The sequence below is a fragment of the Dasypus novemcinctus genome, chromosome 25 (assembly GCF_030445035.2).
Source record: "Dasypus novemcinctus isolate mDasNov1 chromosome 25, mDasNov1.1.hap2, whole genome shotgun sequence".
Lineage (NCBI taxonomy): Eukaryota > Metazoa > Chordata > Mammalia > Cingulata > Dasypodidae > Dasypus > Dasypus novemcinctus.
Window position 1 is genome coordinate 17510115 of NC_080697.1, and position 104561 is coordinate 17614675.

The 104561-nt window shown below is 50.5% G+C and overlaps 3 protein-coding genes, 1 long non-coding RNA gene and 3 other non-coding genes across 15 annotated transcripts; 5 read left to right on the forward strand and 2 right to left on the reverse strand.

Annotated features, from left to right (window-relative positions):
• The first annotated feature begins 630 nt into the window (after nt 1–630).
• On the forward strand, nt 631–56234 carry MAPRE3 (microtubule associated protein RP/EB family member 3). 3 transcript variants are annotated; one of them, XM_058287746.2, is made up of 7 exons: nt 631–774; nt 51767–51894; nt 52500–52645; nt 53234–53435; nt 54765–54919; nt 55006–55158; nt 55360–56234. In XM_058287746.2, the coding sequence occupies exons 2-7, from the start codon at nt 51774–51776 to the stop codon at nt 55426–55428; spliced, it is 846 nt and encodes a 281-aa protein (XP_058143729.1). In that variant the 5' UTR covers nt 631–774; nt 51767–51773; the 3' UTR covers nt 55429–56234. The 3 variants fall into 3 exon arrangements, with proteins under 3 accessions (XP_058143729.1, XP_058143731.1, XP_058143730.1); XM_058287748.2 differs by having other exon boundaries at nt 53234–53390; XM_058287747.2 differs by lacking the exon at nt 631–774 and adding an exon at nt 42278–42406.
• On the reverse strand, nt 26792–42057 carry LOC131275953 (uncharacterized). The gene is made up of 3 exons (XR_009183418.1): nt 41940–42057; nt 28957–40306; nt 26792–27261 (listed from the first exon to the last, which is right to left on the reverse strand). It is a non-coding gene; the product is annotated as an uncharacterized lncRNA (long non-coding RNA).
• A 3800-nt stretch (nt 56235–60034) lies between the features above and the next one.
• On the forward strand, nt 60035–68172 carry TMEM214 (transmembrane protein 214). 2 transcript variants are annotated; one of them, XM_004451478.5, is made up of 17 exons: nt 60035–60238; nt 61143–61348; nt 61883–62033; nt 62332–62466; nt 62705–62787; nt 63189–63294; nt 63401–63482; nt 63766–63867; nt 64236–64377; nt 64772–64863; nt 65141–65189; nt 65345–65458; nt 65643–65760; nt 66356–66452; nt 66643–66811; nt 66945–67096; nt 67247–68172. In XM_004451478.5, the coding sequence occupies exons 1-17, from the start codon at nt 60094–60096 to the stop codon at nt 67371–67373; spliced, it is 2070 nt and encodes a 689-aa protein (XP_004451535.1). In that variant the 5' UTR covers nt 60035–60093; the 3' UTR covers nt 67374–68172. The 2 variants fall into 2 exon arrangements, with proteins under 2 accessions (XP_004451535.1, XP_023442610.1); XM_023586842.3 differs by having other exon boundaries at nt 60202–60490.
• Nucleotides 68173–79926: 11754 nt separating this feature from the next.
• On the forward strand, nt 79927–80015 carry TRNAY-GUA (transfer RNA tyrosine (anticodon GUA)). The gene is given in 2 exon segments: nt 79927–79963; nt 79980–80015. It is a non-coding gene; the product is annotated as a tRNA-Tyr (tRNA).
• Nucleotides 80016–80402: 387 nt separating this feature from the next.
• On the forward strand, nt 80403–80475 carry TRNAA-AGC (transfer RNA alanine (anticodon AGC)). Its single transcript has one exon. It is a non-coding gene; the product is annotated as a tRNA-Ala (tRNA).
• A 9-nt stretch (nt 80476–80484) lies between these two features.
• On the forward strand, nt 80485–98162 carry AGBL5 (AGBL carboxypeptidase 5). 6 transcript variants are annotated; one of them, XM_004451471.5, is made up of 16 exons: nt 80485–80966; nt 82075–82335; nt 82588–82759; nt 83068–83231; nt 83774–83951; nt 84221–84399; nt 84834–84978; nt 85150–85290; nt 85782–85951; nt 86291–86426; nt 87085–87290; nt 88027–88241; nt 94919–95074; nt 96160–96272; nt 97119–97252; nt 97633–98162. In XM_004451471.5, exons 2-16 carry the CDS (start codon nt 82121–82123, stop codon nt 97802–97804), a joined length of 2496 nt encoding a protein of 831 aa, XP_004451528.1. In that variant the 5' UTR covers nt 80485–80966; nt 82075–82120; the 3' UTR covers nt 97805–98162. The 6 variants fall into 6 exon arrangements, 5 of the variants coding, with proteins under 5 accessions (XP_004451528.1, XP_004451527.1, XP_071068014.1 ...); XR_009183419.2 differs by adding an exon at nt 96572–96618 and having other exon boundaries at nt 80489–80966; nt 84834–85290; XM_004451470.5 differs by having other exon boundaries at nt 80487–80966; nt 84834–85290.
• On the reverse strand, nt 98032–99309 carry LOC101444796 (uncharacterized). The gene is made up of 3 exons (XR_009183420.2): nt 99153–99309; nt 98891–99028; nt 98032–98260 (listed from the first exon to the last, which is right to left on the reverse strand). It is a non-coding gene; the product is annotated as an uncharacterized protein (transcript).
• Nucleotides 99310–104561: the final 5252 nt, after the last annotated feature.

Sequence of the window (104561 nt, forward strand, 5' to 3'; positions counted from 1 at the left end):
GGTGGCTAAAACACAAAGGATATGAGTTTAGGCGATTCTGTTGGCTGGATTTAGAGGTGACGGCGTAGACTTTTCTGGGGGGAGACGAAAGGGAATGTTTAACAAGGTAGAGGAAATTGCATTTGGGAATTAGAGTATTAGGCTCTGATGGGAAGCCATAAACCAAGAGAGGGGATAAAACACAGCCTGAGCTCTCTCATCGTCGCTGAAAGAAAACCAATCTTCTCCACTTTTTCCCTTGCTGTAGTCGGGAGAGAGAAGAATCCGTCAGTCTCGCTGCTCTAGAATCAGGTGCAAATGAGTGTTCCTTCTGTGATTAGTCAGGGTGGCAGAATTGTTACCCAGTTGCTAAGGAAAAAGCCAGGGGCTGTTCCTGGTTGCCATGGTGACAAGGTAGGGACGTTCCCTCGGTACCGCCGCCGCTGGCGCGGCGGGTCGCTGCCTTGTTGCCCTGGCAACGCAGAGGGCCTGTTCCCGCCGCCCCGCGCCTCCCGCCGCGGTTGCCAAGGCGAGGTGGAGGTAGGGGTTGTCCCCCGCCCGCCGCCCGGTTGCCTGGGAGACGGCGGGTGCCCGGGCCCCGCCCCGCCCGGACTGACAGCGGCGGCCGCATCGCGCCTGCGCAGTGCTCTCTTCCCCCGCAGTCTCTGTGCGTTGAAGCCGGAGACCGCGGCGGCCTCGACCAGGACCCTCCGCCCCGCCGCCCCCCCCGGCCGGAGCCGCAGCCGCCGCCGCCCGCGCCCCCTGCCGCCCCCCGCCGGAGCCGCCTCGCGCACCGTGAGTCGGGGCCGAGGCGACGGGCGCCCGGGGCTGAGTCAGCGGGAGGCCCGGGCCGCGCTGGGGGAGGGGAGGCGGGCTCCCCGCGCCCCCGGCCCCCGCCGCGCGGCCCCGCCGGCGCCCGCCCCCTCCCTCCATCCCTCTCCGCGGGTCCCCCGCGGCCCCCGGCCGCTCCCGAGCCACTCCCCCTGCCCTGGCCTCCCAGCCCACCTCGGGGGTCCTTCCCCGCCAGATGCGGGGCCGCACCTCCGCCCTGCGCGGGGTTTTTTTCTGCAAACTAGCCCGCGTCCGCCCTCGCCCCTTCGGACCCCCCCTGGGCCTGACACCTCCCGGCCTCGCGGGTTTTCCTCAGTGATATGCAAGACGACGAGTGAACGGGGAGAGACCCCGGGAGCCCGGGCTGGGCGGGGGGTACGGGGCAGGGAGGAGGAGATGCGGGGCAACTCCGCCTGCCCGAACCCCGGGGCCTCAGGCTCCTCACCCACACGCTCCTGCCCCGGCTGGTTGGGGGAAGCAGGTCTGGACGGTTCCGACTGGCAGCTGAGAGCCTGCGGGGCTTGCAGACTTGATTTGACGTGATCACCTGCTGTTGGGTGAAGACCCGCAGCCAGTTGCGTGGTGGCTTCTTAGTGGGGTGGGGGGCAGAGGTAGTGGAGAGAATGGGGAGCTAAGGTTGCCCTGGGTCAAGTTCTTGTGCTTCCGGTGTGTTGTTGTGAATAAGCATCTTCCAGCATTTAAAATTTTCTTTTTTTCCCCAGAGTACAACCCTGGTATAATGTGAGGTTTGGAAACAGGCCTGATAGCAAGTGCTTACTGTTTGCCTGTGTGGGGAGAGGGGGGATTGTGGCAAGAGTGGTCTCTCGAAACCTGTAAATCCTGGTGGTAACCAAATGGGTAATAGAAGATTTGAACGTTTGCAGAGCAGAGCGAAAGGAGAATTGAGGTTTCTACACGGGGTCGGTTTGAGACCGGGACCCCCTGCCTCCTGCAGCTGAGTCCTCTGGGACTGTCACCCGATAGGGCTTATAGCATATTTGGACGATTCCCTGGATTATGTTCGCGACCCATGCACCTGCCCGTCTTGCGTTCCCTGAACTCAGGATAGAGGAGGGACCCAAACTCTTTGCTTTCTCCAGACAGAGCAGAAACGCAGCTGAAGTCAGAGCTGGTGCCCACAGCCAGAAGCCGTCTCTTAATAAACATGCCTCAACTCGAGGGCTCCCAACTGCTGTGTGTGTACCTCATTGCCAACTTCCTTTCTTTTTGGCTTCCAGATTTCATAGTGTACTGTTAGGAAATAAGCGTAAATAGAAACCAGTCCTATTGTAGAAGAGGCTTTGGGATTTTTTAGTCCAGGCTGCGAAAGGCATGGATGGTGCTCTCCAAAAAATCGTAGGGAAAGAGCTGGTCGTTTGGAGTTTCTGGGGTTGCATACGGTGAGAAATAACTATTTAGGTGCTTGACTTTGCTCAATCATGGCCTATTGGCAGCCTCCTGCAAGCCACGCCCCACCCCCATGCCCATCAGATTAGTTTACAGTAGCAAAGACGGCTGTCGTCCTAGTTTTAAACATAGAGATGAGGTTCAGGAAAACTACAGCCCCCATCCAGCAGTGCAGTTTCTTCTGTTTCGAATGCCAGACTGGGGTTTGGCGGGATGCACCTGCCTCTAGCGCGATGGGAACTGTGGGGTCTGAGAGGAACATTCCTTTGGTGTGGCCCTCTGTGTGTCACATAGCTCGGCGAAATACCCGAGCAGGGCAGGAGCAGACAGCTGGAGTGGAGAGCTGCTCCTGCTGGGGTGAATGTATTTTGGGACGCGGCGATATTACTTAGGGTGGAGGGTTGTGAAGGAAGAAGCAAGAAAATGTGTCAAGGCTATGCTAGATCAGGAGGGTGTGAGTAAAATATTTCCTCTCCAGTTTGCTGCGGGTTAGTACATTTTCAGAGCATCAGAGTGGCTTTTAAATGGGGTGATTGGCCTTTTGAAATCCACACCACTGTTTTATGAGATCCTGATGGAATGCCTTTTAAACTGCTCCTCTTGGGAAACAGGACTAATACCTATCTTATACATTGCCTACCCAGCAGGGACCAGCACCCAGTTGTTAAGACCAGAGAAAGGAGCATGGCTTATAGCTGAATCAGTGCCATCGATGCCGTGGTTTTCTAGGACTGTAGCTGCTAGATTCTAAGACACACCAGCAAGTCACCAACAGCTCACTACCAGATCAAAATATATATGTATGATTGTCAGGTGCATCCTGATTTCAGAAACGTTAAAAAGGCCAGGAAATGGAAAATCTGGGACTTGAAAGAGGGATTCATGGGTCTTAGAGCTGAGAAGGAATGGTGTTTGTAGTGTTCCTGTGTGACGATGACATTACTGACCTACCGTCCTCAGGAGGAATCCACTGTGAGGATACGTCTCGACAGGCCCTTCTTCCAGGCCCGTCTCCTTCGTGGGGTTATGATTGTAACAAGATCGGCTGGAGCTGAGAACCACAGGTGGCTGCTGAACAGAGGGAAAGTTCCCATTGGAGATTCCAACCCAAGCCCTTAACGTGGTACTTTCCAGAAGCTGAGTCAGCTCACTGGCAGCCAACATCTTATGAGTTGTACCTGAATTTATCCAAGTAACATCTTTCAGAAGCAGAACAGAAAATAGAATTTTCCTAAACCAGAATGCGTCTGCCCAATTTGTTTACAAATAACACATTTGTAAGGATCCTGAGACACCTGTCCTCTCCTGATCTTAGAATTGGAGGGTCCTCAGATTGTAGAGTCCAATATCCTCATTTCCAGATTTTGACATGAGACGCCAAGAGTTAAGTTACCTGCCTTCAGTCATCCAGCTAATGCAGAAAGTATGTGAACCTACTTTGTAAACTGTGAACACTGAGCAAATGGTAGTTGGTGCTTATTAGTGGCTGAGTCAGGATTAGAACCCAGATTTCCAGGCTAGAGCAATTTCTACTACAACACATTACTTCATCCCTCATGTGTAATATTCCAGAGGGTTTTATTAGAAATAATTCAGGAGTCTTTAATTAGCCCTGAAGACAAGGGCTTGTTTTATCATCTGAGATGTTGCAGAGCCAGGCACAATTTAGTGTCGCACTGACTAATCAAATATTTATTCTTGCCACCTGAAAAATAATAAGTTTTTCTCACACATTCTGACTTCAAGAAGGTCTTGTCTTTTTTCTTTTCTTTCTATCAGCTAACAGAAAGCAAATTTGAACTCTGGTGTTTGCGAGTCTTCTCAACTTCTTATCTGTGAGGCTGTTGCATTCCAAAAAGCAAGGTGGAGAGGGCTGGAAGGGGGCTGAGAGGAGCGAGCACAGAGGACGGCCACTGGATTCTTTGCAGCACTCAGAATGTCACCTTTTAGAGGTCTGGGTGGCTGGAGGGGGCTCCTAAGTCCCATCCTAGGGTAAATGAGGAGGGCTGGTCTGGAAGCACAACAGACCTGAGCTTAAGTCCTATTCTTGCCATTTCCTGACGGTGTGGCCTTGGCACATTGTCACCCCTGAATGCTTATTTCCTCATCCATAAGTCTGGAATAATAGCCTTTGCGTTATATTTACTAAACTATAAAATAAAAATATAATGCTTTCAACATTTTATCATGACGTTGGTCCATCTTGGACCCACACTACAGCAGCCCCCATCTCTCGACAGCCTTCTTGGCGCGTTTGAGATGCACAGAGGGATTTGTCCTGTGAAGACCTGGCCCTTGCAGTATTATTCCAACTGCCCAAATTGGAGTATATGAAATGCCCCTTTGTCTCCCTGTATTCAGCTGACCTGGTTATCTGAAAGACTGGCGGACCAGCAGCAGTTGCCTCTAGGAGAGCACAGACTTGGTGTGTGTGTGTGTGTGTGTGTTGGAGGAGGCCAGTCTGGGGAGTCGGGGAGTGAAATGATTTTGAAATGGAAAAGTGGCTGAGCTCTTGCTTGTGGGTGAAGCGCTCGTGGCCTTCATTCACTGCCTCCACCATTGGAGGCATAACTTTAAGAGGTGACTTTGCTCAGATCAGCTTCTGCTTACAAGAAATCCAGAGGGCTGGGAAATGAGCTCTCCGTCTTAGGAGGGAAACCTCGCTAAGGAGAAGGTAAAGGGAGGTCATTTTGGATGGCAATGAACAAAGCGGAGACCATCCATAATTAAGGAGCCAGGCAAGCCGTTCAGGTGGGCGAAGGACAGAGTCATCCTCACTCCATCAACCAGATACATTTCAGTAGGCGAGAAAATACCCATGTGGAGGTGCCTCAAGTTTGAAAAGATAAGAGTGTTTACCTCTGGAAAGTGGGATTTGGGTGGATGGGAGAGGAGACTCAAAGGGGAACTCATTTTTACTTTACCTGCTTTATGTTTGTGCTGTTTTAAGAAGCATGTGTGCTTTTATAATTTAATGAAGGACACTAGAGTTGGTGCAGGTGGTTTTTCGGTCGATACATTGGTCTAGAAGAAGCAGACGCCTTTACCTCCAGCCTTCAATGCATGGGGCAGAAGGGGTTAGATTGCCTCCTTCAAGTGGGTCAAGCCAATTTTCACCAAACCAGGATCTTCCAAAATGGCCTTCTTCCTTCACTGACCCTCTACCTCTTCCTAATCTTTCCCTTCCCTTCTTGGGAATGGTCTCTTCCTTCTTTTGGCCAGATGAAGCCATTATTACTATTCTAATAAGCTAATTTAATTTTCAACTGTTGGCTAAAATGGCATCTGACCATACAACCCTTATAAAAAAAACCCATACCTCTTCCTTAACATCAAGAGAACTTGAAGTTTAAAGGTAGTGCAGCTGAAATGCTGGCGCAGTCTTTTATTTAGATCAGGCCTAGCTGATAGAGCATACCTTTCATATTGTGATTTACTTACTGCTTCTGTTAGGAGTTACTGATAAAATCATTAAGTATTGCTGAGCTTTTAATTTTGTCATAAATTGGCCAATTGTGTTTCCTAGCCAAATGTTCTGTTTATTATAGAATGATGACACATCTATCATTTGGGCTTGTACTTTGGGTTGCTTACCCATTAGCTAAGATGTGTTATGCTGAGTAATTCACATTCCATCACCCAGGCATCCATTTGGCCAAGAGTACAAATTTATGAGACAGTTGGCCAAGGTTGGTGGCACATCTTGTGGCCAAAGATGGGTTTTCCTTGCTGTGGAGTTCACTGGACAGTGCTGCCTGTCTTAGTTTCCCAGCTGCTAAAACAAATCCCTTACCATGCATTGGCTTAAACAATGGAATTAATTGGCTCACAGTTTTGAGATTAGGAGAAGTCCAAAATCAAAGTGTCCGCAAGGCAATGCTGTCTCCCTGCAGGCTGTGGTGTTCTGGGCCTGGCTGCCAGGGATCCTTGGTTCTTGGCTTTTCCATCACATGGCAATACACATGGCGATGTCTTCCACCTCCCGGTTCTATTGACTTCCAGCTTCTTCCCATGGCTTTCTCTATGTCTGAATTTCATTCTGCTTATGAAGGGCTCCAGTACTCCAGATTAAAGGCAAACCTGATTCCACGGGGCCACAGATGAACTGTAGTAACATCTTCAAGAGGTCCTATTTACAATGGATCCATCCCCACCAGAATGCTGACCGAGACTAAGAGTGTGTCCAAACTGAGATACACATTTCAACCCACCACATTGGCCTGAGCCAGAGATTTATTTGCATCAGCACCATACCCCATCAACTTTGCTAATTGCTAAATATTGTAACCCAACTTTTTAGCATAACATTAGTGTTTTGAGCTCTAGGTGCTTCATTTGCCTGGGATCAGTAAGCTCTTGACCTGTCTAAAACATTTTGGCTCCATGTAAAAGTCATTTCAGTTCCTGAAGCTATTTTCTGTATATAAGAGATATAGACCACTTGAATGATACATTTAAAATAACTGAAGGAGGAAACCGGACTTGGCCCAGTGGCTAGGGTGTCCGTCTACCACATGGGAAGTCCACGGTTCAAACCCCGGGCCTCCTTGACCCGTGTGGAGCTGGCCCATGCGCAGTGCTGATGCACGCAAGGAGTGCCATGCCACGCAGGGGTGTCCCCCGCATAGGGGAGCCCCATGCGCAAGGAGTGCGCCCCATAAGGAGAGCCGCCCAGTGCAAAAGAAAGTGCAGCCTGCCCAAGAATGGCACCGCACACGGAGAACTGATACAGCAAGATTACGCAAACACAGATTCCTGTGCCGCTGACAACAACAGAAGCGGACAAAAAGAACACGCAGCAAATGGACACAGAACAGACAACTGGGGTGGGGGCAGGGGGGGAAGGGGAGAGAAATAAATAAAATAAGTCTTTAAAAAAATAAAATAAAATAAAATAAAATAACTGAAGGAGTATGACTTAAAATATGCCCAGTAGTTTTGAACATGTTTATCAAAAGCCTTACAAATACACATACCCTTAGACAAGAAATTTCAGTTCTAGGAATATTTACAAAACCAAAGGTATATGTAAAAATATTTGTTCAGTTATTTTAATCAATGCAGTATTAATAATATCAAATATTTAAAACAACCAGAAAAGCCATCACTTGGGAATTGGTCAGGTTCTACCAGATAAAATACTGCATAGGCATTAAAAATCTTGTAGAAGAATATATATTGATATCAGAAACTTTTGATATATTCATGAAAAAAGTAGAATTCCAAATAGTATGTAGAGGATAGTTCTATTTTTATAAAGAGAAATATCTGTAAGGATATACTAGAAGAGCAAATGCTAAATCATAAATGATTATCTTTGAGAAGTGGGCTTTCAAATGAAAGACATTTTTTTTTAGTGCTTTTCAGTTTTTTCCAAGTTTTTCTGCATTACGCAATTATAACTTCTATTTTAATTTTATAAACCAGTGACTTAAACCAGTTAGAGCCCATGTAGTAGTATCTAAGAAAACCACTAGATTCTGAATGCTTTATGATTATTTTGTTTCACTATTGTCATGCTGATGATGAACACTTCTCAAAGAAATGGCTACTTCATTTCTTCTCTGAGAGATGGAGTGCCTGAAGTGTTCTTTTGTGGGTGCATGACTTTAAAACATAGCCTAGAAACTCTGAAGTCCATTCATCCAAACGAAGTGATGGCTCTTGACCCAAATAAGATGTAAAAAAAAAGTTTGAAAAGAAAGTGGGTCTTAAGTTAGTTTTTCTTTGCCTCTTAACTTGCTGTTTCAGTTTTCCACTGACTTTCCAGAAGGTTTTAGTAGAACCCTGTAGACCGCCGGGTTCTGAGGGGGTTTTCTTTCCCCAGGTCTTTTCAGAGTCTCTGGCTTCCCAGGCCTCTGCTGTCTCGGGGCCTTGTGGGAGGCGCTTGTGTTTGGGTGCTTGGGTCTCTCCCGTGTGCCTCGAAGGGCCGTGCCCAGGCCTGCAGCGGCCTCCTTCCTCCCCTCCCCCTTGGCCGTAGTCTGTTCAGCACCCACTCAGAGCCCTCCTCTTCTTCCCGGGCTGCAGAAGGCTGGGTGCCCACCAGAGGCCGCCTGATGGGCAGAAGCCCTCTGCAGGCCTTTTGCCGCCCCAGGTCCCTGGAGCCACTGGCTGTGTCGGGAGCGGCTGGCCGGCAGCTGTCCTCATGCCTCATCCTTTCCATCCACACACATTGCGCATTGCCTGGACGGTCCAGTCCAGCAGACCGACACCTGCCTTCTCCCGGTGGAGTCTGCCGGCATCCAGGCGCCGGGAAGCAGGGCTTCTGGCCTCGAGCTGGGCTCCGGGACTCGGAGTGGAGGGACATATGTCCTGCCGCCCAGCACGGCCTGTGCTGCGGTCAGTGTTTGCTGAGCAGGATCTGCCTCCACTTGCAATGGATTCTAGACCACACTTGTCCCGGCTGGGGTGGAGGCCTTCCCTGCCGCCTGCCGTCATCAGCGAATGAGTCCTTGAGCACGGCTGGCTAGAGAAGGCACCGCCACTTGGAGAGAGTGTCGGGGAAGCGGTCCTCTTATCTGGAGGGCATTGTTAGCCTGGCCACCTTGTCACGTAAACGGTGTTTCCTGACCAGTAAGAAATGAAATCTCAGCTGCTTCTGAGTCAGCAAGACCATAGTTGGACTGAAGGACATGTGTTGTCCTGTAAAGGGGCAGGCCCTGGACCCCTGGATGGTATTAAATACCCCTTCCCACATGAGGAGTGTTTCACTGAAGGCTTATCTCTGCTGCTGTAATATAGACCGTGCAGCCAGACTTTTCCGCAGCACCAGACTTTTGGCAGCCAGCCTCAAACCGCCTCCCATCCCATTCCCTGCAGATTATTGCCACTTCTCCGGGACTCTGATTTATTCTCTGATTTGTTCTGATTTTAGGTGAGCCGAGCTCACAGCTGAAAGTTCCCAGTTTTGGTATCCTCTCAACACCTTTCAGTGACAGGGCCTCTGCTGAGTGCAGAGATGTGTAGTGCTGGCCCCAAAATAGCAAGGTGTGATGCTTTGATATAACTTCCAGGTTTATAGGTTATTCTTATAAATAAGTATATTTGTCTTCACCAGGCCTTGTTCTGCGTTTACTCTGACAAGTATTCTCCAAGCCCTTCCTCTGTGTTTTATATTCTTAGACCCTGTGGGACAGGAAAGAAATGAGCTTCAGCCCCTGCCCAAGAGGAGGCTGTGGTGTGGTTTGGAAGGACAGATGTATGTGTGCAGTGATTAGCGTCCAGGACAGTTCTGGACGTCAGCAATCCATTTCCAGTGCTTTACAGTTTAAGACCTAGTCTCTGCCCTTTGGGAATTCAGGTAACATTCTGATGAGGGAGTTGGACACAGAGTTACATGTCCTTACAACCTAAGGGGACGGGGATGGTCGTGGCGATGAGAGAGGGTGCTTTGGTAACCCAGAAGGAAGAGTCATGCCCAGCCTGTGAGCGCCGGGGAAGGCTCCAGAGAGGGGGACACGCAGGGGCCAGGGGTGGAGGAGGATGCAGAGCTCACAGGGAATCCAGGCAAAGAAAATGAGAACTGTGCATTGTGGGTCTTTTGTACCATAGAGTCTGTGTTCAAAAGGATTCCAAGAGGAAAAGAATGGTTATGAGCTAGAATTATCAGAAAACACTCCACAAAAGAAGCAGAAGCTGACCTTGCCCAGAGATGAGCAGCCTCGGAGTGGACAGGACCCTGGGGGCCTCCCGTGGGGCAGGGCACAACATCAGCCAAGGAAGGGCCTTGGGAGCGAGGGTGACAAGGACTGTGAGCAGGTCAACCAGACCCAAGGAGGGTGGAGGCTGGTTTCAAGTTTGGGACCGTATTGGCGACATTAGCCAGAAATTAGGAAGTTGAAGAGACCATTTGGAGGTGAGTTTAGTTTTAGACATGGAGAAGTAGAGGTGACAACGGGGACATCCAAGGGAAGTGACCACATGGAACCAGGGCTCAGGGTGAGGCTGGGGGTGGCACTGTGGATGTGGGAGTCACCGACACAGAGTGGGAAAAGGGAGAGAGAGAGAGAGATGTGGGGAAGGATGGATGTTTCAGCGGCCAGGGAAGAAACAGTCTCAGAGGAGAGCTGCAGGCCTGCTCATTCAGCTCGACTTACAGATTGAACTAGAAGAAAGCCGTGAGGATTGCTGAGTAAAACACGGACAGGGAAGCCAGACTACCTAGAGTTAAGGGGGTAGCAGTAGACTCTATTTTTTCTCAGCAAACATATATAAAGCTATAGTAAGTATGCATTTGTGTATACATATTTTTTTGGCATATTAAATGTGTTCCATCTGCAGATCTCTATATCAGCATGTTCTATGTATTTACGACTTTAAGTGCCTCGTTGCTTCTACGGTGCCTCATGATACTGACTTGAAAATACGCTTAACCATCAGTCTCTCATTGGGCAGTTGGGTTGCTTCCACCATTTTTGCAAGTATAAATATCTCTCCTTGAACATCACCCTACAGGTTACTTTTTGGGGATGGGGGATGGTTATTTCTTGGGGATATATCCCATAAAGTGGAATTACAGAGACAAAGGGCGCAAACAGTTTTGTTTGTTTTGTTTAAATGGGCTCCTTGCGCATTGTCCCCATGGTGATCCAGCCACCTAACAATTAGAACAAGAGGTCTGTGTTGACTTAAAATGTTTTCTGATAATAAGGAGGTCTGAGCATGTTTGATGGCAGAAGGGTAAAAAGGAGTTCTTGAAGGAAAATATTCCACGTGCAAGAGAGAAAGGAAACAGGAAAGAGTGATTTTGAGGTCACCAGGGAAAGGTCAGTTTTGCTGGGGAGGGAAGGAGCCCCTCCTCTGAGACTGGTAGCAGGAGAGGGGGTGGCTCTTTCTTCCCCTGACGTTCAGGGTGAAGTCCAAGGAGATGACCGGGCTTCCCGCTAAGACCTTCATCTCCCCAGTAAAACAGAGCCCAGGCCAGGGGCTGCGGTGGGGGGTGGGCATGGGGGATGAGGGGGGATGGCGGTGAGAGATTGAAGTCTTGAAGATCTGAATTAACTGCTGTGAGAAATGAGCCTGGGCATATAGGAGGGATGAATGAAAGTCTTGTTGAGCAAGGGTGAGGGCCGAGGTGGCCCACGAATTCATAACAAATCCACGTCAGAGTCGCTCAGGCTCTCTGGTCCGGAGGAGCAGCATTGGGGGCGGCGGGGGGTGGGGGGGGTGCCAGGCTCTGGGGCCTGCTTGGCACGTTCGGGGGGGGTTTCTGAGGAGGCAGAATCTCAGGGGCAGGGAGGCAGCTGGCCACAGGCCGGGGGTGGAAGCGCCCAGATCAAAGATGGGCGCCGGTTGTCAGCTGGCGTGAGGGGGCAGAAGAAGCGGGTCTGGAATCTGAGGGGTGAGCCGTGAGGGGGTTACTGACAGGGAGATTTTTATTTGAAGTTAAACCTTTGGAAGGGGCTGTTTCCTTTTCGTTTTCACCCTTGCATAATGTTTGGATTTATTTTCAACGTGGGCATATATTACCAGACACATTTTTTAAATCAAAAAATTAAAATCTCAGAAGCAGAGCTGTGCCTTCCGGGTATGGCTGGATGGCTTAGAGGGAGGAGAAATGAAGGTGGAGCAGGACCATGGAATCCGGCTTAAGAAAGCGTTAGACTGGGAAACGGACTTTGGCCCAGTGGTTAGGGCGTCCGTCTACCACATGGGAGGTCCGCGGTTCAAACCCCGGGCCTCCTTGACCCGTGTGGAGCTGGCCATGCGCAGCGCTGATGCGCGCAAGGAGTGCCAAGGGTGTCCCCCGTGTGGGGGAGCCCCACGCGCAAGGAGTGCGCCCGTGAGGAGAGCCGCCCAGCGTGAAAAAGAAAGAGCAGCCTGCCCAGGAATGGCGCCGCCCACACTTCCCGTGCCGCTGACGACAACAGAAGCGGACAAAGAAACAAGACGCAGCAAATAGACACCAAGAACAGACAACCAGGGGAGGGGGGGAAATTAAATAAATAAATAAATCTTTAAAAAAAAAAAAAAAAAAAGAAAGCGTTAGATTGTGAGGAGTCTCCCCTTGTCAACCTCCTAGAGTCCCAGCTTGTCACTAGACAGTGGCGCCAACCACTAGCCCTTATCCTCCCGCAAACCAGGAGCGTTTAAAACCTAAGAACAGAACCAGCCGAGGCGGCAGGCAGGCCTGGCTTAGCTGTGCTGGGGCACCTTCTGGCTCTTCCCAGCTCCTTGACCCCACACCCTACTGAGCCGTTCCTCTCCAGCCCTCACCAGGAGCACATTTATGCGTGGAGCATGGGTTCCATCTCGGTCCTCACTCATCCCCTCCCCCAGGTGCCTTTGTGCAGTGACAAACTGACCAGCACCAGGTGTCAGCCCTGCTTCAAGTGGCCTAAGTTGCTTGCGACCTCTGGCCCCTCCTAAGTGGCTTTGACTGTCCCTGGCAACCTTGGCTGTGGCCTTTATTTCACTTTCTGGATTCACGTTACCTTCATGCTGCACAGCCGAAGCCAGCTGGGAGACCTTGCTTGTGCATTTACACAGCTCACCCCGTAAAGCAGTCCAGGCTGATAGCAGGAAGCTGAGCGAGGTGGAAACGTGTGGAAAGTGAGATGCAGGAATCAACAGGGAGAGAGGAGGGAAACGGATGTGGCTCAAGAAGTTGGGCTCCTGTCTACCATATGAGAGGTCCAGAGTTCAATGCCCAGGGCCTCCTGGTGAAGGCGAGCTGCCCCACGCAGGAGTGCCACCCTGCACAGGAGTGCCACCCCGTGCAGGAGTGCTGGCCGTCACAGAGAGCTGGCGCAGCAAGATGATGCAATAAGAGACACAGAGGAGAGACAATAAGAGACGTAGCAGAACAGAGAGCTGAGGTGGCTCAAGAGAATGATCACCTTTCTCCCACTCCGAAAGGTCCCAGGATCGGTTCCCAGAGCTGCCTAACGAGAATGAAAGCAGTCACAGAAGAACACACAGCAAGTGGACACAGAGAGCAGACAATGGAGGGAGGGGGGAGAAATAAATAAGTAAATCTTAAAAAAACAAATGGGGAGAGGAAAAGCCAGGGCCACTGGTCTGCGTTCTTTCCAGGGCCTTAAACTGAATGTAAGCCTTGCCTGGACATTTTGTAAATACTCTCTCAGTAAGGCCGGGGCCTAAGCAGGAGTGTGGCTCCTGGCCAGTCTCAACCAGGAAGGAACAAACAGCTTGCAGCACAGGCTGCGGGCCAGGCGGGGTCAGAGCTCAGGTGCAGAGTTTTGCATATAGAATTAACTGGACTCTGTAAACACAGCCTCCTGCCATTGTTCTTTCCTCTTTTTCCTAGTCAGCCTAGGTGAGCATAATTAGCCCTTGGCACATAATTAGGTAAAACGAAGAGAAAAACGACAATGATAGACTGCTGTGTGGTAAAGAACTCTGAGTTAGGAGGCAGGAGGCCTGGGGCTTGGTGTTACGTGACCTTCAACAAATCACATCTCTTTGATCCCCAATTTCCTTTTCCGTAAGATGAGAGCTTTCTTTGTGCTGTTCCCTCTGCCTGGAACATCCTTTCATGGCTTCTTCCCACTCTTAACCTCCCAGGCTTGGCCTAAGTCTCCCTCGCTCAGGGAAGGCTCCCCTGACCTCCACCCCAGCTCCCTGCCCCGTGTCAAGGGTTCTCAAATTGTGGCGCCTGACATGCTGGTGGGTGGTGAAATCAATTTGTTGGGTTGTAACCAGCATTTTTTTTTTTTAATGAATTTACCAGAAGACATCAAAATGCATTGTTCATAGGAAGATAAGAATTATTTTTAATGAAACACTTGCTTTGCTTGTATACATATTGGGTTATAATATAAAATGTATTTTTTATTATTCAAAAAGTTTGAAAGCCATTGCTTTCAAAATACTCCAGTCCTGTCTGTTGCCCTTAATGTGACTGTAATTGTGCAGTTATTTGTATGCTCATTTTATCACCACGCATCCCTCTCACTAGAGGATAAGCTCTGTGGGGCAGAAACCAGTACTGACTCCTTCACCCATGTAAGACCCGCCACGTAGTTGAGGCTCTAAAAGCAGTTGCTGAACGGATGGATTTCTGAGGTGTCTTCTGGCGATGTCAGTCCAGAGTTCCATGAAACTCCCAGGAGTGAGTAGATAGTGACTGCAAATGAGAAACTAAAGGCCTCACATTTGTCCCTAATGGGACTAGCAGGTCTTTGACTTCTCAGTCTCCAGGCCAGGAGTAGCCCTGTCCCCTGAGAAGGCACAAAGCAGCTCCTGTCAGGAGGAGAAGGGGAGAAAGAAGGGGTTCCCCCCCCCCATTCAGAAAGGCTTCCCTTGGGCAGAGGCGAGGCAATCGGAGGCCGAACCCCACACGGGCCTGTGCCTACAGGAGGAAGGAGTCAGCTTTTCAGCGCTGCCCCCCAAGGGTCGACTCCCTGCCCCCCTGGGTTTGGGTGACTAGACCCAAGCGTAGGCCCCAGGGCTCCTCTTCTTCCCATGGCACCGTCCGCCCTGCCTCAGTGCTCCAGAGAACTATCTGCCGGCGGGGTGTGCCGGCCTGGCCAGCCTAAGAACAGGTAGGACGTGTGCCCTGTGCCTTCCCAGATGAACAAGGCCCCTCCTCGCGGCCCAGGGAACTTGCCCTGGCCCAGAGCCCCGGAGGCCCCCTCGAAGGTCCAGTCAGGAGTGCTTAAGAAGGTCCCATTTGCTCCTTGGTCTTAATCGCTCATCATCTGAACCCAGGTGGTTTGGTCAGAGTCTAGTTATTCTGTGGAGATGGTGTTGCTTGCCTCTAAGAGCTCCCAGAACTGTTAGCTGAAGCTTCTTAATTTATCGCCTGCTCTCAGCTTGGTTTCCTGGAATAGACAACTCCTCTAACAGTCTCTCCAAAGACGGCCTGTCGGCTTCCCTGAGCTTTCCACGGCACCTAAGCCACAGCTGGGTTGTTGAGGGCCGGGGTGGGGGAGCCGAGAGGAGCACCCGGGAAGCCCTGGTGGCTGCCTCTCCCCGGCTCCCTTCCCCTCACGGGGGCTCTGGGCTCTGGAGAGGCCTCCTTCACCAGCTGCCGGGCCTTAGCCCTTCCTCTGAAGAACACGCCTGAGTTTTTACGTCACTTGTCTCACCCTCACCCCAAGAAGTTAGAATTTTGAAAAAAAAAGTTTATTCTCAAAATCAGTTACCTTCCCCATGTACTTCTAAAAGCGTGTGTGTCCTTAACTAATGCCTTTAATGTAGAGTAGTCACACAAAGAAAGCTTTTTGTGATAAATGTAATTTAAAATTGCCTTTGAAATTAAATATTTAAAACTAAAGCATATAGAAATGTGTAAGGCGGAACGTGGAAGGTTTGCATAATCCTGTCCCCCAAAGAAAATCACTGCCACTAGTCTGTCAAATACTCCTTTTTTTTTTCTCTCTACACATGCTAACATTATTTTTTAAAAGCAAAACAAAACCAGGGGAATCTTAGCATTTTTCATTTATGGGAAAAATGAAAAAGAAAAGAGGAAGTGAGAAAATTAAAACCACCCGTGATTCTACTAGTCGGCCATAGAGGCCCATAGGGGTGGTTTGGGATGTGTTAGCGCTGCTTCCCCCCAAACCCACCCCAAGGAAATACATAATCCCAATAAAAAGATGTGCTTGTTCTGCAGATGCGGCTTCAAGACCTTTAATCACTCCCTCTTCCCACCAGATTCCCAACCCCAGCCCCTCCATGTCGAAAACTGTCACCACCATCACTTCAACCACTGTTAACATACTGCCTATTTCACACCTATATCTTGTAACTAAATTAGAATTGTATCCATTTATAGTTTTTCCAGGAGTTGTGTTCAAGTCTCAATGCAAGATAAGTGTGGAAAGTACTTCCTGTTGCCCCAGAAAACATTTCACTTAGTTTTGTTTTTGTCCCAGTAGCACTATTTCTAAGATACTGAAATAACATGTCAGGGAACTTTTTTTTTTAAAGATTTATTTATTTACTTATTTCTCTCCCCTTCCCCCCCACCCGGGTTGTCTGTTCTCTGTGTCTTTTTGCTGCATCTTCTTTGTCAGCTTCTGTTGTCAGCAGCACGGGAATCTGTGTTTCTTTTTGCTGTGTCATCTTGTTGTGTCATTTCTCCATGGGGGCGCCATGTGGGTGCCGGGAATCTGTGTTTCTTTTTGCTGCATCATCTTGTTGTGTCATTTCTCCGTGTGGGCGCTGTAAGCAGGCTGCACTTCCTTTCGCGCTGGGCGGCTCTCCTTACTGGGCGCACCCCTTGCGCGTGGGGCACCCCTATGCGGGGGACACCCCTGTGTGGCATGGCACTCCTTGCGCTCATCAGCACTGCGCGTGGGCCAGCTCCACACGGGTCAGGAGGCCCAGGGTTTGAACCACGGACCTCCCATGTGGTAGATGGACGCCCTAACCACTGGGCCAAGTCCACCGCCCAATGTCAGGGAATTTTGTTTTACACTCACCCTTGGAGATGCTTTCAGTGCGCTAGTGAAGACACTGAAATGTAAGAGCAACGACTCGTTTCAGATCAGAATAAAACTCTGCCTCGGTTAGACTTACCTACAGGTGTCTAAAGTTTACAGAAGCACTGGAAGGAGTAGAAGGGACATTCCGGGTCTTGCCTTTGTCCTTCTCCTTTAGCCTAGTTATCAGCCTTGGAGGTTGTTAAGACACGTGCCCTTGAAACCCTTTTCTTCACTTTTGGGGTAGAGGACAAGGCAGGATAGTGGTCCTTCCCTAAAGTCAGACCGAATCCCACCTGGGCATCCCTCACAGCCCTGAGGCTTTTCACACACTGACCTCGTTCCGGAGTCTCTCCTGCACGTTTCATTTCTCCATGTGCAGATACGCAGCCCGAGGGAGTTCCCCCGGCTGCTCTGCATGGGTGAAGGTATTCCAAAAGAAGAAACGTGGCAGGAGCGGGCTCTGGGCCCAGGCCACCTCCTCAGGTCTGGCCCAGACAAGCATCACCCCCCACAGCCCAGGCCCCAGGACAACCAGTGTAACCCAGAGCAACCTCCAACAAAGAGGGACTCTTCAGCTTAGAGAGTCCAAGTGAGAGGGGAGATGACCGGGCTGTTCTGAGTTCCCTGTTGCTGCTCTAACAAATCACCACAGACTTAGTGGCTTAAAACAGCCCAGATGAATATCTTACAGTCCTGGAGGGGAAACGTCCAGAATGAGTCTCAGTGGGTTCCGTGGGCTAAACGGTGGCTACCAGATGACCACTCCCATTCCCGGAACCTGTATTACCTTCTATGGCAAAGGAGCAAATACTAACTTATATAACTGAAGATGTGATTGAGTTTAGGATCTTACAAGGAAGAGCTTCTCCTGGATTATCCAGATGGGCCCTACATGCAATCGCATGTGTCTTTGCAAGTGCAAGGCCGAGTTCTGAAACTCTGGAGTGCGGAGACACTGTGACCCCTGAGGCAGAGACTGGGTGATGCGGCCGCAAGCTGATGAGCCACCACAGCCTCCAGAAGCTGGAAGAGACAAGAAACAGATTATTCCCTGGAGCCTCTGGAGGGAGCTCAGCTCTGCTGACACCTTGAGTTTGGACTTCTGGTCTCCAGAAGTGTGAGGGAGTATAATTCTCTTGTTTTCAGCCACCTAGTTTTTGGTCATTTGTTACAGCAGCTCCAGGAAACTGATACTGTGGGCTGAAATCAAGGAGTTTGCAGGGGTGTCCTCCCTCTGGAGGCTTCTAGCAGCACTGCACTCCTTGGCTCATATCCCTTTTATTTTCCTTAAAGATTTAATATATTTATCCCCTCAACCCCAATCCCCCCACTGTCTGCTCTCTGTGTCCATTTGCTGTGTGTTCTTCTTTGTTGGCTTGTTTTCTCATTAGGCAGCTCTGGGAACTGATCCGGGGACCTTCTGGAGTGGGAGAGAGGTGATTACTCTTTTGCGCTACCTCAACCCCCTGTTCTGCTACATCTTCTTATTTTCTCTCTTTGTGTCTTGTTGCAGCATCTTGCTGCACCAGCTCTCCACGTTGGCCAGCACTCCTGCACGGGGTGGCACTCCTGTGCAGAGCGGCAATCCCGCGTGGGCCAGCACTCCGTGTGGGCCGGCTCGCTGCATGGGCCAGCTTGCCCTCACCAGGAGGCCCTGGGCATTGAACTCTGGGCCTTCTATATGGTAGACAGGAGCCCAGTTGGTTGAGCCACATCCATTTCCCCTCACATCCCTTTGCCACTTCAACCTTGGCTCCCGTCGTCACAGCTGCCCTCACTCAGCCCTGCTGCCCCTCTCACCTAAGAACCCTTGTGATTGTATTGGGCCCACCTGGATAATCCAGGATACTCTTCCCATTCAAGGGCTCTAACTTACCGACATCTGCAAAGTCCCCTTTGCCATATAAGGGAAGACATTCGAGGTTCTGAGGGTTTGGATATGGACAGCTCTGGGGGCGTTGTTTGGCCTACCATGGCTGTATAAACCCAAAGGGTGCGGGTGGGAATGGGAGATCCCCGTGTCCAAGTGTTCAAGCTACACACTCTAACTAGAACTTGGGGGAAAACATTTCAACACCCAAGAAAACACTTCTTTAAGCAGAGGTAGGAAACATGGAACGTGTGGCCCTCACAGGGCCTTCCAGGCACAAAGTGGAGATGGCCAAGGCCAGCCATGGTAAAGAGATGGGGTATGAAGGCGAGCCAGGCAAGGCAAGTTCAACCTCTCATCTTCCGAAGGGGTTCTGCCACAGCACTCACCTTTGTGCTTCTCAGACAAAGGTGCCAATGCTGAAGAGGACTTCAATCTGGCCTGGTGAGGGTATTTTATGCAGCTATCACTAACAAAGCCAGGGCTTGTGGACACATGGCCTATTGGAGATGAGCCAAGGCTGAGGCATAAGAAGCAGTATACAGGGAAGTGGATGTGGCTCAAGCAATTTGGCTCCCATGTACCGTATGGGAGGTCCAGGGTTTGATTCCTGGGACTTCCTGGTGAAGGCAAGCTGACCTGAGTGGAGAGCTGGCCCATGCAGAGTGCTGGCCCGAGTGGAGAGCTGGCCCACATGGAGTACTGGCCTGTGTGGCAAGCTGCCCTGAGCAGAGAGCTGGCCTGAGTGGAGTGCTGACACAGCAAGATGACTCAACAAATAAGGATAGACAATAAGAGATGCAGTAGACCAGGGAGCTGAGGTGGTGCAAGAGATTGAGCACCTCTCTCCCACTCCAGAAGGTCCCAAGATCAGTTCCCAGTGCCACCTAAAGAGAAGACAAGCAGACACAGAAAACACAGGAAATGGACACAGAGCAGACAACAGGTGGGGGGGGTGGCGGCGGCGGGGGGGGGGGCATATGTGGGCCTGGGATTAGAGGTAATGGGCAAGTTGATTATAAGGGGAGAGTTACAAGGCATGTGGGAGGTGTTTTGGCTTCCATTTTAGAAGCTGGAAGTATTTCCTGGGAGGTGCTGGTCAGAAGAGAGAGTGAGGATCTGAAGAGCCACTGTTTGTAACACATTTGCATCTAGAGGTACAAACTCAGGAGGAAGCTACCCATTGAAGACATGCTTTTGAAGCCAGGAGGTAACTGAGGCAGTTTAAATCTGTATCAAGCCCATCAAAAGCAGAGCTACCGTTCTGCTCCTGCCTGTCTCTGTAGCGCTGGAAAATAATTTCTTCCTCCAATGTAAATAAAACTTCCTATTTGGAAAGGATGAGAGGGCATTAATTATTAATGTTTATTTTCATATTTACAGATGAAAGGCTTGCTCACTTCAAAGAGGTAGAATTGGGACAGGGAAGAGACTTAATTTTAAGCATTCACATTATCTTCTAGAAAGCACACACGCCTATTTGGAAAAAGTTTTTCATGATTGAATATAAAGTTGGGGAATTTTTAAAAGAGATTTGGCAATGAATAAATGGATCAGAGAAGACTCTTAGGACGGAAACCTGTCTTTGTGTTCCCTAACCATCCAATTCATTTCTAGAACAAGGCATTAGACAAAGGTGTCAGCCTGCAGCTACCTCCTCCGTGCTTGTGAGACAGTATGAGAAGTTATGGCGAATGCCTTGGCACCTCGTCAGATAATTAATGGCTTGCTTCTGCTTCATCTCCTCTTTTCATAGCACAAGGGTCTGAGACTCCAGTTAATGAAGTTCACTTGAGACAGAAGTAGCTTGTTAGATACTTGCTGTAGTTTAGTGCATAGAACTCAAGGTAGGGGGCACATAAAAAGCCCATCGTCCTCTCTGTGCACAATGCTGCCGCCGCCTCCTCGGCAGGCAGCCCTGCAGGAGCCAGGCCAGTCTTCCTTGGTGGTCTGGGCAGCCTCACCGACGTGGCACCAGTGACTGTAAGGGGACCAAGTAGAAAGGGAGACAAATCCTTGAGAGTTTTTAAATACAAGGACCTTTCAATGTCTTGGCATTCTGTGATGGTATGAGGCAATATCTATCCAAGTCTCTAGCATTCTTTCCAGCTTTCTCTTTAAGAAAAAAAAAATTCTTTGTATGTGATCATCAAGAAAGAACACTGCCTACTTTAGCTGCTTTTTAAATGTTGGCAGAAGAAACCAATTAGCTAAGTGATCATTAATAGCTGTGACCCTTCCTTGAATTTTTTTTTTCAACATCCGTATAGGAAGTCAGCATATTTATTTTTGTTCCCTGAGTTGTTTTGTCCCATCACAACCAGAAAGAAGACTGAAGTTTCTGGAGATGAGGGAAAACAGCTCCACAACTCAGCACAATGCTGATCAACGGTGGTGGGAGGTGCTTCCATGGAGCTGATGAATGGGAAAGTTTCCCACACGTTCTCTAGAGCAGGCCTTCCCAAGGATGGCCCTTTGACCGAGTCCCTGGGAAGGCCCGTGACAGCTGCACACTCCTGACCTCATCCCACATCCATCCCTCTCTGCGGTGCACCCGGGAATCTGCATTGCTAACAGCCCAGCCAGCTGATTCTTGTGCACCCCAAATGTTGAGAGCCTCAATCCTAAAGGGCTTCCTTCCTTGAGGTATAGGGGTTCAATCCCTGGCCTGCAGGGCTTCATCCAGAGGCAGAAATGATCCCAGCCACTCCCCAGCAGTAGGATTATCCTGCTCCTCTTTGTGTGCCAGTGGACCAGGAGCTCAGCATCTGTATGCTGAGAAGTCCCAGGTTTGTTATTCATCCTAGCTATCTTCTAGGCTGACCGCTTCACTACCTCAACCTTTTCACAGATAGCCTTTTAATTCCAGTGCCCTTGTCTCCCAGAATGATGCAGAAGCTCAACCTTGAGATGCACCTGCTTTTGCCTCTTGTTGTGCAATGGCCCAAAAAAGAGTAGGCTGGGGGGATTTTCCAACGGCCACTTTGCAGAGCGTTAATACCCCCCAAGCTCAGTGGGCCCCTGGGTATCCTCTGCAGGGTTGTGGCCAAGGAAGGAAATGGCTCGTCTCTGTGGCGAGCCGGACAGTGGGCAGGATGCTCTCCACGCACTGCCTCCACTGAGGGAAATAGCGAGCCAGGGTCTGTGCAGTGCAGGGGAAAGAGCGATCATATCATGGAGGGACTGAAAGTCAGGCTTGGATTCATTTCTCAGCTTCAGCTGGGAAAGTCAGCTCCCGGGGGCCTCTGTTTATCCTTCCGTAAAAAGAGGTCGTTGCCTGTTCCACTGCCCAATCACGAGGTCGGAGCTGGCAATACTTTTGAAATTCTGGGATGAAAGATGATATAAAACTACAAAGGGAAAGGATGGTGTTGGAGAGGGTGCTAGAAGACTAAGGCCAGGATGGTTAAGTGAGAGCAGTGTTCAAGGAATGTCAGGATTCTCTGCTCTGCCTCCAAGGGGACCTGCCCGGGACTCCGCTTGCCTCACCTGCCTCCTGCAGCATGTGGTGGGCACACACTGTCCTGTCAGGAGAGACGGCATGGTGGAGTGGTTGGGGGCGAGGACCTGGGAGTCACAGACCTACTGAATCAGAATCTGGGGTTGGGTGGGGTTGCAGGGCACCTGCAGTTTTAAGGCATCTGATGCACCTCAGTTGGCGGAGCGCAGCCTCCACGCCACCGACCGTTCCTGGGAGCAGCTGGCTATGCCCCACCTCCCACACACACATGGGCAGCCCCTCCCCACCTTCCTTCCCCCCAGGTCCCCCGGTGAAGCCTCACAGATACACACCCCCACTCGCCTTTCTTGTCCCTGGGGTCTGCCTACTACGGTGAACCCCAATTCTGCCTCCAGGGCCCGGATGACTGTCACCTTTGCCCAAAACTTTCCCTAATCTTTCCTGTGCAATCATCAAAGAGAGTGGGGTGCATCTCTATACACGTCGTGGAAAAGTAACCGTGGTAATTTTAGAGAAAAAGAACAGTTTCAGAATTAACATTTATATTGTGATTGTATTTTTTCTTTAAACAACTGTACAAATGTGTATTTAGTTTGAATATGCATATTAAAAGGCCTGGAAAAATACACTTACCTGCTAACAGGAAACCTCACTTTTTATTTTTATACATGTCTGGGTTATTTGGATTTGAATATTTCTTTTGTAACTTTTCAGGTGTAATGATAATCACCAAAAGAGTAATTGCTCAAATAATTACCAGGGAAGATTCGATTGCTGTTACGTTAATGTGCTATCCTTAATGGCAGGGCCTTGTCCTGTTTGTCTGCCTGTCACCAGTACCCAGCATTGTCCCTGACAGTCGGTGAATGGCAGTACATATTTCCTGAATTCAGGAGGTCTAGAGCAGATTCTGGGTCAGTCAACCTCAGGGAGGGTCAGGTCTGCCACTGAGACACAGCCTATCAGTTGTCACCTCCAGTCCTGGTAGAAGGACAATAGCAGGAAGAAAGTGATGGTGGTGGCTGGACGAATACCACCTACAACCTAAATCACAAAAGGAAGAATTTGATGGTGGTGGTGGGGAGAAGACGACTTTGGAGGTGGCAGTTGGCTACAACTGGTCTGTGCATCACTGTCATTCACTTGATTAAAAGTCACTACACAAGTTTTATGACTGATGTCTGCCTGCTCCAAAATAAACCCTACTTTTTTCAAAGCAGAGGAAAACTCCCTATGCACTTGGTTGAGCCCTGCAGAAATAAAAGAAATAGGTTCAATTTCACACTTTCTTTACCATCTGCTTTCTGGCTCCCTTCCCTCCAGAATCCTGTGGTCATGAGATTGACAAATGGTCTCTCCAGAAGGCCCTGGCACCACCCACATTCTTACATTTCTACAGCAGGTTCTCCAACTCTAAATTAGGCCAGGTGTAAACAGGTAACAACCACCCACGCTCTTTCCATTCCTTTCAAATCATATGCATTCCTCTTCCCCTTTCCTTGGCATAACTCACTGTCATAAAGCATGCAAAACTTGTCACCGTGACCTCGCAGGCCACATATGTGACCTTCGCCACCATCTCACACCTTTCCTTTGTGCCAGCTTCCAGTACTCTTCAGGAAATCAGAAACTTATTTCTTCTTTAACTAAAGGAGAAGAATAAATCAGCAATGTTCATATTTGTGGTATTTACATCTAAAAGCCATAGCAATACCTTTTGACAAAAAGTGATTTTAAAGTCATATTTTATGGCAAGCAGAAAACTCATTCTCACATAACGTTCTCAGATAATCTCCAAAAAAAAAAACCTTTGAACAGACCTAGGAGTTGGGGATGGATTGTTTGAGGGGAGGAGAGGCAGGTCACTCAGCCAACATTAAACACCTACTTAGACTCATGCTTTGGGAATAAAAAGACAAATATGAGACACTGCACTTGTCCCTGAATTCATGGTTATAGTTTTAATACACCATGCTGTCATCATGGAAAAGTGTATAAATCCCTTCAAACCAGAAAGAAATGAGGATTGATTTTGCCTTACTTACTTGCATTCTTGTGAAGATGCTGTGTAGACCAAAAGTGGGAAAATTGCCTCAAACCCTCCTTTTCCCATGTAAGATGTGGCTTCTGAGAAACACAGGATTCTATTTTCTTTCCTGTGACACAAGTTGCACTTTCATACCCTTTTACTATTCTGCCACTTTCCCCAGAGGGACTAGCTTCAGTGTCATAGAAGGGATTCCACGAGTTCCACTTTTCCTTTCTCTGGAAATATCATGCATGTTGCAACTGGAAGTACTGACAAGGTAAAAGGCAGGGCATTATTAAAATAAATCCAGAAGCTGATTTGTTCCAGCTCCCTCTCAGCACCTCTCTCCACCATCTGTTTTTGACAGTCACTCCAAGCTGTTCGGTGTCAAGATTACAGAGACCGCCCCACTGTGTGACACCATTTTTCCTAGTCAGAGCCTAAGGCCTTCTCTAGCACACAGCAAAGTTGTTCCCAGGGAGGTAGAGCTTCCTCCTGAGTAGAAGGTCCTGGGGAGTTCAGAAGGATGAGCTCCTGCCTGAGGTCTCTCTGGAGACGCCAAGTGGGGACTGAGCTCCTGGGGGTGGAGGGGGAATGGGTGTGCCTCCCTGCCCTGTGAGAGGGCCTGGTCAAGGAGCAGCTTTACCCACTTTGCAGCCTTACCCACTCTGATGTTTGTGGGATTTAGGAGACAGGACAGTTCTGGTCCTTTATGCTACCACCACAGTAGGCCCAGCTTGGTCCTGGCCACTGGCCAGATGTGAAAGTTCATGTCTGCAAGAAATCCAGGATCCAGGACAGACTCCTGGCCATGCTCTGTGAGTAAGAGGTGGGCTTCTCCCACCAGACAAGCGAGCTGAGAACCAGGACATGAAGGCACGCTTCCGGGATACCCCAGGCCTTGGCTCAGGCCCTGCTCTTTGTGGACGGGAGCTGTCCAGCATTTCAGCATACTTTCTCCTCTCCCCTTTTGGAAGGCACTGTGGTGATGACCTGGCTGTTTTGACTGCTTGATTGTGTGTGGTGTTCCCAGGCATCTGAGACAGGTCAGGAGCTAGCCTCCCAGGCCTGTAGTTCTGCCGCCTTCATAATCACCTCTTCATGGGAAAACTGACTTACATGTATTTGTTCTGGCACCTTTCTACCAGAAAGTCAATTTAATGTACCAAGGGATATACTTCTTCCCTATACCATGGTGCCTCGAAAATCAGGAAGTTAATCAGAGATTGCTTCGTGAGCATGGAATCAGAGCAAATGGAGTTGGGAGATGTTAAGAAACGCTGTATTAGCGATACCTTGGACAATCTTGATTAATTCTCTCCTCTACACTAGAAAAGACACCATTCTAGTGACCAGAATATCGATGTCAGCTAAACAGGTTGTTGCTCCAGCAGGCAGTGTTAAAATTGCACTGACGTCGTTTTACTTTCCAGACGTCCTTTTCCCTAGATTCCATAATAACCATCCCCTTCTGTTTATAACTGCCTTTACAGCCAGATTCTACACCATGACATGGTACAGTCTGTTTGTTGTTGTTGTTTTTTTGTAGTTTATTTTACATTGGTAAGTTTTAAGTCTGGTGCTGTCTCATGACATCTTGGGAGACATATCAGTCTTATTTACAATAACTCTAAATCACACGATTTCCTTTAGTTAATCCTGCCTAGAACACGTAGAGACTTGTTAATGATGAGCCAGATAATATTTTAGGATTTGCAGGCCATACAGTCTCTGTCACAACAACTCACCTCTGCTGTTGGAATGCACTAGGTACTATGGCAAAAATTAGCCATAGGGAATAAGTAAGTGGATGGGCATGGCTGTGTTCCAGGAAAACTTTGTTTACAAGAAAAGGGTGGAGGGGGTCTGGATCATGCTTTGCTGCTTCCTGCTTATTAGTCTTAATTAAAGAGGGGCTCATTCTTGTCCTTTCCTGGCTTTTGTTCAATCCTTTCTTATCCTAAACATTACTTTGATGCCTCTAACTTTCAGTCTTCAAAAGTGGTTTTCCTTCTTCTTGGACAGGACCAGGAACCCCTAGAGAAATAGCCTGTTCTGAGACTGAAGCAGGGAAAGTACAGGTTGGGCTTGGAACATCTTGTGCCAGAAAGTAAGAACTTCCTCAAAGCATGATGGGATGTGTCCAGAAGACATAGAGGCCAGCTGGAAGGGGCTCCTAGTGGCAATGCTAGGAGAATTTGAGCATCAAATAAATTTTAGTAATGTATTATAACCCATGGAATAAAGTGAGAATCCATGGTAACTAGAAAAACTAAATGGGGAGAGGAAGGGAAAGCTTGTCCTTAATGTCAAGGTGAGGAGAAGAAAGTGCTTTTCGAACAGGATGGAGAATCACCCAAGCCTCTTTCTGGAGAAGAGTGTGTGTGTGCTCTGGAAAAGCTCCCCAAGTGATTAGAGCGGCTAACGGGGTCCACAGATGTTCGGGCCACCAATGACAGTGGGCACACAGCAGTGGGGAGGGCTGGGCTTGAGCCCGCTCGCCCCTTCTGGCCTGCCCTCCCCTCTGTTCCTGGTTATCCTCATCAGGGTGTTCAGTCTTCTTGGAAACTGAAGAGGCCGAAAGAGGAGCTCTTGCCTCTGGGGGCCTGGGCAGTCATGAGAAAGAGATGAGACCCTGGGACTGTCCTTGAACTGGCAGAGAGCACCTCTAAAATGTTTCCTTTCTAAGCCCTTCACCCGAGGAACAGAAAAATCCCTGGGGGAAAAGTATCAAGTGAAAGATTGGTTCTCACTGTCCAGGGAACCCCCAGGAGAGAAAAGACAGGCCCATTAGCAGACAAAGGCGAGCCAGGTGGTAAGCCTTTCTAATATTTTTATTCTGTTTTGAACCAGTATATTTGCGGGGACCCACAATGTATAATACATGGTGTGAGGTCCCCACCTTCAAGGCATTTATCATCTGTTCGGGAAGATGCTGAAAAAAATTAAATTACAATGTAAAAGTTACATTGGAAACTTAAATGTTGTATGGCAGGATACTTATATATTTAATCACCAAATAAGTCATGGAAACTTGTAAAATACACTCAGTTTGGAGGAGTGAGGTATTGCGAAGGCCTGAGAGTCAGAAGTGACACAGAAGATTGAATCATGGCATCTCACCAGTAGAGAGCACCTTCAGGTGCCACCTAGAAACACTCGCCCAGGCCAGCCTTCTGTCTGGTTCTCGACTCCTCCAGGGCATCTTCACAGGGTGTCATCCAGCTTGAAAACTTGCCTCAACAGTTTTCTCTCCTTCCTGCAGTGGCCACACTGCCATTTACACGTGCTGGTGAAAAAAGTTTTTCTTTTAATGGGTCAGAGTCTATCTTTCAGTACCTTCAATGCTTTGGTCACAGTTTTACTCCTTGTGGCCACAAAGAATAAGTGGACCCCTTACTTTTCCCCATGACATCCCTTCTAGTAACTAAAGTCATTTCTTGTCTCCCTCTGAATTTTTCTTCTGCCTCTAAGCTAACACCCCCCACACTTTTCAGCAGATGCTCACACGGCATGGATTGGAATATATTTACTATATTTACTATCAGAGCCCCTCTCCTCTGAGCCTACTCCTGCTTGTGAATGCTCTTCTAAAAGCTTGCTGCCCAGAGCTGAGTCCACTCCACACGTGGTCTCAAAAACTCAGAGGCAAGCAGTATCACCTCCCGCATTCCAGAAGGAAACCTTATAACCATATTTCAAACCTGTGCTGATCTTCTAGCTATGTGACGTTGGGCAAGTCTCTTAAGCTCTCTGAGCCTCACTCCAGCTCTGCTAATGTCTGTGAAAAGACCATGTGCTCCAGGAAACTTATGGTAAAGAAGAAGTAGATGTGGTAAATACTGTATGTCTTAGATTTACCCCCACACAGTATCACAGAAGCACCTAGAGGAGTAGGTTAGCCCAGGGGAAGAGGAAGGGCATCAGGGAAAATGTCCAGGGAAGTTTACACTTGAGAAGAATCCCGAGGCATTTTTCAGGAGAAGTTCAAGGGCAAGGAAGGGAAGGGCATTCCAGACAGGAGAGGATGAATAAAAAGCTCCGAGGTATAACTCAGCCTGGAAGGATTCCTTACAGCTGGAACAAGGAGTGGGGAGGGGGCGGTGGTGGTGAAAGGTGATGCTGGGAAGGCAAGCAGCTGCTGTAATGGTGGTCTGCAGAGAGGTGGGTGTAGGTGGGTAAAGTGGAAGATGGGCAAACCTTAGTCTCCTCAGCTGTTAAATGGGGCTAATCATGCCTTCAGCACAGTATTTTTGTGAGGATTAAATGAAATAAGTAAGGGAAGTGGATTTGGCTCAACGGATACAACGTCAACCTACCACATGGGAGGTCCAGGGTTCAAACCCAGGGCCTCCTGACCTGTGTGGTGAGCTGGCCCACACGCAGTGCTGATGCACACAAGGAGTGCTGTGCCACTCAGGGGAACCCCATGCGCAAGGAGTATGCCCCATAAGGAGAGCTGACCAGCGCAAAAGAAAGTGCAGCCTGCCCAGGAATGGTGCCACACACACAGAGAGCTGACACAACAAGATGACGCAACAAAAAGAGACACAGATTCCTGGTGCCACGGACAAGAATATAAGTGGACCCAGAAGAACACACAACGAATGGACACAGAGAGCAGACAGCTGGTGGGGAGAGGGTGGGGAAGGGGAGAGAAATTAAATAAGTAAGTAAGTAAATAAATAAATCTACTTTTTTAAAAAACCTTAAGTGTTTAAAAAAAAATGAATTAAGTAAAATGCACATTAGGGCTGGGCCCATGTGAGGGACTAGTCAAGGGTCATTTTCTTCCCCAGCGTCGGTCATATAGCCTTTGTCAGTCCCATCACAAGGCTGACACACGTTGAGCTCCTGTGGCTTAAAAATTCTTGTCTTCAGCACACTGGGTTATTGTTAAGCCATGTCTCTTCCTTCCAGTTCATTTTTAAGATCTGAATACAGAGCCTCATATTTGTTTCTTTTGAATGGTTTAGCCTCTTACCATCCCCTGTCACAGCCGCTTGGGATCCTGGCTCAGTCAGTTCTTGTGGACATGGTGGGACATGAGCGTGACCTTAGGAGGAGCAGAGCATTCAGGTACATGTCAAGGCAGGGAGGTCGTCAGTATGAGGTGGACTGGCGGGAGTCGAGGAGTGCCTGGTGGAAGGAGAACAACAGTCCATCTGAAGCTGAGGATTTGAGGGATGGAGAAGTCAAAGAATAGTTGAGTTGGGAAAGGAAGTAGCATGAAATTGTCAACGCTGCCCAAGAAGTTTGGACTTTATCCTGTGAATCCATGTAGAAATAGAGGGCCCCTGGAGGATTTTGAGTGGGACAATTAAAGCATGTTCTCAGAAAGCTGGTCTTCCACGACAGGCCAAGAAAAATTGAAAGAAAGGAGATGAGAGGCAGGCGTTCCACCAGCCACAAAATGGCAATAATCTACACAATAGATGATGGCATAAGAATGAAAGGCATGAGATACAGAAAAATCAAGGACTTGATGGCAACTTGGCCAAAGTAAGAGATAGGAAAAGGTCCCAACTAAATGCACTTTTTTAAAAGATTGATTTATTCCACCTGCCTTGCTTCCTCTATCCCTCCCCCCACCCTGCTGCTTTTCCTTTCTGTGTCCATTTGCTGTGTGATCTTCTGTATCTATTTCTCTTTTTGTCTTTTCTTCTCATTTTTCCTCCTCTAGGATTCATGGGGTTTGATCCTGGGAACCCCTGATGTGGAGAGAGTTTCCCTGTCAGCTGCTCCACCTCAGTCCCTGGTTTCTGCAGCACTTCACCTTGACTCTCCCCTTTGTTTCTCTTTTGTTGTGTCATCGTCTTGCTCCATCACTCAGTTGCACGGGCACTGGCTTACCACGCGGGCACTTGGCTTGCCATCTGGGCACTCGGCTCTCCATGCAGGCACTTGGGCAGGCACTCGGCTCACCACGCAGGCGCTCACCGTGCAGGCACTTGGCTCACCGCACAGGCACCCATGCGGGCACTTAATGCACTTTTGAGATAGCATTTCATAGATCGTTGCAGATTTTTTTTTTTTAGCATTTCAGTGGATAATACACATTTAAAATATAAATGAGTTCTACTCTTATACCATAATATACGTTTCCACATTATCCTGATTAATGTTTCCATATCAATTCTGAATATATTTCTCAACATTTTAAAGCTGCAGTTTGGAAGAAAAAATGGGTTTTCCTAACCTGTTTATCTTTCTACCAATTTTCAGTTGTTGGTTCTTTCAAAGTAATGATTCCACAAGACTTTAATTCTGAAGATGCAAGTTAAACATTTTCCCACTTGCTTATTTGGGTGACTGACTTTCTACCTAAGTGTGTGGGCTTGTGTCAGTAGTGTGCTTTATCCAGATAATAAAACAACAATAAAAAATAGACTTCAGTGATTTCAAGCAGACACTCACCAGAGAGTGAATTCTGTGAGACTCATCTTCTGGAAGGTTCTTGAGGGTTTAAGGACACAGTCCCTGCTCAGGTGCTCACCGCTCAGCAAGGGAGAGGGGCATGAGTAGATTAGGTGCTGGGCCTGCGTCATATGACAGGTGTATGTACAGGGCTGCGGAGGCCTGTCCCTAGACGGCTCTTGTTATGGTAGGTCCTTGTTATGCCGTGACCCAATGAGGCAGGAAGAAAGAAGTAGAAAAGGAATGAGGGAAGAGGAAGAAGAGTGAAAGATTTAAAACAGGAGTAAGAGTGCAAGAAAATAATTTGCTCTTCGTTACACTCTATCATGTATAAAGTACTAAAGGATACATTATCTCCTTTGATTCTGCCAGGAAGCTTTGAGACAGCAAGAAATGACATGGGGAGAGGAGATGTGCCTGCAAGAGCTGGAGCCCCTTCCCGGGCATCCCACTGATCGCGCCCTCCTGACAGAGGCGGCCCCTCAGCAGGCCCAGGGAGAAGTCAGCGAGGACCCTTCTTAAAACCCTAATGGAAACCATGGGCTACCGTTGAGAGTACAGCTATAAAAGTGTGCTTTCATCAGTTGTAACAAATGTACCACACCAGCGCAAGGTGTGAATGATAGGGGGTATAGGGGAACCCTGTGTTATCCGCATGGAGAGGGAGAGAGAAGGCCATCGGACCTTCCAAAACACGTCATGCCTTTTGGCCCCATGATTCTCTGCTCAAGGAGGCAGTTATTTAGACAAAAGTTGAATGCTCAGAGATGCTAATTCCCCTACTATTTCAATATTTAAAATGTCCAGCAATTAGAGAATGATACTGGAGAGTAGGACGCAGCCGTTGACTGTTTCCCCATCTCCCTAACTGTGCTTTACAGTATGCACCGGGTCAGGCCAACGAATGTCCTACCCCAGACGTGCTCCTCCTGCAGTTTTCTCCATCCTTCCAGTGGCTCAGGCCAGAAACCTTGGGCCTTCCTTGACCTCTGTCCTTCACACCCCACAACCATTCTGCAGCAAATGCTGTCAGTTCCACCGTCAGTGAACAGTGGAATCTGACCACATCTCACTGTCCTCACTGCTACCGCCCTGGTCGAAGCCACCTTCTTTTCGTGCCTGGATCATTGCAGAATCCCCTGACAGCTTCCTCTTTTGCTCCCACCCTTTCGTTTATTCTCAACCTGGCAACCAAAAGAAAAATCCTCTTAAACAAGTTGGGTTTATTCTTTCTGTGCTCAAAACTCTCCCACAGCTTTCCACATCTGCATGAAAGCAGAGTCCTTACAGTGGGCCCTAAAGGTCCTATTCAGTGGATCTGACGAATGCCAACTCCCGATACACCACCAGAACAGCCTGTGATCCACAGGACTTACCAGTCCAAGCTGGGGGAGAGAGAGCACTGCCTTGTAAGATCTTGACCAAGCCGCAGAGGGCGAAGGGCAAAGTCAGGGTGTTTAGCAGACCTCCGAGTTTGCGTTAGTGAGGTGGTCGGGTCTTTTCTACGCAGGTGGCTTGATTAGGATTGGCTAGGAATCATGTTAGAATCATTTTTTTAAAGATTTATTTATCCCCCCCCCCACTGCTTATGCTCACTATCTGCTCTGTGTCCATTTGCTGCACATTCTTCTGTGTCTGCTTGTCTTCTTTTCTTGTCTTCTCTTTAGGAGGCATCAGGAACTGATCCCAGGACATTTTGGCATGGGAGAGAGGCACTCAGTTGCCTGAGCTGCCTTAGCTCCCTGGTTTGCTGTGTCTCTCATTCTCTTCTGTGTGTGTTTGTTGTGCTGTCTTGTTGTGCCAGTTGTCTACACCATGTGGGCCAGCTTGCTTTTCAGCAGGAGGCCCTGGGAATCGAACACGAGACCCTCCATATGGCAGACAGGAGCCCATCGTTTGAGCACATCCACTTCCATGTTATAATCATTTAAGACTGGTGGAAAGAGCAACGCAAGAATTGAGGGAGGGTCAAAGAATCTTGGGGTGCAAATAGCTGATGCTTTCTATTGAAGAGTTCATGGGCCTTTCCAGAAGTTTCTGAATAAAATGAATAAAGCTTATTTTCAGCTCTTATTTTCCTAGGCAAGAGTTTCATGGAATAGTCAAGTTTGCTGCTGAAAACAAGGAAATAGTAAAGTCATGTTAAGTAAGCTGTGTAAAGGTGGGGGTGGATGGTTTCTCATTGTCCTACTTATGGCCATTCTTTAGCCTGACCGAGTATAGGCCATTCCTATCTGAGGACAGGACAGTCCAGATCCCCACTGCTATTTGAGGCATCACAGTTGCATATCATTTCTACCCTCCATTAATTGTCAGGTCTTCCTGTTCTTTTCTTTTTTGTTGAAACAGTGGCTATGCAGCATATTTAAAACTCTGGAAATCACACATCTGAACACTGCAACTTAGACAGATGCTAAGAGGACTGATCAGACTTTATAGTTCACCTCTTAGCCAAGAGACAACAGTATCCAAATTCAACCAAGAGAATAGATCCCATCCCCAATCTGCAGAACCCCCAGACCAAAAATGAGGTGATTAGCCAAATTATCTAATTTTCTGATTTCTTCCTTTGCTCCCTAGATTTTTTAAAATAATTAAATATCCCAGAGAGGTCTGCAGGAAGGTAAGTATAACATTCTTCCCCTGAAACAGCACTTGTTCTCCCTTGAAAGGCCAATTTTATACCCAGGATAACTCTGTTCTCTCCACTAACCTTTCTGGTGAGAAGTTGTTTAAGGTGACAGCATCGTCTAACTCACTAGCTCTCTCTGAACCATAGCATGTAGGAGTCTCTCTACTTTCTGGGCCTCTTTTTTTTCTTTTTTTAGGAGGTGCTGAGGATTCAACTTAGGACCTTATACACAGGAATCAAGCACTCAACCACTGAGCTCCATCCACTCCCCAATGAGAGTTTGTTTTGTTTTTAGGAGTACTGGGGATTGAACCCAGGCCCTCGTATATGGGAAGCAGGTGCTCAACCACGTAAGCTACATCTGCTCCCCTCAGAACCTGTTATAGCATGAACTAAAGAGGCTTAAGGAAAGCAGAAAGGAATCCTGAATCCCCCTTCAGTGGTTATAGGGTTTTGGTTCTTAAATGAAGGCCCAGTTTTTCTCCTCCTTAAATTCGGTTATCTAACAGTCTCTTTCCTAGAGGAAAAATCAGTGGGCCAAAATGGACCCTAGGTGATGGCCAGGCTCTCCTGAGAGCAGGTGTCTGTTTATCAAGGTAACAAATTCTTGTCGAGTTTGCAGGTAGTAATAACAGGTAGGCTTTTGTGCCGTGAATCCAGTATCAATAAATGGGGTCTGCTTATGATCTGGTTTTGACCAAAATAGCACGCTGGGGTTTGTCAAACAGTGTTGTAATGTTTTGTTGCCACTCACTGAGAATAGTACAGCACTGGCAATGATGTTTGTAGTATTTGGTATTACAAAAGAAAATGAATTTTACTTGTAAGGTCTGTGAAAGTGAGACATCTTCCAAATATGCCACCTGTTCCCCATTCTTCTTCCAAGACCTATTTCTATGAAAGTTCATGTATAAAAACTAGCTCCCACAAAAGGTCCGTGTGTATCATTTTGGGGGAAATAGAAATCAGGAATCTCCTTCTGACATGCACAGGGTTGTAGAGTTCTGGCTGCTTGGTCTGTTGTGATATTTGCCATCCAAAGTTGTCTCCTGATGGTAGAGTCCAGTTACCCATGAAACTAACAGATTCATTATAAGGAACTGGAATCAAGGGAAGGTGGCTCCCAAAGAAAAATGTGTACAAGCCTAACAATCAATTCAATTACATGCTTTAGCCTGTTCATGAGTAAATTGTAGCCTGATATTGGCCTCGTACCAAGGAGTGACTAAGGATGAAAAAAAAGCACAACAGTTTTAAGAATGGCCTTCTAAATAAGATAATTAAAAGAAACCTTATACCAACAAAAGAGAAGAAAGACCAGGAAAATAAAAAACAAGAGAATGAAGATTAAAGTGTGACATTCTGCAGTCCTGTTCTGTGGATCTTGGATGGAAACTGTTTACTTCTTCTGCAGTCACCCATTTTAGTCTGAAGTTCTTGGGTGCAAGCTGTCTCCTTCCAAAATCTGACTGCTTCTGAGGCATCCTTAGCTTGAGGCCTCCGTTAGGGACAATCTTCTAGTGATTCAAGAATGATTTGTGCCTCTTTAAAAGAGACATGTGAACCCAGTGATTAGCCCCCTGGAGTGCCACTGTTGTGTTAGTTATTAACAATACCTGATTGAGTTCTTTCGATTGGAGTTCAAGGGCTGTCTTTCTCTCATGTCTCTTCCAGCGTATCTTGTCTCTAGTTTTAGGTAATGCAAAGGTTGTTTAGGATTGTGTTGAAGAAGACTGCTCACACCTATTGATGATAAGACTGGTTGTGTTGCATGAATCCCTTGCAGTATTTGGACATTTCTGCTTGCAGTGGTAAGGAATCTTGAATCATAGGTGATATTCCTCGTAGATGCATGGACCAGCTATTATTAACTCATAGGAGGACAGTCAGTGAACCCCTGAAAGAGCTGATCTCATTGTCATCAAAGCCAATAACAATACCTTAGACCATGGAAGTTTGAAAGTTTTGCTAATATGAGTTTCTCTGTTTCAATCTTAAGATATGACCTATCAACAAACAGGATTAAACCTGGATTTTCTAAAAGGGTTTCTAATAAATCTGTCTGGAGCACAGATATTTCACAAGCAGAAATTAAACAGTCATGAGTTTCCTCTTCTTCAGGTGATAGAAGGGTAGTAGGATTCAAAGTACTACTGCAGTGAATAGAAATATGTGAGGAGGGAAATAATAGGATTTCATGGATGGTAAGCCTACTTGTTGAGAAATGTGTATTTTCAGTGAGCAACAAATATGGTGCAGCCAGAAGGACCATCCAATTTAAAGGAGACCCTCAAACCAAGGTGTCGAAGCCTCTGCTAGTTGAGCTGCCATGACTCAGACAAGGCGGGGGGCGCTGCCACGCATCGAGAGAGACTGCGCGCAGCTGTTGGGGTCTGATGCTTCCCATGAGGTCCAGTCGTAGCACCAAGGGCTTGTTTGGAACTCTTGTGCACAAACAGGTAGAAAGGTTTATGATAATTAGGTAGGCCCGGGGTAGAAGAATATCGAAGGGCTAATTCTAACTCACAAAAGGCTCTTCATGTTTAGAGTCACAGGAAATCTCAGGTTTGGATGCTAAGGACTTGGTGAAGTCATATTGCGATCTGATAATTTCAGAAAAGTTGGGAGCCCACTGCCTGCAGTAGCCAGGGTTCTTCTCAGTCGTCTCTCAGGAACAGCTGGAGAAGTTTTGAATGGCCTAGATAGTCTTCCCAAGTAAGTGATTTTCCTCCTTGGGATGAGTCATGTTCTGGGCGATGAACTTTACTTTGACCGAATTGTAACTTCTCTTTGAAAACCTTGTGCCCTTTATAAACAGAGCATTTGGTAGCTGGAGTAAGTCTTACTTAGGGCTTCCCTCATCTTTAGAACTTTCCTCTTAGACACATACAACAAAAAGGACGAGGATAGATAGTAGTGCTGTCAGTCAGACAGATTTTCACCAAGGATAAAAGCTTTTTCAAAGTAAGATTAGCGAAACCAAAGGGTTCCTTCGTCCTAGGAGACAAAATAAACTCTTTTGGGAGATGAGTGAAAGAAATCAGTTCAACCCACCGCATGACTTACCTCACCCCTGCAGTCAGAGCGCCTCCACCTGGGAGGGAGGCCAGGGAGCCTCCACGAGTGGCTGTTTCCACGCCGAGGGTCTTGGGCCGGGCGGTGAGGAGGTCGCAACTGGATCCCAGTGGGATCTCCAAGGTTGTCGAATGCTGGCTCCCCAAGATGTCACCAGAACAGCCCGTTAGTAAGACAAGGCTAATTATAGTGATTCACAGTAAGGGATTCTGCTGCTCGACAGTCTCGAGAGCAGAGGGAGAGGAGCAAAGGCAGCATAGTCACGAGAGGCTGATGTGGGGTGGACGGCGGATCTTTCAACGTGGGGACTTGATTAGGATTGTGTAAGGCTCAAGAGCTGAAGACTGATGGACACGAGGTGAGGCTTTCATAGCAAGGGGTTCAGAGAATCTTGGGGTGTAAACTCTTGTCTGATGCTTTCTATTGAAGAGTTGATAATGAAGTTATTTGCAACTTTACTTTCTGGACAAGAATTTCTAGGTGAAGTTAGACATGAAATGGTGCCTGCAGCCCGTTTTTGTAAAGAAGTGTTATTGCAACGCAGCCACACCCATTTTTACCTGTTGTCCTTATTGGCGTTACGATGGCAGAGTGGCCAACAGAAGCCATGTGACCCACAAAGGAAATAGGAAATAGGAAAATAGGAAAATATTTGCTATCAGAAATATTAGTAAAAAGTTGGCCTACGCCTGGTGTAGACAGGAGGCTGCGTAGAGGTAGCTGCTTTCAGTTCTCAGCTCCCCGACCTCATTTCTGACTCCCCTCCCCTCACTCACCTAGTCCTTGCTGCTCTTGAAATGCACCCAGCTCCTACTCCAGGGCCTTGGTACTTGTGGTTCCTTCTCCCTAAATACGCTTCCCGCAGATATTCACTTTGCTCACTCCCTCACTTCCATCAGAATCGTTACCTCCAGGTGTCATGTTCTCCAGGGGCCTTCCCTGACAGCCCTATTTAAAATTGCAAACCCCCCCTCAGCCCAGAATACATAAAGAGCCCCCCACACTCAGCAGTAAGAAAACAATCCAGTTAGGAAACAGGCAGACGACATCAGGGAAATACAAACAAAAGCCACGACGATATACCACTACACACTTCTTAGCTCAGATAAAAATCCCAGACAACGCTAATCGCTGTTGAGGCCACAAAGCATCTGGATTCCTCAGACGTGGCAGTTTCTTATAAAGGAACACACACTTACCATATGGCCCAGCCACTGCCCTCCTGTGTCTTTATGCTTGAGAAATGGAAACTTATATTCACACAAAAACCTGTGCACAAATATCCATAGCAGCTCGGCATGAAATCGCCAAAAACTGGAAACAACCTAAATGTCCTTCATTGGGTGAAAGGATAAACTGTGGTGCATCAACATGCACTCCCAGTGCCTTGGTAAGGAAGGAATACTACTCAGCAGTAATAAAGAGCAAAGCCATTGACCCTCTCAGCAACTTGGCAGCATCTCAAAGACATTGCTCCAAGGGGAAAAAAGCCTATCTCAAAAGGTTACTCTATAATTCCATTTATATAACGTTTTCAAAATGACAAAAGTATGGTGATCGAGAGCAGACCTGTGGTTTCCAGGGGCTAGAGTTGGGGTGTGGGTGTGGCTATGAAGAGTCCCTTTGAGGGGCTAGAACATTCTGTATCCTGGTAGGGGTGTGGTTATATGAATGTGTATATGTGATAAAAATGTCATAGAACTATGTGCCAAAAGTAAAAGAAAAGAAAAAGAGTGCATGTAAAAGCTGATGAAGTCCAAATAAGATCCGTAGGTGAGTTACTAATGTGTGCCAATGTCAGTTTTCTGGCTTTGTTCATTGTTATGCAAGACGTTATTATTGAGGGAAGCTGGAGGAGGAGGGCACCTGGGAACCCTGTTCTATTTTGCAATTGTTGAGGCTGAAACTATTTCAAAATTAAAAGTTTACCAAAAATTTGTGGGGGGGACACATTTCTGCAACAGCATTTAGGAATATTGTTTGTACATAGAAAACATCACAGAAAGTCCCTGAAGAATTATAAATTTAATGAGGTTTCTAAGCACCGTAATTTCATTCATTTCATTTGGAAATTATGCTCATCTATTTTAACTATAGATTATTATAAATACTTTGTATTGTTACAAATACATACATGAAAAAAGAGAAAGATCCCTTGGTGAGTTTCCCCCAGGATAACATCAGTCCTTAACTGTGCAATGATGTCTGGGAATATGGCTTTGTCTACCTTTTCAAACACATCTCCTGCCCCCCACAAGCCTTCTGGGGCAAAGTCTTTGCAATCCTCTCCTTCCTCCCCACACGTTCTCCTTTCTTTTCAACTCTTATTTGCTTGCTGAGCTTCTCCTTCAAGGCCCAACTCAAATGATGCTTCCTCCAGGAAGCCTTCTCTGACCTGGAGGCAGAGCTGCTACAGCAGCATGTTCCTGCAGCTGGCCAGGTAGTGCAGTGTGTCACCCCGTGGTCATCTGTTCCCGTGTCCGTGAGCACCTGCAGGGCCCAGCCGGGGCCCCCTTCCTGATAAGCAAGCAAGGCAATCAGAAGTTCAGCAAAGGCCTTACGCATCAATTTTGTTCATTCTTCCCTGCCTTCGTCAGTGCAGTAATTTTCAACAAAACTAATTTCAAAAGGGGTTCTGATTAACCACAGTGAACCAGAGAGGTAAATTAATATTTAAAACCACTTTCCAAACATTCAGCTTAGTTACGACTTTGTTTTACTTAAATTTTTGCCCATTCTTTCTTTGTTACTCATGATACCGTGTTGCAAAAGAGCATTAGAAAGCTTGTGAGGTTGCACCCATGAGCCTCCTGGGACAAGTAAGATGTGAAACTTAAGAGTAGGATATGGCTCCTGAAGGAGGCCGGGTGGCATGACCGTGGAGGCCATAAGCTCATACTTAACCTGAATTTCACGTCCAGCTTTCGATGATAGAAGCAAGGTGTTCTCCCGCCTGCCAGCCGTCGTGACTAGTGTGCCGGCAGGGCTGTAGCAGACACAAATGACCTCAGTGACAAACTCCTCAATGTCCTCATGGCCAAATGATCTCGGACTCCTGAATTGTCAGCAGGCCTAGCTTCTGTCCCCACACTCGAGTCAAATGACTCAGCATCTCAGCGTTTCTTCCCGCACAATCCAGTGACCACTGCCCCACCTGCAGCCTGGCAGCCTCATTAATCAGGGCAGATGACCTCCTCCTTGACCCTGGCCTTCCCTCGGCTCCTGGGACCCCCCGCCTCTCCGTACCCCCTCTCCTTTGACTGCAGCCCCAGTGTTCCTCCAGGATGTGGTCCTGGATCTTACGCTCGTTTCAACAAATAAATGGAATAACCTGTTTCCCATGTCCTCGTGCCCCACCTTCTCGTCACTGCTTTCTGACATCCTGCTGTCTTTGCAGGCTCAAATCAGGTGCCGCCTTCCTCCCGAAACCTGCAAACTACCGTGTCCCCACTTGTCCTGTATGCCCTCCTGGAGCACGGAAAAGCCAAATGTCCTTTTGCTATTTAGCACTTGATATATTCTGGTTTGTGGGGTTCCCTGTTTATGAATTACTCTTATTTCTTCAACCAAACAACGGCTCCTTACAGACAGGACACATGCCTTTGAAAATGACCCTTGACCTCATGGTGCCTCCCGGTGTGTGCAGCACATGGCGTCAGTGGTCAACACATACTTGCCGACCGAGATGAAGGCACATAGAAAGGAGGAGAGCGCTGAAGTGTCCTCTCCCTTCTCCTAATGAATGCCCCAGGAGCTAGAGCAGAGCCAGTTGTCATGCACAGACTGTGCAAACATGAATCACTTGCCCTGCCTTAGCAGGGTGGGCGCAGGTGGTCTGGTTCACACACTGGCCTGGCCACCGCTGGAGCTGAAGCAAGTCACTCCAAGCAAGAAATGAGCCTTCATTTCTTCTTGTGTAAAACTGAGATGATATCCAAGGCTTTCTGGAGACAAATGCTGTAATGCACAAGAGGGGCATTCACGGTGGGAATTCCAGGCACCTCGGCAGGCCAGGAGAGAAGCCGTCTGAAGGCAGGCAAGCTTTCTGGTCCCTTCCAGTGCACGCCCACACTGGGCACGGGCTGACTTTATCTCCCATGGGCTTAGTCCTGCTGGGCAGGTAGGGTAACATCTTGGGGGTGCGAAGGATGACATTTGGCCGCAGAGAGGACAGAATGAAACGGTTCTGGCCATCTTCAGGGTAGATGACCTGGTGGAAACGTTAGAGGATAAATGAGCATGTGCGCTGGCAAAAGGACAAGGAAATAAAACTGGAGGGGTTCTGGGAGGAGACCGGACATAGGATGGGAAGAAGGATGGGAGCAGAGAGAGGTGAGCCTGGGGCTGGGGAAGTCAGCTAGACAGTTGATGGCATCCGGGCATTTCAGAGAGCCCTCCAAGCAGGGTGTGCGCGTACCGCTTGGCCGTAGACCACAATGTAAGCCAGACTGTGTGAAGAAGCAGAGTTTTAAGGGACGATCAAGTGTCACGACTTGTATGTGTTCCCAGAGGCACAGACGTGCTCCTGGGGCCTGAAGGGCCATTAAGCAAAAGCCCTCCCCCTACCGCTGCCGCAAGCATGGATGTCGTCTTCCCAGCAGTCCCGCCAGCTCCACAGCCCCCGCTCCCCTCTGCCCTGAGGCCCGCTGCAGGTGGCCAGCCATGCACGCCCACAGCAGGCTGGGCGCTCCCCCAGTGGTGCTCACCCAGCAGGACCAGGGCGGGTCCTGCCCGGGGAGTCCTCCCACCAGGTCCTCAGTGTCCCCTCTCTGGCCCCAGCTCTGAGGACATCTGCCAACACCGTGGTACAGGTTCTCTCTTTTACTGTGGTCAAAGAAAGATAGTTGACACACCCCTTGCTGGGCGCCCGGGCTCCATGCCGCCTCTGGTGGTGTGTGACTGGAGTGCAGCGAGCATCCTGTCCTCCCCACCCACCCAGCAGCTCCCCCACAGGGCCACCAAACCAGAAATGGAGGCCAGAAAACCGCCCTTTCTCAGCCCACCCCCACGCAGCAATCCTGTGCCCTCATTTACACCTCCCATCCGTTCACTCCTTCACCAGTGCTAATCAAAGAAAGAAGTGGGCACCAAAACTCCAAAAGCCGCACGTGCTCTCTCTGCCTGCTGGTGAAGCCGCAGAGGACCAGGGGCCCAGCCTGTCCCAGCTCCCTCCACAGTGACTCCATCCCTCCCAACCCAGGGCCACCGTCACTGTGGACGGGGAGGTGAACATGCCCGGGATTCTCTAGCTGCTCAGATCCCAGGGAGGGTGATGAGCCTTTGGTTCTTTCTCATAACACCCCAGACTCAGTTGTCTCATCATTCTGACCCTTCCCACAGGGAAACTGAGGCTCGGCTCCTGACGTGACTTGCCCACATCTTCTGCCAGAAAACCTCTTTATCGCAGCACACGGCTTCCCAGGGGTGTGCCCGTGTAGCCTTGATGGGTGGCTCAGCTGAAGTTTATTGACTTAAAAAGCCAGCGTTGGAGGAACTTAGGGATCGCCAGGGAAGAACCTTTAGCAAGGTTTGCCTTTCTGGCTGCCCACCTGGGGGGACCCTACTAAAATGGAGCCATCTGTGCAAGTGAGAAGGAGTTTGTTCTGTTTATCCCACTCCTGGTGCCCATGAGCCCTTTGAGTTGTGGCCAGACAGACCATTCTGGGCCCCTCACGGCTCCTCCCGGCTGTGAGCGCATCACTCCTTAAGAGTTCAGACCGTTTCACAGGACACTTCCAGGACTCCAGGGGCTGGGACCTCAGCAGGGCTCAGGGTCTCAGAGAAGAGCTGGGCGACCCCAAAGTGTGGTGAGAACAGGGTCCTGGAGAAACCCCAGTCCCTACCTGAACTGACCACCATCCGGTTCCCCATCCTGGATCTGCCATAGTGGGCGCATGCGGGGCCCCCGCCAGCCCCGGCACTCCCCCACCTGCCCATCTGTGCCTCGGGCTCAGGCGGCTCCGAGAGGCCGAGCCTCTGCAGCGGGCAGGTCCTGCTCAGCCGCGAGAAGGTGATTGGCTGGGTCTGCCAGGGCTTTGTGACCCGCCGCCAGGGCTCCTCCCGCTCAGAACCCCGCACATACTGCCTCCATGCAACCCCAGACTCCCCTGGAGGCGTGACCCAAGGGGGCGAGGGGTGGCAATCGTGCAGATTTTCCCAACAAGTGCCTTCAGCCCCCCGGGCCTGGACAGGAAGGGGCAGCCCAGTGACCATGGGCATAGCCCCACGGCAGGAGCGGGGGACGTTTGGCAGGCTCCGCACGGTTCTCGCTCCTCCGCTCCCCCAGCACCTGTTCCAGTTTTCCTGTCTGGTAGGATGGCATCTCCTCGGAGCGGTGTATGGGAAAGCTAGATGTGGGGAGGGGTCATGGCCAGCGCCAGCTTCAGGAGGCCCGGACGGCTTTCCCCAAGCAGAAGGGGTGGGAAGAGAGCACAGTTCTTCGAATGGCTCGCTTCTGGGCTGGCCATCCCGTGGTCTCAGAGACCTGAGGCAGGAGGTGTGTCAAAAGTCCTTGGATTTGGCCTGTCTGCCCCAGAAATGCCAAGAACCCTGACCAGATTCTTACTGCGTGCCAGGCTGTGGGCTCAGTGCTTTGTATACGTGGCTTGCTTACTCCTCATCCCAGCTCTGTGAGGTGGGGGGACTGTTACTTCCCCCATTTTATATATATATATATATATATATACACACAATAAGTGAGGCCTAAAATCAAGCAGCTAGGAAGTGGTAGAGCCGGGATTTGAACCCACGTGGTCCAGCTGGAGATCTGGTGTTCTTTTTTTTTTTTTTTTTAAAGATTTATTTATTTCTTTATTTCTCTCCCCTTCCCCCCCTCCCACCCTGGTTGTCTGTTCTCTGTGTCTATTTGCTGCATCATCTTTGTCCACTTCTGTTGTCGTCAGCGGCATGGGAATCTGTGTTTTGTCGTCAGCGGCACAGGAATCTGTGTTTCTTTTCGTTGCGTCATCTTGTTGCATTAGCTCTCCATGTGGGCGTGTTATTCCTGGGCAGGCTGCGCTTTCTTTCACGCTGGGCGGCTCTCCTTACGGGGCGCACTCCTTGCGCGTGGGGCTCCTCTACGCGGGGGACACCCCTGCATGGCAGGGCACTCCTTGCGTGCATCAGCACTGCACATGGGCAGCTCCACACGGGTCAAGGAGGCCCGGGGTTTGAACCGCGGACCTCCCGTATGGTAGACGGACGCCCTAACCACTGGGCCAAGTCCGCCGCCGATCTGGTATTCTTAACACGCTGCCTTGTCGGCACTTGCTGGAGGCATGCCCACCACCCCCTACAGGACAGGAAGGCCCAGTGAGTCTTTCCTAGCCGTGCTGGGACAGGGGGTGTGACCTGGGGACAGGAGCGGTTCCAGTCAGTGCTTCCAGGGACCAGGCAGAGCAGGGCTGAGCTTGGGGTAGAGTTACCCTAGGGAAGTGAAGAAGACTGGAGGCCTCCAAATTGTCTTCAAGATATGTTTGTAGAAGTTAATTTCTTTCCATTAAAGATTAAAATAATAATAATATTAATCCATGGAACTGCTCAACACTAACAGTGAACCCTAAGTTAAACCACGGGCTATAGTTAATAGTATAGTTTTAAAAATGTGCTCTCATCAGTTGTAACAGATGTAACAGCCCGATACAAGGTGTGAATGATAGGGTGGTATGTGGGAATCCTGAATTTTATGCAGGATTGTTCTGTAAACCCACAACTCCCCTAAGAAAATAATGATAATAAAAGCTAAAATTAGATGTAAGTTGATAATAAAGTGTAACCTCTTGACCTATTAAATATTAAAATGGGAGATTTCTGAGTTATGCAGACTTACTGGAATATAAGGGCTTAGATCTAAGGGCATGCAGCCCTGGATGTCTGGGAAGGAACCAGATGGCCTGGTTCTGACCATGGGAACCTGTAGTTTGGTTGTTTTGTTTTGTTTTTCTTTCTTTGAGGTGCTGGGACTGGGGGCCGGGACCCTGGATGTGGGAAGCCAGCGCTCACCCGCTTGAGCTACATCTGCTCCCAACTGTGGCTTGGTCTTTTTTTTTTTTAATTTATTTTTATTTATTTCTCTCCCCTCCCCGCCTTTGTCTGCTGTCTGTGTCCATTTGCTGTGTGTTCTTCTGCATCCATTTGCATTATCCAGTGGAACTGGGGAGCCATCTCTTTTTCGTTGCGTTGTCTTGCGGCGTCAGCTCTCCGTGTGTGCAGCGCCACTCCTGGGTGGGCTGTGCTTTTTTCATGCAGGGCAGCTCTCCTTGTGCGTGGGGCTCCCCTACACGGGGGCGCCCCTGTGTGGTATGGCACTCCTTGTGTGTGGCAGCACTGTGTATGGGCAGCTCACCACATGGGTCAGGAGGCCCTGGGTATCGAACCCTGAACCCTCCATATGGTAGGCGGATGCTCTATCAGTTGAGCCACGTCCGCTGCCCTGTGGCTCGGTCTTGATGACCATTTCCCAGGCCCTCAGCCTGCAGAATGGCCAGGAGCTCCACCTCTCCTGATGAGAGCTGACCACCCGTCCCGTTGCCGCTGAGTGCACCCTGAACTTTATGGGGCCGGCTTAGGAAACAATTTAGCACAATCACAAGATTAAACCTCCTCAACTTTTTCTCCCATGACTCCAGACCCAACGAGTCAAGACGGCCCTGCAGAGCAGGCTTTTCCCAAGGTCACTTCCCTCCCAGCTGACCTGGAGGGTGACCTGCCACACCCCAACCAGGGCCCATTCTCCTGACAGTCACCATGTGCCAAAGAGAAAGGCAGAAACAGAGACGGGGTTGTGGGCAAATGCCTCGCACACCTCTGTGCCCTAAAGCTAGTCTGGTTTGAGTCCAGGCCTGGGTCACCCCCAGTCCAAAACGCCATCAGAAGTTGGACCAGCTGAGGATATTCCCTTAAACGTGTGGTTTAAGGGATAGAGAAATTGCTTTAGTTCAGCGCAGTCTCAGGGCAGAATCGCAGCGCAGACCCGGTGTTCCAGGCCATTCCAGCCGGTCCACTCTTGGGAGACATCTGGGTCAGTAGTAAGCCCTCCACTCAACCCCCTTCCTGACACCACGTGCTGTTGAGCCAACCAGGCTTCCTCTTTGAGAACCAGCTCAAGGTTAGGGGCTCTTCCTTTTCTTCCTTGAGCTAAGGGAGCGAATGGGCTGGGGATGGGGGGAGGGCATTTCGAGGAGCCTCAGCTCAGGACCTGGGTGCCACCTGCTGGCCATAGTTTAGTACTAGTCACAGGACCGAATCCAGGAGAGACAATGAAAAGGACACCCTGCTTTCTCCCTCGGATGGCGAGTAATAAGGAAACTGGGAGACTGGCTTCTCCGTGACCTTCTAGCAAGTGTGGCAGAGAATCCTCGCATAGACCCCTGGATGCCTTGGAAGAGGCCTCTTGAGCCAGCATGGACCCCAGCCAGGGCAGAGAGTACCATCCACCGCCGAAAGAGCCTGACCAGTCCCCCAAGAGGACAGAGGCTCTGTTCCGAGGATTAGCTGCCTGCCCCACCCACATCCTCGAATTCCCCAGAAGGGGTGACAGCGAGATTGTTGTCCCTGAAAGGAGCCTTTCTTCCCAACTTCCTTCCTACAAGCATTGTTGCCACTTCTTTGGGACTCTAGATTCAGACTGCTTAAAGGTGTAGAAAATATCCTTTCATCCGGTACTGACAAAACAAGGAATTTCTGGCCAAGCCGCCTTTCTCAAGTCCCTGTGAAGCTCTCAGTGACTCTTGGAGTCCTGCTAGCAAAGTCTTCAGTTGTGCTCTGGAAGAGAAGCTGGAGGCTTTTCCTACTACCAGGGAGGAGGACGGCTAATACTGTCGCCCCCCGGCAGGTGGCACAGCACCCCAGCCTGTGCCATCCCCACACAGGCCAGGGGATTGCAGCTACGCACATGCAGGAAATGAGGGCGGTGGGTCTCTGTGGGTCTCACACGAGACAGGAGATGTGGCTGTGCACCACCATCGGGGCAGTAAATCACACCCTCCGCAGCTGTTCTGAAAAGTCTCCTCGGCAGTGCACGCCCAGCCTTGGCATGACCGCTTCCAGGCAGGCTGCCTACAGGGTGAAAGACCATGGACTTCCATTTAAACAAAACAAAACAAACTGGAGGACTAGTTTGCACTAGGACCGTCACCTCTGCTTTTCTCCCAATAATCGGCCCTTGAAAATCACATTCGTTGAATGGAACAAAATCCCGAAAGTGGCTCAGGAACTCCCAGGGCCAACCTAAAACCACCCTACACCTCCCAGAACCACCCCTGGCGAGCCCAGACCCTCTGAGCCTTAGCAGTGCTGACCCGAAGCTGACCCCGAGCCCTGACGGCCCAGGGGCCTGGACACAATGGCCCCCGGACCCGAGGCCCCCGGGTGAGGCCTGCCCGGACCAGAATAGCCCGCGCCCTGCGCAGCCAGGTCCCGGCAGGCCCCGCTGCAGCCTCCGGGGGCCTGGCCGGTCTGACCACGTGCCCTTTGGGGGCCGTTCAGAGCCATCTCTAACTGCTGGCGCTGTCCGTCCTGGCTTCCTGAATAGCACTTACTGTTTCCATTCCATTTCTGGACATTCGGTTATACTATTCTCATGCGTTTGTCTCCCCAGAAGACTATAAACTCCTTGAGAAATGGGCACAACTTTTCTGTTTCTCACAGTTCCTAGCAAAATACATGCTCTTCAAAATTAAGTGACCTTTCCCTGGCCCTGCTGAGTCGGCCATCCACTCTTTCCACCCTGACTGATGTTCCTTCAGGCGAATCTCCTGCAAACTCGGAAATACTTTCCTAACTCCAGCCTGTGCAGTCCCACTTCCCATCACGGTTGGGCCAATCCACTGAGAATTGTCTGGAACCCGCAATCAAAGAAGGTTAGGAGGAAGGGACAGACATAGAAATGATTTAATATGATAAATGCCATGCTTTCAGGTATGCTCAGGGTGCCATAGAGACACAGAGGAGGGGCGCGTCTCCCTGCAGACATGTTTGGAGAAAGTTTCCTGGAGAGCAGGCATCCTAAAGGCTGAGTGGGGAGGTCCAGACCAGAAGGTGACGAGAGATAATCCAGGCAAAAAAGAGGATGTGAGGAGGCGTCACTCAGTCGTCCAGCAAATTTACTAAATCCTCCAATGATGAATCCAAACCATTTATTTATTGTTTGGAAGCTAAAACCTCTGCCAATGGCTTGGTGGCACACTGAAATGATTGGAAGAATTTTTCTCTAATTGACAAGAATGGACAAATTGACTCAGAATCCTTCCCACCACTAACCCCAAGGTGGAGTCAGCTGCTGTCCACTCGGAGATGGAGAGGAGCCAAGGCTGGCTGTTAGGACGAGAAGCCAGTAGACCCCTTATTTCTCATAGGGATGGGAACAGCCAGAAGTGGCTCTCAGAGGACACGGCCCCCTTTAGGAAGAGGGCAAATCCACTGAAGCCTCAGAATTCTGGGACCATTAATGATGGGAAGTGGGAAAGGGGAAGATTCCATGTCTGAAAGCTGTGAAGGAAGCAAAACACCAGTGTATTTCAAACAGTGGGTTGTAACCCAACAATAGGTCATACGTGAAATTAATTTTATTGTGTATTTCCTACCAACAGGGACATTGTGCCATATAACCACAATATAACCATCAAAATCAGGAAATTAATGTTCCTTCCCTCTAATTCTCAGATGTCATTTGTTTCACCTATTTCCCAATAATGCCCTTGCTAGCAAAATGATAGCATTCAGAATCATGGGCTGCATTTCATTGTCATGTCACTTTAATCTCCTCTGATCTAAAATATTTCCTTAATCTGTCTTTCACTTTCATGACCTTCACTCATCTTCAAGATTACAGACCAGTTATTTTAAAATATATATTTTTTATTTATTTTTAAAAGATATATATATTACATAAAATGTTACATTAAAAAATATAAGATATGCCCCACTCCTCATATGTCCTACTTTTCCCCACATTAACAACTTTTTTCATTGGTGAGGTACATTCATTGCAATTGAGGAACACGTTTTGGAGCATTGCCACTAAACATGAATTATGTTACACTTTCTCCCACTCAATTCTGTAGGTTATGGCAGGATATATAATGGCCTGTATCTGTCTTTACAATGTCATTCAGGACAATTCCAAGTCCCAAAAGTGCCCCCATATTTTACCTCTTTTTCCCTCTGCCTGCCTTCAGCACCTCCAGTGACCACTGTCTCCACATTAGTGATATAGTTTCTTTCATTGCTGGAATCCCAATAAGTCTATAGTAGAATACCAATAAGTCTACTCTAGTCCATATTTTATTCCCCAATCCTGAGGATCCTGAGATGGTGATGCCCATTCCACCTCTAATTGACAGGGGGCTTTGATCCTAAATGGCTGATGGATGGGAGCCTCTTGCTTGCAGCTGTAGACTCTCTCGGATCTTTCGTGTTGTGGTTGCCCATATCCTCACCTCCTTGTTACTTGTCCTGGGTGAGTCCAATGAACTGGAGAGTGGGTGTTGCAACTCCGCTGAGGCTCAGGCCCCAGCTGGCACATGGACAGCCTAGAGATTCAAGTCTCTTGGACATACACCTACCAACTCCAGCACCAACTTGAGCAATTTATCTTTTGTTTTCCTCTTGACTTTTTGGCCCTGGCCTCCCTTTCCCTGGGAAATGGAAGACAAAATCTATTTTTTAAATGAGACAGGACTGGGAATAAATAAGTGGTTTCTCTCGATTTTTCTTCAAAAATGTTCATTTAAGTTAAAAGTACACATAACGAGGGTCCATTATATATACTTGAGGGAGGCTGAGGGGAGCAGAGACTGTTTCCAGCAAGAGCAGGTGCTGACTTGAGACTTCTCTCTAAAGCAATACTTCTCCAATGTTACTGCAAATTATCCAGGTGTTTTAGTGTTTCTCAACTTCTAAAACAAATACCCTACACTGGATTAGCTTAAGAAAAGGAAATTTATTGGCTCACATCTTTGAGGCTAGGAGAGGTCCATAAACTGAGGCGTCAGCAAGCACCTACAATTTTTCCACCCTCTACCTACTACCCAATTCCAAAGCTGTTCCCACTTTCCAGTACCAAAAACTGTATTAGAGCTCAGCAGAGAAACAAATGACACATTTGTGTGTGTGGATGTAACGTCAGATTTCTTACAGGGATTGGCTCACATGGTGGTGGGGATTGGTGAGTCCACATTGCATAGGGCAAGCCGCAAATTGGGAAATTGGATGAAGGTTTTGATGAATTCCCCAGGAGAAGCAGGCTGGCTGAAGTAGAGAAACTCTCTCTGCTGAAATCATCAGTTCTACCTTTAAGGTCTGCGGCTGATTGGATGAAACTTCTCTCCTTGCTGAAGGCAATCTCCTTTGTTGATGGTAGATGTAATCAGCTGTAGGAAGTGCCGAATCAACTTAATGATGATATAAATGCGCAAAATGCCCTCACAGGAACCAATCGAGCAAGTGCTTGCTCAACCTGACAACTGGACACCATCACTAGCCAAGCGGACGTGTGAACTTAACCATCACATGGGGCATCTTATCTAAAGTGCGGATTCTGATTCAGTCGGAGTGGGCCCAAGAATTTGAATTTCTAACAAGCAGATGCCCACATAGCATCAGTACCGCTGGTCCTTGGAGAGCCACTGGAGTAGAGCACGAGCAGTCTTTGGGGTGGGGGCCGCTTTCCGGAGAGGGTGGATGGGGAGCTGCCGGTGGCTCTAAGGGTGGGAGCAAAGGGGAAGATGAGGCTGGAGAGGTGGGGCCATTTAAGGCGTTCATAGTGGAGGGGAGGGGAGAGGTGACACATTCTAACGCAGATGCCTGCAGGGGACAGGGAGGTGGGCTAGATGCATTCTTACCATGCAGAGACACTTTGAGTACTAAACCTGAAGAAATACTCACTTACAGAAAGAAATGTGCACTCTCACGGTTCTTGAAATACACAGAGTTTTTGGTCTACTGTTTCTCCATTTCTGATAAAGACCTAGTTTGGAGAACTGTTTCTTCTCATAACAGGGCAAGGCCATAAGGGACCGCTGATGCATGGCCTCTGCGTGGGGATGGAGAGGGATGGGGCAGGCGAAGCACGCACCTGCTGGCCAGCACCAGCTCGTAGCTGCCTTGCAGGGCCGTCGGCCCAGGCTCGCCCCAGGAGGCCAGAAACCCCAAATTGTTCATATGAAACATCCTTTCATAGTTTTCCAAAGCTGCTGTGACCGCTGCCACACAGTAGCTTACACGCATCACCTCGCGGTTTCACAGGCTAGAAGGCTTGCTTCTTCCCGGGCTGGTAGCAGGCTGGCTGGCCCACAGTCCTTGGGCCTTGGCTCTCCGGGCACGTGGCCTCTGCTTTCTCTCCCGGGTCCCACTGACTTCAGGTTTCTAGCTCCTCCTCTCTCCCCCTAAGCCCTCCTGTCACAGGAGTACCACCCATCCGAATCCACTTGGCCACACTTCCCTAAAAATAGCGTCTTCACAAGGCCCTATTTACAATACCTCACACCCACCAAAGTGGGATTAAGATTAGGAACGTGGTTTTTTCTGGGGTACATAATTCAACCTACCACACACCCCACACTAAAATCTCAGACACTGATTCCAAAATGTTTCCGACGCCGTGAAGCCCTGGGAGTGCTAACCAGTTCAGGTCTGCAAGGCCAGTCCGGCCAGTGGGCAGCTCATTTATCACTGCTGAGTGGAAGGGCTTTACGCTGGGGCATGGCAGGGCTAGATCTGCTTTTAGGAAGGTCCCGTCGCAGCCGTGTCAGAGGTGGATGGGGGACGGGCTGGGGGCTGGAGGCTGGATGGCCTTTGGGGAGCTGCCGCTCGCCTTGGCTAGAGAGGACGTCTGTGTCAACACCAGCGGCTCCAGGAGAGGGGGGAGGGCAGGGCAGGTCGAGGTGGTCATGGGCCTTAGGAGGAGGAAGGGTAGACTTTGATGATGACCCTGCAGGTGACTTTCGTGGGATAAGGAATACAGGAGACGTGGACTTTAAGGGAAGGCTCTAGGCAAGCGGGGTTTAGCTGCCTGTGGGCTGGCCAGCAGGCCATGGGAATCTGGGGTCTGATGTCAGAGTTGAGGCCAATGTCAGCTACCTCTCTAAGACAAATCTGATCCTGTTACCATCTGCTTCACATCTTCTCATGGCTTCCCGCTGTCTAAACAAAGTCAGAAGCCTCCTCATGGTACACAAAGCCCTTCGCACTCTGTCCCACCAACCTCATCACACCACGTGTCAACACAAAAACCTGCTCTCTGGGCCTGTTGAGCAACTCACGGTTTCTGGAATAAGCAGTGCCTTTGTTCATGTAGTGCCCCTTGTATGTGTGGAAAACTCCTATTCCTTCCAGGCTTCTACGCCTCCGCTCTGAAGCCTTTGCTGACCCTCCAAGCTGAACAAATCCCTCCCCTCCTCTGCCCTCCCTGCCCTTGGCATGTGCTTCTGGTCCTCTCCGTCACTCCAGACGGCAGGGATTTATTTGCAGGCCGAGATCATACCTTACTAGCTCCTTTCTAGCATATAGTAGACACTCATTAAATGTTTAAGAATGAGAAAGTACCCCTTCTCCAAGAGGCCAACTGTAAGGCTGGCCCAATGGACAGTGCTTCCCATTTCCTTATCGTCCGGCTCTTTCTCTGCATTGGGCAGGAGGCCCCGGGTGCTGACCGCTCTTTCTTCCCCTGCAGCTGGGGCATGGCCGTCAATGTGTACTCCACATCCGTGACCAGTGAAAATCTGAGTCGCCATGATATGCTTGCGTGGGTCAATGACTCCCTACACCTCAACTACACCAAGATAGAACAGCTCTGTTCAGGTAGGAGGCTGGGAGACGGGGAGTGCGCCCTGCTCGGGGGACAGGACGGGGCAAGGAGGGCAGGGGGAGCAGCCGCAGCGGGAACGTCAGGTTAAGGAGGGTTGCTGCAAGGCCACAAACGATCAGCCTCCTTGGAGTTGAAGTAAGGAAACCGGGGTCTCCGTGGAATGACAGCAATAAAAATTGAAGATCAGGAGAGGTGCCATGAAGAAGGGTGCAGGAGGGGAGGAGTCTTGGGGTCCTGAGAGCCTGGACAGGAGCCAAAGGTTGAAAGCACAGGGTCCCATCTAGCGCCTCGGAGTCCATGGCTCAGCTCTCCTGGTAGCAGAACCCGGAACCGCAGGCAAGTTTCCATGCCTCCCTAGGTCTGATTTTCCCTCCATCAAACGAGATAACATCACTGTCTAACTAGGGTTGCCATTAGTGTTAAGATAATTTACATATAGGAAGTGTTTAGTATAATTCACATCAATAGAATGCTAAGTGCTCTTATTCTTGGAAAGCTGGGGCAGGAGAGCGGGTTTAGGGGAGTAGGGCAGGAGAGGGCCTGGGGACGCGGAAGAGAGCAGGCCAGGCGGAGGGACAGCGGCCCTGCCGCCCCGCAGGGGCTGCCTACTGCCAGTTCATGGACATGCTCTTCCCTGGCTGCGTGCACTTGAGGAAGGTGAAGTTCCAGGCCAAGCTGGAGCACGAGTACATCCACAACTTCAAGGTGCTACAAGCAGCATTTAAGAAGATGGGTGTTGACAAAGTAGGTGCCTGCGCGGGGGGCGGGGGGGGCCTGAGTGGCTGTGACGGGGGAAGAAGACGCCCCATCAGCCGGGGCAGCGGGGCCGCCGGGGCCCTTCCTCTCTCCACCCCCTGGCTCTCCAGAAGGAATGTTCCCCAGCTCGAGGCACAGTGGAAACCCCTCCACCCCGGACGTCTCATCCTGACGACACTCCTTTCCCCTCCGCCTCCCAGACTCCTCCCAGCCCCGAAGCGGAGGCTCTGTGCACTGCACCTGTTGAGTTGTGTCTCTGGAGGGCCCAAGCAGTCTCTCTGCTCACTCTGCCGCCCAGGTGGCCCCAGCAGCCCCCACCCCACGTGCAGGCAGCAGACCCAAGAGACATTCCCCACATGTTCTTCCTGTGCGTGTAGGAAGGGGATGCTTCTGGGTCCAGGACTGGGGCTTCAGCCCACCCACCTGCTCCGGTGCCATGGGAGGGGAGCCAGGTGGAGAAGCTGAGGACGCTGAAGCCCCAGGGCTGGCTATCCGGAGAGCAGTGGCCTCTCACGGAGGAAGGCTGCCCGGCACCAACCGGCGGTTAAAGTGCTCTGCTTATGTGGTCTGTTTCAGATAATTCCCGTAGAGAAATTAGTGAAAGGAAAATTCCAAGATAATTTTGAGTTTATTCAGTGGTTTAAGAAATTCTTTGACGCAAACTATGATGGAAAGGATTACAACCCTCTGCTGGCGCGGCAGGGCCAGGACGTAGCGCCACCTCCTAACCCAGGTGATCAGATCTTCAACAAATCCAAGAAACTCATTGGCACAGCAGGTAACGTGCCCTAGCTGGGGGAGGGCGTGGGGGGGGCCGGGCCGACAGGGCTCTACAGCCAGGAGTGCCCCCTGGACCCCCGGCCCGGCCCTGCCAGCCTGGAGGAGACTGTTATCACGGAGTTCAGATGACGCCGCCTGCTGCCCGCTTAGAGCAGGGGAAGGAAGCACAGGAGGGGTGAGAGGGTTCCCAAACAGGCTCCCAGAGGAGAGCCCCCCGCAGCAGCTGTGATAGCAGCTGGCAGAGGACGTAGCCTGCGCTAACCTGCTTGCCCCAGGACGATGGGGTGGCCGGGAAGCATGGCTCCCCCGTCTCAGTGCACCCAGCTGAAGTCCTGCTGCCAGCACTACAGTCCCTTCACGCCCCTGCCCGCTGGGCGCCGGGGGTGGGAGTCTGCCGGGCTCGAGCCTGTCTTCCTGCACTCCACAGCCCACAGCCCTAAGCCTTCAAGAGACGAGGCTCCTGTCCTGAGGCTTTGTCCAGGTTCTAGAGGAGAAGGGAAAGAAGCCTCAGGGCCTCTGGGGGATAGCAGGGCTGGAGAGAGAGGGCAGCCCCAGCCCGCATCTGAACCCGTCATAGCAGAGCGCCTCCTCTGCCCGCGCTGCTGCCCCGCCTGGGCCTGCCCCCCACTCACCCGCTTGCTTTGCGTTAGAAGCAACCCGCTCTGCCTAGGGAGCTGTCGTGGCCAGGAAACGGGGAGCCACAGCATGCTGGGCCGGGGAGGAGCCCAGGGCCCTGCCACATACCCGGCTGAGCCCAGCAGGGGCCAGCGGAGCCCCTCCTGAGGCCCAGGGGTGGGGGGGTTCCTCCTGGCAGCCTCGGGCCCCAGGCCAGGCCTCTCTGGGTGTCCTCCGGTCCTGAGACTCCGAGGCCACACTCAGGGTGGGTGGCTTTGGGCTGGGGCTTATGATAGAAGAGACCCAGGTTGAGCCTGACGCAAGACCCTGCCTCAGCTGCGCCTTTTCAGCCTCCACCGTCAGTCCAGGAGAGCCCCCACCCCTGTCACCCCCACCTCCCCAGATTGGCTGCCCCAGTTTCCGTCCTCTCATGCGCAGGCCAGCTCTCTTCCCTTCCCCTTTCACGCCTTCTGCTAGTCCCTTCCGGTCCCTGCTCTCCCAGGCTTGCAGAAGAGGGCTGCCTCGCTGCTGTAGTGTCCCGCGTGGCCGAGGCTTGGGGCCTGGGCGCGATGTCCCTCCCGAGGGGGCGGGAGGGCCAGCGCGCCGGCCTGTGGCCTGGGCCTGCCCGCAGCCGTGCGCCGGGCCGCCTCGTGCTCGTGCCGGGGGGAGCCTGGGCGCCTGGGGCCTCATCTGCCTCTTCTCCTCTGGGCAGTTCCTCAGAGGACGTCCCCCACAGGCCCCAAAAATATGCAGACGTCCGGCCGGCTGAGCAACGTGGCCCCACCCTGCATTCTCCGGAAGAATCCCCCATCGGCCCGGAACGGCGGCCACGAGACCGATGCCCAGATCCTCGAACTCAACCAGCAGGTGGGGGGGCCGGGCAGGGGCAGCAGGCGGGACAGGCGCGGGGCAGGCGGGCAACCCTGGCCTGACGCCCCCTTCCCCCCGCGCAGCTACTGGACTTGAAGCTGACGGTGGACGGGCTGGAGAAGGAGCGTGACTTCTACTTCAGCAAGCTCCGCGACATTGAGCTCATCTGCCAGGAGCACGAAAGCGAAAACAGCCCCGTCATCTCGGGCATCATCGGCATCCTCTACGCCACCGAGGTATGCCCTCCCCCCACCCGCCGACCAGCCCTCACGACCAGCAGGCACACGGGTGGGCCAGAAGGGACCTTGGGGAAACGCTCACCCCTGCGGGTGACACGTCGGGCAGGGAGAGCCGGACAAGGGTTCCCAGGCCCCTGGCTCCTGCGCCCCCGAGAGGTGCTGGGCTCACCCGCGCCACCCCCCCCGCCCCGCCCCCAGGAAGGATTCGCACCCCCCGAGGACGACGACATCGAGGAGCACCAGCAGGACGAGCAGGACGAGTACTGAGGGTGCCGGCCCGGCTGACTCGCCGCCTCTGGCCCCCTCCCCGCGCCCCCACATTATAATCCTTTCCTTCCAGCCAGTGGCGGGCCGGGTGCTTTGCGGGGCCGCGGCCTGGGGGGGGCCTGGCCAGCGGGGCTGGGGCGCCGGGGCAGGGGAGCAGGGGACGCGCTGTCCTCAGGGCCCCGGCCCACTCCCCACCCCTATTTATTTCCGTTGTCTCCATGCTGTGTGGGCTAACACCTCCCGCGGGGCTGTGGCCACCCCCCACCCCCAGCCAGCCACCCGCTCCCCGACAGCCAGCAGCTGTATATTTGACAAAGTCATTGGTATATTTTTACTTACTGGATTCTCCTTGCACTTTACCCATCCTTCTCCCAGGGCCAGCGCGGGCTCCGGGGCAGTGTGCCTGGCTTGGCTTCCCTTCCCCACTGTTGGGGGCCGGGGTGGGACTCACCGATTCTTATTTATTTTATCTTTTGACTTCCCAGTGGCTGAGGGGAGGGCGGATGTCAGGAGAAGGAGAGGAGGACAGGAGGGGTGCTGGAGGCCCCAGGGGGCGGGGGGCAGGGGGTGGCACACGAGGGATGGAGGTCTCTCCTGGGCCTGGGCCCGGCCCCCCTCTGCCCCCGCCCGCAGCACCGAGGCCCCCAGCCGCCCCCTCCGCAGCTCGGGTCACACCACGCGGACTCTGCCCGGACCCCTGGACGTCAGCCTCCCAGCCGCCGCTTCCCCGCCCCCGCCCCCTCGAGCCCCCCAGCCTGCAGAGGTGTTCACTTTTATTTAAAATAAACGTGTGTGGTAAAACTCCATCCCACGTCTCCCGCAAGTGAGCCGCGGCCTGGGACTCGGCGCCTTTCACCGCCTGAGCGCCCCCCTTCTCTCCTGAAGCGGTGGCTGCGTCTCTGTCATCCTCGCCCACGTCCAGGAGCCCCTGTTGGCGCCTGGCCTCAGAGGCCCTAGCCCTGGTGCCAGGGCTCCAGGGGAAGGCAGGGGGTCCCAAACCCCCGGCCCCTAGGAGGGACAAAGTCCAGGGCCATGGCTGTGATGGGCAGCCCAGCGAAGGGGCTGCCGGGAGCTCTGTTTCTTCTCCTCCTGGCCAGGTGGGCTCCCTGTCAAAGCTCGCACACCTCACAGCTGTGGTGCGGCTGGGGACAGTGGCTCACATGACAGAGATTGCTGGGCGGGTTACAGAGCCGGCAGCTCTGAGTGCTGAGTCCAGAAGCACAGCACAGTCCAAGGCGTTCTTTCTGCAGAACAAGCATCACGGGAACCCTCCCGTGTCACCCACGTAGCCCTGTCCCTGGCGTGTACCCAGGCCAGGGGCTGTAATAACCGACGTCCCGAAAGCCCAGCAGGAGCCCCAAAATGAACGGGGGCACCAGGCCCACTTGAAAGTGTATGTTTTGCCATTTTGAACGGCAGAACTGAACAGAACCTCCGTGGCCAGCCAGGCCTCGCCCCCCTCATTCACTGACGAAGGCACTGAAGCCCATGTGTGACGGTGACTGACTTGCTCAAGGTGGTAAAAACCAGGACTAGAATTCAGACCTCCTGAGGGTCCACGCCCATTCCTTCAGGCCACAGACGTGTGGCTTCCAGAGTGCTGCTCCGGCTTCTGCCAGCCCTGGTAGATGCTCCCTCCATGAGTAGGCCGAGAGGCAGTTGGGGCTGTGTTTTTTCTGTGGCCCTGCCCACGCCCTCCTTCCAGACCGCCACCATTCCCCTAAGGGCTCTAGGTGTAAGCCCTAAACAAGCAGTTCACATGCCCGATCCTCACCTTACCCCCGCCTTTCGACTTCTCCCCACCCCCGTGTAAGAGTTACTTCTGGCCGGATCCTATCCCCTTTCTCCTGCAACAAGTTCCCTGCCTGCTATTAAGGTATTTATGGTTTTCAGTTCGCTTGCCTCACTTTAAAAGGCTTTCCTCCCATTATTCCGGTACATATGATTAAAGGATAAGGCAGTTGGCCTGCTTTGCCCAGCGCTCCTCTTCAGACCTAGCCCTCACCCTGATCAAAAAAGTGGGTGTGGCACGGAGCATCACAGCCCCCACAAAGGCGTCCATGAACCTGTGGATATGTAGCAGTATGTGGCAAGTTTGCACATGGAATTGGGGTGCTAAAAAGCTGACCTTAAAATCAGGAGATTGTCCTGGATTATCTGGGTAGGCCCAAAGTAAGACCACCAGGAGCCATAAAAGTGGAAGAGGAGGCTGAGGAGTGATGCTTTGAAGGTGGGAGGGGGCCATGAAACCGAAGATTCTGGTCAGCCTCCAGAAGCTGGAGAAGGCAAGGAAATGGATTCTCCCCTAGGGCCTCCAGAAAGGAATGCAGCCCTGCCGACCCCTGATACGTGTCAGACTTCTGGCCTCCAGAACTGTGAGATAATACATCTGTGTGAAGTCACTAAACGTGTCCGTTAACAAGTGCTACCTTGTTAGAGCAGCAATAAAAAACTAACGCAACGGCTAAGACTGTGCGACAGGGAGCTCACCCTTCTTGCCCACATGCTAGACACCCCCCTGCCTTTGACCCAGCACCTTTGGAGTCTTCCCTCAAACCCCATGTGGGTACTGTCCGAGCTGCCTCCATGGCTACTGCTTAGGCTCCTCTTTGACCACCCAGCACTCAGGGACAATAGCTATTGCGTCCTTACCCTCCTCCTCCTAACACCTCATACTAAATTTATCTTTCCTCTAGAACACTTCAGGAGGTGAACTGTAATTTTCTCTACACATTTGTCTCCCACACAGGCTTGAGTTCCTCAAGAGCCAGAGTTGTGTCCTCCATCTCCAGCTAGCACAGCGCCTGACCCAGAGAAGGTGCTTAGGAAAGGTCTTTGGATAAGTAGTGAATGGCTTATATATCACCCCCCCCCCCCCCCCGCCAAATGTCAAGTTACAACAGATAAGTTGCCAGACTCTTCCAGTGAAAGAAACAAAAGGTTCCTCCCTATCCATCTGTGTGTGTTTCCACCGTGAGACATCCCCCTCCCCTGCCTCTGTGGAGAGCCAGTTCTGTTCCTCTTCCCAAAACAGGGTCTCCTCTATGACTGTACATGTGACAGACAGGGTCAGGCAAAGAGGGGAGATTGCTGTTGGTCTCTCAGGAGAATTCAGCCAATAACTGAAAATGAATCGACTGATGATCCAGCCCAAACATGGAATATGGCAAACGCACTCCATCTCAGAGCCACCCGAGGCAAAGTCAGCCACAGTCAGGCCTGGAGGGGCTGGAGAACAGGCAGGAGGCAGCAAGACTGGTTGTTTTCTGTCTCCTGCCTTTCCTCTGTCCCAACCCATCTTCCACACAGCCCCATTTACCTTTCCAAAACAGTGCGTCTTACCACTTTCCTGCTGGCTTCCCAGGGTCTGGAGGATAAGTCCTTTGGCATATGGGCTCACCCCCCCCTTTCCACTTCTCCAAAATCCATTAAGCACTGTCACCTCAAATTTCCTCCAGTTTCCCAGCCTTACCCTGTTTACCCTGTTATTTCCCACCTCTGAGCCTTTGCTTAGATCACTATGTCCATACAGCCAGGTGTTCTCTCCACCACCCTCCTCCCGTACCACTGAAAATCCTCCCAGTCCTCAGGCCCCTTCTCAAATGCCATCTCCTTCAAGAAGTCTTCCTAAAGAAGTCCTCACTCCCTCAGCTACTCATCCTGTAGGAACAGGGACTCCATTAGTCTTCTTAAGATGAGAATCAGGCTGTCTTGTACTTCAATGTGCAAAGTGTGACTCTCATCCTCAAACGTAGGTGTACAAGAAATAGCACATTTCCTTATTTGTGATAAATCCCTTTCATTTCATCTCCCCTCGCCCTGCCTGGCTGGGATGCTCCTAGATTTGGGGTCTCACCCCATCCTGACAAATGTTCACAAAGCCTGGTGGGAACCTCTCTGGGAGAGTCCTCAGGTCCCCCGGGGCTCTCTCCCACTTCCCTGCCACCTCTGCCGCTTGGGGTCGGCTCTGGTGGAGAGGGTGGGGTGGGGAACCAGAGCCTTTCTTTCCCAATGTCTGGGAGAGGACAGCCAGCCCTTTCTCCGCCCCTACCAGAGGGACCCTCCACCCCCCTGCCCTCCCAACACGCTGCCTCTTTCCTCAAGCCCCATCCACCACCGTTTTTTTCACGATAGATGTGTAGAGTCCATTAAACCCAAAGCCTTCATCACAGCCGAAAACCTAGCACTGCCCTAGAAGGAAGGTAACATCTAATCTTCAGACTCCCGCCCGAGGGGAGGAGAACTCCGTCCATGCCATCCTTCTAGGAGCACTAAGGGACACCGGGCCACTTCCGTTTCCCTGTGTTTGAACGGTCAGCAGCCTCCACGGTGAGCTGCCTGCGTGCCTGTGCCCCCGCGAGTCACAGCGGGGCGGAGGGCAGAGAGGCGTCGAGTAGCTGGGCAGCCCCCAGAGCAGTGGTCGTCCCAGGAAAGCTTCTCGAGTTTCCTTGCCTCTCATCACAACATCCCCGGGCAGAGCCTGGAGGAAGGCTCCCAAGGAGGCCCCTGCCCGCCTCACCCGGCAACCGTGGAAGACTACAAGTCCCAGGCTGCCTTGCGGCCTGCGTCACGCGCCGCGCCGCCCTCGGGGAGACGTGGCAGAGCGCCGTGCGTCCGCGCCCCACCGGAAAGCCCGGGGAGGCGGCAGCGGTGGGAGTCCGAGCCATGGCGGCCAAAGCGGCGAGCGGGGGTCGCTGGGAGGTGGTGAAGAGGGGGCGGCGGCCTGCGGCGGGCGGCGGCGGGAGAGGCGGCGGCGGGGACCGTCGGGCGCTCGGGGAGGCGAACGGAGCCTGGAAGTACAACCTGACCCGTGAGTACCCGCCCTGGCCCGCGGCCACCCTCGCCATGGGGACCCGCGCCCAGAGGCTCCAGGCACCGCCCGGCTCTGGTCGAAGCGAGCGCTCGCCTGGGTCAGCGCTGTTCGCTCGCTGGGCCCTCCTCCTGCGGGGTCTTCTTGGAGCCTCCCGAGAGGTGGCCGGCGCAAGGGGACGTGGTGGTCCTCACCTCCCGGGTGAGGACACTGAGGCCCGGTGAAGTTCAGTGTGCTCGTCCAGGATCGCAGGTCAGAGGGGACTCGGGTCCGGGTCTTCATACCCCGCGTCCCTCGCACGCAAATCCTAGCAGCTGTTTGGCGCCCTAGGCTGGCTTCTCTGGGCAGGTGTCCAAGAGCTGGGAAGAGGCTTCCCGTGCATTACACGGTGCTCCCCCCACCCCCTTAAGTAACAGCAGGTGGGGGTGGGCTTTGATGGAGAGGAGGCATCGTGGGAGAAAAAATGACCTGCCACTCACTCTCCACACCCAGCAAAGGTGGCACCTGTTTTCTCAGTCTTTGGGAGGAGTGGAGAAAGCCTGCCACTTGTTGATTATAGGACTGTCGCTTCTGAACCAAAAGAAATTGGGGTAGAACCAGGATGAAGAATCCTGACTCCTCAGACTAGTAGCCACTCATCAAAGAAGCCAGTCCTCTGTCTGATCCCTCTGCTTGTTCCCACATACTCTGGTATGCCTAATAAAGAAATACCCCCGCTCTGTGAAAGAGTGGTCATAGCAGCAAGAACCAACCAGAAGGGCTCCCTGCTTTCTAAGAAGTGACTTCGAAGCAGGCTCCCTGGAGATGAATAAGGTGACATGTGGGGAAAGGTGCCATGCTCCTCTGAAGCCCTCAGGACTCTAAGATGCTGCCCCTCTCCCCTTTTTGTCTTTATTTACTCCAGCTCCAATTCAGACAACAAGCACCCTTTATGAGCTGGGCTTTGAGAAAATTATGAAGCGGCAGAATAAGGAGCAGGTTCCACCCCCTGCCCCTGCTGTGGAGCCTAAGAAAACAGGAAACAAGAAGCAACCTAAAAAGGTGGCGACCCTCCCCAGCCAGAACCAGAAGCAGGGCCGTTTCCGCAGCCTGGAGGAGGCCCTGAAAGCTGTGAGTGTGTCTAGACTTCAGGCGGGGAAGGAATGGAGGCTTGAGGTACAGAGAACGTGGAAGGACGGGTGTGGGCAACTGAGAGAACTGTGGGATTTGGGACCCTGTAGATGAGAGGAGTCGTTCAGGAAAGGATGGAGCCCCAAGGGATGAGGAACACTTACAATAGGAAGGAAATAGCAGAGGTTTAGAGGGCAGCACAGATTGGTAAGAGGAAAGCCTTGAAGCCACCAGGGAGGGGAGAGACAAACGGTTGTGGTTCTCTGCCCCCTGGAAGCAGAGGTCTTTTATTTTCCGTCTTGTCCTCTGTTTTCCCTTGAATGTGTGAATAGTGTAAGAGTATCTGGCCTTGAAAGCAGCAATCCCAGCTGTCCTAGTCCAAGCTTTCTAAAGTAGCAGGTGCAGTAAAGTTGTATACTCCACACACTTATGTTTAAAAGCAGAAAGCCCTTTGTTCTTCCTGTCATCACCTAGTTCAGCCATTTTCCCACCCCTCTTATCCAACTCACCATGGAAGGACTGTGTCCCTAACAGCTGGATGTGGCAGCTCTTCGGAAAGAACTGGACAAAAGCCAGAGCGTGTTCTCTGGGAACCCGTCTGTGTGGTTGAAGGACCTGGCCAGCTATCTCAACTACAAACTACAAGTTCCTCTGAGTGAACCCACGTTAAGCCAGCATACTCACGGTTAGTCTTTATACCTCCCTGGAGCTCATACAAATTCCAGAAAATTTTGGAAGGACTGTGTAAGCTCATTTGTCAGTAGCACAGCTGAATGGCTGACTTATATACTCAGAAGGTGATTCGAGCTGTTCTCCCGTCATCATGGCTGTGAAAGTTCCTGGGCCTCTTTGGAACAGGGAGGATAGAGTAGAGCAGTGCAGGAACCTCTGCCTCCACTCACCATTCTCAGGAGAGTACCAGAGTTCCCGAGCTGGCGGGAGCTTCTGGTCCTAGCACTCACATGGCGGCCTCTTGGCCCCAGATTATCCCTACAGCCTGGTGAGCCAGGAGCTGCGCGGGATCATCCGAGGGCTACTGGCAAAGGCAGCAGGGTCTCTGGAGCTCTTTTTTGACCACTGTCTGTTCACCATGCTGCAAGAGCTGGACAAGACGCCAGGTAAGGAGACCAGAAGAGAGAATCCAGCCCCATCTTGGGTGCCCACTCCCTTTTTCCTGCTGCCACAATGGCTGAGTGGTTTTGTTTCTAGCAGAGAAATGTTAACACTCTTTTTAGAAAGGAAAGAGGAAGTTAGGACCCATGCGGCCAGGGTTTTGGGCTCGTGGCAGCCGGAAGGAAGATTTCAGCTTTGGGATGCTGAGTAGTGTGTGTAAGCCTGGGACGTGTGTCTCTCCAGGGGAGTCTCTACATGGTTACCGCATCTGTATCCAGGCCATTCTGCAAGACAAGCCCAAGATTGCCACTGCGAACCTTAGCAAGGTGAGCTCAGGGTGTGGCGATAGTGGGACTGGGCGGTTGGGCAGAACCCACACTGTTGGATCCAGTTGTGGGACAGCGGAAGAGTCTATAAGACCAGTGATAATAGATAACGCTATTTGTGCTTATTGTGTGTCTCCCTTATATACACACACGAGGCAGCTACTACATTATTCCCGCTTTACAGTTGGGAAGGATTCAGTAACTTTCCCGGGCTCAGTCAACTAGTGAGAGGTAGAGTATGGGTGAAGGCCATGGTCTGGTACCGTGCCATGCCTCTGTGGTGCTCCCCTGCCCCTCGGCCTGCCCCTCCTTCTCGGCAGACCTCCCTCTTCCTGCCCGGCTGCGGGGGTGCTCCTGGTGCTCTGCCTTACCTCAGCCCACCTCCCCCTCTGTCTCCCCAGTTCCTGGAACTGCTGAGGTCCCACCAGAGCCGGCCAGCCAAGTGTCTGACCATCATGTGGGCCCTAGGTCAAGCAGGTTTTGCCAACCTCACCGAGGGACTGAAAGGTAATGAGGAAGTGGGGGAGAAAGAGGGAAGGTCCCGGAGCCCGGAAACTCCTCCGTGAATGGAGGGGACCAGGCCTGAGGCCCTCCCTGCCCTTGGTCTCTGCAGTGTGGCTGGGGATCATGCTGCCTGTGCTGGGCATCAAGTCTCTGTCCCCCTTTGCCATCGCCTACTTGGATCGGCTGCTCCTGTGAGTAATGGGCGGGGCAGGGCGGGGTGTCCACAAGTGGCAGTTACAGCAATTATGGGATGCTGTGACCTGGTCCCCCTTAGAGGTGGAGAAAACTAGAGCCAACTCTTCCCAGCTCAAAGCGTTGGTGTGGAAGGAAAGGGAAGGAACCGCTGAGGGGTCGGGGTGGAATGGAGTGCAGGTTCGCCCTTTGTCTTGGCTGTCGCTCTCAGCTGGCGCCGTGACCAAAGCAGCTGGCCTGGGTGGTGGTCTCCAGGCAGCCTCTTTCTTTGCTCCCCTGCAGGATTCACCCCAACCTCACCAAGGGCTTTGGCATGGTTGGACCCAAGGACTTCTTTCCGCTTCTGGACTTTGCCTATATGCCCAACAACTCCCTGGCACCCAGGTAGGGGACCACCTACAGGAAGCAGCCCAGCGGAGGGCCAGGACAAGGCCACTTGGTCTCTGTCCCTTCCTCCCCAGCCAACCCAGATCTGACCTTTGCCTGGGAGTTGAAGGGTGGGTGTCAAAGAATCGGTGAATCCGTGAATTTCTGAGGACCTTGAGTGCGATTGGCAGATGCGCATTTTTCCAGGGATTGGGTCTGTGGCCTTCCGACGGATTTTCCACGGAGCCTCTGAGTCTGGAAGTTCAGAGCCATCGCAAGGCCCTCAGTGATTTCCCCCTTGGGCGTGGACTCTGAGGCAGGCAAAAAAGACACGTCACTCAGAGCCACTTACAGCTGTGCCCGGCTCTCCCCCACCCCCACCCCAGCCTGCAGGAGCAGCTGTGTCAGCTCTACCCGAGACTGAAGGTGCTGGCATTTGGGGCGAAGCCAGAATCAACTCTGCATACCTACTTCCCCTCCTTCCTGTCCAGAGCCACCCCTAGCTGTCCCCCCGAGATGAAGAAAGAGGTGAGAGTATGGTTGGAGGCACCTGTTTCCTTTCCCAAAGGCTGGCTGCGCAGGGCTCTGCCTGCCCACAAAGGCCCTGTCTTCATGGAGCCTATTTCCTGGGTATTCCCTTAGCTTGTCCTCACAGCCCCCACCCCACTCCCTCGTGCTCTCCTCACAAGAATGAACCTGAGAGGAGAGCACTTCCAGATCAGGGTGGCGTCTGAGATCTGACCCTTGGGGACAAGTGATCCCCAAGCTCAGGGCCCAGCACAGCAAGCGCAGCCTGCCTCACAGCCTTTAGGAGGGACGTGTTGCCTGGGTGGCCTCACCTGGGAGGGGCGATGATCTCCAAGCACTCTCCCGGCCAGCAGCCCTGCGCCCCCAGCTGCCTCCCGCTTCTGTCCCCGTGCAGCTCCTGAGCAGCCTGACTGAGTGCCTGACCGAGGACCCCCTGAGCACCAGCGTCTGGAAGCAGCTTTACCCCAAGCACCTGTCCCAGTCCAGGCAGGTGGGGCGGGGTGGCCGGCCTCTGCTCCACACGGGGGGCGGGCCTTGGTTCCTGCTTCCCAGCCTTGTCTCCCTGGCCCTGCCTTAGAAGCAGAAGGGGGCTTTTATCCCCACTCAGCAGCTTATGCCTCAGCTTGAGTCAGGACTTTGCCGGGTGAGCTTAGGAAGCTGCTCCTTTGTTGAGTGAAGGGACTTTCGGCCTAAAGCTTCGCTGAGGACAGGATGGGAGGGGCCATGTGAGCCGCTGATTGGAAGGTTTGTGCTTTCCCCACAGCCTGCTGCTGGAGCACTTGCTTGCATCCTCGGAGCAGATTCCCAAGAAGGTGGGTTGCTGGGAGGACCCCTCCACCCCTGCCCTCCCTTCCCTGAGAAAGACTGCCTTGTTGGGGCACTTGGCATGGAAAACAAAGCCAGACAGAGCTCATGGTCCTCTCAGGGGCCAAATCTTAGGTTCTCAATCCAGATTTTTCTTCACTAGGTGTGGAAGTCTTTGCAAGAAACCATTCAGTCCTTCAAGCTTACCAACCAGGAGCTGCTGCGGAAGGGCAGCGGTAGCCACCAGGACATCGTCACCTGTGACACTGCCTGCAAGGTGCTGGCCCCCAGCCCCCTCCCAGCTCGCACCGTCCTGCCCCCCAGCCTCGGCACACCCTGGGTTGGCTCTTTCGCATTCCTGCCCTCCCTGTCCTGGAGCCCCCACTACCCCTGGGGTCAGGCTGGGGTAGGCCTCGCCTGGGGCCAGTCCCTCTCCTGACCCTGCTGTCCTCTCCCCTTAGGGGCTGTTGCAGCGGGCGCGGGGCCATCAGCTGCCCTGGACGCGGCTGCTCTTGCTGGTGCTGGTGTTTGCCACGGGTTTCCTGTGCCATGACCTGTGGTTGCACGGCTCCCTCCAGGGTAGGCAGGGAAGATAGCCCGTGGGTGTGTGGTGGAGCGTGGATCTGGGTGTAGCTAGTAGCAGCAGCCCCTACACACACCCACACTCACACACGTTTGCCTTGAGAGTTGTCAACATTGCTGAGAAAACACTGTTTAGACAAATATTCCTGTTCATAGCTGTGACGTTACCAGTTCAGGTTGGACCAGGGCTTTTTGGTGTGAAAATGGTTGCATATTCATGGTCTCATGTGAGTAGGTGTTATTTCTTTTTAACTGCTGAGAACACAGGGGTTCAAAGAGATGTAGCAGTAGGTGAAGTTCACAGCTCTGAGTGGAAGGGCAGACCTTCAGAGCCAAGGCTGCCTGAGGCTAAGCCTGGGTCTCCTCCAGGCTGCCCCCCTGCTGCTCACCTCCCCTAGCCAGCCTGCCTCCGCCCTCGAGCAAGCTCCAGGCAGACTTTGCTCGAGGCAGACGTGAGCCTGGCCTGTGACCCTGCGAGCACGCCGTTCTGCCCCGCTCCCTCTCGGGGCCTCTCCTGGGGCATGTAGCGTCCATCCCCCCAGACGTTGTCCCCCTTGCACAGCCCAGCTCACTAGAGGCCCCTTTTACTCAGCCTCCCTCTCTGGCCGGTTGCTTCGATCATCTGGCCTCTTGCCTGTTGGCCAACACGCGTGTGCCAAGCTCTACACTTACAGCCTGCAAGGCTACAGGTGAGCTCCTCTCAGGGGAGAAGGGGGGAGGAGAGGGGTGCAATGGCCTTGGTGGTGTGTTTGGTGACAGTGGCTGGGGGAGGCATTGACAGCAGGAGGGAGTTGTGGTTTTTTCCTTTCCATGGCCTCCCTTTGCCAAACTACTGCCTGACAGCAGCGCCCTCCCCTTTCCCACCCTCTTCCCCTGCAGCTGGCTGGAAGAGACGCTGCCGGCCTGGGGCTCCCACCTGCTTACCGTGGTGAGGCCTGGCTTGCAGGTGGCCTGGACCCACACCAAGGCCACAGTCAGCTTCCTTTCTGCCCACGGTGCCTCCCACCTTGCCTGGTTTGGTGACAGCCTCCTCGGCCTCTCCCAGAGGGTAAGCCTGAGAGAAAGGCTGGTCTTCCCAGCAGCAGAGTTCTTGGGAAAGTGCAGCCCCACGAGGGCCAGGTCCTTAGGGCCAGGATGCATTGTCCTGAGAACTCTAACCCAGTTTGTTGTCTGTGGCCCAGCTACAGACCCAGCTCCCTGATGCCCTGAGCCAGCTGCTTCATTCTCTGAGGGAGCTTCTGCTCCTTTTCTACCAGAACATTCTGCTGCCATTGTGGCACGTGCTGCTTGAGGCCCTGGCCCGGGCCCAGGAGCACTGCCATGAGGCGTGCAGGTAAGACTCCTCACCCAGGGCTCCCAGCAGGATCCCGTCGGCCCCACCCCCATTGACTCTTGGCCACTGTGGGTCTAAGCTGCAGCTCTGTGATTTGACACAGCTGTACATCATTTCCCAGCCCCCCAAAATGTTCTGCTTTCCTCCCAGAGGTGAGGTGACCTGGGACTGCGTGAAGACACAGCTCAGCGAGGCTGCCCACTGGACCTGGCTCTACCTGCAGGACATCACAGTGGCTTTCCTGGACTGGGCGCTCACCATGCTATCCCAGCAATAGGCCCTTTCCCCCGGCCAGTTGTTTCTGTCTTGTGCGGGCCATCTGGTTCTGCTGGGGATGGGGGACCGTGTATGTAGCAGTTCTGCATGGGGGTCTCCTTTACTTGGTGCCTGAGTTCTGTCTCCTAGGCAAGTGGCCAGTTGCCTCTGCCCCAGTTCTTCCATCTTTGCTGGGGACAGAGCCTCCTACCCAGGATTCCATTGAACTCTTCTGCGGCTCGCCTGCACAAAGCTCCCAGCCTCTGTCCTCAGGCTGTCGCCTCTGTCATCTCTCCTACTCTCTGCTTCCCTCCATCTCAACTCCTAAAGACACAGCAGCTCTCCAACAAGCCGGGACTTCCAGAGAGCGGCTTCTGAATTCTTCTGACGAACAGTTCCTGCTCGTGGACTTCAGTAGGCTCCTGGACCCGCTCATGGTCACAGCTTTAGCCCCAGAGGAGAAAGGAAAGGGGCCTCCGCAAGAACCCAAAAAAAGGGAGCACCACAGTGGGCTCCACCTGCAGCCTGGGAGTGGCTGTCGGTGGACTTGGGCTGGGCGGAAATGCCCTCGCATCAAAATGCCCACGCACAGCCCGCCAGGCGCCTCCCTCACAGCCCTCCCTCAGCTCTCCTCCTCCAGTGGTGGCGGGGCTCTGCCTCAAGTTTCGGCTTGTCCCTGCCACCCATCCCGGCCTTGCATCTGGAGAGCAGAGTGCAGGTAGTTGTGTGCCTTCCTGCTTCCTTCCAGCAGCCTGTTGAGACCAGGCTCGGCAGATGACCCTGGGTGTGCCTGCCAGGTGGAATAAAGGACACAGATCTGGTTTCTAGTTTTTTCTCTGCATCCTCATACAGGAAGTCCCTCAGGACTGTAGGGCAGAACAACAAAACATTGGGACCCTGCCTTCCTGGGCGTTGTACACTGGTTGAAACTGAGCTTCTGACAGGAAAACCCAAATCCATCATTCTAGAGTTTGGCCTTTTGGGGCTTTCAGACATACTTCTCTTCCCGCCCGGATGGTTTTGTCTGTCCTCCTTTCAGTTCACGTCCCATTATTTGTCTTGATGGCTTGAGTATTTTACACTTGGATAAATGCTCGGGGCATCTCCTAGGGGAATCCTTGGCCTGTGGTCAGTGGGGAGTCCTTTCCTTGCCAGGCCCTTAACTGATTGATTGCTTTATTTTATAAGGCAGTGAGTGAAAGATCTAGAACTCCCAGAGACAGGCATGAGTCAGAAGGTTATCGCCCAAGTCCCTTTTTAATTTTTGACTTGAGATTATAAGAGAGGAACTGTAGTTTTTTCAATCCTCACTTCTTTTCTTGCCTTGAATGTTTGAAAATCTAAGCAATACCACTCAAGCAGCACCCACTCCAGCTCCCACAGGCTGGTTTCCGGTTTCTTCAGCACCCAGGCGGGTGGGCAGGGATGGTGTCCAGTTCCCACTTTTCCTCTCACGGGGCACACTGAAACACTTCCTCGCTTGCCCAGTGGCAGGATTATGAAGTGACCAGCAGAGGAAAACCTTGAGAAAGGTCATGAGAAACTCCAGCCTCTGGCACTTTGTTGCCCTTCCCTGTTAGGACATAAAAATGCTGCCTCTTGGGAACTGAACAGCCCATGGTCGTTGCTAACCCCACTCTCCTAGCGGCAGTTAGCCAAGACTTACTTTTTCCCAGAAAAAGGGAAGGTCTTGGCAAAGGACCAAAGTTGAGGACTGCCAGGCAGGGCTGTCCGAGTAGCCAAGCAGGTTCCATCTCCAGTTCTCACCAAGCAGGAACAAATGGGTGCTCCTTAAGAACACGGAATCCTTGTGGCTGGCCCATATGAGAAGCAAGTGGAAGCAAGGGGGCTGGTGTGGACCTGGGTCAGGAGCAGCAAGCGACAGGGAAAATGATGCCATCCTGGCCTCCGGTGACAGCCAAGGCCACCAGGCCTGAGGTCTTGCCATCCAGCAGCTTGGGGAACGTCATTTACTAGCGCTAATCGTTTCTAATGTGTGCACTCTACCTTGGGTTCTAAAACTAATCCTGGGATCCAACACTTCTCTTCAAGGACTTAGGCTAATCGGGGTCTCCACAGCTTCTGAAAGGGACACTGACAGTAACTGTAATTGGCTTATCTGCTAGACACAGTTGTTTGCCCTGGTCTTGGAATTGGCCAGGGTTTTTCCTCTTGTCAATGAAGTCCCATATTTTACATTCCATCCCTTAAAGCAAACTAGATACCTGGACGTTTCATTTTTGCTGAACCAACTGTCAAATAGGAATCCAAGCCGAGCCAGTAAATTGTACCTCTGTGGACTGAGTGCACTCATGGTGCAGAGAAGTGGGCTAATAACTGGAAGAACAGGCTCACATCTGGACGCGAGCTTTTCACACAGCTGGAGTGCAAGAGACAGCGCGCCGAGGAACTGCGGAGCAGTGTCGGCAGGCTGACCTCTTACTAGCTTTAGCTACTACCAACTCTTGCAGAATCTGCGAATTGTATCACGACTCATTTTGAAACACAGCTGTTTTCCGCAGCCTTAAAGTCAGTTTCTATATTCCTCTGGAAGTGGGTATTTGTACCCAGCCCACGGCTTCCGTTTTAGAGCAGAGCCGCCTGAGGGGAAGCCTGGCTGGCTGCAGATGGGCCGGGCTGCTGGGCTCCGACTTGCATTGCCAGTCGGGGCTCAAGACGGCTCCACCGCCAGGCTGGAGTGTTTCCCACAGAGAGCCCAGTATTGCCCCAGGAGTTTTCAAGGTCTGATGACCTCTGAGCAACTTTACTATGTATTCTCTCTCCTAAGGTGTTTGGATTTTAAGGTTATGGCCAAAATCCCTTTTTAATGTTTGACTTGAGATTGTAAGTGGACTGTTAAAGTGATCCAACCTTTTACTACAAGCCCTTCATGGCTCTGCTCCCAGAAGTACAGAGCCTTGCTTTTCCCTAGGTGGTATTCCATTTACACTCGGCTGTTTCATTGCCTGAGGCTTGAGGTATAAGAAGGAATTTGGGGGAAGCTTCCACCAGGGAATGAGGACCTACTTTTAACTATTGAATGCCCTGCCTATTAAAAATATTTAAACACATGCTGTTGAATGTGGTTTGGTCTAATTCTTTTACTATGTCAGCACACCAGTTATTAAATTTGTCTTAACACCACCTTCATTTGTCTCCAATAAAACAGATTTATCCTTTCCATAGTTTAGTATAGTCCCAAATAACCCAACCTTTACCCACAGATACAGTGCAGATGTATGAGCAGGTACTATTTATTAAAAGCCCGCCTTACTGGGCAAGGCTGGGAGATACCCAGTCCCTTCCAGGCAGCTCCGTAAGAGATCACCACAGTTATTTTAAGCTGGTTGATTCCTACCAAAGAGAAAGGTGTAGTTTCCAGGCCCCAAACGCAGAGAGCTGCGGGTGATTCAGGTGAAGTGAAGCTGTAACTTGCTGTTAGTTAGGAAACCACAGTGAAAGAAATCTAAAAGTTGCTTTGTGAGAATCTCGTACATCTGCCATGGAGCCATACATGCCATAATCCTTGGGCCCACAGCCACTTGTCTTGGCGGTTGGCTGCCTCCATGCACACCACTCAGACCTCACCTCTACCTCAGGGGTATGTGCCCAGGGACACAAGGCAACCTTGGAGGAATCAAGATTCAGCAGGGGCTAAGAGAGAGGACTTGAAAGCGACACCCACAGTGGTTTCAGTAGAGGGAAAGCCACGTGGCTACTCTTGGACCTAGTGACAGAAACCCCACAGGGGTCCCTCTGGGTTCTTGCCCAGAGCAGATGAAATGGAGTCCACACGGAACGGCCACGAGAGAAAGCAGGTTTATTAATGCCGGCGGAAGGGCCAGGAGACAGGGGTGTCTCAAATCTGCCTTCCCAGAACTACAGGGAGCAGGCGTTTTCATGGACTGAAACGGGAGGGTAGAGTGGTTGCCATCACAATGGCAAGTATGGACAAGGTACGTGCAGTCTAGAATTACTATCACAATAGTAGGTATATACAAGAGAGAGGCTAAGTCTAAACTAAACATAAATGACTGAGACCTGTTTAGAATGACCATCACAATAGCAGTTCTAGGCTAAATCCAGCCAGTTTCAGATATCCTGTTATTTTATAATATGAAGTCATCTATACAACTATTTTGTAATCATAATTATTTGTTTTTTTATTTAAGATTTGTTTTATTTATTTCTTCCCTACTCCTTATTTGTACTTTCTGTCTCCTCAGCTCATCTTTTTTATTTTTTAGGAGGCACTGGAAACTGCACCCAGGACCTCCCATGTGGGAGAGAGGAACCCAATGGCTTGAGCCATCTCTGCTCCCACTTATCGTGTCTCTCATTGAGTTTCCTTGTGTGTCTCTTCAGTGCGTCAGCACACCAGGAACTAAACCTGGGACCTCCCATATGGTAGGCAGGTGCCCAACTGCTTGAGCCACATCTACTTCCCCATAATTATTTGTTAATTCTTAACTCTCAGTTACAGTTTCAGGCTACATTTTCACTTCAAAACAAATTAGGGGAAGCGGTTGTGGCTCAACTGCTAGAACGTCTGCCTACCATATGGAGGGTCCAGGGTTTGATACCCAGGGCCTCCTAACACATTTGGTAAGCTGGCCCATGTGCAGTGCTGCCACATGCGAAGAATGCCCACGTAGGCATGTCCTACATGCAAGGAGTGTGCCCCTGCAAGGAGAGTCGCCCTGTGCAAAAAAAGCACAGCCCGCCCAGGAGTGGCACTGCACACACGGAGAGCTGACGCAGCAAGATGACACAACAGAAAAGAGATGCAGTTTCCTGGTGTTGCCGAGAGTGGAAGCAGACACACAGCAAGCGGACACTGAGAGCAGACAATGGAGGGGGTGGTGAACATCCAGCGTGGGACCTGTCTTATACTCTGACTTTCCTTTAGCTTCAATATCCCAGGATAGTCCACTAGTTAATTCTGCCACCCAACTTGTTGATTGTCTCCTCATTTACTATAAATAATTTTATTATCAAAGTAATAAAATGCCCACTTTAGAAAAATCTGGAAATACAAAAGAATTTAATACAAGCCACAAAATTCCCATCAATAATCCCATTCTTCAGAAGCAAAGACTAATGACTTTTTGAGTCATTCTCTTTTTGTCTTTTTTCTACTTCATAATATTTCAGAGCTCTGATTTTAAAAAGAATAAAATGCATTTAACAACTGAAAAAGAAAAAAAAAAGAATAAAATGTGGCCCTTGTTTTTGAGGAGATTATAATCTAATTGGGGAAGAGTTTTAAATGGTCATCCCGCCATTTTGTTTGTGACATTCTCGTGTAAATTCCCTTTCTTCCTCCACTCCCTGGCAATCTACCAACCCCTGGCGTCCCCTCCTCCGTGAGGTCCTTCCTGGCTCCCTCCCTCAGAACAGGGCTGATTCCTCAGCCCTCAGTGGGACCAGCATTTACTTTGTAAATATCTCACCCCCTGTCTCATGCATTCAGTCCGCAATGATCAGCTTCTCTCTAACTCCTACCGGTTTTGCTCAGTCATAAGCATTTTCCTACGTCATTAAAGGTTTTTTTAAAAAATCACTGTTTGAAGAGCTGTTGTCTATCTTTTGGTTGTACCACGATTTATGGAAACATTCATCTTCTTTTTGGACACTCAGTTTACAGCTAAATATTCACTATTATTAATACTGCTACAATAAACGTTCTTATACATAAATCTTTGTCCACATTTCTGCTTACTTCTCTTAGATTTTTAGAAGTGGAATTATTTGGCAAAATAGTATGAAACTTTTAAACCTTTCGATAAATATTGCCAAATCACTTCCCAAATCATTACACCAAGTTTTGTCATTCACTTGGTCGATAATCACTTAAAAAACAAACGAATAAACTTTGATAGGCAAAAGTAAACGGTATCTGTCATGGGTTGAATCATTTCACCCAAAAAGATCTGGTGAAATCCTAACCCCAAGTACATCAGAATGTGACCTTATTTGGAAATAAGGTCCTTGCAGATGGAATTTAAGTTAAGATAAGGTCATGGTGGAGTTAGGATAGTCCTTTAATCCAATTTGACTGGTGGCCAAGAAAAGACACATATTTATCAGAGAAGAATGCCATGTGATAACAGAGGAAGAAATAGAAGTGTTGCAAGCCAAGGATTTCCAAGGATTACTGCAAACACCAAAAGTCAGAAGAGACAAGGAAGGATTCCCCCTACACAGTTCAGAGGGAGCGTGGCTCTCCTGAAAGCTTCTAGCCGTAGAACTGAGAAACAATAAATTTCTGCTGTTTTATGCTCCCATTTTTGTGGCAATTTGTTATGGCAGCCCCGAGAAGCTAAGCAAGAATCTTCCTGTAAATTTACAACAACTTCTATACCAAACGAAGTGGACCTTCTCTCAAGTCTCTTGTCCCTTTGCCTTTCTTTTGTGAATTATGTCCTTCACCCATATTTCCATGACTGTGTTTAGTGCTTTTCTTATTGATTTGTAGGAGCTTTTTAACACTAAGGATCTATCGATTACATATTTGTGGAATTATTTTCCTCTAGTTTTTGGTTTGTTTTCATTTCATTTTTCTAATTTGCATACATTTAAAAATTTTAGGTAATGACATCTGTGGTGGTTTGAAGCTGTATGCACCCCAGAAAAACATGTTTTTAAAGTTAATTCCTGTGGATTGTAAGTAGGAACTTTTGTGAGGTTACTTCAGGTAAGGCATGACTCACCTTAACAAGAATGGGTCTGAATCCTATTACTGGAGTCCTTTTTTTTTTTTTTTTTAACTGGAGTCCTGTATAAAAGAACGATGGGGAGTAGGCAGAGCTGACTGGTTGAGCACATGCTTCCAATGTACAAAACTCAGAAGAGAAGGTGAGACCAGCAGACACCATGTGCCTTGCCAGGTGACAGAGGAGTCAAGGATCATTAGCAGCTAGTCCTTGGGAAGAAAGCATCACCTTGATGATGCCTTGATTTGGACAGTTTCTTGGCTTCAAACCCATGAATGGATGAATTCCCATTATTTAACCTGACCCATTTCATGACATTTGCCTTGAGCAGCCCAGGAAGCTAAAACAACATCTATCATTCCTGCCCTTTAATTTTTCCCCCATTACTTTAAAATTTAGAAAATTCTCCTCTGTGTGAACATTAAAATTCACTTTTATTTTCTTCTTTTTAATTTTTTCCTATTGAGCCCTAAACCATTTGAAGTTTGTTTAGGTATGTGGTGTGACTTAAAGAACGAAATCAGTTATTCTTATTCTTGGCTGCACATTGGAATTATTTTGAAAGCTTTAAAAAAATGCCAATGCCTGAGTCCCACCCCCAGAGATTTTGATTTCGTTTTTTAAAACCCAGGAACATGGTATTTACTTATTCAAATATGTTCTGATCTTAATAATTCTTAGTATTTTTCTTTTTGTAAGTTGTGTACTTCCTAAGATTATTGCAAGGATTTTATATTTTTTTGGGGGAGGGGGATTGAATATTTCCTCCCTCCAACTGGTTTTCACCAGAATATGGGAAAACTTAAAAAAAAATGATTTTATTGATGTATAGTTCACAAACCTTATAATTCACACATTTGAAGTGTACAGTTCAATTTTTTTTTTTAGTATATTTTGCTCATTGTTCCTGCTCGTTGTCTGTTTTTTCTTTAGGAAGTGCCAGGAACTGAACCCAGGACCTCCCATGTGGGAGGTGGGCACTCAACTGCTTGAGCCACATCTGTTCCCTTTTTAATTTTTTACTTCACATTCATTTACCAATGCTCCTGAGTCACTACGAATAAGATGCTTTAATCTGCAATTGATTTGACCTACTGTTTTACCACACTTATTTCATTTTCCTGTTTTGTTGCATTGGCTAGAACAGTAGTTCTCAGGACCCTTGTACAGTCTTTAAAAAAATTGTTGAGAAAAAAATATATATAAAAAATAAAAAAATTATTGAGAATCCCAAAGAACTTTTGTTTATGTGGATTATATCTTTCAATATTTACCACATGAGAGGTAAAATTTAAAATGAGAAAATAAATAGTAATTAAGTAGTTAATTAATAGCAATGATAATCACATAATGTTATTGAACAAGGATATTTTCCAAAACAAACAAAAAATTTAATAAGGAGAGGTCATTGTTTTACAATTTTTGCAAATTGTTTTACTGTCCAACTAAAACAATATGGCTGGGTATTTATATCTTCTGTATACAATATTTTGCTATTTGTTGTTTTGGTTGAGGTATAAGGAGGAAATCTGGTTTCATGCAGATATGTAGTTGGAAAAGGGAGGAGTATTTTAACAGCGTTTCCAGATAATTGTGGACATTCTTGTGTGCTGCTTCATCAAAACTGCACTTTTCTACATCTTTTACATTAAAATACATTAGTCCATCCTGTATCTTGACTAGAACTTTTACCTATGCATAATTTTGTAACATCATATATTGGTCATTTGGAAAATGTTGATTGACTGAGTTATGCAGATCTTTTACATGTGACATATTTCATTTTTCAGTATCGAAAAACACATTAATATCACTACAGATCTCACCAGAAAAGTCCTACGTATTAGGAAGCTGTCAAGAAAATAGAAGTAATTACATGTTTTCCAAAATTCTAATACTATTCGAAAGGTCAAATTCTATTATTGGTGACAAACACTGTCAGTTTTTTCCCTAGTAAAAGCCTCTTTTTGTTCAATTTGTTTTTCACAAATGTCTGTCAAATACACAAGCCTAAATAATCATGGTTTGTCAGTTGTTCTTTCAATTAAAAATGGTGTTCTATGACTGTTTATGTAAACAAAAGGGTCAATACATCAAGAAAATGTAGCAATTATAAACATACAATCACCAAACAATAGAACTACAAAATAGATCAAGCAAACATTAACAAAATTGAAGAAACAATTCTATACTAACAGAAACTTCAATATATAACTTTCAGTAATGAATGGACAAGTAGGCAGAAGATCAATAAGGAAATGGAGGAATTGAACAACATTATAAACCAACTGGACCTAACAAACATATCCAGAACATGCCCCCCAACAACAATAGAACACACATTCTTCTTGTGGGCACGTGGAATATCTCCAAGACAAACCATATGTTGGGCCTCAAAACAAGTATCTATATTTTAAAAGATTGAACTCAAAGACTTGTTATGATGGAATGAAGCTAGAAACAAATATCAGAGGGGAAAATAGAAAGTTCACAAATATGTGGAAATTAAATAACATACTCTTAAGCAATGAATGAGTCAAACAAGAAACCACGTGGGAAATTAGAAAATACTTAGAGATGAATGAAAATGAAAGCACAACATATCAAAACTCATGGGAAATTTATAGCATTAAATGCCTACTTTTAAAAAGTATGATCTCAAATCAATAACCTAACTTTATACCTTAAGGAACTAGAAAAAGAAGAGAAAACTAAACCCAAAGCTTGCAGAAGAAAGGAAATAATAAAGATTAGAGAGATCAAGGAATAGAGAATAGAAAAACAATAGAATCGGCGAAACCAAAAGTTGGTTCTTTGAGATGATCCATGAGAAGAAATAGAAAATCTGAACAGAACTATAACAAGTAAAGAGATTGAAACAGCAGTAAAAAACCTACCAACAAATAAAAATCCAGGACCAGATGGCTTCACTGGTAAATTTTATCAAGCACTTCAGGAAGAATTAACACTAATTCTTCTGAAACTCTTCCAAAAGATAGAAGAAGAGTAAAAACTTCCTAACTCATTCTATGGGGCCAATATTACCTTGATACCAAAGACAAACAAAGACACTACAAGAAAAGAAATTTTTAAAATTATACAACATAATCCAATTGAGATCTACCCAGCAATGTAAGGGTTTTCAACATAAAATCAATCAATAGATGATAATACTTAGAGATGAATGAAAATGAAAATCACATTAATAGAAAGATGAAAAACAAATCATATAACCACATCAATTTATTTCAAAAGAATTTTGTTGACAAAATCCAATATACTTTCATTATAAAAATACTCAGAAAACTAGGAATAGAAGGCAATTCTCAACATGATAAAGGGCATTTATATAAACTCTATAGCTAACATCACGCTCAGTGATGAAAAACTGAAACTTTTCCCTCTAAATGAGAAAAGGATATCCATTCTCATCACTTCTATTCAACATTGTACTAGAAATCCTAGCCAGAGAAATTAGGTAAGAAAAAGAAAGAAAAGACATCCGCATTGGAAAGGAAGAGGTAAAGTGCTGGTGGGAAGATAAAATGGTGTAGGGACTGTGGAAAACAGTTTGGACGGTCGTCAGAAAGTTAAGTATAGAATTACCATGTGACCCTGCAATCTCACTTCTAGGTATATTCCCACAAGACTTGAAAGTAGGGGCTTGAAAAGATATTTGCACCCTGATGTTCTAGTGGCATTATTCACTATTGCCAAAAGTTGGAAGCAACCCAAGGGTCCATCACCCAATGAATGGGTAAATAAAATGTGGTATATAGACACAGTGGGATATTCAGCTGTAAAAGGGAAGTTCTGATACATGCTACAACGTGGATGAATCTGGTATGCATCACACTGAGTGACACAGGTCAAACACAAAAGGACAGATATTGTATGATCTCACTGATATGAAATAATTAGAATAAGCAAATGCAGAGAGTCAGAAACTAGAATATATGGGGTGGGGTAGGAATTGGGGAGTTAATGTGTAAATTGTATGGAGTTTTTATTTGGGGTGGTGGAAAAGTTTTAGTAATGGATGGTGGTGATGGTAACACAACACTGTGAACTTAATTCAGAAATCGTATATTTGACTGAGGCTAAAAGGGGAAATTTTGGTTTGCATATATGGCACTAGAATAAAAATTTTTAAAAAAGTGAACCCCATTGTAAACGATGGACTGTACATCATAGTACAACTATAAATATGTGCACCCATGAATTGTAACAAATGTACCACATTAATGCAAGGTGTTGATAATGGCGGGGGTATGTGGGAACGCTATTTTAACGCACGATTTCCCCTAAACCTACAACTTCTCTAACGAAAAAAAGAAAAAAAATTTAAAAAGGAATTAAGTGCTAATAGATGTTACGACTTTGGACGAATCTCAAAAATATTATGCTAAGTGAAAGAGGCCAGACCCAAGAAGTCATATATTTATTGTACGAATCCTTTGATATGAAATACCCTGAATAGGCAAATCCGCAGGGAGGGAAAGCACGTTAATGGGCGCCAGGGGCTGCGGGGAGGGGGGAACCGGGAGTGATTACTTAAAGACGGTTTTTCGGGGGTGACGAAAAAGTTTGAAACTAAAGGGAGGCGGTGGTTGCACAACGTTGTGAATGTATTAAAATGCCACTGAATGTTCATTTTAAAATGGTTAATTGCATCTTATATGAATTTCATCTCAATTTTTTTTTTTTTTTTTTTTTTTTTTTTGCAACGTAAAATTTAAATGTGCCTGCTCGCCGGCGACAACAAAATCACCTAGCAGGCTCCACAGCGTCCCAAGAAGACGACCCCAAGGGAACGCCCGCGGACACAACGGTGGCGTAGGCAACAGCAGGACGAACAGTTCCACCCGGAACTCGGCGGCAAGATACTAACTTCCTGCTTTTGTGGCTGAGCGCAGGGATGCCAGGGCCGGGGACAGCAGAGCCCGCGGGTTTCAAGCTCCGCGCCTGCAGCGAGCAGCGCCACCCGCGGCCTGGACCCGCGCGGGCCGAGCTGCCTCGCCCGCCCCAAGCAGCCCCAGGCGGCGGCGGCAGACGAGTGGCCGAGGCGGCGTCTCCACGCACCCCACCCCGCAGCCGGCCAGGCCCGGCGTCGCCGAGGAATTGGGCTGTGGGTTTGTTTCTCCCTCCGCCTTAAACGCCCGGTAGCGCGGAGGGCGCAGGCCCCCGGGAAGGCCGTGGCGGACCCTCGGGGACCCGCGAGGTCTACCGGGACCGCGCACACCTGTGCTGCCCGGAGAGGACCAGGTGGCCGGTGCCGGGCGCCCCAGGGCCGAGCCCGACCCCCACGGGCGCGCGCCGCCCCCCGGCCTGCGGCCGAGAAGGCCCCGGGGCTGCCGGGCACCCCCGGGCGCGCCTCTCCTCAGCGCCGGGCCAGCGTGGCGGCGCCTTCGGCTGTCCTCGAGCGGCTCGCGGTTTTTGTGTTCGCCTTCTTGCTCGGGTCAGGACACAGCCTCGTCAGGCAAGCCGTTTCTTGGCACCCGTGGAAAAACCGAAGGGAGAGGGTGAAGCTGAAGGAAGCTTCGGCTCGGCCCGCGGCGTGCACAGCGCCGCACGCCCCAAGGCCCGGGGCTGCCGGCACCCTGACCAGGCGCCCGCCGCCTGCCCGCCCCGGGAGACCGCGCTGGGCTGTGGGACCGTCTGCCCGAACGCCAGCGCGCCCCTCCTCCTGGGTCTTCCCTCGCGCTTTTCTCTCCTGCTCTCCCTTCATTGCCTGGGCCGGAGGGCTCGTTGAGGTGGAGAAGTAAGGGCCAGACTGGCCAAAGCCTCGCAAAATCGGGAGGAAGGTCCCGGCCTCAGTGAGCATTTGAGGGAAATCGGCAGCGCTTCTGAGTGCCGGGGCCTTCGATAGCTCAGTTGGTAGAGCGGAGGACTGTAGTGTGGTGATAGCGGCAATCCTTAGGTCGCTGGTTCGATTCCGGCTCGAAGGACTTCGTGCTAGACTTTTTACACTTTTTATTTTCTTTCTTTCTCATACACTAAATTACGTCCTGAGGAGTGAGATTTACCTAGAGGCCAGCCGTGAATTTGTACGAGTACAGGCTATATGCAGTAAGCCGTAGGCAGTAATTACCCGCTTACAGGACAGTTCTGAGTTTTAGGTGCACAGATGTTAGCACGTGTTATAAAATAAGACCTTATTACTATTGCAGACGTGTAGTTATTATATGCCTGGTTTCAAAAATCTTTCCCCTAGTCTTCCTATTTTCTGTTAAATAAACTTTCTGTTAAATAAACTTTCTAAACAAGTCAAAGCATCAGGCAGCTGACAGCTCAGAAAAATCCGTAAGGCAAAGGGAAAAGCCCTTGTAGCAGCTGGGGGATTAGCTCAAATGGTAGAGCGCTCGCTTAGCATGCGAGAGGTAGCGGGATCGATGCCCGCATCCTCCACTAGGCTTTTTCCTCCGGAAGAGCGGTCGGGAGCTTTCAGTGCCCGGTAAGATACAGTACTGAGGAGCATGGGAAGCCATGTGGCGCGTCACACGGTGTAGCTCCCATTCACAGGTGAGTATTTTCCCGGTTATTTCTTGGCCACTTGACCTTCCCCACCTCCGGGCAGGAGGCCGTTAACCGTCTTCTGAGAGGACGCGGGTAGAACCCTCCCGCTGGGTCCGGCCACCAGACCAAACGGCCCTCGCTCAGGTACCCCGTCCCTGCGAGGAGCCGCTGCGTCCTGGCCAATGGCAGCGAGCCTTACTGGGCGGGTGGCCAGGCGCACCCGCGGCCAATAGGCGAGGGGCTTCTTGTTTCCTGGCAGAGCGGGGTCCCGGCACCGCGGCGCTCGGGTTTTGTGCGGGTCCTGGGTGCAGGGCCCGGGTGCCGGGGCCCGAGGTACCGCCTCGCTAGCGGGAGAGGGACCAGGACCACCGGCCCGGAGAGAGGTGAGGGGCTCCGCGGGGAGCGCGGCCCCCGCCTGCCCCGGCCCCGCCCCCGGCCTCCGGCCGCAGCCCCTTCGCCGGTCACTAGTCACACCCCGCTCCACGGCTGGCCCCGCTGGCGGACCCGGGCCCCGGCGCCCCTCCGCACCCCGCGCCTGTGACCTCACCTCTGCCCCTAGCCCCTGCCTTCCTGTCCTTGCGGGTCCGTCCCGATCCCTCCCGTGCCTCGCCTCCCCTCTTCTCCCCTGCCCGGGGCCGGCCCGGCCATTGTCCGGGGCCGCCAGAGTTGAGGGTCGAGAAGCCACGCCCCCAGGTGGGACTCTGCCGGCCCCCTTTTTGTCTGGGGTGCTGAGCACACCCGTTACTCACCCTTAACTACCAGGGCAGCTTTTGCCCGGGCTCCAGGGCTCACAGGGAGGGAGGGGGCTGGAGGTTGTTCGACGCCCTAACTGGAATTGTGCCACAGTTTGTAGGTGAGCGGCTGGCACCTGCCCAGTTTCCTTTGGCTTGGCAAAGGCCACACTTTCCTCGTTTTCTTCCTCGATCGGTAGGGTGGTTTCAAAAAACTAAAAAGGGAAGAGCCAGCCCTTCCAGGGCTCAGGGGAGCAACGGAAGAATTCCTGGTCAGGACTTGTGGGAGGAGCTGCCTGTTTAAACTTGGGGTCTTCGCTCCGTGCTGGAGAATGCGGAGCCATTGTAGGAAAGAGATCCAGAATGGCCCATCTCTAAAGATGGCCCTGTGTTATGGCAGGTGTATCTTGCCTAAGTTTAGGAAGTCTGATCTCTCTAATTATATTTTCTAATCTTTGGGCGGCAAAGAAGTTTTGAGTCTAGCACTTGGTAGCATCGTTCAGCTTCTGAGCATTTCCATTTGGAACAGCCAAGCTGTAGTAAAATGGAGTTCCTTTAGGGCACGTTATAACCCTGAGTGTGGGGGACAAGAGTGCTGCTTTCTCTTGGCCTTTGCCACAAGGCCACTTCCAGATTTTATAAGGGGGCGAGAATCTTTTGCTTCTTAAGGCGCTCCCTAAGGATAGCTCTCAGTTACCCAAAGATACCAAAAAAAACCTTTTCATTTTTCTTCCCCACCCCAATCCCCGTTTTTCCCCAGCTCTCAGGGCCAGAGTGGGGCAGGAGGATGCTTTCCCAGCCCTGCCATGGAGCTGCGCTGTGGGGGATTGCTGTTCAGTTCTCGCTTTGATTCAGGGAACCTAGCCCACGTGGAGAAGGTGGAATCTGTGTGTAGTGATGGGGAAGGAGTAGGGGGTGGGGCATCAGCCCCCACCAGCAGTATCGCCTCTTTCCCTGACTACGAGTTCAATGTGTGGACCCGACCAGACTGTGCTGAAACGGAATTTGAGAATGGGAACAGGTATGAGGAAAGAAATGGAGGGTGGAAGAAGGAAAAGAGAGGGGATGTCCAGGTCCCCAAATCCATGCTTCTCTTAGCCCTCTGACTTACCCCTTCACACCAGCATACTACCCTTCCTCTCCCTACCCCTCTTCCCTCCTTTCCTCCCTGTTAAATTGCCCTTTCCCAGATTGGCTTGCTCCAGCCCTCCAACATACCCGCTCTCCAGCCTTACCTTGTACAGTGACCTGACTTGCCTACTCTGGACCTCAGGTCATGGTTCTACTTCAGTGTCCGGGGAGGAACTCCAGGGAAACTCATCAAGATCAACATTATGAACATGAACAAGCAAAGCAAGCTGTATTCCCAGGGCATGGCCCCCTTTGTGCGCACAGTGCCCACTCGGCCACGCTGGGAACGCATTCGAGATCGGCCTACCTTTGAGGTAAGTTCTCCATGAGGAGGAAGGCAAGGCTTAGCTGCTGAAAGTGGAGTGGTGAATGAAAAGAGGAGTTTGACCTGGATACAAAGTACTAGGTGGGAAGGACATCAAGTTTTGGTATCAGCTGTCCCTCCAGCTCTGTCTGGAGTCTGAGATGAGGCCCGGCTGTGGGAAGGCTAGGAGCTGGTTGTCACATAGAAAGCATCAGAGGGAGGGGAGGTGGTACACATGATGAGGGTTCCCAGAGGCCCCAACCAGAGCTTAGTTCTGACATCAATGGCATGTTGCCTTTCCCTTTCTCTGCTCCTCAGATGACAGAGACACAATTTGTGTTATCCTTTGTTCACCGTTTCGTGGAGGGCCGTGGGGCTACCACCTTCTTTGCCTTCTGCTACCCCTTCTCCTACAGTGACTGCCAGGATTTGCTAAACCAGCTGGACCAGCGCTTTCAGGAGAATCACCCTACCCATAGCAGGTGCCAACCCCATTGTTCCTCCTGCCATGCAGTCCTGGATCACACAGCACCTCTGCTACTTCTGGGACTTGCCCTAAGAGTGCTGAACAAAAACTCATCAGCAGTCTTTTCTCTGAACAGAATGTGGGACTTTGGGTACCTTTGAAAAATAACTTTCTGGATGACCTTCATCTCAGCATGCCACTGCCTGTACTCCACTTATCCACCGGCCCAGTTCGAACCTCCTTTAATTTCCTAGCTCCCAGTAATTAACCAGAATTTAGCCAGCACTGTTCTGCTCAGCACGCCTCTTTTGCCTGTCCCAAAGAGAGGGCAACTCTGTCTGTCTACACAAAGTAATCTATCCCAGGAGCCACAAACGGGAGAAAACACTAAGTTCATCCTGTCCTGTCCTCTGCATTCTGGTAATGTAGACCCACCCAAGTCCTCAGCCACATTTAGCATGGCGAGGAAGTGTAAGGCCCCGGAGGTGAGGGTCAAGGACCAGGTCCTTGCTAGCACTTTAGGAAATTCGTCTGGCTTAATAATTTTTATCCCCACAGCCCCTTGGATACTATCTATTACCACCGGGAGCTCCTCTGCTATTCTCTGGATGGACTTCGTGTAGATCTGCTCACAGTCAGTTCTTGCCATGGGCTTCGAGAAGATCGAGAGCCCCGCCTGGAGCAGCTGTTCCCTGATACCAGCACCCCCCGACCATTCCGTTTCTTAGGCAAGAGGGTAAGAGGGAGTAACATAAAGGTAGTACCTTGGCCGTTTTCTAGCTCCAAGTACTGCTGATAGCTTAAGGCCAGACTGTCTCTAGGTATCTTGGGCACAGCCTCAGCCAACAACCTGAGGCAAAGGTGATAGCTCTTACTCCACTTTGTAACTCAGCCAATTGGAAATCCAGTGGCTGAGCCTGCCTTACCTGCCTGTCACCTTCCGTATAATGTTAGGGTGGAACTTCAGAATAACCGACCTAATGACTGCTCTCCTTTCCACCTCAGATTTTCTTCTTGAGCAGTAGGGTACACCCTGGGGAGACTCCATCTAGCTTTGTCTTCAACGGCTTTTTGGATTTCATCCTTCGACCCGATGACCCCCGGGCCCAAACCCTACGTCGCCTCTTTGTTTTTAAGCTGATTCCCATGTTGAATCCCGATGGTGTGGTCCGGGGCCACTACCGGTAAGAAGCCTCCCCAGCCTGTCTGAATTATTCCCAGTTCCCCTCATCCTCTGCATCTCCATGAAATAGTATCAGCTTTCTCATCTCACTTCTCCTGTATTCCCAGCTCTCTTGTACTCTAACAAGGGCACACGCGTTTATTCTTCCAGTGACTTGCGAAGGAATGTGATCCCATGTAGTGGTAGTGGCACTCCCTGGGAGGAGGAGGATTGGAATTCCTGCAGGCCCTTCTGGATAGAGGGAGCAACCCGGCCTGTCGGATTCTATGGTGGGAGTGAGAGCAGATCAAGGAGGGGACCCATTAATTCTCTCTCTCCTAATGCAACTTTAGCTTCTCATAAGCCAGTCTTCCACAGTCTCCTTTTCATCTGCTCTAGCAGCTCCTTTGCTGGCCCAGTTCTGTAGACCCTGCTTCAGTCCTTGTTTTCCTACAGCACAGACTCCCGTGGCGTGAATCTGAACCGCCAGTACCTGAGGCCTGATGCAGTTCTGCACCCGGCCATCTACGGGGCTAAAGCTGTTCTGCTCTACCACCATGTGCACTCCCGTCTGAACTCCCAGAGTCCCTCTGAGCACCAGGCCAGTCCCCATCTCCCTCCTGGCGCTCCCTTTTCTGAGCTTGAGAAAGCCAACAATCTTCAGAATGAAGCTCACCTTGGGCACTCGTCTGAGGGGGATAACCCTGAGGCCTGGACACAGACAGAACCATCGGACCAGAAGTCCAACTGTGTTTGGCTTGTGCCCCAACAGTCTCCTGAGGTTGAGGAGCCAGCCCCTGAGACCATCCCCCCCAAGGAGAGCGGTGTTGCTTACTATGTGGACCTGCATGGACACGCTTCCAAAAGGGGCTGCTTCATGTATGGAAACAGCTTTAGTGATGAGAGCACCCAGGTAGGAATCCTGAGAATGTCACTGGGGGTTGGAACTGTTGGGAGAGAACGGTTAGGCCGTGAGCAAAGAGAGGGAGGGTAGCCACCTGTAGGAAGGCTGAGGGCTACAACAAGTGGTAGTCTGCCTCTGAACAATCTTTGGAGGGCAGAGAAGGGATGGCATGAGGCCCTTCTGCCTCATACTTTGCATCTTGGACCTTTGAGCGAGGGTCATCCTGTCAACATTGTAGTCTCTCCTAGAATTTGGGAACCAGAGAAGGAAAATTTTACGTCCTTGGAGGAAAGAAGCTGAGAGCTTAAGAGTAGGTACAATTGTACCTTCCCAACACCTAGAAATAATGTCAAGCATTCAGTGAGAAGTCAAGAAACATCATGTGATGGTATCTGCTGTGTATTGAGTCACTTGGGCCCATGCCTACCATCTCTTTCTTGCCTCTTGTCACTTCTTTCTCTCTGTCTCTCCTTCTGAGTTGCCTTTCTTCCCCCAAACAGGTGGAAAACATGCTGTATCCAAAGCTCATTTCCCTGAATTCAGCCCACTTCGACTTCCAGGGCTGCAATTTCTCAGAGAAGAACATGTATGCCCGAGACCGTAGAGATGGCCAGTCTAAGGAGGGAAGCGGCCGTGTTGCAATCTACAAAGCCTCAGGGATAATCCACAGGTTGGGGTGGAATCTGGGATAGAACTGATGAAATAGCTTCCCCAAGGAAAATAATACCTGGCCCAGGGTATTTGAGAGGTAGGGGACAGCCCAGATCTTCCCAAAAGAGAGGCTCAAAATCAGCATCATTGTCTTCAGTCTAGGACTCTGCCTTCTTGGGTCTTCCTGGGTATATGGTTTAATGTCAAGGTCAGTTGCTAATTGCTAGCGCTAGAATAGCATTTTCTATTTGTGTGCGCTTTTTTCCAAGTGGTTCCTTCTTAGATCGTCTAGGCTGACCCCCGTGGTTCTGTCTGATGACTGTTCAGCAGGGCACTGATAAAGGTCTCTGTGTCTTAGTTACACACTCGAATGCAACTACAACACTGGACGCTCAGTAAACAGCATCCCTGCTGCCTGCCATGACAATGGGCGTGCCAGCCCCCCTCCCCCACCGGCCTTCCCCTCCAGATACACTGTGGAACTGTTTGAGCAGGTATGGATGTACAGGAGGAGTGGGAAAAGGGGAACCTCAAAGTCTGCAGAGGCCCTCCTACCTGACTGTAAGGGCCCCTGAAGAGACACTTGCCACTGGCACCACCTCACCACTGTGGTTACTGTCTTCTGTCAGTAGGAGCATGCCTCTGACCTGAATGCTACTGCGAGGGAAAAGGGCATGGTTTCTGACCCCAAGCCATAGAGACTCCCTTAGCATATATCTGAGTCTGAGATTCTTTGCCCTTGAGCCTATCCTCCTCACTCTGTTGGGTTTATCCACTCCTGGGCTTCAAAGCACTCTTTTGCAGTGGTGTTGATGACCTCCAGTGTCCTAGGGCAACCAAGAGAAGTGAGGAGCACTGCAGGTTACGGAAGAAACTTAAACTCCTTCTCCTGCTGGGAGAATTCCTTAACGGTGCCAGCCAGAAAGCACAGCTGCCCCTGCTCATAATGGATAAGGACCCCCAAACGGCGTGGTTTAGAGAACTACTGTAAACACACTTCACATAACAGCCTGGGGTATAAAGTTAGGGTACCCTACTGAGCAAATTTTAGGCCGTTTCTCATTCCTCTCTACTGTGCTGGGCACTCCACCCCATGCCAGCAGCCTGGAGTTGAAGGGCCAAGACACTGAGGCAACTGGGACTCCCCCACAGGTGGGACGAGCTATGGCCATTGCAGCTCTGGACATGGCAGAATGTAATCCGTGGCCCCGAATTGTGCTGTCCGAACACAGCAGCCTCACGAACCTCCGGGCCTGGATGCTAAAACACGTGCGCAACAGCCGAGGCCTTAGCAGCAGCTCTGTGAATGTGTGCGCCAGCAAGAAGAGGGGCTCTCGGACTCCACCCAAGAGCAACAAGTAAGGCCTGCAGGATGGAAGGGAAGGAGGGTATGAAGAGTGGAACAGGGCTGTAGGGCAGGGACTTCCAAGGGATTTCTATTCCTTTCTTCCCCTAAAAGTGAAAATATATGGTGAGTATTTTCAGGGTAAATTAAAATTAGTAAGATAAATTCTGTTTTTGAAAATGGGATCCTCTTCCCTTTCACCCAGAGCTACCTAGACATACTTCCTAGATATCTGCAAGTCCGGCTTAGGAACTTCCTGCTCCAGAGCCCCACATAGAACCACATACAATAATTGTGATGGGGTGGAGTCAGGTCTCAGCTTCCAGTGGTTGCAAATGCCTGACAGAGGAATTCAAGGGCAAAGGCCAAAGCAATAAAGGGGAAATAAGGCTGCTTGGGGTTGCCCTTGTGGCTCTTGGTCTATTTTCTGTAGAAAGATACATGGGTGCACAGGGGCTTACAGGCATTCTGAGATCTAATGGTATGCTCCAAATTAGATACCTTATCCACGGACACGAATTTCTTCTCCCTCCGAATGGGTCTTTAATGCCTTTTTTTGGGGGGCAGGGGGGGGGACCAGGGATTGAACCTGGGACCTCTTATGGGGAAGGAAGGCACGCAGCCACTGAGCTACATCTGCTCCCATCTCTGCCTTTTACTAAGCATCAGACCTTAGGAAAAGAGTTGGGACACAACCTCCTCTGTCCAGGGTTAACTGGCACCTGGTTTGTTGTTGTTGTTTTTTGCAGTGGATTGCCTGTTTCCTGCTCTGAAAACACCATGAGCCGGGCACGAAGTTTTAGCACTGGCACAAGTGCTGGTGGTAGCAGTAGCAGCCAACAAAATTCTCCACAGATGAAGAACTCCCCCAGCTTTCCTTTCCATGGCAGTCGGCCTGCAGGGCTGCCAGGCCTAGGCTCTAGTACCCAAAAGGTCAGCCACCGGGTGCTGGGCCCTGTGAGAGGTAAGCCAGTCTGGGAGCCCCTGCAACAGGTGTTCAGTTGTTTGGGGCATTGCTGGGGGAAGTGAGAGCTTGAAGATAACACACTTGGGCCAGGACCAAGGGATGAATAAATAAAATTAGTTCCTAGCAGCCTCTCCTGTGACCTTGGTATTCCCTGCGGCATGAGCTCCAGATCAGTGCTCTCTGTGGCTGTTGGTGGGAGTCCTGGGTATCTGGGTTTCAGCACATGCTGGCATCATGGGAGTTTCCAAGGATTAAACACTAGCTGAAGCAGTGGCACATACTGAGACATGGACCCTGCATGTCAAGGACTGTGTCAGTCAGTCTTGGAGCACATCCTCAGCATCCAAATGGCAGCACTGTAGAATGATGGGTACTCCCATCTAGGGTCTGTGTGGGCTGCAGTTGTTCCTGGCTTTAGAACCTATTCAGAAAGTAATATCAGAAGGATTCCAACTCTTCCCAAGAAAAATGAAAGTATAAGACAGCTTTCTTTCTAGATTTAGGAAGACAGTTCTGGGACAGTGAGTCTCTCAGGCCACCACCAGGCAGATGGGGCCAGATATATTTGCTCCCAGTATATGCATGAGGGTTACACTCAGCTCCCTCTGGAACCTGGTCCAGGGATCCACATTGGGAGTGTGGGCCACTCCAATACTGAGCTGCAAGGGGTGGGAAAAGGGCCAGCCAGGGTGCCACAAGGTCCTACTGCTTTTAAGTAACTTTTTCTCGAATCCGTGTTCTCCCTGTTACTGCAGTCCTTTAACTGTTTTCTGGGGCTTTGAGAAAGGTGTTTCTGCCAGTTCTTGCTGGTTGTTCAAAGCGTCTGTAGGGGGACAGAGCCGTGAAGCATCTCACTCCACAATCTTGATCTGCACGGGGCGATGTTTTTTTAAGCTCAACACCTAAGCGCAAGTTCTCACTGAATGGTGTGGGGTGCTGGCATTGGCTTGCATCACTATCAGAGCTGACTGGGTATCTCTCAGCCCATTCTCCACTCCTTGTTCAGTCTCTAAGCAGTTTTTATTGAACATCCTCCCTACCCTACCTCCCAATCTAGAGCACTGTATTAAGCTCCTTGAGGTGAAGGCCATGTATTCTATTCTGTTAATTCCTCAAATAACAGTAGAAAATCTGTAGTCAGTACGAAGTAATTTCCTTGATTAAGGAAAACAGACCAGTAAATACAACAAATACATATTATAAACATACAGGAGACTTGGGGAGCTTTCATGGCAATAAACACAAGTAATTAGCTAAAAAATACTTGATTCAATTAAAAAAAAAAAAAAGAATATTCCACTGAGAAATAGTTTTGAAGAATGGTTGGTATATGGTTTAGCAGAAACATTCCAGAGATGATAACTGACAGGTACAGGAATAAAGCTGCTGAGTAGAGAACAGAAAGCAGGTATACCCAGCTGGCTCAGGAGGCAAATAGGTAAAGAGAGCGGGGTGGACGAAGCTGACAGGTCCCGAAAACAAAGCTTATGAGTTAACAGACCTATGGCATCGATTGTGTGCTTCTGAGTGTGATGAACAAAAGACTTGTGGGCTAGCACTGGCTGTGAACTGTATATACAGGACAGGAAAGAGGAGGTAGTAGCATCCTTGCAGTAGTTTATACATGAGATGGCTAGAGTCTGCTCCAGGGTCCTGAAAGGCAGGGAGAAGTATTGGAAATAAAAGTGGCGCCAGTCACTGACAGTGGAAGAAAGAGGAACTATTCTTGTAGCTTCAAAGCTCCAAGCTAAAAGAGAAAGTCACGTGACATTAAGACAGTGTTGGTAGTGGTAATGCGTTACCTATTTTAGATATGATTGGGCGTCAGAAGCTATCTATATAGAGATGTCCTGCAGGCAGAAAAAGGCCAGAGTTGTAGAAAAAGCGAGCAGTCAGAGCCACCCACATTAGCTGCCAGCTACAACCAAGTGAGGTGGTCTCTTCCCCCAGGTGAATGAGCTGAGAAGCAAACAGGGGCCCTGGCTTGAGTACAAGGATACCCTAGGGACTTGCATAAATATCTGTAAGAACTAAGAAACTATATTTGTAAGCCAAGGTGTCAATTAGGTTACCAAACAGGAATACTATAAGGAGTTGAAAGGTCAGATGCCAGGAATCTTGACTCTTGTGTTCTCTTGCGAATTTGCTGGTGCTCTGATTTTTGTAGCTTCATCCCTTACAAGTCCCTGCGGGACTCCAGGATAGGAGACTGGCCCTGACTTGGATAGAGGCCTACAGTGCAAACTGTGGCACTTGGACTTGGCATCTTCAACCAATTCTTGAAAAAACTTCCTTGTCCAGTGTGATCTGTGCAGTGTCATATAGCTTTATATGACTTCCTGGCTCCACACATGTGGTTCTTTGGCCCCGCTGCACCTAGACATACTTTGTCTTCCAAAGAGGAAAGAACATAATCTCACATACCTCAGAAATGTTCCTGTGAAGCAGCTATAGTTCCCAAACCTAAAATTGGGGATGATGATTTGACAAAGGGTTTTCTTGTGAGTTTATTCAGAAGAAATTTCCCATTAAAATATAAAAATATCACAATTAACTATGTATTTAATGATATCCTTTATTGTTTAGAACAAAACATGAGATTAGGCTATCCAGAAAACTTCAGAAAAGATCTAGACAGCCCAGCCAGAAGCTTGAGTCAGAGGTTCAGGGAACTAGTCTGACAGATTCTGTTCCCAGGGGCTGGGGATGACGTTTTAAAGAGCCAACGGGTAGCCAACTTGGGGTGAACAGGATTGTTCAGCATCTACCCTTTGAGGAAGCCTTGATTCCGAGCACTCTTGACCTTAGTGCCAGGATCTTTTATACCTTGTTCTCTCCAACCATAAAAGGCGCTCTAAGCCCCACCTTCCCGGATCCGTTTCCCTCCACCTGGCTTAGAATGCAGACAGTACTATCTTTTTGCTATGGAGGAAGAGAAGGTCCCTGAGGACCAGCTAAAACAATGATGGAAATAAAAAATCTGCAAGATTCTTGTGCAAAAGCAGATGTAAACAAAGCTAAAAGGGCCTGCTGGGGAGAGGAGTGAAGAGGTAAACTGCCAGCTTCTTTCTGTCGACTATATATTGATTCAAGCAAGGCCAGGACTAGGGTAAGGCAAGTGAGGCACCTAGAATGCAAAATTCCAGAAGACACTCACTCTTAGTGTCATGCAAGTGGCTCCTTAGATTTTGGCTCACTTGTTTTATCCTAATCCTGGCCCTGGATTCATACAAGCCTCACTCCAAAACTGAAACTCCTTCCCTGACCCTCCAGCTACCCAGCTGAATCCTGGTATAAAAGACAAGGTTCTTAATTCCAGTATAAAAGCAGGACCCTCAGTGCTGCCCAACCACCACTCCTCTTATCCTTCCCAGCTGTCACTGAACCCAGAGGTTACTAGGACTCTTCCCTGGCCTGCGCAATACCTTGGCTCAGCTGACAGACAACTTTAGGTAGAGCAGCTAAAGTTCAGTGGTGCGTGGAGCCTCCTCGGGGGGGCAGCCCCCAGGACAGGAGGAGTGCCTCCACCACCACCAAATTTCATATTCAATACCAGACTAAAACTCATGCGGTAGAGTTGATAGGAGACATAACACATCTATTTGTTCCCTCAGCATCCAGCACTGTGCCTGGCACTTAATAAATAACCAATACATATTTGATGAGTGAATTAATGAATAAATGAAAGGCAAGAAATTGGGAGCGAAATGAATGCTCAACTTTCCTCCCCATAGAGGGCATAAATCAGGTCTGTGGCCATCCTAGGGTATTGGTCACTGATCCTGTTCTCAGTGTAACAAAATTCACCAAGATCTGGGGCACCACATAGAGGGGCTGTTCCAGATGTTTCAGTAGGATGATGCAGGACCTAGGAACAAGTCCACTAACTGCTCATCTGAACCACAAGGCCTTACAATATCCATCCTCACTCATACAGTGCTGAGATCGGTGACGTCAGACTTGTGCCCCACGACTATCCTGCCACCCCCAAAAAGGAAACCCAGGCTGATTACCATAAAATATGACCTCACCACCTCTGGAAGCAGAGCTGGTCACATGTCACTCCTGCACTCCACCTCAAGCTGCTGTTTATATTACGAAAGGAAGTGCTCACACTTAAATTTATAGGCAGATATGGCCAGGTCTTAACATGGTGTTTTAAGTAATGCTTGAAGTACCATTTTAAAATGCCTTATTCTTTGAGATAAGGCCTCTCTCCTAAACCAGACATTGCCTCCTGTCCTGAAATTCTCATTTGCGGGGCAGGATTCCTGGGTTGTGCCCTTAGAATTTTTTTTTTTTTTTTTTTTTTTTTTTTTTTGTGGTACCAGGCTGGGGATAGAACCCAGGACCTTGTATGTGGGAAGCTGGTGCTCAGCCACTGAGTCACATCGGCTCCCCTCCTTAGAATCTTTACCATGGTCCCTAATGTTGACATTTCATATTGATGTTTCTCACCTCATTTGCCTGTTTTGCTTCATACCTTCTTGAACATCAGATTCTTACTAGGATTTACAAATGTCCCAGAGGCTTTCACTCATATCCTTGCCCTTTTTCTCTTATCCTTTCCTAGGCAAGGGACTGGGATGAGGGTTCATCCTTGAACATGGCTTTGACATGCCTCACTGTAAAGATTACTTCTCAGATTATCTAAGACCTGGTATTTCCCTCTCCGTCAAGTTTATTATTTCTGCCGACTGTACACTGTCATCTGGACATCCTCCTGACACCTGTTTTAGCCACACCCTTACCCAGCTGAATGTCACTGGTGGTAGGGACTTCTAGGTAGCCATGAATCTCTGGCTTCTGTTTTCCTGCTGACATCCCCTTACCAACGCTTGCTAGCCCTCTAAGGTCTGGTTGTTTTTGCCTCCTGACCACTGTCTTAGACTCTAATTGGTACCTGGGATCTCAGCACAGCCCCTCACAGCTTCCACCTGAGATTGTCTTTGTTCTAGCCCTTATTCATGTAGCTATCAAACTTTTCATCTGGTTTGGGGCATTTCAGAAGTAGCCTTTTTACTGCCTGCTATTGCCCAGTGTAGCGAGACAAGACGAAGTTACTGTCACCCACTTCCAGTATTAGAGGCTTTTTGCATTCAACACAGGTTGCTTTATTAGGGGTCAGTTGGCATCCTGGAACCTCTGTGGAATCCAGCTCTGTGAAGGTTAAGAGTTCATTCCGTTTGACAGCATTTGCTACCTCTTGGCCCTCTGTGATAAGGAAGGACCTGCCAAACCTGCAAGCCTCCCTACCCCATCCAGTCGGCATCTGTCCCACTGGGACCCTAATGCTTACCTGAATGAGCGCTGCCCCCAAAATATAACCACATGTCCTGAGACCCAGAGGTTGCTGCAGCAGCTCCTGGGCTACAGTAGGATGTCTGCTGTCCAAGTAGACAAAATAGGTGCCAAGGGCCCTGCTCTTCCGGGCAGTCTTCCACAGGCACTGGGAGAGGAGTGTTGGGGAAAAGCAGCCTCCATTCTCCAGAGACTCGGGTTCCAATTAAGAAGAGTATTAGCTGACATTTACTGAGTGCTGACTGTGGGCTAGGCACTACTGTAAGCCCTGGAGGCGTACTAATTTAAATAAGGAAAACAGAAGTTACAAACCAACAACTAGCCATATGAAAGAAAGACAAGAGGGAAAGGAGGAGAAAACTAATTCTGCCTGTAATGGTCAAGGAGGCCTCGCAGAGGAGACATTAGAGATGGAAAATGAAAGATGTCTAAGGTGTCACTATATGAGGAACCAGATATTCCAGAAGAAACCACATAGCTGGGAGCCTAGGGGCTATGGCAGAGGTTCTGAAGGACCAAGTTGGTACGCTCTGAAGGCTGTGGAGATTGGGAACACAGTGGGAGGGCTCTGAATGCCATGTTGAAAGCTTGCACTTGATCCTTTCTGTTTTAGAATAAGAAGTTGTATGTGAAGGTGGATTGGAAAAGGGAAGAGATTCCAGCTGGGGAAACTAGTAGGGAAACTTTCAAAAACTTGAATGAGAGATAAAAACCTATATCCAGATACTGGCAGTGACAAGGGAGAGTAAAGATTTCAAGCAGTTGCAGTAGAGTTCTCAGAATTCACTTAAACACAAATCTAAATGCAAGGGAGGAGTTAAGACATGAAACAAGGTTTCAAGCAGATACGTTTTTAACAAAGATTGCAAGAATAAAAGGAAGGGAGAGAATGAGTTTTATTTTAGTCATGGGAGATGTCTAGGTAGCAATGTCCAGTGGACAATTAGAACTGGGGTTCTGGAAAAAGGGCTTCTAGAATAGAGGCTCTGGTGGGGACAATGACATTTAAGGAGTAAGAAGAACAGCTGGAAGAGGAGCAGTTAGAGTTAAGAGGAAAACCCAGGAAAGCTGTTTGAGACACCAACCTCAGTAGTTCCTTTGCCAGCAGAATAAACTGATGGGGGAGTAGATTGGTTAGCTCAAGAAATGCTAGAGAGGTGACAAAGGATGAGGCCTGCTGAGAATTGGATAACTGGAATAAGTACTACAGATCTTTCTGCCCATCTCAGAATTATTTCAGAAGAGGGATGCTGCTCTGATTAGCTTGAAAACAGGCATCTTCTGACCAAGGGTAGAAGCTGGGCAATCAAGACAGCTGTCCCTCAGGGCCTCACTTATTTGCCCTTTTATCTGCTTGTGTCCCTTCCACTCAGAGCCCAGAAGCCAGGACAGGAGACGGCGGCAGCAGCCACTGACCCATCGCCCTACTGCGAGCAGCCTGATTCCATCCCCAACTCCCACTAGTTCTGGCCCAGCTCCCTCACGCAGCCTGGGCTCCTGCCTCTTGCCCACCTCACTCAGCATATCAGGTCTGTACCCACTGCCATTGAAGTCTGAGTTGGCCAATATCCTCCCTTCCTTGCCACCTACGGCCTAGGCCAGGCTCCCAACTGGGTTTGAGGAAATACCTTCCACCAGTCTGCCACCTGACCTGGACTTCCTCCTTGACTTGAAGCTAATGCAAGCCACTCCAGACCAGGGGAATCAGTTCTCTTAGTTGTGAGCCTGCATTATCCTAAACCCAACATCCATGACCTTGTATAGGAAGCTGGAACCTAAGGAATGTTTCTGTATAATAAAATAACAGCTAACATTTATTGAGCCTTTACTTAGGCACTGCTCTAAGTACTTAACCTCATGTAATCCTCATGTCACAGCTGAGGAGCCTGAGGACTTTTCCTACTTAGGACGTGCTGTTTACCCAAGCTCCCTGGCTCCAGGTGCTAGGCAACACCAGACAAAACCAAAGAATGAAAACTAGCAACAGGCCTTCACCAGGCATCACTGCAGACCTTGTATAACTACATCGTCCATACAAAACTCAGGCCATCTATGCTCATTACATACCCAGCTGTGTAAATGACCAACTGGGGAGGATTTTTGAGACTCCAGAACAACGTCTTCTACCTCACCCAGAGCCTGCTACTCCTAACTGGTTAACTTTCCTCAGTGGTAGCCCTCAACCCATGTCTTGGGTACTGCTGACTTGGTCCTTAAATTCTCAAACATGACTGGGATAGGTAGGCCCTGATGTCTGTACCCTCACCTGCAGGTTAAGCTTGGGTGGGTTCTGATTCAAGCCCCAAGTCACTGCTCCATCCCTTGGAGACTAGAGCATGCACTGTTTCTAAGCCAGGGGTATGTGCCCCTCGAGATATTTGGCAGTGTCTGAAGACACTGGGATTGGGGGGGGGGGGGGGGGATAGGGTGCATCCAATGGGTAGAGGGGCCAGGAATGCACCGAAACAACCTAGAGTGCAAAGACAGCCCCCCACAACACACCAACTAGCCCTAAATGTCAGCAGTGCCAAGACTGAGAAACCCTGATCTAAAAGGAGTTGGCTCCTCTTCTCCGGGATCCCTACTCTGATGATCAGTTTCCTCTGTTCTCTAGGGAGTAGCTGCTCACTCCTATCCTCAGGGGACAAGCCAGAGACTGTCATGGTGATTGGGAAAGGTCTGCTAGGGACTGGACCTCGGACCCCCTGCATCAGGACCCGACTACAGGTAACACTTTGGGGTCTTCCCTAGTCCCCACCTAAAAACTCAGGCACTGCTCACCTGGGCAGGGGGAGGGAAGATGCCCAGCACTGCTTCACAGCCTCAACCCACAGGATCTCAGCGCTCCTCTGGGGAGTCAGAAGGTCCTGAGTGCCTGCCTGTCCAGGGCTCTCCACCTCCACCAGCCAGGGCTCTCTCTTGCTCGCTTCCAATCCCAGCACCCCTGCCAGATACACCCCAACCTCAGCCTGCTAGCTTTGGCTTTCTCTGCCCCTGCCCTTAGCTTCTCCTCTCTTTCTGCCCAGACTTGCCCGAGGAGAGTTTCCGCCAGGAGGGGTCCCGGATTCCCCAGGTAACACATCTGGTTGCTGCTCCTAAGAACAGTTATGCCACAAACTCCAGTTCAGTCCAGATCCCCCTGCTAGGTTGGCTGAGGTTGGGGATAAGCTGAAGCTGACTGGATGGGTGCACAAACTTAAGCTGCTCTAGCAGGGGCTGAGGCATGGAAGGGCTGAGGGAGGGCCACTAATCATTCAGCATCTTTCCATACAGTGTTCTCTACTCAGCCAGACCTTGGCCATGGTACAGCCATGGAGGTTACATGCTGGATCCTCTGCCACCCCTAGTTAAGTAAGACTTGGGGTGCCGAGTCACAGATTGAACCCAGTTCTCTGGCCATGACCTTGCTTCCCCCACTTAGCTACAGACAGTGTTCTGGAACTCAAGGTCCCAGTACCTGTGTTGATCCCTACACTACACTCTTATGCATGGAAACAAACCCTAGAAGCAAACCTGGAAGCAAAAGAGCTCAAGGAGGAACCCAGCCTCTTAGCCCACCCCCTGTCCACACAGGCTAGGCCCAGGCTGGGCCGGGGCTCACCGCCGACTCGCAGAGGGATGAGAGGCTCTTCGGGCCCCACATCCCCTATCCCCCGGACCAGGGAGAGCAGTGAGCTGGAGCCAGGACCCCGCTCTGCTGCACCAGGGTGAGCACTGAGGTCCACTCCTCCCCACCCTCACTTCTGCCCCGTCATTTCCCACTGCTGCCATTCAGGATAATCCTTCCTTCCCTACTCCCTTTGATCCCCAAACTAATTATATTTTCATTGAACTCTAATCCCCACTTCCCACCCCCCCACCATGGCCTGTCTTCACTCCCAGGACAAGACAACATGGGGAGGGCCTAGGGCCAAGGAGCTGGCTGGGCCCAGCACCAGACTACTTACTGTGCAGCGGTCCAGCTGCCTATCCCAACCTGCCCCCATCTCTCCCCGCTTCCTTCCCCCTCCAGCCCCTGGCTAACAGGCCAGGAGAGGAGCAGAGTCTTCCCAACCCTACCCTGATCCCTCTCTGTTCTCTGTTGCAGGCTGCCTCTGGCCGGGCCCCCACGGCCCCGCTCTGCCCCTGCCTTTTCTCCTATTTCCTGTAGTCTGTCTGACTCCCAGTCTCGGATTTGTTACACCAGGGGGCCCTTGGGCCAGCCTGAGGTTTGTTTTGCCCCTAAATCCCCACCACTCGCTGTTTCCCCCCGGGTATGACGATGCCTTCACCTTCATGCCCAGGATATAGCCCCAAGATGGGCAGACACAGTGAGAAATGTGCTGGTCCCCTCCTTCTGCTGCTGATTCCACGTGGCAACTGTAACTCCCTGGAATGCCAGTCATACTGTCTGCGGCATTGCAGAGCATCACCTTGAGACAGACCAAAGCAGGCATCTGCCACCCCTGCCCTCCCTCCACAGCACAAGATCTTGGGACCACAAAAGTATATATATATATCTATATTTTTATATTTGGGGGGTAGAAAACAGCCCCTCTACTGGGCCCTATTCAGTGGGAGCTTCTTGATCCACAGGGTTAAGGAAGACTTTGAGAAAATAAAAGTTGTTTGGAAAAATCCAGGTGTAGTTGCTTTGTATGATGGGTAGAAGGGATGAAGTGAAGTGTGAAGGCCCCTCACACCCTCCATCTTGCCTCAGACTATGTCCTGGAACCCTAGAAAAGAGCGGGAAAGACCTGAGGTAAGGAAAATGCTGCAGTTTTCCTCTGGGGGAAATCCTTCAGGAATCAACTCCCCTCCAGCCTGTTCCCTCGTACATTTTTGAACCACACTTGAAGGTAGTCCCCATAGCCCTCCGGGGCAGAACTTTGTTCTTTTTCTTTGGGTTGAGTCTACAGCAGCCAACCCCTAAATCAGTGCCCCTTAACCCAGAACATGGAAATAGAATTTTATATCTTTATACCCACTCACAAAAAATGTTGTCTAAATAAAAGTCTGAACAATCTTGGATAAGTGACGGCTATTTAAGTGAGGGGCCCAAATCCTCATACTCTGATACACTCTCAGTACCTTTGTTCCTACCGGTGTCAGCGCCTCCTTGTTCCCGTACCCCAACTTGGCATCTACCTCCTGAGTACTGACTATAAGACGGGGACTGAGGGCGATGAAGATACCCACCCCCGTTCTAGCCGGGAGCAGGTTGAGGGCAAGAGGGCACGGTACTGCACGGCACTTTCAATTCTGTGCGGACAGAGGGGCCGATTTGAAGTTTCGAACCCGGCAGGCCCTGGCGCGGCCTCGCCATCAACTCTCCGGGCCCGGGCGCTACAGCCCTGGACCGTTACCTGGGGTGGAGGAAGCACCACTTTCAGTCCTGCTTCTTGGGATTGTTGACGGCCACGTAGTGATAGAGAACCACAAGCAAGAAGAGCGACACGCCCAGCATGTTGGCGAAGATGGCGAGCTGCACGTCCGTGATCATCCTGCGAGGAGGAGGGCCTGAGCTTCGAGCCGGCGCGCTCCCCACTCCCGCCAGGCCCGGTCCTCGCCCCCGCGGCCCGCCACCCGCCCCGCCGACCCGTGGCGCCGCGCCTGCGTGCCTCGCACCTGACCAGCTCCGCTCGGCCCGACGCCGTCAGCGTACCAGCTTCAGGTGGGAACCTTGGGCCGGAACTTCTCTTTGCTAAGTCAGGTCCGAAGCTCGGCACTTCCGGTGGGAGGGGCAAGTCCTCTCTAGCCCCATCGTCTCGACTGCTCCGGCGGCGAGTTCTCGAGGGGCGGGGCGTCCTGCCCAAGCGGAGCGGGCGGGGCGCGGGGCCCGCGCCGGGGAGCGGGGACCGCGCAGCTGCGCGCAGCTGGCCCGGCCGGGGACGCGGCTGCACAGATGCGGCCGCCTCCCCGGAGCCGGGGAGGGGGCTAGGGCGAGAGCGCGGCGGCGGGGCCGGGCGGGAGACTCGGCCTGACCCCTGGGCGCTGACCCCCCTTCCGCCCTGGGCTCCCGCGCTGCTGTCCACCCTTCGCTTCCCGGCCCGGCCCAGCCAGGTGCTTCCTTTGGGTGCTGTCCTCAGGGTCCCCTCCCCAGGCCTGGGGGCGGGGAAGGGGGCGGGAGGCCCGGGGCGGCCGAGGTCTCCCGCTCCCCGCGCCAGCCTTTCTGCCCGCACACGCCACCGAGGAGCACGGTCCTGCCCGTTATCTGACCGGGCTCTCCACCCACCCCTGGAGGTGGGCGTCGGAAGTAGGGCGGGCCATCCCGGAATCTGAACCCAAACCGTGGGACTTCCGCCAAGTGGGAAATCACCCCCCGGATGTGAGAGTGAAGGAAGGGGAGGAAGGGTTGGGGCGAGCAAGAGGGGTCGTGGCTTCGGGGCGGAGTGGGCCATCGAGGAGGAAGCAGAGAGGTGGCTGTGGGGAGTGGTCGAGGGGCTCTGACGAGGGGTGAAGCACCCTGGGGCTCTACAACCCGCTGCCCTGCCAGAACCGTCTCCCCGCCTCGCTCCTTGCTTTCTCTCAGCTTCACCATAAAAGGCAACGGCAGCCAGCCAGGCTGGGGCTGGGGGCTGGGCTGTGGCTCTGGAGCTGTCAGGGGTAATGGAAGCCAGTTGCCTGGCGGTGGAGGGGGACCCAGGGCTCAGGGGACGCCCCTCCTTCTCAGAGCCAAAGAAAACTACAGGAGCTGCTATGGGGCTGGGCGGGGGACCAGCTTGTCGCCTGTGTGCAGTGGAGGGGTGCACTAATCCAGAGTCTGCCTCCCTGGCCTGGGTGAGCGGCAATTTGTCCTCGGTCCTCCAGCCCAGCTGCTCCTAAGCTCTGTCTCTGCCTTTAGTGGTCTGTGGTTCCCCTGGCCTACCCCCACTTCTCTCAGCCCTCACCCAATATTTCCCACAAGTTTCCTATTTGGAATCCCAAACGCACATCCCTCCACACAACACTCCTCCCTCATCCCCCTCAGAGAGCCGTCTGCTCCCAGCTGGGCTCTGGGAGAAGAGGGTCTAGGTCTTGAAGGAATACACAGCATCACGCTGCATGTCTCCTGGGAATCCGAAGCAGATCCAAGTGCAACTGGGCCCTTAGTTCTGCTGTGGAGTCAGAACTAGACCTCCCTCTTTTTAATAAGCTCCAGCCTTTAGGCCAAGCCTGGAAAGCAGAATTTCTAGACTGCAAATGACTTGAGGGAAGGCCTTGGAAGTGTTTCAGATTCCCAAGGCTGACCTGAAACCAGCTGACCTAGACTGTCCGAGATGAAGGGGGCCTTTCAGATCTTTTCGTAAGGAAGGAAACTGCGGCCCAGAGAGTGCTTGATTTGGCCAACGGTCTACAACTGGCTAGACAGAACCAGGGCTAGAACCCAAGTGTCATGGCTTCCTCTTCCCTCTGTCGCACATCCCATGTCAGACAGGTTGTCCTAGAGTCAGGGATGAGATGAAAGGACTTGTTTTAGAACCACCCAGAAATGTCCTTCACCTCCCAGGACTCCGTGTTGAGGCTAGTGAGTCTTTTTCAGCTGTGGATGGGCCATTTAGCCTCGTGTCTGGAGGAACCAAAACGGAAAAAAATGGTCGCAGGGACTGAACTAGACTCAACGGAGAGGCCTGATAAGACACGAAAAAAGCTTGGGTGGAAAAGTATGTGGGAAGTGAGACGGGGACCTTGGGCAGGGGGTGGAGCCACTTGTGGAGCTGCATCTCTTGGATTCTGGGACTAATGCAACATTTTTAAGGAGCAGACTTGAGGCCAGGATTGGGCTCAGGAGTGAAAAAGCAACAGGATGTGGGAAAAAAGGGGGCTGGACCCTTAGCCCAGGGATGTGTGCTCCTAAAGTAGTGTACCTGTGGGCAAGGGTTGAACATGGAAAAGGAACATGTATACGTTTGGGGAGGAGTGGACTTTTGCCCAAGAGTCCCCACAGGTTTGAATTCCATCTCAGTTGATAGGACCCCAAGGCCCAATTCTTAATACTCCCCACCCCCTTTTTTTCTCTCCCAATATTCAGTCATCCAAGGGAGAGCATTAAGACCTCACATGCTCCCTTTTGCTGGTGCCCCCTGGCTGTCTTGGCCTTGGGAACAGAAGCTCATTGCTCAAGTCGGTGGTGGTTGAATGAATGAGTTATTTGCTTCTTATGGCCAGGAATTCCCATTGGCACTAGACCCTTGGAAATCCCCCATTTGGGAGAGGTTATAAAATAGATCCTGTCCTAGGGCTCGAGGGATGAAGCCTTTTTTGGTCTCAGGAACTCTCTTGCCAATTGCTTTGGAAATTTGCATCTGCCTGCCAATACCACCATCAGCCCCAACACCACTGCTTTCTATCCAGTCTTAGCCTCCGTTTCAGCCGACCGGCCCACACCTAAGGAATTGTCCTCCCCAGTGATCCCGGAGCCACTGATTTATTTGACATCTCAACAAGCATTTGCATCAGCTCGTAATTACGAAACTCCGTGAAATGCACCCTATTGCAATTGTATCTCAAACCCAACATTTAAAAAACAATTTCTTAAAAAACATTTTTTAAAAATGCGTCATCTTGTGGTGTCATTTGTGTCATCTCGCTGCATCACCTGGCTGCTCCAGCCCATCATGCCAGCCCACTGTCTTTCTTGTCTTCTTTAGGAGGCACCAGAAACGGAACCCGGGACCTCCCATGTGGTAGGTGGGCGCCCAACTCCTTGTACCACATCTGCTTCCCTCAAAGCCAACATTTTTGACCTGAGACACTTAAAATGTACAACAGATTTTTAAACTTCCGGGGGCAGGCGAGGAAATGGGTGACAACGAGGCAGTGACAAGATGGCTGGGATAACTTTTCAGGTTGCCAGAGGCCCCCTGATGATAGAGGAAGGTGGGAGATGAGGGAAAGCAAACCCATAGCAGCAGGCAGGGCAGACCGGAGGGGAAGTAGCCTGGCTTCTTGCCAGGGCCTGGCACTGATGCAGAGACCAGGGACAGAGCTGCAAGCTTCCACGGACAACTCCCTTGGAACCATGATCTCCTGTGACATTTCCTTCGGGTCCCCTGGGTGCTGGCCCCCCGGGCCTCTGAGTGGCGGCCACAGCTTGCCTTTACTGTTGGCTTGACTTTGCCCAGCCTTGACTTTGCCCAGCCTGTCTTTTCACCAGCATTTCTCCCAGCTTCAGGGTCACACTGGACGACAGGACCTCGGGGCAAATCTCTGAGTCATGTTGAAGATCTGGCATCCATTCCCCCGGCTTCTGACTTTGGTCCCTCCAAATGGCCTCCAGCACCGAGGTCTACCTTTCTAACCATCTTCTGGACATTTATTGCCACTGGGATGTGTTACCCTCATCTTAAACTCACATGTCTGGACTCCGGACCTGCTCCTCTTCCAGACTTCCCCATCCTGGCTCAAACCCTAGAATCTTCTCTGGGTCTCCCTTCACCTGGCCCCTCATTACCCAAGGCAATCACTGAGCCATCACAGCCTTCCCATCCTTTCTGTGGTGGCTGCCACCACTAGAGCCCAAATCTGTATCACTTTGCAATGTAGAATTTGGAAGGGACTTAGACAACAAATGGTCCCTTTTTTTTTTTTTAAAGATTTATTTTATTTATTTCTCTCCCCTTTCCCCCCACCCCCACCCCAGTTGTCTGTTCTCTGTGTCTATTTTCTGCGTGTTCTTCTTTGTCCCCTTCTGTTGTTGTCAGGGGCATGGGAATCTGTGTTTCTTTGCACTGGGCGGCTCTCCTTAGGGGGTGCACTCCTTGCGCGTGGGGCTCCCCTACGCGGGGGACACCCCTGCGTGACAGGGCACTCCTTGCGTGCATCAGCACTGCGCATGGGCCAGCTCCACACGGGTCAGGAGGCCCAGGGTTTGAACCGCGGACCTCCCATGTGGTAGACAGACGTCCTAACCACTGGGCCACAAGTCCGCTTCCCTGGTCCCTTTCTTATGTACAAAACCCATGCCCAGTGGATTCATGGGATTTGCCCAAAGTTACAGTGCTAGGTAGAAGACGACCTGGGGCCAACATCCTTGTGTCCTGATATCCTGTCCATTGCCCTTGCTGGTAATTTCTTCTTTTTTCCGTGTATGTGGGTACTTCCCTACTCAAAAACTTGTAATCCAAGCTTTTAACTGGGCATTTGAGTCGCTTCCCAATTTGTTCACAACCTACCTCTCTTCCTGTCCCACTTCTCCTGACACAAATAGAGCTGGCACTTACTGAGCACTTACTGTCTGCCAGGCACTGTCCTAAATGTTGTACGTGTGACTTAATCCTCGCCAGCCTAGGAGGGAGGGTACTCTTGTGATCCCCAGATGGGGAAACAGAGGCAGACCACTTTCCCAAAGCCTGACAGCTCTCCCCTCCCCTCCTCTCCATTCTTCCCTTTCTTATTTTCCAATCCTGTTGAGGTTTTCTGTCTTCCAACAGCTCTTCGCAGACTCCCCGTAGCAGCCAGCTATCTTGCCCCTCCTCTTCTCCAGAATGCTTACCATCCGTTTGGCCTGCCCCGCTGGCACGCAATGTACCCTGCCCTGTGTTCGTTCTCTTTTGGTGTGTTTCGGCATCCCCTTCTCCAACAGCTCTTTAGTGGACAGCCACCAGGTCTGCTATGCCTCTGCTCCCTGGGGACCTCTGCAGGCGTGGCACTTGTCCCCTCTCTACTCCAGCTTCTCTCTCCCAAGCCTCCTGCCACACAAGGAGACCCTGGCCCAGCCCACGGATCAGCTGGCAGATCCAGGCACCCCACAAGGAGCTTTCAGGGCAGGCGGATGTGCCCGAGTTCTGTGCTTGCCACAAAGGCTACCGGACGTGCCTTCAGGCTAGCAAGTGACTCCCATAGGCGCTACCCAGATAGGTCCCGGGTTACTGCCGTCCACCCCTGCCCCTGGAGCACGGCCTGACCTTCCTTCCCAAGGCAAATCCTGGAACCTGGGTTCATGTGGCCCTTTGACAGTGAGAGTCCTTCTCCCCTCCATGGCTTGACAGAAGACTGCTCCCCATTTCTCTTCTGTATTCTCTGGGTTTACTGTCTCGGTGGACTCCTTTACCTTTT

Coding starts and splice junctions, on each gene's coding strand:
- MAPRE3 (XM_058287746.2), top strand. CDS start 51,774: ATGGCCGTCAATGTGTACTCCACATCCGTGACCAGTGAAAATCTGAGT. Junction 52,646..53,233: donor AGAAGATGGGTGTTGACAAA/GTAGGTGCCTGC, acceptor GGTCTGTTTCAG/ATAATTCCCGTAGAGAAATT. Junction 55,159..55,359: donor GCATCCTCTACGCCACCGAG/GTATGCCCTCCC, acceptor CCCCGCCCCCAG/GAAGGATTCGCACCCCCCGA.
- TMEM214 (XM_004451478.5), top strand. CDS start 60,094: ATGGCGGCCAAAGCGGCGAGCGGGGGTCGCTGGGAGGTGGTGAAGAGG. Junction 65,190..65,344: donor CGGAGCAGATTCCCAAGAAG/GTGGGTTGCTGG, acceptor TTTCTTCACTAG/GTGTGGAAGTCTTTGCAAGA. Junction 66,453..66,642: donor TACAGCCTGCAAGGCTACAG/GTGAGCTCCTCT, acceptor CTTCCCCTGCAG/CTGGCTGGAAGAGACGCTGC.
- AGBL5 (XM_004451470.5), top strand. CDS start 82,121: ATGGAGCTGCGCTGTGGGGGATTGCTGTTCAGTTCTCGCTTTGATTCA. Junction 83,232..83,773: donor AATCACCCTACCCATAGCAG/GTGCCAACCCCA, acceptor TTATCCCCACAG/CCCCTTGGATACTATCTATT. Junction 87,291..88,026: donor ACTCCACCCAAGAGCAACAA/GTAAGGCCTGCA, acceptor TGTTTTTTGCAG/TGGATTGCCTGTTTCCTGCT.